Here is a 118,562-nt window from a genome sequence, read left to right as displayed (position 1 = left end):
CCCACCTCCCTAGCCTGCTGTTCTGGGGCCACTTGAGCCAGCTGTGGTGGCCACACGATGGGTGCTGTCTCTGCATGGCCTTGGCTGCCCCTTAGTCACCCAGCCTTCTATCCAAACCTGCTCTGGGGCAGGACCTGCCTTTGTTCTTTGTACAGCCCCTAGCACCGCTGGGCCTTGGTCCCAAGTGGGCACGGCCCTGACAGAAAGGAAAGCCCCAAATATTGTGATGGCAAAGTCCAAAGAGATGGATCCTCCTTGCAGAAAGACTGACACTGGGACAGGAGCACTTGGACACAAAGATCTCTCGGGTCATTGTGGGCTAATGAGTCCTGTGGGCCAGCTGCCTTCTCCCCCCAGCTAAAGGACAGACCCACATCACGGGGTGATGTCAGACCAGGGCGCACAACTAATGACCAAGTCCTTCCCTCCCACACATGCAGCTCTGTTGTCTGGGAGAGGCAGGAGACTGGCCTAGATTGGGGAGCCCGGGCGCTGTACTGGGGCTCGTTCTGTTCTTGACTCTGCCACTGACCTTTTACAAATTGCTGAGTCTCTCTGGACCTCAGTTTCCCTATCTGTCCAATGGGGGTGATATTGCTGACCTCCTTCGTAAAGTGTATTGAGATCTGCGGATGACAAGTGTTGTTGTTATTCTTATAGATGGCCCACTGGTCTGTCCTGCTATGGCACGAGTTCCTTCCTGTATGCAGCACAGAGCCACTTGCTATACAGGGCTCCTTCCTCTGCTGTTTATTCTGCAGCGCACTTGGGGAGGGCGTTCCTGCTGGAGGAGACTCTTGATCCACAAACCCAGCCACCCCCACACCAAGGAAGCAACCCCTAAAATGCTGATGCTGCAGGGAAATGGGAGAATTAACCTGTGTGAGTCCACTCTGGTCACGTCTTCCTCACTTGGCTGCACGTTATTCTTCTGGGGCTATAACTCTCCAGTGCTCAGTGAGGGGAGTAGGGAGAGCCAGCCATGCGCTGTCACAGCGCAGTGATCAGAACCAGGGCCGGATTTAGAGGCAGGTGACCACATGGGGTGCTGGGCTTGGGGGATACCAGGCTCGGGGTGCTGTTTTTGTTGTTAGTGACAAAAGGGAAAATAGAACGTTTGAAGTAAAATGTTCCAGGTAGTCGGTGTGTGTATTCATTTTTAACTAACCTCCTAGAATGTTCTGGACTTTTGTAGAATTTCATGGAACCTTCCAAACTTTCTGAGAACTACATTTTCCTCAAACCTCCTAGAACGTTGTCAGCCAGGCCCTGGCGGGTATTTAAGGGGCGAGGCGTCACCAGTCAACAGATTTGAAGATGCCATCACTAGTGCCAAAGAAATGGTGGAATACTGAGGATTTGAGCCTGTATTCAAGGAAACTCTTATTCATCAGAAGAAGAGACAGTTTGGTTATGAGGGCCGAGATGAGGTGATGAGAAGCTTGGAAGAAAAATTCCAGAGAGAGGTTTTTTTGCTCACTCATTGACATTGCTTGAGTGAAGAAGAAAGGTTCGGACAAATGAAGCCCCGTGAAAAGACTGGGGTGGGGGGAGAAGGGTTGTATGACCTTAGTAAGCTGCCGGTGGACAGGAAAAGACTCTTGAACAATTCACCAGACCTTCACCGGATGCTGACACATGGGGAATGTTCGGACATCAGTGCTAAAGACCTCTTGTCGAATTGGACAACAGCCATCCCATTTTGCCACATGGGGAGCACTTTCCACTCCAAGTTCTCCAATTCATACATGATACAGAGCTGGAGGACATTTTTCCTAATGTGTGGATAGCTTTGAGGATTCTGCTCATGCTGCTGATCATAGTTGTAAGTGGTGAGTACAGCTTTTCAAAGCTCAGGTTCATTAAAACATAACTTCGATCGACAAATGGTTAATGAGAGACTGACATCGCTTGCTATTTTAGCGCTTGAAAGTGCCATTGGCCTGTCTTTGGATCTGACACTGCTTCAGTTCACAAGGGCAAAGGCGAGAAAAGTGATCTTTGGAACTAAAGGACTAGTGTTAACATTCTAAGACTGTCATCTACTGGAATGCTACTTAATACTGGTTTTGCCAGATACTGGGAATGCGCGACAGGGGATGGATCACTTGACGATTCCCTGTTCTGTTCATTCCCTCTGCGGCACCTGGCATTGGCCATTGTCGGAAGGCAGGATACTGGACTAGATGGACCATTGGTCTGACCCAGTAAGGCTGCTCCTCCGTTATTATGTCCCCCCAGTGTAGGTGCACAGTTCAATTTCTTGATGTTAGTACATTTCAGTTACTCTTAAAATTAAAAAGTTTCTATAAACTCAGAGGAAACAAATTATTTGTATTTTCTTATATATGGCATGAATAAATAGATTTACAGATCCTAGTGTGCAAATTTATCATCTTATGTGACAGGTCATCCATCAAACTCATGTAATGGGCTACAAATGCAGCAAAAAATAAGGCATTCAAAAGTTTAACAAATGTGGGGTGGGGAGGGAGCACCGAAGATGCTCCGTGCCTAGGGCGCCATTTGGTCTAGGGCCAGCCCTGATCACCAGATGCTTTACAGGGAGCTTAATTTATGCCACCCCAGCCTCTCCTCTCCTTATAGAGCTGGGAAAGTCAGATTGGGTCCCAGCTAGCCCCCGGCTCTCCCAGGCTTGCTCCCTGCAGTCCATTCTCCAATATGGTGTGAAATGACTCAGGCAGCGGGGTGACGCAGGTGTAATTGAGCTGTAGCAAAGTGCTTGTTCTAGTCATTTACTTATCGCTTTTAACCTGAGGCTTCAGAGCATCATGTTTACTGGAAAGCAGCAGCTGCCTCTCTCTTGCAAGTTGCTGAAACCAACTCCTGCTTCGTGCAGCTGTGATTGAAAGTATCAGGCTCTTGTGTCTGTCTCTGCAGCCTCAGCATGGCAGCCAGCTCTGCTTTAGCTACTGGTGAAAATAGCAAAGTGAGTGTGTAATAAAGACATTAAGTTATGAGCTATTAACAAGTGTATGGCCTGGACCAGCAGCCTTTATCTCGTATACGGACAAGCACCTGTTGCCTTTACGGTTAAACTGGGGGGTGCTCTCCGTTTGTTTAACAGTTCTGTGGAGCTGTTGACACAAAATACAAAGCAATTGTAGCTCAGATTAATTTATTTCCCCTAAAGTCAGATTGTTTCTACTAAACGATAAGAGAAACTATTTCAGCCCAGCAGTGTCCTCCACCCAGATTAAAGCCACTAAACCCAAATTTCCAGGACATTATACACAGATCCTTGGAGCAGCAGCTAAGTTCATAACCCAACACTAGTCAATGTGCAGCACTGCAAATCCCCTTAACTGGGGGGGGGGTGTTGAGAAACATTTAATGAAATGTTGTTTCTGCAGAGGCCCTGGATAGGTCCGGGATCAAACTGCAAATCCCCTGAACGCTGGCGGGTTCCTGATAGCTTCACCTCCCCCCTGCTCAGAGAACAAGCTGATTGGGCATGACTTCTCCCACCAGCACCCCCTTTGCTGAGACCCGCTCTCTCTCCTTGCTTGAAAATTGCTAATGTAGCTTAGGTGTGTGAACTGGGAGAAGTCACCCCACCCCATGCTCCCCAGGGGCACAAGCTGCTGGAAGAACAGGCATAGGCAGTTTGCAGAAACATGGCTGTGTGGAATAACTGCCCCACAGCAATGCCCAGGTCAGGGGAGGAGGGAGCTGCTGTGTTCTGAAGCCAGAGCCAGGGTGCTAGATTGAACCAATGCGCTGATCCGGCGGAGCGGGGGCCTCGTTGTGACAGACCACACGCCTGGGTGCTCAGCTCTGCAGAATGACATGTGCTTACTCTGCACAGGAGGGAACACGAGGTGACATTTTTCTTGCGATCCACCCCAAGGGGGTAGGTTGTCCCTGCACCTCACACAGCTCCCTCGGTGGAGCATTCAGATACGCATTGGCCCCACTTCCCTTCCCAGTGAATCCACTTGCCAAATACCCGTTTGGGCACAAAGCCAGTCTGGTGTTTGCCCACAGTGAAGGCAGCCAGAGGAAGCAGCATGCCTGGTCCAAGCTTTACCTTCCCCTCTAGGGCCCGGCAAAGCTGCGGGAATGAGGCTGCAGCTCCCCTGCTCCTGCAGCATATGTCAGATTTATAAAGTTCCCTGCTTAGTTCCCAGTAATTGCTTTCACTCTTCTCCTGTCCTGGCGGTGGCTTTTAGCAAAGCCAGGGATCCTCAGCCTGAAGTACACAGGTAGGGTGGGGGAGCCCCTGCTGCTTTTTCTGCAGCTGTCCTGTGAGAATAATCTGCAGCTCAGAGACAGGGACACTAGAACATGCAGCTCAGGGCTGGGGGATATTGATCTTGGCACCAACTGGTGCAAACCAATTGCTTCCAAAATAACATGGGGAAAGAACTCTACCCTTTGCGAGAGAAACCTGGCGTGTCAGGACTGCTGCCACCTCCCAATGGTGCAGGCGATCACTTGTGCTGCTCGTCCTGCCGCACAACCAGTTCTGGCACAGATGTCAGACCCCCCTGGCAGAGGAAAAGCAGATTCCCTCTCCTCTCTGCCTTCTCAGCACTGACACCACCACCAAGTATTAGGTGAATGTTTTTATATAAGCTACGGGGCTTGGCCCAGTGCATGGAAATGAGACCAAACCCAAAGCGGGTCTAGAAGGCTGCACAGAGCCTGGGCTTGATGACCAGGTGGAAAACTGGGAGCTCACCTGGCATTTGAGTTCCTGGGATACATTGCCAGCTTCAGAGCTAACAGGATGTCCGTGTTAACACTGGAGGGCAGGGCTGGCACTGGGGCATCAGACCTCTTTGCCTCCAGGTCCCTGGGCCATATTTGGAGCTGGCTGGGAGCCACCCCCAGGCTGCGGGGGCTCAGGAGTCCATGTGCACTGAATCGGCTGGGGACCTCAGCTCAACCTCTGGCAGCCATGTGTCCCCATCACAAAAGCTACTTCTGGGGCCAGGCCTCTTGTCAGCAGCCTCAGCAGAGGGGCCAAGCCCTGATGAACATGGAGAATGAACACCCCTCTCCCACCCAAGGAGGGGGAGTCATGCTGGCACAGGGACAAGGCAAAGGGAGTTTGCCCTGGCGTTGTCCCGTCATGCTGCAAGGAGTTCAGACTCCAGCCCCAAACTCACCACAGCTGAAAGGGGCGTGGCTGCTGCATGGCAGCAGGAACGACACAGCCTAAGGAGACGGGCACCTTCCAGCCACCTCCTCTTGACCGAACCTTGGGGCACCACGTGGGAGTCCGACATGGGCTGAGAATAGAAACTCCCATGGAGAAGCTGGTCCCTAGAGCTCAGGGATTGTACACAACACGCAGGGTCTTATCAGGGTGACATTTCCATGGCCCCTGGTGCCGGTGCCAGCCCTGCTCTTTGAAGGCCCGCTCTAATGAAGCAACCTAACCTATTTTCCTATATGTTCGGCTGCCAGCTGGGTAGTCGCTCTCCTGGGGGATGAGGTCACTAATCAAAAGAAACACTGCTCTGCTGAGCACTCCACTCTCGCTTATTAGCTCCAGCCCATCTCCTCTGAGCTCAGCGTTCATGGCAGGGAGACGGAGGGGCTGCGATGGGGCTGAGCAGGGAGGAGGTCTGAGCGCCTACTGAACTCAGCGCCTCTCAGCATCTGGTCATGGTCCCCAGGCCTTCCCTGCACAAGACTGGGGTGCACATTTCAATCAACTACATGCTCTGGGGAACCATATATCTGGCTGGGCTGGCACTGGCAGGGTAGCGTCCTGGGCTTGCCCCAGCCTCTGCACATATGGGAAAGGCTTTGGGCCCTGCTGTGTGTATCTTGGGGGTGGACAGATCCCATTAGAAACTCAAAATTAACCACACTGCTGAGAAGGGCCTCAAATCCCAGGGCTCATCTGAACCCTTTCGCAAGGCAGATGGAGCAGAATAGCACGAGACTCAGGATGTTAGGAGAACTGTGCATGATCAGAAAAATTCAGGCAGGTCCCAGCTGCACAGCACATCCACAGCAGAGTCACTCGCCTACCCAGGCAACATGCAGTGTCATGCTTGCCTCACGCTGCTGCTTCCTGGCAGGGTGTGCTCCCTCCTCTGCGCTAGGGGCATGGTGATGCCACCCCCTGCTCGAGAGGAGTCCCAGAGCCCTGAGCTCCTGACAAGGATAGTAACTGTTAGTCTCTAAGGTGCCGCAAGTACTCCTTTTCCTTTTAAGGGAACCATGTGTTTTCAGTGACCTGGTGGTGGGAGTTCTCAGCTTCCTGTTCTCAGTTCCTGGTGTGATGCAGGTCACTTTCCTCCTGGAGCTCCAGCCCTAATCTTATGTACAATCAGTCCCCTAGAGCACACGTACCAGACTCAGGGCTCCCCAGACACAACGGGTCAGAATTGATCAAACTGAAACGACACCGATGACATTTTAAAAAAAGCCCCAAGCTTCTTTCCTCCCCATGAGCAGGTCTGAGCTGGGTGTGCATAGCCTGATAGTGCCCTTATCTCAGCCCAGGGCCCCTTACACTCCAGCTTCCCCAGGCCAATTAGCCTGTAATCAGTGTGACCAGCTGCAGCTGTGATCTCAGATCTGCAGGGCACCTGATCAGCCCAGAGAGACCTGCCTAACCCCAAACCTTGGTGCAGCAGCAGAGCCTTCGCTGGAATCTGACAAGCCATTGCCCTGGGAGTGTCCAAAGGGCCAGCCAGGGCTCAGTGAGGGAGCAGTGCACCCTCCTGGCTGGGACAGTGCCCCACAGTGTGAACAGGGAAGCTCGAAACAGGCCCCACACAGCTGAGTCTCAGTGTGGGGCCCCCATCCCAGGCGGCTGCTGCAGAGTGGGAGTCCAGACTCCTGTGTCATTACAGTGGGAATGGGTGAAACCTGATCCCACTGCTTCTTCTACCCAGCAACCATCTCCCACACCCACCCAGCAGGCTCCGCACAGCTGCGCTTTGCGCAGCTCCCTGCCTCGGTGTCAGCCACTGAACCCCTGTGCGCGCAGAGTACCCTCCTGCTGTGGACCAGCAAGGAGGTATCCTTTCCATCTTGTTTCAACTACAACTGAGTGTAGGTTTCCGCAGCAGGGCTGTTGGAACTGGCTGCCTGTTATCAGCCTGCTCCTGGTTCTCTTTTCTAGCCCAAGGAAGCAGAAGCCCCTTTGGGCAACTTTCTGACACTTTTGTGGCAAAGCCCAACGTGAAGGTGCTGTGATTCTTCAAGCTTTGCTCTTTCCTTCTTCCCGCTCCATTTGACAGCACCCCCCCCCCCCCCAACTTGTGCTTTATTCCCAACCCTGGCCTGCAGCACACAAACTGCAGTTCTCCTTCCTCCGAGCTGAGGGGCGGAAGTTGTACTTTCTATGTGTACCAATTCCTTTGCTTTACATACAGAAGATTACTGGAGTTCTTCCTTGGCTGTGAAGAAATATGAAGGGAAGGGAGTGGAGTCTTTTGGTTAGAGCCAATCCAGAGCATCAGGACGCCTGGGTTCTGTTCCCTCCCGCATGACCAAGGGCTAGTCTCTGCTCTCCAGGCCCTATCTGGAAATGACGTTAATGATGTTTTCCATAGATGTGAAGGCTAGAGGGGACCATCTAGTCTCACCTCCTGTGCAACCCAGGCCAGAGAACAACTCACGACAATCCAGCTGGCGGGAGTGGTATCCCCTGAGAACTCCAGGCAAGAATCATGGCCCCATTGTGCTGTGTTTCAGAGTAGCAGCTGTGTTAGTCTGTATTCGCAAAAAGAAAAGGAGTACTTGTGGCACCTTAGAGACTAACAAATTTATTTGAGCATAAGCTTTCGTGAGCTACAGCTCACTTCATCCGATGTTCATCCAGGTTAGAGCTGACTGGATGTGATGGAGGGGAAGCTCCCGCTCCCCCGAGGCTGTGAGGTGGCCTGGTTACTCCATCATCCTGGGAGGGGAAAAAAGGGATGTTCTTCCTCCTCCTCCCACAGAGCAACTAGCTAGCTGGGAGACTGGAACCAGACAGGGAAGGGGTGTCAGAGCACTCCGGACAAAAGGTAATACAGCGTAAAGCCACATCAGCTCTTTCCTGAGGCAGCAGCGTGTTTAATTAAGAACATATACTCAGTCATGGAGAGCAAGGGTACATACAGGGAAGGCAACTCTAGCAGGAATGCAAGGCCTGGAGCAGGTCTGAGCCATGTGAACAGGAAAGACACACAAACACCCTGGGCCTGTTTGTTAAAGTCTCACAGCTCAGGGTCACAGAAAAGAAGGTTTGTAACACTGCTGGTACCATCCCCACTACAGGCATGTGGGGAAGCCGGGGCTGTCCATGCACAGAGCCACCAAGGAAGAGAACCTTTGCTGCAGTGTGTGGAAGGGAGCGGAGAGAGGAGGGCACAGGGGCTGGAGAGGGGAAGGGTACAGGAGCTACAGCATGAGCTGTGAGGACAGAGAGGGCAAACAGCAGAGACTGGCAGGAGCCTGGATGTGAGGGGAGAACAGGGAGGAACCAAAACCGACCCTGAAGTAGAGATCCTCACTGGCACCCATCTGGTCTGCAGACAGCTTGGGCGAGGGCTGGAAGCCAATGAGATAACGTGTTTAACCAAAGAATAGTGAGCTGGGGCACTGTCCTAGAGCAGTGCGCGGCTGGAGGCACTGGCTGAGGGATACAGGCTCCGCAGGGAGTGCACTGGCTCCCTCTGCTGGGAAAAACAAACCAGACTTGTTCAACTGATGCTCTGGAGCACAACCACCCACTGCTGCTTTATCCAGACAGGAGGCAGAGACGCCAACACAGGGCGCCAGCCCCCAGCACAGTGACTCTTGATGCGGCTCACAGGTGATGGTGGGCTCAGGTCTGTTTTCCTTAACCATTCATTACCAGGCTCTGGCTGAAGGGTAACTATTTTTGCTCAGTATTTGCGTCAGCTGCGGGGAGATGGAAACTATGAGCACTTAGGGAAACAGACCAAGAAGTTTCCTAGCCTCAGCTGCTTCTCTGTGAGTTTCAGGGGAGATGTGATGGGGTGGGTGGCAAGTCACATGAGAGCACCATGCCCACACATCAGTGCCTTAAATAAGGAGTCACAACCCACTTTGTCAAAACAGCCAGTCAAAACCCCCCACGAGAGAGGAACAACGAGACAGCACTGGGAAGCAAAGGGTTACGGTTACGGCTTGTCAAACCAATTGTTTAAGGCTTTAATTGTCAAACAAACAAGCCATCCTGGCTGCTGGGGGGCAGGACGTCAGGCCACTGTGTTATCCTGCTGTTTATTCGCAGCCCAGTAAAGTCCTTGCGGAAAGATGATCTGCTCCAGACAGGACTGGAGACCACATTAGCCCTGTGTAAACCACCCGGCTTGGTGCAGAGGAATGAGGCCAGAGCTATTTCCTCTGAGCCTAGGTTACAGGAGCCAGGCCTCCTACCAGCAAAGCAGCACTCAGGGCAGCAGTAAAATACAGCCCCAGAGCTGAGGTGTCACACAGCCCCCAAGCGCAGGTCAACACATATGCACCTGTGAGAAGGATAGCATGTGAGCCGAGGGCCCGTGTACCACTGACTCCAAGTCACAAGTTCCCATTACAAGGCAGAAGGGTTTTCTCTCCACCAGCCCCACAAACTCTGGCTGGACTCTAGCACCTTGTCAGCACTGAAAATTACCTGCTGTTGACAATGGGTGTCAGCGAGGGCTCCAGCTGAACCAGTGCCGAACACCGCTTAGACAAGGGCCTGGAAGGGCAAACTGTCCCGTGCCGCCCCAGAAAACACAGCTAAGACTTCACCAGCAGAATCAAGCTGAGCTCTTGCTGTTTCACCCATCGTCACCAGGGCAGAGGGTCTCAACACCGAACTGTTCCCTCCCACTACCCATCACTGCTACAGAGCAGCCCTGTCACACCTGCTCAATCCTTCTAGCCACAGGCTGCACACCCTAGGACACAGGTTGGAAGACTGTCTGTGGGTCTGGCAGTTAGAAGAGACATCTTTTCACTTACAAAGACGGACCACGAGAGAGACTTGCTGGGAATCCTTCCCCTCTCCCCAGTAGGCTGCCATCTTCACAGTCTTTTCAACGCAGAATTACAATGCAAGGCCACTAATCTGACAGAAAAGCAACCTTCAGTTTCATTAGCAATGAAGCAAAAAAAACCACCCAGTGCTGCTCTATAAATACACCTTCTTTTAATTATGCCAAATTAATTCCCAGGCACCCACCCCCATCACACCCAGTGCCACCTGCTTCACAGTGAGCACCTCTCGTTCTTCTGCTGAGATATTTTATAACTCAAAAGCTGTCACTGGTTCAGTGGTTCTGCTCATCACACTCTGCAGGCTGCAGAGCCTGACTCTGTGACCAGAACAGGGGTGAAAGATCTGCTCTTTGAAAGCCAAACTCAACTAACCAGCTGCCAGCTGAAGAGCCATGCGATTGTCTTGCCAGTGCGTGCTCTTCAGCTACTTTCACGAGAACTAGGGTCAATAACTGGAGTGGTTCCGCATCATTCCTGGAGTGGTTCCCCTTGAATCTACCCAGAGCAGCTTTAACCCCTCAGATAAATAGAATCAACAGGAAGAAGAGAAAGACAGAAGATCTCTGAAGATTTCTAAGAAAAAGTCATGTCTTCAGAAGGCTTCACAGCTTCTCCTTGCCTTAAGAAAGCCAGAATATGCAGCTGCTTCCAGTCACTGCTCGATTCCAGGTCTGAAGACTGAACCTTTCAAGCTAGAAACACTTTAACTGTCAGAGGAGATGGGAAGGGAGGGGGTGCCTGTTAAAAGAACTTGACGCCTTGGCCGTCATCGAGTGTGATAATTTCAGCCCTGTGCTCTTGTTGTAAGGCTTGCAGGGCACGAAGCAACATGGACTCTTCCAAGCCATGGAACTCTAGGGAAGGATTAAACATTCTCAGTCAATAGAAGCCACAAGAATCACACCTCAAAAGCAACACAGTCTGCAACTAATGATGGCAAACTAGGAGGTGCCTTACGGAGCACCTTTCACAGACCCAAGAGCATAACAAAGAACACAATTAATCCAAGCCACCGCTGCCACGTCAGAAAGAGAGAAGCTGGGTGCTGTTAAACAGAGAAGGAACAGATAATGCAGCTTTCAGCAGAGACCTGAAAGCTGCAAGGGAGTCAGGCAGATCTCACAAGGAAGAAAAAACAACCCCCCTGGAGCCAGAGGAACATGAGGACAGAGCTTTGCTATTGAAGGGAGAGAGGCTCGGTGACAGGCAGGGATAACACACGAATGATATGGAGATCTTGGGGTGGGTAGCGAAAAAAGCTTACAGCCCCGCTTCTCAGTGGTGATCAGTGTGAGCCCCAGAATACAGAGATAGCATGCAGCAACTACAAGCATTTGTAAAGAATTTCACCATTAAAACTGTCACCTGGCAGTACAAATTATTTATTCTTACAGTACTGTTGTGCTCTGGAAAGCAGCCCCAGAACACACGTGATGTGAATTACCTTCATTCTGTGTGTCATCTCCATTGGACAGCTCGTAGAGTGTGAATACAGAGTTGGTCAGGCCATTCTTAGACACCTGGAAAAACAAGAGCGATGTAGAGAATTTCACTTATGTGTCTTACAAACAGTTAATATTCCCAGCACTGATTTCTGCCGGATCTTCATTTCAATGGAGTAGAACCCAGTCAGTATTTACTGAGCACACAAACTAATTCCTCAGACAAGGAGATTTGACTGTGGAGAAAGTAGTCTAACCCCTGCTGCTGTCCCACCATCCTTTATTCCTTCTCTCCAACTCTGACAACGAGCTTTACGACGAGAACTCGTGTCATGAAGGGGAATGCAACAGCAGCTTTGTCCTCACTACTGAACTCTCATCCACACTCACAAGGAGATGGGTGGGAACAGTGTATTCACTTGCAAATCACAGCTTTTTACACAATGTAAGGTGTGCACCACTGCAGAGATCCCTACACCCCTCTGCAGCAGAGGGAAATGGGACCCACAAAGTTAAAGGCAGTGGGGAATCAGGGCACCAACATTTGACAGTTGCATTTTTCACAAATCACAAGCCAAGCCATCTGGCAGCGTCCATCCGCTTGTGGGACTGGCAGTTAGACAGGGCTGGTTGCGGGTGAGATGTCAAATCAGCAATTCGGTTCAGATCTTTTTGCGGCAAGTCTAAAATGACAGCTGCCCCCCCACACACACACACACCGAAATGGGGCCATGGTCTGTACAGTATCAAAGCTTCTGTGGCCTCACCCACTGATAGATGAGCTTTCCCCATTCTTCTGGTCTTCGCCACATGATCAGGAAACTGGATTTGTTCTTGTCTAACCATTCTAGGTTCCCTGAAACGCAATGGAAAGGGTGTATTTACCACAGGTCCCCAAATCAAGAATGACACCTCATTACAGGTGGATGCTATGTATGTATGTAGCTCCATCTCTACCCCACCCTGTCACTCACACCAGCTTCCTACCTACACCCACATTCAAATAAAAAAATCTTTCCTGCCTCTGGGCCTGACTCTCCCTCTCCCAGTGCAGCGGATTGCAATGCTGCATAAGGAAAGGGACAAGGAGCTCTGAAAACAGAGACAACACTGAAAAACAACCAGAACTCAGAGAGATTCCAATAGGAGTGGTACAGTCCATGCCCAGAGTGTATTGGGATAGTCGCACAGCCAGACTCTCAGCACTAGGAGGGAAATTAGACAGAAGTCTTGCTGACGCACACAGCACAGGCAACATGAACAGTCACAGACAATTCAGTAGAGATTTTCACCCACCTTTTTTCCTGAGTTCTTCTAACACAACTTGTATGGATTCCATGGGGAGTTTCCCTGGTTCTGGGTTAAGGAAACATTTAGTGCAATTTAGCAGTACAGGCAAAGCTCAGAGGATGATGTCAGATGTGTGACCATCTCTAACACTGTTCACAGCAGAAACTGGTTGGGGGATGGAACCGAAAGCAAAGCATGCCCTGACATAGTTCTAAATAACTGAAATAAGCAAAGCTTTAAAGCAATAAATCCACATAACATTTCCATGGCAGCTTTCATCACTGAAGATTCCACTGTGCCTCACAAACTGCGTACAAGCCAAAAACCACATTCCCATCAAAATGCAGCCATCTCTGGGGTGGACAGCAGCACATGACAAATGCAGGGCAGGCCGGATGAAAGTGGGGGAAGGGGGCAGGGTCAGCCTTAGGGGTGGGCAAAGGCAGACCTCACCCAGAGCGCCATGCTCAGGGGGCCACTGTGCACAACACAGAGGTGCACTGCGTGGTATCTCTCACCTGACGTGCTGAGAGCCAGTTGGGCTTATGGAGGCAGCCAGGCAGGTGAGCGGCAGCATCTAGAGAGGGTGGACTGACAACCTGAGCTGTAAGGGGGCGGCTGGACCAGCCAAGTAACTGCTCCGGAACAGGGGAGCCCCTCCTCCCACCTCCTGCTTCATTGCCATCTGCAGCCTCTGCTGCTCCTGCACTCTCCACCCCACCCCGAATGTAGCCGCCCCTGGCCAAGCTGCTCTGGATCAAGAGCCTGCCTCCTGTCTGCTGCATAGAGCAGTGGTTCTCAAACTAGGGCCACCGCTAGTTCAGGGAAAGCCCCTGGTAGGCCAGGCTGATTATTTACGCCTAATGCTGCAGTGCTAACTACAGGAATGAGCCTGTTGGTCTGGGGCCAATGGGCAGAGCTGTTGACCTGGAAGAATGTGTATCTTGCAAACAGTTCTGCTCTGTAACTACCAGAAGTAACTGAGAGTCCCTCGCTGTATTCATGGAGTCCTGGACAGAGCAGCCATCTACTACTGTAGGGAACTGCGTCACTCAGCATACCCTGGTCCCAACCCAAACTGTTCTCCAGGATTCCCCTCAGCGGTTACAGGTTGCTTTTTAACCTAATATGCTTTACTGAGATAGTAAAATCCACCTCAAACTATTGCTTTGGATTAGGGTTGTCAAGTGATTTAAAAAATTAATCACAATTAATTACACTGTTAAACAGTAATAGAATACCATTTATTTAAATATTTTTGGATGTTCTCTACATTTTCAAATATATTGATTTCAATTACAACACAGAATACAAAGTGTGCAGTGCTCACTTTATTTTATTTTGATTACAAGTATTTGCACTGTAAAAAAACAAAACAAAAGAAATAGTATTTTTCAATTTGCCTAATACAAGTACTGTAGTGCAATATCTTTATCATGAAAGTTGAACTTACAAATGTAGTATTATGTACAAAAAAACTGCATTCAAAAATAAAACAATGTAAAATTTTAGAGCCTGCAAGTCCACTCAGTTCTACTTCTTGTTCAGCCAATCACTCAGACAAACAACTTTGTTTACATTTGCAGGAGATAATGTTGCCCACTTATTGTTTACAATGTCACCTGAAAGTGAGAAGAGGCATTCTCGTGGCACTGTTGTAGCTGGCATTGCAAGATATTTGAGAGCAGTTATGTAACAAAAACAAATGTGTAAGTTGCACTTTCAGGACAAAGATTGCACTACAGTACTTGTATGAGGTGAATTGAAAAATAGTATTTCTTCTGTTTATCATTTTTACAGTGCAAATATTTGTAATAAAATTATATACACTTTGATTTCAATTACAACACAGAATACAATATATATGAAAATGTAGAAAAACATCCAAAATATTTAATAAATTTCAATTGGTATTCTATTGTTTAACAGTGCAATTAAATCTGTGATTAATTGTGATTAATTTTTTTAATTGCAATTAACTGTTTTGAGTTAATTGCATGAGTTAACTGCGAATAATTGACAGACCTAGTTTGGATTAAAGCCACCACAGCAACCTGGGCAAGGAAACAGCATGGGAGTGAAGGATACGCTGCAGTTTCCTGTTGTTGAAAAGTGGGCTTTCTTGGGCCTCCATGACCGTCATTGTGTACTGCTTGTTGAGGCGACAGTACAACAGAACCAAGGAGCACCAGGCTGTCATCTGCTTCTGCCGGGTGTCCACATTGGGCTGCAATCTAGAAACAAACCCAGAGGTGCTCCAGGTCAACATCTGGTTCCAGGCACAGCAGGATCTGGGCTTAAAGAGATTTAAGTGGGTGACAAATGCAGCCAGACTGGCCACTCCTACATGCAAACCTTGCCATAATGTCGGTGGGACCTGAAGCGTCAACAAACAGCAGCTACATCAACAGATGAATCCCGAGGCAAGCCTCCAGCAGTGCTCCTGACACCTACCCCCACTCCAGATACCACCTGGCTGGTACGCTCAGTAATACGAGTTGTACTGGTCGTGCTGCGCTCTCGCTGCTGGAGAGGGCCAGGGACACTTCGCAGGACACGAATCAGGCTGTGGCCAGTTCACAATCTGCTCCACTGGCCGGAACTCAGTCCCCCGTGGCACTGATCAAGCGGTTCCCCTGCAATGATCCAGCTTTTGGGGTGGGCCCGTCCAGTCCCGCGCCCAGGGCCGCCCGCCAAAGAGGGCCCCATGCGCAGGATTTGGATTCCCACCTGACCAGCTGACGGAGACAGCAGGCAGGCAGCCGCACTGGAGAGGGGGCTGGGCTGGGAGCTGCATGGGGCAGTTGGGCAACCAGCCATCCAAGCCAGGTGACTCCTCCGGAGCGGGGGTTCCCCTCCTCCACCTGTGAAGCTGCTGCTGCTCCCGCCCCTGCTCCTTCCTCCCCAGAGCTGCCCCAGCCACTCTGAAGTGGGAGCGTCCTCCTGTCTGCTGGGGGAGTGGAGGCTGATGTTGGGGTGTCCCCCTCATCCGGGCACCCACTTTCCACTGAGCTGGGGTGACGGGACAGAGGGAATGTGTGGTGCTGCCTCTCTGGGTCCCGAGCTGCTTGTGTCTGGGGGCTGGACTAGATGACCTTCTGGGGTCCCTTCCAACCCTGATATTCTATGAACACAGCCTTCGGGCTCCTGAGCGCTTTCTTAAAGAGACAGCGCACTCCTACCCACACACTGTCCCCTCAACACCACACAGGGTCTCACACACACCCTCTCTCCCCCCAACACGCACACCAGGGCTCCCCGCGTTCAGGGCACTTGCCCACCTGGGCTGTGCTGCTGCTCTCCTGCCCTCCCCTTTTGCAGCCCAGGGGGTGCACGGGGCAGAGGAGCGGCCGCCCGGTGGGGGCGGCGCAGCAAGGCCAGCTGCTTTGTGCACCCGGGGGGGCAGTTTCCAGGGGAAGGCGAGGAGGGGGATTGCGGAGAAGGGGGCGCAGGGCAGGGTTGGTGGGGAGCCCGTGGGGGACCATGGCCACCAAAACGCACCTTCGGCCCCGGGTCCATGCACGCGCCACAGGGACGCGGGGCGCGGCGCCCGGTTCTGGCGCGGGGGGGCTCCAAGGGTGGGAGGGGCCTGGCCGGAGAGATTCGGGGGGCTCCTGTGGGGCCCGGGGGCGGTTCCGAGGGACTCACGTGAAGAACGGGGGGAAGCGGTACTGCCAGGGCCACTCAAAACTCATCGCCGCCGCCCCTCGAAGCCGGAACCGCGGCCCCACCGACTTCCGGCCCGCTTCATGGGCTTCCGGCCCGCCCTCAGCCTCGAAGGAAGGTTCCGGGCAGGGTCCGTTCCGCCCCAGGTTGGGGGTGGGGGGAAGTCGAGGCTTCCTGGTCACTCGGGCCGGCCGGGAGCGGGAGCTATGGCTGCAGGAGGTGGGTGGGATGGTCTGTACAGAGCTGTGCAGGGCCCCAGCCTGGCAGCCAGGATGTCAGGGGTCTGTGCCCTGCTCTGTGATCTTGGGCACGTCCCATCCCCTCTTGCTGCCTCAGTTTCCCTGGTGCACAGCGGGGACGGGATCGACTGCTCGGGGGCAGCGCGAGGATACATGCATATTAGTGCAGAGCGTTGAGATCTGCACCTAAAGCTGCCCTGGAAGGCGACTTGGCCTTGGGGGCGCTTGGACATGTGCCTCTGGCTTCAGCGCAGACAGGGTACTCCAGAGCTGCAGGCGAGGAGAGGGGCCCTAGCTGTGGGCCTGAGGGGTGACTGTGCCAAGCATCAGTCTCATAACTTGGGAGAGGCAGCTGGAGCCTGGCACATCAGTGAGCTGACAAGCATCTTGGGGTTAGAAACCAGCTTGTGAATATCCTGGGAAGAGGGTTTCTCATCAGATTTCAGTTTTTTCTCTTGTCCTGGCCAGGCTGGAAATGCAGCTGCAGCAGCTCCCAGCGCCATCCCAGAGGCTTGGCTGCAGGGGCAGGGCTGGGGCCTATGTGCCCAGCCACACAGCAATTCCATTCTTGGGCCACTGGCAGACTGTTCTCCATTGGGTGTTTACTGTCTCTCTGTCTAACTGCCCAATCCCACGTGATGGGACAGCTGCCCTCATGGGGAGGAGGGATGGCAGGGTCACGGGTGGCACTTTTCAAACTGATCCCGCCAGCTCTTCCCACACCCATCCAGGTGCCTTTGGGCCCCTCGCCTGTTCGCCATTCCTTCCCAGCCTTCCTCTCATGAAGCCACAGCAGCTTCATTCCCTCTCACAGAGTCCCCTGGCACCCCTGCGGGAGGAGAACCTGCTGCTCTCAGTGACTGGCATTGGGAGGGATGGCCCCTCCAGGTGCTTGGAATGAGGCGAGTCCCCACGCTCCCTGCACCAGGCCTTTCCATCCCAGCGTGGCCTCATCCCCGACCGGGTGCCCCAAAGGCTGCTGCACAGACCTAGGATTCCCCTGGGTGGTTCCAGAGTCACCCTGCTTCTTCCCCACAGCCTCTGGGGCTTGCAGCTCCATGCCTCTGGTGCCTCTCAGCCCTCTCTCTGCCACCTGGCTCCTTTCCTGCCACCACAAGGCCTCCAGCTCACTCCTGGGGTGGGGAGTACAGCAGGGACAGGAATTCAGGGAGCTGCTCTCTCCCAGCAGGGACAGCTGGTCGCACTGGCGTGTACTGGTCACTAGGGGGCAGCGTTGCCCTCCCAGCCGGAGCCTGGCGCGTTGGCAGACGGGGTGGGGGGTGAGGTGACTGACCTGTGCATGGCACGTCTGAGGGCCGGGGCTGGGCTGGGCTGAGGCACTGCGGCGAGGCTAGCGGTGACTCCCCAAATGTTCCATCTGGGCTGCAGCTGCCACCAGCTGCCTGGGAGCTGGAGCCTGTCCCTTTCCTCAGTGCAATGGCCACGTGGGCATGGACCCCGGGTTCCCTCTGGGTGGGGGAATCCATGTGCCCGATGAGGAGGGCAGAGCACCAGTACCTGGCCCATTCTGCCCTCTCTGGGCCCCTGCACCCTGCCGTCGCTGCAGGCCTGCACACCCCAGAGTGAGCTACATGCACAAGGGTTGACAGCAGCAGCATTTACTCCCCTCATCATCTTGGCCCGAGGCTCTGGGATGAGCCAGATGCCAGCAGGGAACCCTGCTCTCAGAACAGGGTGGGACATGGGGTGCCACAGGCTGGGCCCAGCCTGGAGACCCTCCATCCCCTGTGGCAGACTGTGCCCTGACTGCTGGGTGGCAGAGCTGTTGAGGGCCCTCTGGAAATACCCATTGGGTCCTTCTCCCTTCCCCTGCCCAAGGGCTCATTCTGAGGCCACGTTGGGCCCCAGCTGTCCGCTAAGCAGGGGCTCTCCCAAAGGACACAGCATAGGGCGTTCCTGGGAGCTGCAGAGACCTGGCCAGCCCCCAGTGTCGTGTTTTCCGTTCACTGCGAGGGAGTGGCCAGTGGACGAGAGGAGGAAGGAAGGAGCCAGCGGAGTGGGCCAGGAGGCTTTGTTCCCCGACTCTCTGGGCAGGAAAGGGAACAGCAGAGGCAGACTCATCTCCCTCCTGCACACACACTGCTGCCTTGGTGGGCAGGAGGGAGGCCTGGTGCCCCCCAGAGCCCTTGGGATTGACTCCTGGTCGAGGGTTGCCCGAGCCCAGACACTAGGGGAGAGAGCTGGGAGCCTGGTGAGGCTGGGAGCATTAGGGAACAAAGCCAGGGATTCATGGCCCACCCTACAGATCGACCCTAGCAAGAACGAGCTACCTCCTGAACCACAAAGGGAGCGATATGGGGTCCAACCCAGGAGGGAGCTGACTGTGAGCGCACCCCACCACACTGGTGGATGCAGGCAGAAAGGGGCCCAGCTGGGGCAGGACCCCCGTGGGTGCTTCCCAGGCTCCGTGACACGCCTGCCTGGAGCCACCACCCACACGTTTGAGGGCCCATGGCAAACTGGGGCCAGGCTGCGTGCTGGAATGGGACTGACTCTCAGTCTGGATCTGAGAGCGAAGGGCTGCTGCAGAGGGGCTCCCTCCCCGCCCTCCCCCCCCCAAGCCACACGACCCATGCTCAGCATGGAGGAGGTATTGACATTCAAACCAGGGGCCCTTTCAGGACGTAGGCCACCCAGTGACTAGACCAGGGAGAGTAGCAGGGCTGGCAGGAGAGAAGAGGCCGGGTCTGGGCTACCGGGCATGGATCCCCAGGCTGGAGAGCCAGGTACAGTGCAGCCACCCGGCAGGCTGGGCCTCCCCAGATACACATGCAGGCTTGCAGTCGCCAGGCGTGCACATGCGCACACGCACACAGTGATTGCCACAGACTTGCCAAACACAGACCTGCCCACAAGTAACCTGTGCAGGCCTCAGCCAGCACCGATTTTCTCCTAGCCCCAATGCCCTGCTCCAAGGGAACCTGGTCCCACCCTGACCCCGGAGTCTGCCTCACTCCAGCCCTGATGGAAGGGGACCCTGCTTCCCTAGCGCTTCCCCCGCGCTGCTTGGTTTGAGGGACCCAGGCCAAGACAACCAGGGAGTCCCCCTGCACGACGAGGTCATTGGCAGCTCGCCGGGCAGGTCGCTGGACTCAGTGTCATTATCCAAAAGAGGGAATCATGGGGTCTACATGTCACCCAGCAAAGTGCCATGGGCCAAGAGGCCTGTAAGCCACCCAACTGGCCCTGGAGGATTGTATGACAGGCCCCAAGTCCCTGCCCAGTGCCACAAATTGAAGGGGAGACAGAATCAAGTTCCAGCCAACTCCCAGTGGGACTGTGGCACAGTGCGCCAAGGGGGGCACTGCCTAGCTGGTATGGGGGGGAAGGGCTGGGGTTTATCTCTAATTCCCATGTGTTTGCAGGAGCCAAGGCAAGAAACCCAACGGCCAAAGGAAGCGCCAGGGCTCAGGAAGGGAAGATCTTTAATCTCCAGCTGGCTAACCAGGGAGCCTGTTTGCAAAGGGGATTAGAAAAAGCCAGTAAAAGAGGCACACAGCCTCCGGTGTCACATGGCGAGGAAGCCTGCCCCAGGCATCAGAGCCCCATAAACAGGGTGGGGAAATCTGCTGCTCTGGCATGACATCCTGTCCCGAAACACTAGGCTTTCTCGGCAACGCAAGGCGAGGGGCCCCCTTCATGCACCCATGATGCCAGCCCTAGCACAGCAACCTCTTCTTGCTGGCGGGGCCTAGAAGGCAAAGCAGCCGTGTGAGGAGAGGGGGTTTCTCCAGAGGACATGGGCGCGTCCGGGTACATCTGACCCCTCTTCGCATGGAACTGGAGCCACTCTGTAAATCAGTCCACCCGGGGCTTCCCTCGCCAGCTGCTCAGTGCAGATCAGGGGCCGACAGGAGGCGCCCTCCCCAGGGCACTGGGGCAGCTGGGGCTCAGCAGAGCCCTTGTCCTGGAAGGGGTTTGCACTTGTTGAGCTGTGGGGAGCTGCGAGTGGGACCCCAGCAGGGGGCTATGCAGGCGTGAGATCCAGAGCAGAGTCGCCCACGGGGCTCTCCCCTCCTGCCCTGCCAGCATCAGCGAGGTCTAGCAGGCCTGGGATTGGAAGCCCAGAGCTGTAACCGCATTTGAGCAGGCCCAGCGTGGTGCAAACCCTGGGTGTTCAGCCAGAGATAGAGGATGCTCCAGGCGCTCAGAGGGGGCCGCTCTGGGCTGGTTCTCCGAGTGTCTCCGAACTCTTGGGCCTGGCCTGACAGTCGGGCCTGTAAGACGGAGCCTCTGCCAGCTCCTGCTTGTGGCCAGGTTGGAGGCGGCGGGAGCAGGGTAGTGGTTCCAGTGCCAGCCGGAAGCGAGTGCTGCAGGTGTAGGAGTGGAGCACTCGGGTCTCCCGACTCTCCAGTGCTGGAGCTCAGCCAGCAGGCAAAGGCCTGGCGCTGGCTCCCGGGGGACAAGGTCAGGTTGGGTCAGAAGTTCGAGCCCGGTCTGGTTCTCTAACACACTGGCAATGCCTCTGGCATCCTCGGAGCCCTGTGGCGCTCAGGACTGCATCTTGCCGTCCTTGCTCCTCCACACCACCAGCGTGACCAGGAAAGGGATGAGGCAGATGGGGGCGAGGATGAGGGCCAGCAGCACGTCCTCCGGGGGGTCAAGAAACACGGGATGCTCCTGGGTGCAGTTCAGGAAGTAGGTGCGGTGGCTCTGGACGATGCATTCCTCGGCGATGCTATTGGGGTAGCCATAATTCTGTTTTTCTGCGAAGGTCTCCAGGCAGTGGCGGAGGTCGCTGTATGGCCTGCAGGGGGAGAGGGGATAAGCTGGGGAGTTTCCTTCGGAACCGAGGCATTATCTGGTGCCCCAAACTGGCTGTGGACCAGCAAGAACCGCAGCTGAGGAGCTGGGTCGGCTCACCGTGCCAGGACGGTCCCTTTCCGCCGTGCTGGCTGCTTTGCCCTGCCAGAGTGGGATAAAGGGGCCTCCCCCTGGGAAGAGTCCTGCCCACAGCCTACAACCGCCTCGTTCCCAACTGCCCGCTACCCTTCACCTCACACAGCCATAGGCACCAGACAACAAGGGCAGGATGCTGCTGCCTGCTCCGGCGGCTCTTTGCCGCTGCTCTGCATGGGTAGAAATGGGGACCCCAGGTCCAGGCAGCAGGGAACTGGGCCCATCGGTTTTCATGGGTGAGACTCCCTTACTGGCCTGTTGGGTCGTACTGCCAGGGGCTGGCTGGGCAGGGTGGGTGCATAATAATACTAGAGCCTGTCTTCTCTTGCCCACTGAGCTTCATAAAGGAGGCAGCCTCATTAGCCCCCTTTTACAGATGGGGAAACTGAGGCACAGGAAGGGCTGTGCCTTGCCCAAGATCATGCAGTGGAGCTGGGAATTAACCCAGGACCCCTGAGTCCCGGTGTGGTTCCTTGTCCACTAGAACCACACCCCAGCCCTGCTCACAAGCCACAGGGCATGCACAAAGCCAGGCACATGCCTTCAAGCTGTGCCATGGCAGCGTGCCAGGGGGCTGGAGAGGAGTTGGGGGACAGCAGTGGGCAGGGAACATGCAAGTGCGGCATTTTTCAGCCATGCCCAGCTCTCCACAGGCCACGCTGACGCCAGGCCTGCACAGAGCAAAGCAGCAGGTTGGTTGGGTTCCTCAGCAGGCTGGGCGAGGGCCAGCAGGCCCCTGGGGAGCAGGTTAGAGCTGACTGCTCTGGGCTCCGCTGTGGCCGGCCTTGTTGGGAGGCAGGCACAGCAGAAGCTCTGCCCACCTCGGGAACTCGCTACAAGGACACCCACCCTGTATTTCAGCTTTGCCTGCCAGGTGGAGTCCCCCTCGTTGCCATCCCAACCTCCCCTCCCCACCCCCCTCGCATCCTGACCCTCTCCATCCCCATCCCAACCCTCCTGGTCCCCATCCCACCCACCCCTTCCTCACCCCCACTCTGTGGAGCTCTGGAAATCAGTGTCCATGAACACACCCGAGTGCTCAGCGAACTCACAGGTCCAAGCGGCCAGCGGGTCACAGGTGCCAGGCAGGAGGCAGGGCAGCTGGCCCCAATCTGGGGAAAGAGGCTCCAGCACCTTGGACCCTCGGGCTGCTCGGCTGGGGCTGCTGGGGATTTTTGACTTTTCAAACCAGCCGGGCCTGTTCCCCAAACATCTCATGCCCCTTTGGCACGTCCCGGTGGCCACGCGGCTGGAGACTAACATTTCCGCTTGGTTAGAGTCAGTGCATCGGAAATTAGGAACAAAACAAACCTTTTCCTTTCATTCAATGTTCCCTGCAGAAAACAATCCCTGTGCTCCGCCCAGCCCCAGATGGGTGTCGGGCTCAGTGGGGCCACGGTACAGCCAGTGGGATGCACACCCCTGCCACCCCTCCATCGCATCACCCAGAGGCAGCTGCCCTTTGCTGTGTTCCCAGCCTCCTGGGTCTGAGAGCCCTGTGTGCTTTGCCCCCCGCGCCTCTGCTGGGCTGGTCATCCTTCTCTGTAGCTCACAGGCTGGGGTGCATGGTGGAAAGGGCTCTGCCGGGAGCCAATGAACAAACTCCACAGTGTGGCTTCATGCCTGGGACTGATCAATCCCCCGGCCCCTGTGGTACCTGCTGATGACTCTCCATTCACACAGCTGTGCCCTGGTCATGTTCATCATCCAGTGACTGAAATTGTCCCAGCACATGTAGGCTATCAGATTGTACTTTTCATCTGGAAAGAAGAAAACCAAAGCTCTTGGCAGCTGGCTCAGGCCGGGGAGCCAAGTGCTACCTGCTGGGTACAGGCTCTACCTCTTGGGACAGGCAACAACAAGGACAAAGCTGGCAAGGCTGGTCTCTGACTGATTCAAGCAGCTTCCCCCCAGCCCAAGCCTGGAGTCCCCTTCCCAGCTATCCCTCCCCGTTGCTTGCACACCAACTGTGACGCTGGCAGGCCAGGTGCCAGCTCATGCCAAGGTCCCCATATCTCAACTGACCACTGACAAATACACAGCGGGGCTCAGGCTGGCTCCCCTGGGTGTTCGTGGTGTTAAAGTAGGTAGCAGAGCTATAAGAATGGGTTTTGTGTTTATTGGATGCTTGTGAGCAGCTGCTGGCACTGATCTCACACACATCTGTAAGGGAATAGCTGAGTGGCTGTATGGAGAGCCACTCTGTGTAAATCCCCAGTCAGGAGAGAGACTTTCACTAGTGCAAAGTGCTGATGTGTAGCATGGGTGTTACATTCTGCCCAGCGACACCAGACACATTATTGTGGGATGTTAAAGAGGACAGAAGACTTTGTGGCTCTGCTCTTGCCCCGCCATGGAGATGAATCGTGCAAGTGGATTCTTCCCGTCAGCTGAGTTTGCAGCTCAGAGCACAGGGGAAGAGGGGAATAAAAGCCCCTGACAAGAAGGAACTGGATTTCCATGCTGCTTGGACTCTGGGGGCAAGTTTTCTAGGCAGAACCACAGGCTTCCCCAGCTGTTTAGCCTGGATTAGTCCTAAAGGACCTACAGAGCTTGCTTATTATAGAAGCTTCTATTACCTTTTGAAACATAAGCTTGTGCATGTGTGTTTACCTGCTTTAACCTTGTGAATAACTCTCGTTTCCTTTCTCCTAGTTATAAGAACTACTTTATGCAGTTTATTATTGGATTGGCTATAGGCGTTGTCTTTGGTGTGAGATCTGAGGCGGTAAGTGACCTGAATATTGCTTGTGGCACCTTAGAGACTAACAAATTTATTTGAGCATAAGCTTTTGTGAGCTACAGCCCACTTCATTGGATGCATGCAGTGGAAAATACAGTGGGGAGATTTTATATACACAGAGAACATTTTCCACTGCATGCATCCAATGAAGTGAGCTGTAGCTCACAAAAGCTTATGCTCAAATAAATTTTTTAGTCTCTAAGGTGCCACAAGTACTCCTTTTCTTTTTGCGGATACAGACTAACACGGCTGCTACTCTGAAACCTGAATATTGCTGTGATTCTTGGTGCAAGGGATCATCTCTCACAAAGCCAGGCTCCCCTGGATGGCTAGACAAGGGGTATCCTGGGGACTGTGATTCCCCGCTAAGGCTGCGATGGTGCTGGAGGAATGCACAGCGGATAGCAGGCTGGGGAGATCGAAGCATGGAGCTCAACAAATCCGGGGCTAGTGCCCCGCTTCCGAACAGGCTGCCCCGAGGCTGGTGCTCGCGGTCCTGAATCACTACAGGCAGCTTGAGGCCCTCTATGCAGTCAGGGCTGAGGGTGGGCCCCAGCGCAGACCGGGTGCATTAGGGCCCTTGCCCAGTGGCAAAGCCCCAGCCTGAGGGACTGGCAGGATGGCACCAGGCGGTGGGTTGGGGAGGGGACCTCCGAGGGCTGGAGGGGTTCAGCAGCATCTGTGTGCCCCGGGGACCTGGCATTCTCAGGGCATGTTACTGTGCCCATCCCTGCTGTCTCCAGGTGCCACGTGCAAGGCACCAGTTTCTTCAGGAAGGGCCCTGCCCTTCTAGTGTCTCCTCCCTGGGAGCTCTCAGGCCTGCAGGGTACGGAGTGGGGCAGGACACACAAGCCACAGAGACGACACGGATCAGTGGTACCCAGGTCTCCCCAGCCCCCACCAGCCCTGATGGAGCCGGGAGACGCTCGAGGCAATGGCCCAGCTGCGCTGCCCATTCGTTGACAAAGGGAGACGGGTGCCGGGCGGAGACTTGCTAGCCAGCGGCAGGGGAGGGATCCCTGGAGTCCCGGCTTGGTCCTGGCACAGCGAGCTCTGTTCTCCCTGCCCCGCCCGTGGCCGGGCGCTCCGGGCACTTACCCGCAGTCATGTTGAGGAGCAGGCTCTTGTACGGCTGCTCAGGCTCGGTCGCCATCTGGTTCTGGAGCTCAGCCAGAGACTCGATGTCTTCAAACGTGGCGGTGCCTGCGGGATGGAGCTCACTCCCGAGAGCCACTGGAGGAGGGGGACACGTCAGTGAGACACGGCCCACAGGATTGCTGCTGCCCAAACTGGGGGCTAGTGGGGAGCAGTGACATCTCTTGGCTGGTCCCTGGGTCCCTTTAACCAGGAATCAGGATGGGGCGCGAGGAGGGGATTTTGATTCTAGAGGAGACGCCAGAGAAGGGGCAGCGCTGGGGTGGTTTGTGTGGGCTAGAGGCAGGCCTGAGCCCGACACCCCCTGGCTCCAACCCCTCCCACCCGTGGTGGCTCCATCGCTCAGCCCAGCACACCCAGGGCCTGAGTCTCACTCGTAGCCAGGCCGGGTGGCAAGGCCACAGGCCAGAAGGAACAGCGTGAGGTCTCCCCAGCCCTTGTCAGAGCACTGCCCTGAGCACCCGCCACGTGCCCGCAGCCCAACCAGGCAGCTGCAGCAGGGCTGGGTGTGGGAGCAGAAAGGGGAAGTGAAGGGGGTGCAGGCTGGAGCCACCGGCAGGGCGGAGAAGATCCAGCCCCACACGGTGCCTCCCACCAGCGCCTCTCCTCTTTGCACATGGGTTAGCCCAGCTCCCCAGGCGGGGACCACCCCACCCCACTGCAGAGGGCTCAGTGGCCCTGCCCCTCTGCTCTCTGCCCGGGCTGCCAGCTCCCCACACATTGCCCCATCAGTGCCTCCTCTGGGGCCAGCGGGGAGCAGCCCGTGGCTTCTCCGTGGAGGCTGCCCGTGGCACCAGCTGCCATGGCGTAGGGCAGATAAGCCTCCCCCTTGGTCCAGAGCTGGGGAGTGAGGCGGGGGCTGGTGCAGCCCATCTCACTGCCCCAGAAGTTCCACTCCCACCCCAGCTTGGACGATTTACAGATGGCTCCAGTGACCAATTTGGTAGCGGCTTCCATAGGGCTGGCTGTGACTGGGGGTCTCTGAGTCCCTGTGGAGTTGTGGGAAGGGGCTTCACTGAGGGTGCTAAGGGTGTGGGACCCTGAACAGGAGACTTCATTCTGTAGGCCGACCTGCTCAGCTCCTCCTTGAGCCCCCCTCAACTTCCCAACTGCTTCCCCTCCCCAACCCATTCTCGACTGGGATAGGGACTGTAGGGCTGAGTCCATGTCCTTGGGCAGGGCAATAAATACCCCGACTCAGAGGGGCTCTGTGAGCCTGTGGCACCCGGTGCTGATGACACCCCAGCTCGTCCCAAGGGCAAGATGAGAGTCCGGCTAAGGGTTCACAGACAGCAAAAGGAGGGGCTCTGGTTTGTGGCATGACAGGGCTGGGGACTGGTCCAGGGCTCAGTGGGGCTGGGCGATGGCTCAGTGGGGCTGGAGGTTGGTCTGGGATTTGCTGGGGCTGAGGGAGCTGTTCTGTGGCACAATGGGTCTGGTTCAGGGCTCAGTGGGGCTGGTCTATGGCACAACAGAGCTGGGGGCTGGGCTGTGAGGCTATGGGGCTGGTCTGGGGCTTAACAGGGCTGGGGGCTGGTCCATGGCTCAGTGGGGCTAGGGGCTGCTCTGTGGCTCAGTGGAGCTGGGGGCTAGTCCAGGACTTAGTGGGGCTGGGGGGGCTGGTCTGTGGGGCTGGGAGCTGGCCCCTTGCTGTCTTTCCATCTGTTCCTGCATTTGCAGGATCTCACAGCAATCGGCTCTTCTTGCTCCGTGTAGGAGCAAATCCAACCCAGCGACAGCTCTGGGCTCCCAGGGCGAGGCTGCCGCCCCGAGAGGGGCAGGGGCCCTAATGGACGTGTCTCCAGCCCCTCTCAGGCCAGGCCACGGGCAGCCGTTTCAAGCAGCCCCTTTGGCTCGTCCGTCCTGGGGCCTTTCCAGCTTTGACTGGGAATTCTCTGCCAGTATGAGCTTCGTTAAGGTCCATGTATGTTTGTGCCACTAATTAGCAGGGAAGAACTAAAGGCCTTGAGGGCTGGAGGGGTTCAGCAGCACCTGTGTACCCCGGGGACTTGGCATTCACAGGGCATGTTACTGTGCACATCCCTGCTGTCTCCAGGTGCCACGTGCAAGGCACCAATTTCCTCAGGAAGGGCCCTGCCCTTCTAGTGTCTCCTCCCTGGGAGCTCTCAGGCCTGCAGGGTGTGGGGTGGGGCAGGACACACAAGCCATAGAGATGACACGGGTCAGTGGTGCCCGGGTCTCCCCAGGCCCCTCCAGCCCTGATGGAGCTGGGAGATGCCCGAGGCAATGGCCCGGCTGTGCTGCCCGTTCGTTGACAAAGGGAGACGGGTATTGAGCAGAGACTTGCTAGCCAGCGGCAGGGGAGGGATCCCTGGAGTCCCGGCTTGGTCCTGGCACGGCGAGCTCTGTTCTCCCTGCCCCGCCCGCGGCCGGGCGCTCCGGGCACTTACCCGCAGTCATGTTGAGGAGCAGGCTCTTGTACGGCTGCTCAGGCTCGGTCGCTGTCTGGTTCTCGAGCTCAGCCAGAGACTCGTTGTCCCCCGACGTGGCAGTGCCTGCGGGACGGAGCTCACTCCCGAGAGTCACTGGAGGAGGGGGACACGTCAGTGAGACACGGCCCGTGGGTTTGCTGCTGCCCAAACTGGGGGCTAGTGGGGGGCAGTGACATCCCTTGGCCGGTCCCTGGGTCCATAGGGCTGGCTGTGGCTGGGGGTCTCTGAGTCCCTGTGGAGTTGCGGGAAGGGGCTTCACTGAGGGTGCTAAGGGTCTGGGACCCCGAACAGGAGACTTCATTCTGTAGGCCGACCTGCTCGGCTCCTCCTTGAGCCCCCCTCAATTTCCCAACTGCTCCCCCTCCCCAACCCATTCTCAACTGGGACAGGGACTGTAGGACTGAGTCCATGTCCTTGGGCAGGGCAATAAATACCCCGACTCAGAGGGGCTCTGTGAGCCTGTGGCACCCGGTGCTGATGACACCCCAGCTCATCCCGAAGGCAAGATGAGAGTCTGGCCAGGGGTTCACAGATAGCAAAAGGAGGGGCTCTGGTTTGTGGCATGACAGGGCTGGGGACTGGTCCAGGGCTCAGTGGGGCTGGCGGTAGGTCTGGGATTTGCTGGGGCTGGCAGGGCTGTTCTCTGGCACAATGGGGCTGGCCCATGGCACAGCAGGGCTGGAGACTGGGCTGTGGGGCTGTTCTGGGGCCCAGGGGGGGCCGATCCATGACACAGTGGGGCTGGGGGACTGGCCCATGGTTCAGCGGGGCTAGGGGCTGCTCTGTGGCTCAGTGGGGCTGGGGGCTAGTCCAGGGTTGAGTGGGGCTGAGGGGCAGGTCTGTGGCTCAGTGGGGCTGGGGGGGCTGGTCTGTGGGACTGGGAGCTGGCCCCTTGCTGTCTTTCCATCTGTTCCTGTATTTGCAGGATCTCACAGCAATCGGCTCTTCTTGCTCCATGTAGGAGCAAATCCAACCCAGCGACAGCTCTGGACTCCCAGGGCGAGGCAGCCAACCCACGAGGGGTAGGGGCCCTAACGGATGTGTCTCCAGCACCTCTCAGGGCAGGCCATGGGTAGCCGTTTCACGCAGCCCCTTTGACTCGTCCGTCCTGGGGCCTTTCCAGCTTTGACTGGGAATTCTCTGCCGGTCTGAGCTTCAATAAGATCCGTGTATGTTTGTGCCGCTAATTAGCAGGGAAGAACCAAAGGCCTTGAGCCAAGAGAACCGTCCGGTGGCGACGCGATGCTCGCCAGGTGCCAGTGGCAGCGCTGACAAGACCCATGGACGCAGAATAGCGAGGGGCGTCCCAGCAGGTCCCAGGGAGCTGCGTCTCCTTCCAGACATGCCCCTGCCCCTCCAGGCAGGAGCAGGGTCCTGGGCACAGTCACACGCATTATACTAGTGCTGCACAAAACCCAGCTACCAATCCCCCAGCCCCTCCTGGACCCCAACCTCCATCCCATGCACGGGGATACTGAAGCACAGAAAGGGCAGGGACCTGCCTGAGGATGCAGGGGCTAGGGCCAGAGCTGGGAATGGATCCCAGGAGCTCAGGCTCCCAGAGGGGGGAGGTGGGGGGGGTCCCTAAGGCCTTATCCTCCACTCAGGCATTACCCCTGCCACTCAGATCCCTGAGGTGAGGGCTGTGGACAGCTCCCTTCAAGCCCCCCCTTTCACACAGTCCAGGGCGGAGGGGTAACTTTGAGCCCAATAGCCAGTTCCTGCCCCGGGACCTCTTGTGCATTAGGGAGCTAGACCTTGGGGGCTGGGTTAGTGCTAGCTATAGGCCCCTCTGGAGCCCCCCTCACGCACAGAGTACCCTGGGGCTCCAGAGGGGTCTGGCTTGCGGAAGCTGGAGCCAAGTCTTGCTTTGTCAAGTGGCCCAAAGCTGCAAACTTCCCACCTCCACCCCCAAACTCCTGGAGCTGGAGCAAACCCAGCCTGCCTGCAGCACTTACCCCAGAGCCGCAGCAGCAGCAGGAGCCCAGGGCAGAGCCTGCCAGAGCCAGTCTCTCTGCAAAGTGCCATCCTGCAAAGCCTGCCTGCTAATGGCCAGGACAACTATTTCAACGGAAATAACAGGAAGCAACTCCTTTCCTCTGACAGGGCTGGTAGTGACTACAGAAGACGTGTGAAAAAAGAGATTACTCAGTGCTGCCTTAAACCAGACCTCCCCGTGGGACGCCCGTCAGAACAGTCCGCCTGCCGGGCCCGGCTCTGCTAGGTGTGTGCTCCACCAGCTGGGCATCGCTCCTCGGGGGCACCGAGCCTTTGCCAGCCCCCGGCGGCTCCCCACGTCTCCCCTTGCAGCTGGGGCCGGTGGGAGAGGCTCCGCTCCCTCAACCGACCGCACAGCAGTGTTTACGAGGCCCACTGTTTGTTTACTTGTATATTTCCCTTTAATCCCATCTGGGCTGTGTTGTGAAATCCATTGGCTCCAGGGAGCAGACACAGAACGTGTACTAGCCCACGACGGGCTGTGGGACTCGCGGGGCTGCGGGCACGGCATGGCTAACGTGCCCAGTCCTTCAAACACCACCTGCCCATGCCCCATCAGCCTGGGGAAGAGCCAGTCCCCCCACCACCCCGTGGAAAGGAGCGAGATGGGGCAGCACTGGGACACCTGCCCAGGGGGCCAGAAGGCCTCACAGCACCACCAGGACCTCCCAGGGAAGTTACCAAAGAGGGGGTGGGGTGCTAACTGCTGCTTAGTGAAGACAAATGTACTCTGTCGGTGCCCCTCCATCCTGACCCACAGCCCCCCTGTTATCCCAGCCCGGAGCTACCTCCACACACAGCTCTGCCAGTGCCCCTCCATCCTGGCCCACAGCCCCCCTGCTATCCTAGCCCTGGGTGCCTCCAAACAGAAGTGAACACTTCAGAATGACACCACGCTGTGCAGTAGTTCTGTGATGCACTCCTGCAGGGATCAGGCTGAGACCAACCAAACTCAAGTCACTTGTGGCCTGAGCCAGCATTTGATTCCAACGTTTCCCCTTTAAAAGTCAGTCTCTGGATCTCCCATACTGTGTGTAAATTTCAGGGCAAAAGGTTCGCAGTGAGGAAGATCCTATAGCTCTGTGCGTTGGGCTTTCACTGGAAATGTCCTTGAATCACTGGCCAATTAGCGCTGGGCTGCACCGTAGGAGCTCGTTCCAGGAAGCTCCCAGCCGTTCACTGGAAAGCAGCCGCATATGGAACAGATAACGCCCCAGCGCATGAAGCTGCCTGGTGTGGATTTGGGGTTAGAGCCCCTGGATCCTGTTCTTTGTTGTCTGGAGCCGAGGCTGGAGTTCGGCAGATAGTTTCCTTGCCAGGGAAACACCCACTGATGTCAGCTGTACTGCTGTAGGTTAGACAGGGCTATGCTGTCACTTGCTCATGTGATTCTCCTCCGCCTGGCCCAGCAGCAGCTCCAGAGCTCACCCTCTCTCCCCAGCATTCTGCCAGCCAAAGCCTGTTCTCCTGGCTCCTGCCCCCTGCCCCGGGGGATTCGAGTCAGGGCAGGGCAAGCAGAGGGCTGCAGCAGGGCCTGGAGGCTGCTGAGGGGAAGAGCTTGCGATCGCTGCCCCACTGAACTTGGGATCTGCTCCAGGCGTGTCCGCACTGGCTGAGTGCTCTGGACAAGCCAAGGCTGCAGGGGTCTGGATTCAGCTCCTCTAATCACCGCTGGGCCTGCAGAGCAACCAACATTCCCACTGTCCCTCAGCCCTTCCCTTGCAGAGCCCTGAGTACTCCCCCGCCCTCCCCAGACCAGCCACCCCCAGGACCGGGCAGCATTGCTCGCCCGTGTACAGCAAGGGGAGGGGCTCAAGGAGTCTGAAGCAGAGCTAGGAACAGAATTCCCAGCCCCCCACACTCTAGCCACTAGTTCCCACTCCCCTCCCTGAGCCAGGGATAGAACCCAGGAGTCCTGGCTCCAAGCACCTCCCCCAACCACTAGACCCCACGCCCCTCCCCAAGCAAGGGATAGAACCCAGGAGTCCTGGCTCCCAGCCCCACCCCACTCTAACCACTAGACCCCACTCCCCTCCCCGAGTCAGAGATAGAACCCAGGAGTCCTGGCTCCCAGTCTTTATGGAGTCACTGGGCGATGCTCTGGAACTACTCCATATGAAGCCAGTCAGGAGTCTGGAGAAGCCTCCTCTCCCCAGGGCAAGAAGCTCACACAACTTTGACCTTCCTGGGGCTGACCTTGGAGCATTCAGCATCCCCGTCCACAGTCCACACCGTGCGCTTCCCACAGCAAGTCCGCCCAGGCGGGGTCCTGGGGAAGCCAGAGGGTCCTGCCCCCCAACTCCGCAGACAGACGCGACTCTCAGCCAGCCAGTAAAACAGAAGGTTTATTAGACGACAGGAACATGGTTTAACACAGAGCTTGTAGGTGCAGAGAACAGGACCACTCAGCCGGGTCCATTTTGGGGGCAGTGAGCCAGACAACCCCGTCTGCACTTCACTCCATGTCCCCAGTCAGCCCCAAACTGAAACTCTCTCCAGCCCCCCCTCCTCTGGGCTTTGTCCCTTTCCTGGGCCAGGAGGTCACCGGATTCCTTTGTTCTCCAAACCTTTAGCTCTCAGTTGCCAGGAAACAGGGTGTCCTGTGTCCAGACCCCTGCACACACCTGCCCTCTAGGGCTCTGCAACGATCATACACCCTTATCCCACCACCTAGATACTTAAGAACTGCATAGGGGAAACTGAGGCACCCCCACACTATTCAGAGGAAGCATTAAGAATAGTCCCGCTTTGTCACAAGGGGAAACTGAGGCACCCACACAGTATTCAGAGAAAACATTAAGAACATTCCCACTTCATCACACCAGCACCCACCCCAACCACTAGACCCCACTCCCCTCCCCGAGCCAGGGATAGAACCCAGGAGTCCTGGCTTCCAGCACCACCCCTTCCCCCGCAACCACTAGACACTCTCTCTCCCTTTCCAGTTGGTACCCAGGACTGCGCGAGAAGAAGCCTGTTGTCTGCTGAGCACAGGTGGTGCCGCTGGGAGGGGCCAGTCTGGCTTTGGCTTTGGCTCAGCCTTCCTGGTCTTGCGGAGCATGAGAGCAACCACAAGAGGGGTCAGGCAGGCAGGCATGGCAGCCATGGCTAGGACAGGCCCCAGAGGTGGCTGGCTGGGCCGGGAGCTGGCAGGCACGGTGCAGTTGGTGAAATATTCCATGTGGATCTGCAGGAAGAAGGAGTCAAGAGCGGGGCTGGGCCAGGGGCAGGACAGAGCCTCGGCCATCAGCACCGTGCAGTTGGAGAGGTCGCTGTAAATCCTGGAGAAGGAGAGGAAGAGATATGAGGCTGAGCCTGGCTGGGTCTGTGGGGTTTGGGGCTTCAGGGCTCAGCAGCAGCCAGCGAGGTGGCCAAAACAAGCCCCAAGCCCCAAGTTCACCCGCGGGGTCCACATGCCCCTTAAACTGCATCCACTCAGCACCTGCAACGTAGCCACTGCTGGGAGCCGAGCAGCTACCAGCCCGCAGCCTGTGCTACAGGCAGCCGATGGTATGCTGCACCCCCACCCCACCACACACGAGGGATGCTACAGGCAGCCAATGGTGCGTTGCACACACCACCCTGCACACGGGATGCTGCAGGCAGCCGATGGTGCATCGCGCACACCACCCCGCACACGGGACGGTGCAGGCAGCCGATGGTGCATTGCACACACCACCCCACACCCAGGACGCCGCACACGCCAGGGGCACTGCATGATGTGCCCTGGTCTCAGCGTGCTGACAGCTGTGTGCAGGGAAACAGGACACACTGCAGCCCTGACTTGTTTGAAAATCCCCTTCCCCCACGGGATCATTACCGAGCCGGGGCCCTCGGGATCCCGGAGCCCATCTAAGAGCAAACCCCAGCGAGGCGATGCTCTGTTCTGGCACCTGCCTGTGCCCCAGCGCTGTGTGCACTCGGCTCCCAGCCCCAGAAGCAAGAATCTGTCTGGGGTGGATGGACGTCCAAACCTGCTGATTTGGTCCCACTGACACCGGCTCCACTCTGGCGTGGCCATGACTGTGGCGTGGAAGGTGGTCCAGCAGTATAGGGAGATCCACTCCAGGTAGGTGTCCCTGCAGTGGGCTGACCCGCCCTCCTCGGCAAAGGGGTCTAGGGGAAGAGATCTGCCTGTTAGTCACCCCGGAGGATCTGCGGCAGAGCTCTAGGTGGGGCAGAGGCCCTGGCACTGCCAGGCCGGTGTCTGCTCTACCCCAGCTCCTTACAAGGCACATAGGCTGGGGGCATGAAGGACCCCAACCAGCTCCGTCCTGTTTTTCCCTGCTCCTTCCACTAGCTCTGCCCTCTGCAGCGCAGCTCCCGTCCCCTCCCACAGCCCAGCGGAGTCCAGAGTGTGCCCCTCACCTCGGCCCGGCTGCATCAGAACCAGCTCAACCCAGCCTCGGGCTCCCCGGAGAGGCTGTTCTGAGAGCCCCAGCTAACACACGAGATCCCAGAGGCCTGGCCAGACACTCAGCTCCCACAACTGCGGGCAGGCTGGGCTGGCCTGGGTGGATCCAGAAAAGTGCTTTTGTCCCTTGCCTCCTAGCAGGGCCGGGGCCCAGACAATGAGCCTCAGCGTTAGCAGCCTGCTGGCTCGGTGCTGGGACAGCAGCTCATGGGTCTGGGGCCTGCCCCCAGGCTGAGCCAGTGCCCGTTAGGTCCGGGCACAATCGGCTGCTTTCTAGCGACAGCTGGTGTTGCTGGAAGCGGGGCTGGGAGCCCTGCAGGCTGGCCCAGTGTCCCTCTCTCTGCCCAGCCCTGGCACACCCCCCGCTCCTGCCTGGGTCTGGCCATGCTGGAGCGAAGCGCGTGCTATGGAAACCGAAGTGTGGTGTGCAGTGCCGCCATGCAGAGCCCCCCAGTCCTGTTGGGGGGACCGACACCTAGGCATGATGGGTGCAGGGGGGCATCACTCACCATCCTCCAGATACAGGTAATGACCTGCAAGAGCAAAGGGGAAGGATCAGCGCAGGCAGCGGAGGGAGGAAGCGAACCAGCGGGGCCTGGCCAGGGTGAATCTGTCCAGCTCCCATCTCAGCTGTGTGGGCACCATCAGCAGCGGTGGGCACCATCTCCCTCCACCTCGGCCCAGGCTGCTCTACCCGCTAGCCAAGACCTTGGGGAATCCTCCAGGAAGGGACCCCAGCACTGGGTGGGAGCTATGGGGAAACAGGTCACTGCTGGAGGGAGACCCCCACATGCCTGCAGTTCAGCATCCCTGACAGCGCCCACCTCAGGGGCTGGAGTGGGGGCACTAGGAGGGCAGGGGGGGAGGTGCCATTTGTGGCACAGGGTGGAGGAGGGAGCTCAGGATCAGGCCCCCAGAATTTCCCAGGGTCCCACCTTGGGAGGCCAATACAGGGGACTCTTACTTTCATCCTCGAGGTCTCCATACGTCAGCTCCCCGCACCCTGCAGCAGGAGAAGAGAGCGGTCACGGCAGAGCTGGGCTTGGCCCCCGCAGGCCATTCCACACCCAGCCCTGTCACCTGCTCAAGCTGAGATGAGTTCGCAGAGGAGGCTCCGGCTTTGGAGGGAGACGCAAAGGGGATGGGCTGGGGCTTCCCCCTGGGCCCTGGGGAGACCCCCCGTGGGGAGCAGGGCCCCTGCGCTCAGGCAGTGCACCCTCCGTGGCTGTAGCCAAGCTGTCTGCGGGAGCTGGGCTGCAACGTCGGGGGCGCTGGCGCCAACGGGCTGGTTCCCGAGCAGACAGATCCATTTTCCAGGCCGAGGAAGGGGAGCAGCAAATATCGGCTCCGAGGCACAGGGGCGGGGCAGAGCCGGGGCGCGGGTCTAGCAGGGTGGAGATGGAAGCAGAGGGTGGAAATGCCTAGGGACTGACCACGCCGCAGGAGGAGCTGGCGTGTCCCTCCCTTGCACACGCCCACTCATACCCCTGGGAGCCATTCCCATCCACCCCAAGGGCTTTGGATACAGGCCCCATGGCCCAGCACTGAGCCCAGCGCCAGCCCACCAGGACCCCCTCACACCGCACCCGGCGCAGCCCCAGTGGCTCTCGGTGCCTTGGCTTGGGACAGGCTTACTCAGCACTGCAGGACAGGCCCTGGCTGGGAGCAGGAAATGCTGATCAGCCCCCGGGGCCTCCGACTGGCCATAAATCTGCTCAGGGCTCCCGGGGAGGGGTCCCCATTGGGACAGCCCGGAAGAAAGGAACCCAAACCCACGGGAGATGCAAGAGCCAGGAGCGCCCTGCCGGGGTGGGCGGGGAATGGGCTGTACCCCTTCCCTAATGGTATCTAGCCCTCAGACAGGAGTCAGCCCGTTGCAGCTGACCCCCCCACCGACCAGCCCTTTGGGGCTCTAGGGACTGGACGCAAGGAGAGCGCTCGTGCCCCCCTGCTCCTCCCTCCCTGCTGGGACCTCCCAGCAGGGCACTGAGGGCGTCAGAGGAGCCGGGTGGGGGCTGTGTGTGCGGGAGGCAGCGATGGGCCGAGAGACGCACCCTTACGTGGACACGTCTGACTCCATAGTCTGTGCCAAGGGCCTGCCTACGGGAGACGCGCACATGGCCAGGTGCTGCGCGGAACCCCTGGGCCTGCACCAGGGACCCCCCTGGGCACCCGTCCCCTCCAGAGCAGCAGGGAGGGCTGGTGACCACACAGGGTGCTGGGGATGTGGCACGGCCCCCCGAGGGGCTGGTCTCTTCATGGTGGCGGGGCCAGCCTAGGGGACACTGCTCCCTTCAGTCCATCCCACTAGCAGAGCCACATCCCTTGAACCAGTAGGGCCAAGCAGTAGCAGCTGGTCACAAAGCAGCAGCACCTGCCCTGGGGAGGGAGAAGAGACAAATGCAGCAGCTGTAGGCAGGGCGGTTGGCCAGGGTCGGCCTCTCTGTGCCTTCCAAGGGGCTTCCCAGGCAACATGTCAGGCCTGGAGCCAGGCTCAGAATCCAATCTGCTGGGGATCAGACCACAAGGGGACCAGCGGGAGCTGCCAGGCCTGGGCTCTTTGGGAAATCTGGCCCCACAAGCAGGACCCGGGGAGGGGCAGCTGCCTTACCCCACTGCAGGAGAGGGATTAGCAGCCAGTAGCAGAGGTGTGGCCGGGGCTGGACGGGCATTCTCCCGACGTGCGGGGCCAGGGCGCAGACGTTCTCCAGGAGAGGGGCAGCAGGGCCCTTCCCCAGATATCCCCCAGCCACTTATCACCCCATCTAGCGCCTGGGCTACTGGCAGCAGCCCAGCCAATGGGAGGGAAGAGGGCAGGGAAAACATCCGCTCACCCAGGGCTGGATCTTCCAGCCTCCAAAGTCATCAGATAAGAGGTTGAGTGAGATCTCCAGGCTGCGGGTGACTGTACAGGGAGGGATGGGGCAGGGGTCTGGGGGGTTGGCAAGGGAGTGCTCCAGGGTCTGGGACTGGGGGACAGGCTGATGGCTCAGTGGTACCATGCATTTCTGCTCACCCGCTCCAATGTCTTCCTAGCTTTGCCTCTTCTTTGCTGGATGCATTTCGTTAGGAAAACAGCCCCTGCCCCTGGAGATCTGGGACACTGGCTGAGGGGAGCAGGGCAGCCAGGGCTAGGTCCTGGCTCTGGAGTAACCACACAGAGCAAAGACAATTGGGGGGTGAGAAACCCACACATGGAAAATCTCCCAGGACCAAATCTGTCTCCCACGGGAAGAGGCAGAGCTGGGCTGGCCCTACTGGGATTTCAGCTGTTCGTTATACATTTGCCACCGAGCAGGGAGAGGGCCAGCTCAGATCAGGGTGCCCGAGAAGACGGGGCAGGATTCCACCAGTGTCAGCAGCTGGGAGCGCCTCCCCTTCCCTGCTGGAGAAATTCCGGGCAGCACAAAGAAAAGCAACCAGTTCCAGCAGGTAAAGCTGGGACCATAAGCAGGGCCCCGATTCACTCCAGAAAGGAAGGAAAAGTCCAAACAAAACACACAGAGAAGGGTGACGACAAACCAGTACAGGGATCAGAGGGGGCACGTGGGGAGAGAGCAAGGAAACAAACCGAGGGGGCCAGACCCTTGGATGGAGTGAATTGGCTCAGGGCCACCCATGTCGCCAGAGGAACACAGCCACTCACAGCAGATGAGAATCCAGCCTTTTGATGCAGTCTGGGAGAAGGGAGTGCAGGGGATGTGCTGGAAGCCCATGTGGGAGCACCGGAAAGGGCTGGTCTCTCTCAGCGGCTCAGACCGCGGTGGCAGGGGAGGAAGGAACAGTCTAAGTGAAACATCAGGGAAAGTTTCTACCAGGGCAACTTGGGAGGGAAGTGACCCCCCTACCCCCAGGGAAGGCAGGCAACGTGCTGGCAGGGATATTGGCTGCTGTGTGGGGCGTTTCACGGCTGGGAGCAGATTAAGGGAGGAATGCAGCAAAGTCTAGTGTTTGGGGCTGGAGAGGGGGAGCAGGCTTCAAATTTCATTCCCAGCTCTGCCAGGGAATCATGGTGTCACCTTGGGGAAACTGAGGCCTCTCCACCAGCCCCATAGCGCTGAGGCAGGGTTCACTACTGAATGGTGGCTGAGTGCAAGGAGATCCTAGAAGGAAGGTGGGGTACAGGTGCAAAGCTGTACTCTATCAAAGTGAGGGGCACCAAGGAATCCACTTCCCCAGGCTCCACAGAGCCCCTCTGCCTCGGGTGAAGGGTGCATAAGAACATAAGAACGGCCATGCTGTGTCAGACCGAAGGTCCGTCTAGCCCAGTATCCTGTCTTCCGACCGTGGCCAATGCCAGGTGCCCCAGAGGGAATGAACAGAACAGGTAATCACCAAGTGATCCATCCCCTGTCGACCGTTCCCAGCTTCTGGCAAACAGAGGCTAGGGCCACCATCCCTGCCCAGCCTGGCTAGTAGCCATTGATGGACCGATCCTCCATGAACGTGTCTAGTTCTTGTTTGCATCTGAGCCAGGCTCTTATCCGAGCCAGTTTGCTGTGATTGGAATCTCAGCCCAGCGTGCTTGTGACCTTAAACCCAGCCCAGCAGCAGGGCAGGAGCGGCTCCAAGAGATAAGAGGCTTTCCCAGGCAGGGACCATGTTCCCTGATCGGAGCCACACACACACACCGCGCTTCCTGCACTGGCGCCACTTGTTGGGCCAAAGAGGGACCTTGGGGCCATTCTTGCAAAAGTTGGTTAATCCAAGCCCCAGCCCAGCCTCTGCTCAGCTCATGTGACAAAAGCCGTAGCCGGTCCCAGCTTGTCCCAGCCCCATCGCTTCTCCCTCTGTGCTCCCATTAATTGCAGAGGTGTGGGAGGCAGCCCTGCAATGCAGGAAAGCTGACGCTCTGAGCCTGCACCCCACACTGCACTGGACAGGGATCGCATAGCCCCATTCTTATCTTTGAGGTTCTAACCAACCATGCACCAAGCCCTGGAAAGCCCTGCAAACACAATGATGCTAATGATCTCTCCATTTCCCTCCAGCACCCCCATCGCCCACTCTCTGATCACTTGCACTGAGAACCTGTCTACACTTGGGAATTTACTAATGGAGCTATTCTGGAATAAGGGTGTCCACACGAGGGCTCAGTCCAGAATAGCTATTGTGATACATTTCCAAGCGCAACCAACCCCTGAGATACAGGAGGGTGGGGGACATTGGGCCTCCCTGCCCTTCACAAGATGTTTTGTCTCAGCCCAGGGTAGCACAAAGAGCTCCTCTCACACCACAGAATTCCCCAAAAGGCTCCACATGCAGGTTGGTGCTTCCTCAGCCAGACGATCCTGTCCAGAGGCCCCTGGCACCACTACCAAAGCCAGGGCCACCCTTGCAGGCTGCTGCAGTGCTGAGTTTTTGGTGGTCTTAGCTCAGATGATTTTGGGAGATGGGGGTGGTCTCTCACTGGGAGTCACAATCCCTTTGTTTCCCTTTCAGCAACTGTGTTTAGCTGCTTGTTCAGGCAGTGCCTGCTGTTTAATCTTGAGTCCGTTCCCATTTAGATGCCTGCTGCTGGCAGACTATGGAGCTAGGATCTGATTTATATGCAGAGCCTCTCACAGGAGGACCAGATGTGCAGATGGGTAAGAAGTCACTAGGCACCAGCCAGGCTGGGGGCCTCAGGAACAGCTAGAGCCTGTAGGTTTGGTTTGTGGGAGATGTGTGTGTGTGTGTGTGTGTGGCTCCAACCCCCTGCCCCTGTATGCTGCAGTTCTACACGCCAGCAAGGTTCTGAGATACACAAGAATCTTACTCCTGCCCCCACTGAAGTCAGAGGCAGAAGCTCCCATTGACTTTGGTGCAGACTGGGGAGCTGCGAGGGCATTACAGCATGGAGCAATGGCAGCATTAATAGTGCTGTGCCTAGTTCTTGCTCTCCGGGGCAGCATGAATGTGCTACGGGGCACGAACATTCCCCCTGCTCAGCCATATCAAACTGGTAATAAGAAAAACACGGCTCTGAAGCCAATAAAGATAAAGCAAAATATAAACAACGGGAGATTTTTGTTGGAGATACCGGAGCACAAATAATTCCTGTTTCCCTGGGAGAGCAACAAGAGCTGATGCTAATCAGCATTTGTTCTGCTGCTAACGCAGCCCCTGCCCACGGGCTGGAAACCCAACCCCAAAGCAAACAGGGTGTCCGTGTTTCTGCAATGAAAGGCAGGGGGTTATTACTCTGAGCGGGGGCCAGGCTTCTCCAGGATGAAACCCTCCTGTCTGCTTGCTCAGCACTGGCTGCTCAAGGTTTCCCAGTAGGATTCTCTTAATGGCAGATTACAAAACTTGAGACAGTTCCTGCCTTCCCCTGCGGGATCCAGGTGAGAAGGGCAGTTCTCGCTACCCCGCAACTGAATGGCTGACACCCCTCTCACCATGCCCAGTTCTCTCAGCTCCTAATTCAGGAGGAAATTCACCCCTGGGCACGGCCCAGCCTGAGGCCAACCCCCCCCCCCAGCTCCCTACCCCTGGGCAGGGCCAGCACAAGGCCTTGGTACCCCCCAGCCCCTCATCCCGGCCAAGGCCCAGCCTGAAGCCTAGGCATGACGTAAGTCCTGCTGCACCCCTATGGGTTAGGTTTTGGAAAAGCTTAGCATGTGTCAGGTGCATGTCGAGTGCTAAGCATGGGCCCCAGGGGTCTTGAAATACACAGATCAGTGCAGCACAGGGCAGGAGTGAGACTCAGTACAATATCCAGCTCCTGCCGGGCAGAGGCTGAAGTGAACAAGGATCAGAATGAGGAGTATGGAGGGGAGGGGTCGGCCGTCAGCTGCATTCCCAATAGCTGAGCTGTGATTCTGGCCTGACATGTGAAGGGCGGGGGTGGGGGTGGGGGTGAGCGAATGTGATGTGCGATTCCTTTTCCTGGCATAGTTATTACTGTGTGTGTCGGATGCTCCCAATACCCCATCTCCAGGCACAAGGGCAACATGCAGCATAGAAGCTTAGGAACAAAAACCTGTCAGGAAAAAATCCCTGACACAGCAGCCTGGCCAACCCTTCCGCCCCTCCCACACAAGCCAAAGGAAACAGATGGGCCCTTGACCATGCCCGAAAGATCAACAAACTCGGCTCTATCAGACCCCTGGAGGAAGTGCACTCCAGAGCCAAGCCTGGCAACCGCCAGAACAACCTGCATCCAATCCCCAGATGCTTGATTCTGGGGGCTGTTTGCTTGAATGTCCTGGCTGATCTGGCTCCTAATCCTCTCAGATAGCCAACACACAAGCCACATTGTGCTTTGTTGATGAAAGGCAGCACCGGGAAGCCAGGAACAAGTTGGTGTAATGTACCCTCTAATGCTACCAACCAGAAGGGTAGCACAAATGACAAAACAAGATGAGCTCCATGCTCCACAGGGGCCAGAGTGAACTCTAACAAAGGTGAATGTTGTCACTGGAGTAAATCCAAGTATTTGTTGTTACCCTAACATCATGAGACTGACTGTCTCTCACAGAGCTGGCAGCCAGGAAAGGCTTTAAATTCCCTCTTTGTCTCAACAAGAGCTTGCTCTACAGGAATTAAAAGCAAGAACAGAAAAACTCTGCGAATCTTTCACTTGTGAATCTTCCAGGCAGGTAGTTGTCAGGCCCATAGAAACTGCCCCGCAGATTGGAAATAATATACCAAAGTCACCCAACCCAGGGTTTCTAAAATCTAAACGTTATCTCCTACGGCTCCCATTAGTTCCAAAAACCCTGTCCTGGAAACCTGTCCTCTGCATGGTTTGAGGCTGCACATATCCTATTACAGCCCCAGTAACTAGCTTCAAAGCATGCTAAAGCTGCAAAATTATACGTGATCATGTCATTAAAGGCTGTAACAGAAATAACAAGGCACATAGGGCCTGAGGTAAGATTGCACAAGCTATCTTGAATTCTGGCATTTCCCAGTGTGTGAGTGCTTGGCTTTGCCAACATAACCTTCTGCTAACGTACTGTGTATGGTACTCTTTTACTCTAGCAACATCATCAGCGGACATAACCACATGAGCCACACCATCAAGGGCTCATTCACCTGCACATCTACTAATGTGATCTATGCCATCATGTGCCAGCAATGCCCCTCTGCCATGGATGTTGGCCAAACCGGACAATCTCTATGTAAAAGAATAAACAGATAGGAATGGTAACATACAAAAGCCAGTAGGAGAATACTTCAATCTCCCTGAAAACCTGAAAGGTTTTCCCGCCCCCTGCTGCTGGTGATGGCTTATCTTAAGTGATCACTCTCCTTACAGTGTGTATGATAAACCCATTGTTTCATGTTCTCTGTGTGTCTATATCAATCTCCCCACTGTTTTTTCCACCAAATGCATCTGATGAAGGGAGCTGTAGCTCACGAAAGCTTATGCTCTAATAAATTTGTTAGTCTCTAAGGTGCCACAAGTCCTCCTTTTCTTTTTGCGAATACAGACTAACACGACTGCTACTCTGAAACCTGTCAATCTCCCTGGACATTCAATTACAGATTTAAAAGTAGCCATCCTTCAACAAAAAAAACTTCAAAAACAGATTTCAAAGAGAAACTGCAGAGTTATAATTCATCTGCAAATTTAACACCATTAATTTAGGCTTGAATAGGGCCTGGGAGTGGCTGGCTCACTACAAAAGCAATTTTCCCTCTCTTGGTATTGATACCGCCTCATCAGTTACTGGGAGTGGATCACATCCACCCTGACTGAACTGGCCTTGTCAACAGGACTTTGGAGCAGAGCCTGGAGCTGGAACGCAGAGCAGATCTGGAGCAGTGGAGCTGCAGGTTTTCGCCTGGAGCTGGAGCGGAGCCAGAGCACACCTCCAAAGCCCTGCTTGTCAACACTGTTTCTCCACTTGTAAGGTGCATCTGATGAAGTGAGCTGTAGCTCACGAAAGCTTATGCTCAAATAAATTTGTTAGTCTCTAAGGTGCCACAAGTCCTCCTTTTCTTTTTGCCACTTGTAAGGTAAATCCCTTCTCTTCATGTGCCAGTATATTTATGCCTGCATCTGTAATTTTCACTCCATGCATCTGAAGAAGTGGGTTTTTCACCCATGAAAGCTTATGCCCAAATAAATCTGTTAAGTCTTTAAGGTGCCACCGGGCTCCTGGTTGTTTTTGTGGATACAGGCTAATATGGCTACCCCCTGATACTTGGTACTATTTGTATGTAATTAAAAAAAAAAAAAAGAGAAAAACAGAAATTTCATCATGTGGAACCTAACTGACCCCACATGGGTCATCGGCAAGGTTGGGACTTTGAGATGGGTTAGAGCAGGGAGGCAGGACTCCTGGGTTCTCTCCCCCAGTGGGGAAGGGGGGTGCTGGGAACTAGGACTCCTGGGTTCTCCCCCCAGTGAGGGGGGGGGGTTGGGAGCTGGGAGCTAGGACTCCTGGGTTCTCTCCCCCAGTGAGGGGGGGGTTGGGAGCTGGGAGCTAGGACTCCTGGGTTCTCCCCCCAGTGGGGGAGGGGGAGTGCTGGGAGCTAGGACTCCTGGGTTCTCCCCCCAGTGGGGGGGGGGGTTGGGAGCTGGGAACTAGGACTCCTGGGTTCTCCCCCCAGTGAGGGGGGGTTGGGAGCTAGGACTCCTGGGTTCTCTCCCCCAGTGGGGGAGGGGGGTGCTGGGAGCTAGGACTCCTGGGTTCTCCCCCCAGTGGGGGGGGTTGGGAGCTGGGAACTAGGACTCCTGGGTTCTCCCCCCAGTGAGGGGGGTTGGGAGCTAGGACTCCTGGGTTCTCTCCCCCAGTGGGGGAGGGGGGTGCTGGGAGCTAGGACTCCTGGGTTCTCCCCCCAGTGGGGGAGGGGGAGTGCTGGGAGCTAGGACTCCTGGGTTCTCCCCCCAGTGAGGGGGGGGGGTTGGGAGCTGGGAGCTAGGACTCCTGGGTTCTCTCCCCCAGTGAGGGGGGGGTTGGGAGCTGGGAGCTAGGACTCCTGGGTTCTCCCCCCAGTGGGGGAGGGGGAGTGCTGGGAGCTAGGACTCCTGGGTTCTCCCCCCAGTGGGGGGGGGGTTGGGAGCTGGGAACTAGGACTCCTGGGTTCTCCCCCCAGTGAGGGGGGGTTGGGAGCTAGGACTCCTGGGTTCTCTCCCCCAGTGGGGGAGGGGGTGCTGGGAGCTAGGACTCCTGGGTTCTCCCCCCAGTGGGGGGGGTTGGGAGCTGGGAACTAGGACTCCTGGGTTCTCCCCCCAGTGAGGGGGGTTGGGAGCTAGGACTCCTGGGTTCTCTCCCCCAGTGGGGGAGGGGGGTGCTGGGAGCTAGGACTCCTGGGTTCTCCCCCCAGTGGGGGAGGGGGAGTGCTGGGAGCTAGGACTCCTGGGTTCTCCCCCCAGTGGGGGGGGTTGGGAGCTGGGAACTAGGACTCCTGGGTTCTCCCCCCAGTGAGGGGGGTTGGGAGCTAGGACTCCTGGGTTCTCTCCCCCAGTGGGGGAGGGGGGTGCTGGGAGCTAGGACTCCTGGATTCTCCCCCCAGTGGGGGAGGGGGAGTGCTGGGAGCTAGGATTCCTGGGTTCTCCCCCCAGTGAGGGGGGGTTGGGAGCTGGGAACTAGGACTCCTGGGTTCTCCCCCCAGTGAGGGGGGGGTTGGGAGCTAGGACTCCTGGGTTCTCTCCCCCAGTGGGGGAGGGGGGTGCTGGGAGCTAGGACTCCTGGGTTCTCCCCCCAGTGGGGGAGGGGGGTGCTGGGAGCTAGGACTCCTGGGTTCTCCCCCCAGTGGGGGAGGGGGAGTGCTGGGAGCTAGGACTCCTGGGTTCTCCCCCCAGTGGGGGGGGTTGGGAGCTGGGAACTAGGACTCCTGGGTTCTCCCCCCAGTGAGGGGGGTTGGGAGCTAGGACTCCTGGGTTCTCTCCCCCAGTGGGGGAGGGGGGTGCTGGGAGCTAGGACTCCTGGATTCTCCCCCCAGTGGGGGAGGGGGAGTGCTGGGAGCTAGGATTCCTGGGTTCTCCCCCCAGTGAGGGGGGGTTGGGAGCTGGGAACTAGGACTCCTGGGTTCTCCTCCCAGTGAGGGGGGTGCTGGGAGCTAGGACTCCTGGGTTCTCCCCCCAGTGGGGGAGGGGGGTGCTGGGAGCTAGGACTCCTGGGTTCTCCCCCCAGTGGGGGAGGGGGAGTGCTGGGAGCTAGGACTCCTGGGTTCTCCCACCCGTTTGGGGGATGTCTGGTGGGTTAGACCAGGGGGCTAGGAGATACCGAGGGATTGTTTCTAATATTTTCCATTGGTCCCGCCGGCAGTGGTACAGCCCATGCCCCCCTCCCGATCCCCAGTGGTATGATCCCTTCCCCCCTCCCCTCTCTTGGTACATCCCAAGGCGGGTGAGAAAACGACGTTCGCTGCAGGGGGCGGAGTCTCTTGTCGTGGGCGGGGCCCCGGGTTGCGGCGGCCTTGTGGGCGGAGTCTTAGAAAGTGGGCAGGGCTTTGAGCCGGGAAACGGCTCTGAGGGGAGGAGCCTCCTGGAAGGGGGCAGGGCATGTGAGCGGCGGGGGCGGGGCGAACTGGTTGGCGCAGGCGCAGAGCAGACGGGGTGCTGCGGCCTCCAGGTCACCTGAGCGCGATGGATGAGGAGTGAGTAACGGGGCCGAGGGTCTCCGGGGCTGGCTCCCTCCGGGGGCGGGGCGTGGGCCGGGGGGGGACTCTGGGGCTGGCCCCCTGTGGGGGAGGGGCGTGGGCCGGTACTCTGGGGCTGGCCCTCTGTGGGGGCGGGCCGTGGGGGGGCTCTGGGGCCGGGTCCCTCCGGGGGCGGGGCGGGGCGTGGGCCGGGGGGGGCTCTGGGGCCGGCCCCCGCCGGGGGCGGGGCGTGGGCCGGGGGGGGCTCTGGGGCCGGCCCCCTCCGGGGGCGGGGCGTGGGCCGGAGGGGGGGCTCTGGGGCCGGCCCCCTCCGGGGGCGGGGCGTGGGCCGGAGGGGGGGCTCTGGGGCCGGCCCCCTCCGGGGGCGGGGCGTGGGCCGGGGGAGGGGGGCTCTGGGGCCGGCCCCCTCCGGGGGCGGGGCGTGGGCCGGGGGAGGGGGGCTCTGGGGCCGGCCCCCTCCGGGGGCGGGGCGTGGGCCGGGGGGGCTCTGACAGTGTGGGGAGCAGGTATATGGGCTGACTATCCTGTGGGAGAGGGGGTTGGAGGGCCTCTGGGTGCGGGGAGAATTGGGGCAGACAGGTCTGTCTGGGGGCTGGTTGCGGCTGGGGTATGGGGAGTATGTGGGGTGGATTGGTTTGGGGTTCATCTATGGGGTTTGTTTAAGGATGTCTAGGATGGGAGGCTTAAGGTAGGTGTGGTGGGGATAGTGGGGTGCTGGAATAGGGGGTACCTGTGCAATTGGGGGAGTATTGGGGAGTTGCTGAGCTGGGATGACCGCCTGAGGTCCCTTCCAGCCCTGATATTCTATGATTCGAAAAAGTAGCCAGAAATCTCTGGTGCCTCCATTTCTGGCTGACCAGTTTGAAACATGATGGGCCTTATTCGGGGGGAGGGATACCTCAGTGGTTTGAGCATTGGCCTGCTAAACCCAGGGTTGTGAGTTCAATCCTTGAGGGGGCCATTTAGGGATCAGGGGCAAAAATTGAGGATTGGTCTGAACAGGGGGTTGGACTAGATGACCTCCTGAGGTCCCTTCCAACCCTGATATTCTATGATTCTATGGGGGGGTCAGATTGCTGCGTGCCATCATTTTGCCTCTGGCTAATGGAGTGGCACCATCACCTGTCGTATTTCCTTCATTTGGAATCTGTAACTAAAACATGTGTTTGAGCAATAAGTGTCTGCTGTGCTTTTGACATTGTTCCTTCACTCCCTGCCTTACTGGGGCTAGAACATGGGCTGAAGCTGAATTATGTTCCCCATTGTCACATACGCACATAACGCCCCATTGTGCTTGTGGCTGATGCTGCTGACTCTTAATTACAGTTAAATGCCCCTTTGAACATGTTTCTTTCTTGGTCTAACTCTTTGGTTTCTGCCATGTAGTTTATTTTAACCCCATCACTCACAGAAGGCTTATTCCAGGCAGTAGGGAAAGCTGCACAGGGCACTTCCGAGGGCATCTGTTTTTTTTAGGTTTGAATGGCCGTAACTCTTGTAAAAGAGATGTTTGAATGCTGGGGAACTATATCTTTGAAACTGTACCCCAAGGGGAATCGGACCATTAAATCCCAGTAGATGAAAGGAAAATAAAAGTATAATCCTGAAAACCTACTTTGTATGCCTCAGAATCCTAATTGTCCAAAGACTTCTGTATTGTTACAATGGGATCCGGGCTGCTTGGAAGTGAGGGGATCAGATCCCCTACCTATGTTGCTGGGCTCTTGAGTGAACTGGAACAACAATAATACAAACAGAAGGGTTAAATGAAGAACCGGAATGGACTGTAACTCACTGCAAAGGCTAACCTGACTTCCTGGGACAGACAGGTTTGCACCTACAGGATGCATGAGATCAGAGCCTTGTTTAGTGTTGCTGCAGTGTGTGTGTGTGTGTGTGTGTGTGTGTTAGAGAGAGACACCGCTCCTTCCATTAGATAGGAGAGCAGGTTCGTTCACAGTTCTGCAGCCAGGTTTGTTACATGCATGTTGTGATCATGTCTCCCACCCCTAAGACTAGAGCCAGAGGAAATGTGCATAGTTGGCACTGGGTGAACTTTAAGGAGGTTTAACCCTGCAGTCCCTGGGGACAGCCCTGGAGCCTCTTCTTGGTGTGTGCGATTGGCTCTTAGTTTTGATTTTTGCTGCCTCAGGGAATGTTTGGCATCTTTAATAAATAACCCTTCGCTGTGCACTCCTGAGGAGGAAAATACTAGTGGGGGAAAGGTCCCAGCTGACTCTAGGAGGGTCACCTGGAGGCACAAGCTGTGATTCCAGTCTGTGTATAATGAAGCCAATGTCACCTTTGCCTTCAGTCTGTTACTGCCCGGGGCACATGGAACAGAGGAGCTGCTCAGAATATTTAATGAAGTGAGCTGTAGCTCACAAAAGCTTATGCTCTAATAAATTTGTTAGTCTCTAAGGTGCCACCAAGTCCTCCTTTTCTTTTTACGGATACAGACTAACACGGCTGCTACTCTGAAACCTGTCAGAATATTTAGTGGAAAAAGAGGTCACCCAAGCTCATGCTGTTGGGACCAGGCATCCTAGGGGCACTTATAGGTGAGGCCGCTGCCAATGAATGATCTGTCCTGAGCACGCAATGCCCTCTTGGCTCTAAGAACTTTCTGTGCCTCTCTTAAGTACAGTTTGCATCATAATTATTCCCTAAACAAACAGAACCAATGTGGCCTGCGCAGGCAGTTACTGTACTTTTTTTGCCAGATAAACTTAGTGATGCACTGAGAATCCCAGCACACTGTTTTTGTTAGGAAACCCCTTGTGTTTGTGAAAAAGCACTCTGCCATTCGGGTGCTACCCTTTCTGTTTTGTTTTTCAGGAAAATGGAAATCCCAACTCCTCCAACGTCTAAGTGCAAAATTATTTACTGGAAAAGGAAAGTCAAGTCTGAATATATGCGTCTTCGGCAGCTCAAGAGGTTTCAGGCAAACATGGGAGCGAAGGTAGATATGTTCTCTGGGGCCAGGCCTCGTAGGTACACACGGGAATATCGAGTAGCAGTAGGGAGATTATATGTATTTGGCACTGTTGTGATGGCTGCTGGAACACTGTGTCCAGTTCTGGTGTCCATAATTCATGACGTATGTTGAAAAATTGGAGAGAGTTCAGAGGAGAGCCATGGGAATGGTCCCTTCAGGCTTTATAATCAGTGGAGTTTTTTCTAATTGTTCACATTCTGCTGATAGACTAGACCGTGATCAGTGTCTGTGTGGGGCGTAGATAATCTTTCTTTGGTGTTCCTTGTGACAGAGTGATCTGGTGATCAGGGCATGAGCCTGGGAGTAGAGAGCCTAGGTTCAGGGCCCTGCTCTGCCACAAACTTTCTGTATGACCCTGAGCAAGTCACTTAGTCCCTCTGAAACTCAGTTCCCTGTCTGTAAAATGGGAATAATATCCTTCCTTGCCTTTGCTGAAAGTGGCAGCTGTGTTAACTCTACAGCCTGCTGTGTGTCACACATTCCCAGCAGGGATTTCAGTGACATGAGTCTAAACTTGCTTTGAGGATTGTAAGCACTTCTCTCTCTAATTTCAGGCTCTGTTTGTGGCCAATTTTGCAAAGGTTCAAGAAAAAACTCAAATTCTGAATGAAGACTGGAAGAAGCTTCGAGTTCAGCCAGTCCCGCTAATGAAACCAGGCACTGGGCACCCTTTCCTGAAACAGGTACAGGAGAATGAGGTGGAAATGGCAGGGCAGCCACACAAGCTGATTACAACCCGGGGCTTTGCAGGGAAGGCTGAAGAGGGCTGTACCTTTCTCCGCTCTCTGCGTGTCAGTCTCTTACTGCGCCTCGTGCTCCCCCCAGGCTGCAGAAATGGGGGTAAAAAGAAAACCCTGTGGCTAATGTCCAGGGAGGACTGTGTGTGACTGTAAAGCTCAGCAGATCAGTAGCTGTACCTAAGGGACGGGATCAAAGTGTATGTTCCTGTCCTGCAGTCACTGTGTCTGAGCTGCCCTTTCCTTACTGTCCCTGTGTTTGCTTGTTCTCTAGTGTACCGTTGAGAGCAATTATCCCGGATTCCCAAACCAGACCATCTTCATGAGGTCACTAAACACAGTAGCGTTGGTGCCTATTATGTATTCCTGGTCCCCTCTTCAGCAGAATTTCATGGTATGTGAGAGCGCATTGTGATGTGAGACTTTTGAGACAATTAGTGCATCATCCCTACATGTTTGCGGTTGCAGATACCTTCCTCAGCCTGCTCCTTTTGAGTCTCTTGCTGCTCCCAAGACATTGGAAGGGAACATTTTCGTCTCGTATTGTGCTGTATCCCTTAATAGCAGAGCTGGCTCACCAGTTTCCCTGAAATCCCAAGGGCTGGCCAAGCCTGACTGTTGCCTTTGCAGGATTCAATGCCTGAATTTAGTGGCTGATTTTTGTAAACTGTGGAATTGTTTCTGTTTAAAATAGGGCTGTTGATTAATCGCAGTTAACACACACGATTAACTAAAAAAAAAAACTAATTGTGATAAAAATATTAATTGTGATTAATCAGACGGTTAAACAGTTGAAATGTATTAAATATTTTTCTACACTTTCAAATATATTGATTTCTGTTACAACACAGAATACAAAATGTACCGTGATCACTTTATATTTTTTATTACAAATATTTGCACTGTAAAAATGATAAACAAAAGAAATAGTATTTTTCAGTTCACCTAATACAAGTAGTGTAGTGCAATCTCTTTATCATGAAAGTGTAATTTACAAAGGTAGAATTATGTACAAAAAACCCTGCATTCAAAAATAAAACAATATAAAACTTGAGTCGGCAAGTCCACTCAGTTCTACTTCTTGTTCAGCCAATCGCTCAGACCAACAAGTTTGTTTACATTTGCAGGAGTTAATGTTGCCCGTTTCTTGTTTACAATGTTTACAATGTCACTGAAAGTGAGAACAGGCATTCGCATGGCACTGTTGTAGCTGGCATTGCAACATATTTACGTAAATATGTACCAAAGATTCATATGTCCCTTCATTCTTCAACCAACGTTCCAGAAGACATGTGTCTCCGCTGATGACGGGTTCTGCTTGATAATGATCCAAAGCAGAGTGGACCGATATGTGTTCATTTTCATCATCTGAGTCAGATGCCACCAGCATTTTCTTTTTTGATGGTTCGGGTTCTGTAATTTCTGCATCGAACTGTTGCTCTTTTAAGACTTTTAAAAGCATGCTCCACAGCTCATCCCTCTCAGATTTGGGACGGCACTTTGGATGCTTAAACTTTGGATCGAGGGCTGTAGCTATCTTTTTAGAAATTTCACATTGGTACCTTCTTTGCATTTTGTCAAATCTGCAGTGAAAGTGTTCTTAAAATGAACATGTGCTGGGTCATCGTCCGAGACTGCTATAACATGAAATATATGGCAGAATGCGGGTAAAACAGAACAGGAGGCACGCAGTTCTCCCCCAAGGAAGTCGGTCACAAATTTAATTGACACATTTATTTTTTTAATGAGCATCATCAGCATGGAAGCATGTCCTCTGGAATGGCGGCCGAAGCATGAAGGGGCATATGAATGATTAGCGTATCTGGCACGTAAATACCTTGCAATGCTGGCTACAAAAGTCCCATGCGAATGCCTGTTCTCACTTTCAGGTGACATTGTAAACAAGAAGCGGGCAGCATTATCTCCTGTAAATATAAACAAACTTGTTTGTTTTAGCGATTAGCTAAACAAGAAGTAGGACTGAGTAGACTTTAGGCTCTAAAGTTTTACATTGTTTTGGTTTTGAGTGCAGTTATGTAATAAAAAAAATCTATATTTGTAAGTTACACTTTCACAATAAAGAGACAGCACTACAGTACTTGTATGAGGTGAATTGAAAAATACTGTTTTTGTCTTTTACAGTGCAAATATTTGAAATAAAAATAATATAAAGTAAGCACTGTGCACTTTGTATTCTGTGTTGTAATTGAAATCATTTTCAAATGTATTGTAGAAAACATCCAAAAATATTTAAATAAATGGATTCTATTATTGTTTAACAGCACAATTAATCGCGATTAACTTTTTTAATCACTTGACAGCCCTAGTTTAAAATAATTAAATGTTCAACAAATAAGTCAGGCAGCTCCTACCTTTGTGACTGACCCCCCAACGGTGCTGCTGAGGGTTAGCTGAGAGAACAGGACAGCACAGAATAATTGAAATACACTTTCTGGCACAGCATTAATGCTGTGACTTTCTTCGTTAAAATTATTTATGAGACAAACGTCAATCTGTAGCTATTTCCTACTGGCCATTTGCTTGCTGCAAGAGTGTACTGATCTGCCTGCTGCAATAACTCTCTTAAGGCCAGAGGGGAGCAGCTGTGGCAGAACGGAGTGACGAAAACCGAGTGTAGCACTGGAGTATTCAGAGTGCCTTTGTCCCCACTGTGTGTAATGAGAGCATGCTCCTCTAGTGTGCACTGTATTTCAGACAGGGATGAGTTACCGTGTGCTCTTCGTTGTGTGCCAACCAGTACTGTCCCGCTCATGAGCCCCCTGATACTTATTTGACCACTTGCTCGACTTTATCCTGTGTCTCTGAACGTCTCTGGGCTCTGGAGACACGACCCTTCTGTGGCAGGGGGTATGTTACAAACAGAGCACCTCAGTGTTCCGGGTAGCAGTGAAGTCTGGGAAGGGCAAGTCTTTGCAGCCCCGCGTGTGAATGGGAAGGGGCAGTCACAAGGCTGCCCTCTGACTGGCCGTCGGTGAGTGCTGGCTGCCTGACCTGTTTGCAGGTGGAGGATGAGACTGTGCTGTGCAATATCCCCTACATGGGAGATGAGGTGAAGGAGGAAGATGAAACCTTCATTGAAGAGCTAATTAATAACTACGACGGGAAAGTTCACGGCGAGGAAGGTAACCTGGGCACGGGGTGCTCTCCATTTCCACTGGACGGCATGCAAGCAGGGAGCCTGGCCAGGCTTTCTGAGCCCCTGAGGAGGCAAAGAGCGGTACCAATAACCACCCTCTGCCGAGGGTTCCTTAGAATAGGGAGCATTAAAGCAAGAGCACCCCTGCTAGCCTGGTCCTGTCTCCCTGCCCTCGGCTCTGCCAGAGCACCTCAGGCCCAACCTTCAGCGTCCCAGGCAGGTCCAGCCCTGGGCCTCTCTTGAGCAGCACTGCCATTTGTGTAACGCTGGCAGATACCCATTAAGGGCTAGGGTGAGACAAGCCAACTCATTTCACTTGTGACCTGAGCCAAGACTTGAATCCAGTTCTTCAGTGGTGAAAAGCCAGTGTGTTTTCCCACCAAGCTGCCTAGCCCCTCACAAGGCCCTGCCTGGAGGTAGGAGACACTGAAAAGCTGCCCCCCATCCCACGCCCCAAATGATTTAATTAGTGAGTGTCTGTGTCTATAGCAAAAAGAAAAGGAGGACTTGTGGCACCTGAGAGACTAACAAATTTATTAGAGCATAAGCTTTCGTGAGCTACAGCTCACTTCATCGGATGCATTCAGCTCACAAAAGCTTATGCTCAAATAAATTTTAGTCTCTAAGGTGCCACAAGTCCTCCTTTTTCTTTTTGTGGATACAGACTAACACGGCTGCTACTCTGAAACCTGTGTCTATAGCAGTTACTACTCAGCTGGGAAGAGGGGCTGGCTCTGTTGCTCCATGTGTTAGCTGCCAGGTGTGATTAAGAGTGATGCATAGTCAGCATCTCCCCACCTCCCCAAACACACCCTACCTTGGCAAAATCCTGTCGTGAAAGTGCTGTTCCTAACAAGCAGTCTGTCCCGTGGCTGACTTAGGGTTGCCACCAAACCCCAGGCTGGAAAATTGCAGCACACCCACAAAGCAGCTGATATATTGCTGTGTTTCAGAGATGATTACAGGGTCCGTCCTTATCAGCGATGCTGTGTTCCTGGAGCTCGTTGACGCTCTGAATCAGTACTCAGATGAGGAAGAAGAAGGGCTCAATGACTCCGAGGGTAAACAGGAGGATGGGAAGGAGGAGCTGCCAGTCACAAGAAAAAGAAAGCGAACCACAATGGAAGGTGGGTTTGGCAGCAGAAGCTGGGACAGTCTCTGGTGGCCTCCATCCTCCCCAACAGTCACCGTGCCCTCCTGCACTCATCTTGTTGATTGCTAATAAGGGTAATGAAGTGCCAGGTAGAAAGTTCTGTGGCCTGTCCTTGCTCCCCCTGGGATGCTAGCTGGAGTGTTTCCTTGGGATGGGTTGCAGTGGGAGGAAGCTAGAACAGTGGGATTTTCATGTGTGCTGTGTAATCGCAGGAAGCTTTCGTGGCAGATTTCATCTCGGACTGCTGTATGTGGTGCTCTGAGTGATACCAGTAGCAGGGAATATCTCTCGTCTCAGCTGCAGAGACTCCACAAAGTATTAGGTCCTGGCGATCGCAGCTAACGCATCTTCTTGCTGATATTTTAGTCTGGTTATGAAACATCCAAGAGTAAAACCCGAGTCCAAGCAGAGTCCTGCTTCTCTAAACCCCTTTGGTATTTGGTGAAGGGTTTTGTGCACTCAGTCCCCTTGCAGCACAAATTAGTAATTTTTCCCTTTTATGAATCATCACTGAGTCTCACTGATGGCGTTGCTGGTAGGTAAAAGGGGCACCTCTGGAACTGTGTGTTCCTTATCCTAGCTGTTGGACTAAGGAAGGATTCTTTGTTGGATGACTGTGTGATCGTCTCTCTGCCTTTTAAAATGGGATCCAAAGCATCCCTGGAGTAACCCTACCCCTAAAAGGGAAAGGTGCTTTCAAGTCCTGCTTAACTTAGGAATCTTCTGTCATTTTGGTTTAGGCAACAAAAAGTGTTCAAAGAAGCAGTTCCCAAATGACATGATCTTCAGTGCTATTTCTTCAATGTTTCCTGAGAACGGCTTTCCGGAAGACATGAAAGAGCGGTAGGAGACATTCCTGGTTAAATTGTCTAGCAGAACCAGTTCCAGTTTTTAACAAAGATACTTCAGCAAATAATAGTATGCTAGTCTGACTAGTGCAGTAGACCTGTATCTGCCCATGGACAGTGTCAATGTTCAGGGAAACTGCACCCTCCCATGGTTCCTCTAGGGCACCTACACTAGACTCCCGGTTTCTCAGCTGTCACCTCTTTTTGCTAGAGACCCGTGTTTCTCTCCCTTCTGATGGGTTTTTCAAGGCTGCACAGTTCCCTGCCTGTGCTATGAAATCCTCCCCAGTAAGCAAGAGTGCCTAAAAGGCCAGCATCTGTGCTTTTGCTTTCTCTCCAGAGGCAGTGAGCACTGTCATTGCCACAGTTATAAATTCCCACACTCTTTGTAAGCAAGCACATTTATTCTTAAGATGAAAGCGTTACAGAGAAGATGTGCTAAAAACAATAAAAGAACCTAGACACAGGCTAAAGCTTACTAGAGGTCACGCCAACTAGAACCTTGGGCTCTGGTAGTGTCAGTCCTTCAAAATTCTCACCTGGGTTTTCCCGAGGATTACAAGTCTCATTTTCAGAACCAGAACAACAATGAAGATTTCAGTCTTTACCTTAGGTAGCTTGGCCTCAGTAACGGGTGATCAGCAGACAATGGCCTACACCTCAGGGTTTAGCTTCCAAAGGCTGGGGTTTGGCATAACCAGAGGTGGGGAATTTGCATTTACCTCCCACTAGCTATTTCCCCAGGAAAACCACGTCACGCTGTTGCAGGAGTCCATTCTTGTCTAGCCCATTGTTCAGTATAGTCCATTGAACCCCAGGCCTTTCATCTGTCACATCTGCCCCCTGGAGAGGTTCTGTACAATCCTGGCCCCTAAAGCATTCATTTCATACAATGGATCCCAAAGATGCTTAAACTTAGTTCAATAAGGTCTCCCAGGATATTGCAATAAATTACCATGTCTGTCTCACGCTGTCTCTATGGGAGGAGGGGAAACACTGTCCAAAGACTTCCGGGGAATAGAATGAAAGTAGCCTAATGAGAACTTGCTAGGAGAAAACCCAAGTTCTGACTGTTTCAACCCCCTGAACTCAGCCCTGTTGTACCGTGTTGATCAGTACGCAAAGCTGAGCGGCTAGTTGCAGTGACATAGAGCAGCGTGTCCAGACACTGGGAAAATACACATGCATGTTTTTTTGTTTTTTTTTAAAACAGGTACAGGGAACTTACTGAACAGTCTGATCCGAACGTGCTGCCCCCCCCAATGCACTCCAAACATTGATGGGCCATGTGCAAAGTCAGTCCAGCGGGAGCAGTCCCTGCATTCTTTTCATACACTCTTCTGCAGACGTTGCTTCAAATATGACTGTTTTCTGCATCGTAAGTTGAGACTCAACTGGAAACTCCCCTGAAGGTTCTGGTGCCTGTTCCACCATTTCCACCCCTTTCTTTACCATGCCCCACGCTCCAGACTATACTGGGCAGATGCCTCTGTCTTTTCCTGATGCTCTGCACTGTGTAGTGTTGCAATCCTGGAGAGCCAGACTGACACAGACATTCAGGCACCTAAAGATGCGGATAGGCACCTACTTGCATTGTTAAAGTGGCCGTGAGTCTGTATCTTCCCCAGCGATCTCTACAGATGGACGGGTTAGCTGCAGTAGGTGGGAGTCCTAGTCCTGCTACGTGAGCCCCCCTGTTCTGTACAGTGGACATGGCACAGCACAGACCTGACGCACATTATGCTGGCACCTCACTGTGGTCTGCCCCTGCCCCCCACATTTTACTACTTTGTCATAATGAGTCGCTGGGCCCATTCTTCTAGCTTGTCGTGCTAAAGCCTTGTGAGCATTGCTTTGCCAGTTAGACCTGGAGCTTTTCTGTTCCTGGGGGTCACTGCGGCAGTAAGAGTCTCTTCAGCTAGACTCTGTTATTAAACACTGGCATATGACCATGAGTCAGTATGTGTGTGTCAGTTTAAAAGTAAATCTTCCCATTAAGTCTCTTTTCCAGGAATGGGAGGTGTTCGGGTGTCCCAACATGACAGATCTAGGTTTCCTTCCATTGTGAGCGGGCAGGGTGACCAGGCTAAGTTGCCTGGTAGCATAGGACTCCCGGTCAGTGCCCATGGTGCCTGGTCAGCACTGCATTTCAGCACCTTTCACCATGCGTGCTGGGCCATTGGCTGCCTCCTCCACTGTGGGGACGAATGAACCTCTCAATTGGAAGGTGCCTGGTGCTAACATGATGAAGGTGGCTTGTATTTTTCAGCTTTCCATGCGACTCCTAATGTCTATAAACGGAAGAACAGAGAGATCAAGATTGAGCCAGATCCCTGCGGGACAGATTGTTTCCTTTGGCTGGTAGGTTTTTGGGATACCCTCCTGCCTTACCTGCAGGACCAGTTGGTGCCTTTGTACTGTTCCAGTGGTAAGACAGAGTTGGTGAGCACAAGTCCAAATAAAAACCTCACTTGAGACCCACGTTAACGAGCCTCCAACCACGGAGTGTTAGCTGGTCTCAAATGGGTGAGGCCCTGCAATACTGGGTGGTACCACAAGACTGTGCAGTGTTAGTATGGGAAACAGTATTTAAAATAAGCTGGCTAGGTTCCCTAAATCCAGCCACCCGTCCCCAATCCCCACAGCCAAGGGCACTGGCAAACAGCACGTGGCTCGGCAGCAGATGAGCCAGCTGAGAGATGAGCCAGCTGGGGAAAGGACTTAGTGCTGGACATGCATACAAGGGGACGTGGTCTTTGCCCCGGGAGCTCACCCTCTAGCTGATGCTTCACTGGCTGGAGGTGCCCACTTGTACAGGGGAGCTGTTTGGGGACAGGAGGAGAAGCCAGGGGCTTCTGGAAGCACAAGGCAGTGGAGATGGGCAGGTCACAGTGTGAGAGGATCACCAGGAGGAGTCTCACTGCAATGGAGGCTGCAGGGACTCGTCACCCACGGGATTTGTAGGCACCTCTCACCGTGGCACCTTGCCCAGAGAGCTGAGGGTCCTGCTGCAGCACAGAGCCCTAGGCCCATGGAACAGAGCTTTGTGCGTTCCTTGCGCAGCTCTCATGTGCCACGCGCTGTCTGATTGCAGGAGGGAGCCAAGGAGTTTGCAGTGCTGCACAATCCCCGGTCCAAATGCTCAGGTAGGCGACGCCGTAGGCACCATGTAGTCAGTGCTTCCAGCTCAAACCCCTCGGCTTCCTCCACCACTGAGACAAGGGAGGGAGACAGCGACAGAGACACAGGCAACGACTGGGCCTCGAGTTCCTCAGGTATGATGCCTGGGAGCCTCCGCATTTCCATAGACCCTCCACACTTCCATTTAACTAGGCTGCTGCAGAGCTGGCACTGGAGGGTCACCAAGGCAGGTTTTCCTGGCTGCACCGGCTAGCCTAGCTCCTCTCCCTCCTTGGCTTCGCCCAGTAGTCAGGGGGAGCAGGAGCAAACGGGCTCATCAGAGCGTCCCCTTCTGTCCATGCATCGAACACAGGCCTCTGCTATGGCTCTGTGTGTCTGACCACTGTAAGTCAGGCCTCCTCTGAGAGGGAGCTCTGGGGTAGAGTGCTGCCCTGCCAGCTGTGCCACATGGCTTGGCCTGGGGCTCAGGCTGCTGGAGGCCATGGAATAAAGGGAGCAGCTTGCGTTATTCTCTGCTGCCCTACACAGACAGACAAGCAGGGGTGATGCTGGGCCCTGGCGGGAGCTCTGCTGGGAAGATTACCACGGGTGAGAGGAGTTCGAGGCAGGAATAAGGAGGGGGGCCATGGCAGACCCAGACTCCCCAGCGTGGGTGTCTTGTGTATTTGTTGCTGCCCTGACTGCTGTGTTTCCTGTCATCTGGGTTGTCTTAGAGGCCAACTCCCGAAGCCAGACCCCCACCAAGCAGAAGGGCAGCCCTGCCTCCTCTCAGCTCTTTGTGATGGAAGCACCGCAGGAACTCATCGAGTGGACGGGGGCTGAGGAGTCACTCTTCCGCGTGCTCCACGGCACCTACTTCAACAACTTCTGCTCCATAGCCAGGCTGCTGGGCACGAAAACCTGCAAGCAGGTATGGCCTGGCATCCTCGCCTGGCCACTCCTGAGCAGGCGGGACAGGAGGGGAGGGAGTCTTGGGAGCAGCACTTTCTCTTGCTTTGCCTTCCGGGCCACAGAGAGACCAGAGGAAACGCACCTTGAGGGGCCTAGTGAGGTAACTGCATCGTTTATCGGCCCAGGCTGTGCAAGTGGCTGGTGCCCGAGGAATTGCTTCCTTGGAGTGCCGTAGTCTGTTGTTCCCTCTGCTCCATCTCGGAGGATGCTGGCTGCCTCTTTGGTCTGGTAGCTTCCCGCACACCTAGCTGTTCCTGTTTGATGCGTCAGTCACGGTCTCGAGGGAGGAGCCTGCAGTGGCAAAGCTGTTCGCTTGTCCTAAGAATAGTACCACAAGGCCCTGGATTCTGTCCCTGCCTCCGACCCACTAGCCTGCTCCTGATTCTCTGCAGAGCTGAGGATTTGGTGCCTAGTACCTGTGTCATGACACTGTTCAGTCCACCTCCACCATTCCACTGCCCTGACTGCTTGGCTCTGGTTTCAGCCCAGCTGGCGTGCTCCACTTCCTTTGACCGTGGAGTAAACTCGAAGGGATGTACAAGGCTTGGATCAGGGCTTCCCCTGACTCTTCTCTTTCCTGGGCGGGACCGCGTGTAGAAGAGTTACCTGCCAGCTCCAGCATGCCTGTGTGCAGAAAGCTGTGGGGGGGTTTTAGGAGGCCCTTTGAAAATGCCACTCACGCCCTTTAGCACCTGCAGAATCACTCCATGTGCATTCTCCCAGCCTGGAACCCTTTTGCTGCCCTTTTGGGATTTTTCCATCTCCCTTCTGAAGAATTAGGGACCCCAGACCCAGTGCCGGATTCCACTCGCGCTGTCACGCATCTGTCTTGGCTGGGTTCACACCTACACGTGGAACCAGGTGCAGAGGGAAGGAGCATGGGAATGAGAGAGCCGCAGCATCCCGGGCCCGGCCCCGGCCCAGGCTTTGTGAGGATGAGCTTTCATCGCTCAGCTCTAGGCACATCAAGTCTTGTGAAGTTTAGTGCTGGACGCGCACACGCTCCATATGGTGAAAATCACTGCAGCCTGTCACTGCCCAGAGCTGTCCCTGCCCTGCCCCGACATGCTGGAGCTTCAAGGGTTTGTGCTTCTGATGGTCCCCCGAGGACGAGCTCTGCAGGGAAGTGTTTCGGCAAGAGGGAGGGGTTTGCTTTCCAAACGAGCAGCAGCAATCTCCACTGGCTCAGTGAGGGCAGGGGCAGGTGCCTGGCCTGTGGGAGCTGGGCCGGGCAGCCCAGCCTGTCCTCCAGGGTATGATTTGAATGAGCTGAACTCTTTCGTTACAGGTCTTCCAGTTTGCGGTGAAAGAATCCCTTATAATGAAACTGCCGACCAGCGAGCTCATGAATCCATCCCAAAAGAAAAAGAGGAAGCACAGGCAAGTGCTCAACAAGCTTGTTTTGTTCTTAAAATGCTGCCAGAGCCTCTGCACGCCCTGCTGGTGTCCCTGCTAATCCACATCTCCACAAGTGGCTGTGAGCACGGGGAGCTTGTGCTGGAGGCTGGGGATTGGTCCCTGGCCTTCTCTCTGCCACTGCTGCAGTGCCCATGGGCCCTGGTACCTCAGGCACTGGCAGTGGCTTTGTAGCCACTGGGGAGCAGCTGCCTGTGAGTGTCGGTCCCAGGAGCCTCCCTCAAGGCCCAGCTGGAAGATGGCTGGCTTCTAACCGTCTTCTCATGCACTTGTTCTAATCCATCCTGCCAAGCGGTTTGTCTCCCGTGGGGTTTTGCTTGACTTTAGGGTTTGCCCTATGGAGTGTCTCTCCTAGACGCCTGGTTCTGTTCTTCCCTCGCCTCTGACCAGTAGCTGACGGTTATTAGCATGCAAAGCTGACAGCCTGGCTGAGCTAATTGGGAGCCCCGAGGGTCCAGGCACAGACGCTCTGTTGGACGTTCCTCAGGTGGGCGCCCGTTTCCCACGTCTCTGTTTCTCTTTCAGGCTGTGGGCTGCGCACTGCAGGAAGATCCAGTTGAAGAAAGGTACCGTGCGGTGCCAGTCATGATCCGGGGGCTGCTTGCATGGCCTGGGTTTGAGAAGCATCAGTGCACGGTGTAGTGCTGAGCATGTATCCAGCCTGCCAGCTCGAGCCGTGAGCACCAGGCCAGCAGCAGCCACAGGAGCTGGTGCTATTGCTGGCTCCCCGGCTGCACCTTGTTTGGCTGACATGGAAGCCTGTGAAGTTCCCATCTGCTTGTGGTGCGACTTGGTCCCGGTGGTAGTGTTCTGGGGCGGGGTCAGTGCCGCAAGCACCCTCTCGTTTCCAGGCAGAGGCTGAGGTTTGGAGCAAGGGCCGGAGGGTAATGGGGGCTGTTCAGGAGCGAAGTAAACGGATCATGTGCTTGTGATCCCGGTGCAGGGTCTGTAAGGCCTTCAGTGCAAGGTGCACGCTTACCTGCTGCTGGGCTGCCTGCCCTCTGCTGGCAGAACTGGAAATGGCAGCTTCTGATGCTCCAGAGCCTGGTGCACAGTAACTCCTCGTCCGTGTGTGTTTGTGGGGCATGGGTAGTAACCATGGCATTTCCCCTCTTCTTCTTGTAGATAATTCACCTACCCAGGTGTACAACTATCAGCCTTGCGACCACCCCGACCACCCCTGCGACAGCTCCTGCCCCTGCATCATGACTCAGAATTTCTGTGAAAAGTTCTGCCAGTGCAATCCTGACTGTAAGGACACAGCTGGGACAGCCGGGCACAAAGCCAGTCGCCCTGCTACCTGCACAGACATGCGAACAGGGCATTACAGCAGCTCCCTCACATTCCCGCGTCCAGGCAGCTTACGCAGGATGGCTGGAATCTAAACACACAAGGACTGGCTAGCAGTCTGCCCAAGTCAGGGGGAGTGGTGTGTTCTGTGGTAAATCGTGGGCTGTCAGTGGGTACTGCACACTTCCATAGTGAAACTCATATCTGCACCTTTATGTGCAGTGCCCCACAGGCCCCGTGCTGTGCTGCTAGCAGCTCGACATGCTGAGTGCGTCTCCGACCCTCGACTGTGCTACATTTATATTCCCAGAGCGCTGTTTATATACTTATCCCCCTCCTGGGGCCAGTCTCTGCGTTTGGAATCTCTCTGTAGGGTAGAGGGAAGAGAAATGTCCCTGGCTTCCATGCGATGCCAGGGTTCTGCCGTGCCACGGGGGTCCATCCGCATACTGCAGTGCTCATGTGCCCCTTTGTTTGCCGAACTTTGGGTGCTCTAAACACTCCCAGTGTAGCTTTGCTCTCTTGCACTGCCAGCGAGGTGCGAGGGGTGCTGTCGGTTGGAGAGCGGGGAGCAGGGAACATGCCTGCCTGCTGCTGCTGGTGGTGCTCTCCGGGGGTTTGCATTATTCCCTTTGCAGTGCTGTCTCTACTTCCTTGGAACCTGAAAACCATGTCATGTGTTTACTGGTGCGGAGCCCCAGCTCTGCTTCCCTTTGTTCCCTCATCAGGTGGGCTGGCAGGGCAGCTCTGGGCAAAGGCAGGCTGACCTGTCTCCGCCTATGGGATACTTTCTCAGCGTGTTACCCCCCCTTCCTCAGCAAGTGACTCTCACTGGTTCACTCCCTGGCTAGCCACCTCTCTTGGATGGTCAGACACAACACATCCTGCATCTTGGCAGGGGGTCAGACTATAGATGACCCTTGCAGTCTCTTCTAACCCTGTGGTTCTGTGACACCCCAAGCAATCTCCCCAGGATCACTTGATGATTACCTGTTCTGTTCAGTCCCTCTGGAGCACCTGACATTAGCTGCTGTCGGAAGACAGGATACTGGGCTAGATGGACCTTTGGTCTGACCCAGTGTGGCCGTTGTATTCTTATGCCAGCCCCTACTTTGCCTTGCAGATTAACATTTGATGCGCTCAGTCCCCAAAATCCTCCGAAACTCCCCCTGTAGTATCCAGCCCTGTCAGTAATTACCAGGTTCCCTAGTCCCAAGGGAACAGTCTACGAACCAGCTTGTTTGATTCAGCTGAGGGTTCACATTTGACTTAATACCACAGCACTGAGACAGATTTAAAATAAAATCCAAGGATCAGGTTATTAACAAAGAACAAAGACTCATGTGAATAGTGAGTGAGAATATTGGAAACACATGTGAGTATAACACGCTTCTTGGAGTTTTAACTTGAACAGGCTGAATTCCTTGTCTGAAGTTAAGCTTCCCTTCCCAGCTTTTCCTTCCAGCGGCTCTAGCTCCCATGGTTAGGAACCACCACTCACCTTCCTGCTTCCTCAGTGATGGGGAGATGGTGCTGACTCTGCCCCCCAGTATTTGAAGTGCATCCTTTAGCTGTGCGCCCCCAGATAAAACTCTTTGCCCCGCTGCTTGGTTTCCTGTGTGCTCCTTTCCTGTTGACTTGGGGTGAAAACGTAGCTCCCATGTGTTTGTCTTAGAATGGTTAATGTCCATCTGAACCAAGGCTGGAGAATCAGCATCTGATGCCTGGCAGCAAACTTGTTTGTCCCCGCACTGCCTCCAGAGCATGTGTTCGGGACGGATTTTCAGTGTGTGCGCAGCCCCAACAATCACCCGGGTGTACCTCCTGCAATGAGTATGAGGTTGTCTGATGTAAGCGTTCATTGGACACCTCCCACGCCCTTTGGAATAACCGCTGTGAAAGTAGCGGGTTAGGTGTATTGAGTTTGTCAGGCCTGATAGGCAGTGCTGGAACAGGAGAGCGAACCCAGTGAGGGGTTCTTCGGGCCACACCACAGCTGAGCAGCCTCTCCAGCTGGGGTGTGTCCCTGAGGTGGAGTCCTGACATTTGAGACCAGCAGAGATCCTCTAGCCTGACCTGTGTAATCTGGGTGTCTCTCGCTGCAGGTCAGAACCGCTTCCCGGGCTGCCGCTGTAAGACCCAGTGCAACACCAAGCAGTGTCCATGCTACCTGGCTGTGCGGGAGTGCGACCCTGACCTGTGCTTGACCTGCGGGGCGTCGGAGCACTGGGATTGCAAGGTGGTCTCCTGCAAGAACTGCAGCATCCAGCGCGGCCTCAAAAAGGTATTTGCTGTACCTCTTCCCCCAGTGTGCAGAGCAGCTGGGCTGGAGAAAATCCACCCCTGCTGCTCTGTCCCTCCTGGGCTTCCCCAAGCCACAGCCGCCCCAGAGATCAGGCCTGAGGTGGGGGCTGGGCTGTTCCCCAGACTCCCAAAGTGTTTTCAGATTCAAAGGCAGGGTTTGAATAACGTGAAGCAGGAAGAGGCCCCAGGAACTGGAGCAACCTGGGGCGAAGCATAGGAAGGGACAGAACTCGGGGGAAGCGGTGAGACCCTTAGAAAACAGGCCAAGGTTCAACAGAACTAATGAAGCTGCAAGGAAAGTGGCTGTAAGAAGCCAGGGGCCACTGCTCACAGTGGCGGCTCGTAGCCATCCTTCTGTCCGGGGCGTTTGTCGTTTCGGATGGTAACTCCCTGAGGCTGGGACTGTCTCTCGATGGGGCCCGATCCTGGTCAAAGCTGGACACAGTGGTAATACCAGCAAGTCATAAACAGGCACTAAGGAGCAGAGGAGCCGATTTCCCATGGGGCTCGGGCTTGTCTGCATGATGTCGGGGCGTTTTCCTTCCATTGCGCACCTTGCTGGGCAGTAGCTCTGCAGACTTAGCTGAAGTCTCTTGCACTCTAGCATTTACTGCTGGCTCCATCAGATGTCGCTGGCTGGGGGACGTTCATCAAGGAATCTGTGCAGAAGAATGAATTTATCTCTGAATATTGTGGTGAGGTTAGTAAAGACATCTTGGCCCGTCCCCATGGGGTCCGGGATGACGCAGACGTGCCTAGCTACTGTTCCTGGGGCTGCAGCCCCACAAGTGCCACAGCACCAGTTAACAAGCAGTCCCTGCCCTCATGCTCTGGGACAGCTCATGTGGCATGTAGCCTCTAGCAGGATTTTCTCAGCTTTCCCCACCCTCAAAGGTGCATAACAATGAGTGAGGCTTAAACAAATAAACTCCTTAACCCCAGGGGCCCAGTGAAGGCTAAGGGGAAGGGCTGGGACGGAGCTGGGCTGGGTCCTGGCCCAGACTCACTGTGTATTCTTGGGCAAAGATTGTGAAAATGGCCTTGGATTGGGGAAACCAGTTTTCAGGAATCCAGCCTGAGCCCCCACAGGCAGGGTCTGTGGAGGAGGGCCGAGCAACCACCCATTGAAATAGCTGGGAGCTGTGGGTGCTCAGTATCCTCTGCAGCTGTGGCCCTGGGGATGTAAATGGGAAAGCTGCTCCTGTCTCAGTGAGTAAAAGCACTCAGCACCTCGGAGGACGCATGTTGTCTGAGTGCCCGACATGGCAGAAGTGGAGCGTGTAAGCCAGGCCTTGTTTGACGTAGTCGGCCATCTACAGAGGGAGTCTACGATAAAGGTCCTGGTCCTGGCCAGCGTGCAGAGGGAGGCTCTTCCTGAGCAGGCCAGCCAGTAGCCTGTGCCCTAGTGCAGAGGGGCTGTTTCCTGGCTCTGGAGAGCCCTGTCCCCTGGGACACTCAGTGTAATGCCTGCCCATTTCCCAGCTTATTTCTCAGGACGAGGCCGACCGGCGAGGGAAGGTCTATGACAAGTACATGTCCAGCTTCCTCTTCAACCTCAACAATGGTAACTTCCCGGGCGGACCCAGGTTCCTTAGCGTCACAGGCAGTGCCTGGCTGTGGGGAGGGAGGAGGCAACAGCAGCTACGCCTGGAGGAATCTCCCAGGCTCGACACTGGCTTGGCCCAGGCACTGTGCTTTTGGGATCACCTGGGGTGTCTCCCAACTGCCACAGCTCCTGGACGCCTGCCTCTGCTGGGCCAGGCTGGTCTGACACGCCACCGTCCGAACTCCCTGTAACCGCCGGGCACTTGGCAGCGCCGGGCGCTCGGTTGCTGCTCAGTGGCTTTGAGAACAGAATCAAACTCTAGAAAGGAAAAGCTGTGAGCCCGAGCCAGGGCTGGAGAGCAGCCGGTCCCGAGGGATTCGCTTCCTCAGCTCACGGCTTGGCTCCAGGCTGTAGAAACAGGCAGCAAAAGCGATCGGCCCCCGGTGGTGCTGGGATCAGTGTCGTAGTAGCCGAGGGACGTGACTCCATGACAGGTTTTGGGTGAGCTGGGGGATCTGGCCCCAGTTGTCGTTTTTGTGAGGAATAAATTCCTTACGGGAAAGATTCTCCAGAGCCCAGGAGGATTTTGTATGCCCAGCTCTGAAGAGCATCTGAGTGCAGAGGCCATTGCACTGGTCTGGCTCTGGGGCAGTCTACCCGACTCGCTGAGTCTCATCCAGCTCCGGAGCTAGTTGTGGGGACGCCGAGCCCCGGAGCAGTGGGGGAGAGGGCAGAGATGTCGAGCTGAGCCCCAGAGCTAGTGGGATCTTGGTCTGATGGGAATCTCAGGGTTCTGTGGTTTCCTTTCCCAATAGATTTCGTTGTTGATGCCACCCGCAAAGGAAACAAAATCCGCTTTGCCAACCACTCTGTGAACCCCAACTGCTACGCCAAAGGTGAGCACTCTGTGCCCAGCTGCAACCAGGCCGGTCGGGTGACCAGATGTCCCATTTTTAAAGGGACAGTCCCATTTTTTGGGACTTCTTCTTCTATAGGCGCCTATTACCCCCTACCCCCATCCCGATTTTTCACAGTTGCTGTCTGGTCACCCTAGACAGGGAGTCCCCTACTGTCGCTCCGGGAAATGCCCATGGAGCCCTGGGTTACACAGGGTCTCTTGAGCCTCTTGGAAACATCCTCTGGGTCTCTGAGCTCTGGAGGGGGCTGAACATCAAAGGAAAGGCCAAGAGTTGGGTTTCCAGGCACTCCCCTGCAATTGGGCCCTCTCCAGTCTGCCAGGCCCTCCTGCTGCTCAGTGGGAACTGAGTATCTGGAGCAGAGCCTGTGGGCCAGCCATGCCCCCAGGCGATTCACCAGCGCTCAGACAGGCTGGTGGGCTGTGGTACTGGGGGAGAGCCGGGCTGGGAGCCGAGCCCTGACCCCTTTCTCTGCCACAGTGGTGATGGTGAACGGAGACCACCGGATAGGAATCTTTGCCAAGAGGGCCATCCAGGCAGGGGAGGAGCTCTTCTTTGATTACAGGTGAGCCAGGGCCTGGCCCCTCTGATGCATGGTATGAAGCTCTCCAGAGCAGGGGTCTCCAACTTTCTTACGCCCAAGATCACTTTTTGAATTTAAGTGCAACCCAGGATCTGCCCCATCCCTTCCCCAAAGTCCCGCTGCACTCACTCCATTCCCCCTTTCTCTGTCACTCCCTCTCCCCCCCCCATCACTTGCTTTCACAGGGCAGGGGGTTGGGGTTCGGGAGGGGGTGCGGGCTCAGGGCTGGGGCCAAGGGCTTTGCAGTGTAGGAGGGGTCTCTGGGCTGGGGCAGAGTGTTGGGGTGTGGGCTCTGGGAGGGAGTTTGGGTGCAGGAGGGGGCTCTGAGCTGGGGTGCAGGAGGAGGTATGGGGTGCTGGCTTTGGGAGGGGGGTTAGGGCGGGGGCTTGCAGGCAGGAGCAGCGCATGGAGGGAGACCCCTGCCCCAGAGGCCATGCTGGCCACTTCCAGGAGCAGCTTGGTGCCGGGGCAGGCAAGGAGCCTGTCTTAGCGGCAGCCCCACTGTGCCGCTGGAGATCGTGATCGACCTGTTGATGACCACTGCTCTAGAGACAGGCTGGTGGTAAAGAGGCTGCTGGGGAAGCGACTATGTGCCAGTGTCCCTGTCGTGCAGGTACAGCCAGGCCGATGCCCTGAAGTACGTGGGCATAGAAAGGGAGACGGATATCATCTAGCCCCCTGCGAGCGTGCCCCCTGCTCCTGGCTGCCGCGATGCCGTGTTCATTCCATGCTCCATCATTGCTGCCCCTGTTCCCGTTGCTGTGTGTCCCGAGTGCTCCGTTCCAGCCAGGCGCCTGGGAGCAAAGCCCAGGCCAGGAGCAGGAGCCAGACTCTGCCTGGGGCTAGCAGGAACCTGGCTCGGTTCCAGGGCAGGTGGGCGCTGGCGCTCCTGGGCTGGGGCAACTCCAGAGACTGAGGCTGTTGGACTGGAAGGAAGAAGAGTGGCCAAGAAATGCTCAGTCTGTTTCTAAACCTGCCTGAGCAACCAGCTGCATCTGGAGCTAAGGGACCTTGGAGAGACCCCCCTGCATGCAGGGAGCAGGTAGCGGGTGCTTGATGTTACTCTGCTCACAGCACAGTCATTGGAGTCAGCTTTTATCCCTGGGGTGACTGTTGCTACCTCTCGATTTCCTTCCATGCTGAAGTGCTGGGGACGAGGCTGCTAGCACATGGTCAGACCCCATGGAGGGTCAGTCCTGCCTCTCTGCGGCGCAGTTCCAGGGGCCCCAAGCGCTCCTGGCCGCCTGGCGAAAGGGGGGAGCCACCCAGCACGTGTGGAAGGGTCCGCCAGGGCAAGGAGCCGTGTTGGTCCCGTGATGCGATGGTGCCAGGAGGAGCCGTGTGTGTATCTGTCGTGGGATTGCCCCAGGAGCCCCAGGAGATGGTGGGAGGGGGCAGGAAATGTGAGGTCAGCTGGGGCATGGGAGGCCCCAGCTCCCACCTGCCTGGCTCTGCAGAACCACAGGTGCATGATGTCTATTTCTGTCTCTGGCACTGGATAGGCCCTTGGAGCCTGGTGTGTCACACCCCCCCCTGCTGTGCAGGACTGGGGTGCCATAGGCCGCGGCTGCGGCTCCAGCTCCCTGCGATTGGGGTTAGGGGCAGGAACCCTGGGTCCTTCCTGTGTCAAGCCTTTAGGCCGTAACAGGATGGCGGGCACTGCTGGGATGGCCCCTCTGGGCCACGGGCTCTTCTCAGCCCCTGGTGGCTTCTGTTCTGTTAGCCAAGTGAGTGGTGCAGACACTTTAACCCGCATCTCTGTAGGGCTGAGCAACTGGCACTGCCACCAGGGCTGGGACTCGGGCTGCTCCACTCCCCGTCCTCGAGAGGGGTTTTCCCCTTCTGGAGCTGCCCTCCCGTGGGGTGGCTTCAGCCCCAGAGATGCCACGCCAGAGCCAGCCAACACTGCGAACGCTGGGCACTGAACTACCGGGCACTGCTCTGTGCTGACCAGTGAGTGGGGCTGGGGCCTCTCTGGGGGGCTGCCAGTCAGCGTAGGTCTGCTGGGGCTGGAAGTAAGGGTCTCCCCAGGAGATCAGAGAGCTGCTGGCCTACAGATCGCAGACAGCGCAGAGCTTCCAGCCTGCCCAGTGCTGGGCTGGGTGCTCTAGCATCACACTGTTGAGCCGGCAGGTTCCCCTGGGCCAGGCTGACCCAGCAGTACCTGTAAGGCACTTTACGAGCCCCACGTGGCTCTCCGCTCCAGCCTGGAGCCTCTGCCATTGCACAGAACTCCTCGCGGGATGGCATTTGGATCAGCGAGAGCTTTGCCTGCTGTAAATATGTTGCTGACTGCCAGCAGATCTGTTGCGCCAGGCCCTGGCCTGGCAGCGCAAACCCAAGGGGCAGGCTCCCCAGAGATGGTTCCTGAGCTGGAGAGCAGAGCAGGGTCTGCTCTCAGCACCCCATGCAACGAAATCAAGTGAGCACTTTAAAATAAGCCTCCCACCCAGCCAAGGGGCTGGGACCAGGGCTGTTCCTGGGCAGCTCTGGGTTTGAGGACACACCTGCCAGCCCAAGGTATCATCCTTCAGTGGGGCATGTTCCCCTATCCCTCCCTCTCCAAGCACAGCTGGTGCTGGGTGAGGTCAGTTCAGACACCAGGGTCTTGTCCTGGAACAGGAATGAAAGCAGTGGGGGGGCTTGTGCTTGGGGAGAGGGGACACAATGTTCTGGGGCTGACGCACAGTGAGAGGCATCCAGAGGGCAGGGCCTCCAGCTAAGGGCAGCTACCTTACAGGTGTCCGGCTCCCAGTGCCCTGGCTGGTCTCCTTTCCAGGTCACGTGGTGCAGGGTAGCATCCAGGGGAAATGCCTGTGTGCTTGGGGCAGGGGACTGGCAAGAAGCTGGGGGGTGTAACAGAGCTGGGGCAGGTCCAGGAAGATCAGCCTATCGGCCCAGCAAACAGCTGTGCCCCACGGCCACCTTGGGTCCCAAGAGCTGGGTCCTGAGTGCCAAGCTGCCGTGGGCCAATGAGGCCACGAGAACAGAGCGCAGGGCTGAGCTGAGTCCGCTCGCTGGCCGATGCCCTCGGACTAGACTGAGGGGGGGAACTGCCAGCAGCACGCAGGCCAAGGGGCAGCTGGCTGAGCGCTGTCTCGCTCTGGGCGGAGGGTGCAGTCAGGCTGGAGGAGAGCCAGGGTCTTGGGCCTGCCGCCTACTGCCACAGGCTAATTCCTGTTCTCCAGCATCCAGGCATCTGTTACTGCTGCTAGCAGCTGAGTGGGGCCTAAGGCCTGTCCTGCCTGCACTGCTTTCCCCCCAGGGCTGTTAGGCCCATCTCCCTCCCTGGGGCTGGCAGGGGTGTGCGCCTCGGCCCCCTTTGTGTCTCAATGAGAGACCCACCCCTCCCTGGCACCATACGCCCACCCCAGCTAGTGACTTGCCCCCTGCCCTTGGCTGCCTGCGCAGCGAGAGGCTTTGTGTCTGTGGTCTGCTGCCCGTGAATTATATGCACTTTAAAACTGATGTGGCTTGTAATCTTTGTCCTAATAAAGTGGTAGTGAATGTCCTCCCTGATCTGGCTGCCAGCCTCCATTCTCTTACCCCAGCCTGAGCAGGAGCTCACCCCTGCGCCCCGCTGGCTGCTGCACCGGGGCCTGGGTGCACCAGAGCGCTTCAAAGGAGCGGAGAGTGGCCAGTAGGACGCTGGCCCGATCCTTGGCTTGGCTCTGACGAGAACTGGAGGTGCCTGGCTGCAGTATTGTTCTGCTCTCACCTGCGAGCTTGGAGCAGGCCTGACAGGGCTAACAGCAGCTAACTGCAGTAGGGGTGGGGGAGCACAGTGACTCCTGGTGCTAGGGCTGGGCACAGAACGGAGCTATTAGTCTGAGGGGCTGGCCCCGTTCAGTGACCTCTGGCCCGGGGGAGCACTGCTGTGCCCACGGGGATGGGGCATTGCTGTACCTGGCACTCCAGTGACTAGCACCCCCCCAGTAGCTGCAGGGAGGGGGAGGAGCACTTGCCCTGCACAGCGTCGCTCTCCCTGGGGGGCCCTGGCTGAGCTGGATTCCTGCTGGGCATTTCCACGGATCCAGACCCAGATGTAGGGAGCAGAGGCTGGGACGGGGAGGCTCCTGCATCTCTCCCCCTGGGCTTTGCTCTGAGCTTTCCTTGGTTCAAGAAAGCAGCCCCATAACCTGCCCCACTCCCCATCCCCCCAGGCCTGGCTCTGGATCTGTCTCACCCCTGCTGCCCCTAGGTAGCAGCAGGCACGCTCCGGCTCCACCACCCACAGTAGGACACTGCCCCCTGCTGGCAAAGGGGCCGGTTTCACTGCCAGCGCACACAGGGTCCCTAGGCAGGGAAAACCCCTTCTCCCGCTGCACAAGCAAACCCAAGGCTGTGGGTGTTGCACTCTGTCAGTCTGCCTTTATTTGCACATCGTCATGTGTCAGTCAACAAAACGGCTGTAACAAATAAAACACCCGGCAACGCCAGGCCTTTGGGTCACTCCATGCATGTCTGCCCCAGCGTGTGAACTGGAGCGGTCCGGGGGCCGGCTGCTCTCAGCAGGGTTTGACCTTCTTGGAGAGACATAGCACCCGCTGGCCTGTGCCCCAGGACCAACTCACACGGAGCAGCCGCCCTGGTTTCTTTTTGTTTTTTGTACAAACAGAATAAAAAGACGTAGTGTGTGTCATCAACTGGTCAGCAACAAAAATGGTAGAAAGACTCCAAAGATCTTTACCTGGTTGTACGAGAGCAGCAAAGTGCAGGGGGAGGAGGCGTGCACGAGCGAGTGCCATTGCAGACAGCGGCCGGGGTGCAGAACACGCTCTATGGCCGTGTTCCAGTGCTCTAGAGCGCATGGGTCACTTCATGGCTTTTGCTAAGCGAGCAAACAAGCGGGAAATCTAGCTGCTAGCGTCACCAACCGGCCCCGCGGAAGGCCAGGCTGCCCCACCCAGGTTCTCTTGGCACAACCGCGTCTCCCCCAAGGGGAAGCTGCGGTGGAGTTTATAGGGGAGGTGGGTTGGCAGACCCAATACGTGCCTCACTGCCCAGGCCTGGGCTGAGATGGCGTCTCTAGGTAGGCCCGTATCACCCCCAGGGGCTGACATCCTGTCCATGGGGGGCAGGAGAGATTGCAGCAGCTGGGTCCAGGGTCACTGGGGCAGGGGGTTCTGCGTGGCCTCTACTTTCTGCTTGGTGCGCAGGGCAGGGGAGTTGTTACTGCACCAGCGCTCGGCTCAGCGTGATTCCAGGAGGAAGACGTGGGCCCTGCCCGTGGGGCTCCCAGGCTAGATGGTGCTCAGCCCCAGGCAGTCCTCGGAGCGGCGCGGGCAGGGGAGGTGCAGCGGGAGGGGAAGGAGCAGACGCTCCAGCCGGAAGCTGGGTTCTGACAGTTCTGGGTTGTTTGGCCCCTTTGGTCCGGCAGTGCTTGTTCCCCTCCCAGCACCGGGCAGGAGGTGCCAGCGCTTGAGGCATTAACCCCTTCCTTCCCCCGCAGCCGGTGGCTATTCGCCTTTTGCCTCCTCCAGGATCTGGGGCAGGTTCTGGTCCTTGTGTGGGACCAGGGGCTTGCTGGGGCCGTGGTAGTCCTGGACAGCCTTGGGCTCGTTCGTGTGGTACGAGCCCTTGTAGCGGTGGTGGTGGAGGTACAGCAACAGCAGCAGCCCGGCCAGGAGCAGCAGCAAGAAGGTCACAACTACTGGGAAGGAGGAAAACAGCCATGAGTGCGCACTGAGCTCTCTCTCCTGCTGCCGCCTGACGGGGCACCCGAGACAGGCTGGGCCCTGGAGCCCACCTCCCCACTCGCGCGCAGCTGGGCCCGCGACCTCCCCCCAGCTCAGCTATGGGCCCAGCCCAGTGCAGCCAGAACCAAGTCCTCCTCTCAGCTGCCCAGCTCCCCCAAGCCACCCCTGCAGGCAGCCCCTTGGCATGAGAGCGGGTGCACTCGGCGGCCCAGCCACTGCCCCTGCTGCAGCTGATCTAACGCGCGGCCAAGTCACTTACAGCCGGTGATGATCCCGATCCAGCCATCATCGTGCACGTGGGGGAACTCTGCAAGAGACACATGGCCAGGGGGTCAGCTGGGGGGCCGGGGCCAGGGCCGGGGGGTCAGCCAGGGGGGCAGGGGCAGGGCCAGGGCCACAGGATCAGCCTCAGGGGAGCGGGCAGATGGGGCAGGGACAGGCTCTTCAAGTGTCGCTGCCATTGCTAGGCTGATATGTGGTGCACGGCCCAGGCCCTCCCACATGTGCCCAGCGGGAGGTGGTGGGGCCAGGATGCTGCAGCCTGGACCTGCCCCCGGCCCTCCCCCTGCCGTGCTGCTGGATGGGGCTGGTGACGGGCTGCCCGGCAAGAACAGCTCCCTCCAGTGCTGCAGGGCAGAACCCAGGAGTCCTGGCTCCCCACCCCCTGCTCGAACCAACTAAGACCCCGCTCCTCTCTCAGAGCTGGGACTAGAACCCAGGAGTCCTGGCTCCCTCTAACCCACTCAAACCCCCTCCTCTCCCAGAGCAGGGGCTAGAACCCAGTGCAGATGGGCAGGGTTGGCACGAGCCCTCCCTACCTGTGCCCATGTACCAGGGGTCCATTTCGGGGGGGATGTCCAGGATGCTGAGGGGCATGGAGCCGCAGTTGGACTCCACCAGCTCCCCCTTGATGTTGTAGGTCACCAGCCTGCCGCTGGGGCGGAAGATGGCTTTGAGGGGCAGGATGCTGTTGAACTTCACCCCCGACAGGCAGCCCGAGAAGCCGGGCGTGTTGTACTTCTGGATCTCGGGGTCAATCACGCCTGTCTCTGCAGAAGCACGGACAGGAGGGGGTTAACTGGGGCAGAGCTGGGCGGGGCCAGGTCTCCCCCAGTGGGGACGGGGAGCAGGCTACCCTGGCCCCGTGAGGCTGGTTAGGGGTTTCAGTTTCCACGAGCCGGGGCGGGTGAATGGTTCCCAGTCTGTCCATGGTAGCCACAGCCAGGGGCCCTGAGCTGCCAAGGAGCAGGGCAGTTCCCAACAGGGGAGCAGAGGGGGCAGGGGAGCGGGCAGTTCCCCAGGGCCCAGCTTACCCATCACGCGCCCCAGGTACAGGTTCTTGGGCGAGTCCAGCTTCCTGTCCACGAACAAGGAGAACTGCTGTTCCGTGACAGGGAAATAGTCCACCTGGGGTGAGAGTGAGAGGCCTGGTCAGCCCCCCCCGAGCCTGCTGCCCCCAACACCCGTTCAGCCACTGACCTGGCAGCTTCACTGCGTCAGCTCAACACATCCTCGCGGGAGCCAATCTGGGGTCCGGCCACTCAGCGCCAGCCAGAAAGTCTCATGTCCCCCCTGTCCCCGACCACGGCAACCCTGCCTGGCACCCACCTCCCCACTGCCTCCGCGGCCCTGGAGCGGATCCCTGCAAGGCAGGCCTGGCCCCAGGCCACGGCCCCGCCCGGCGGTACCTGGGTGTAGAGTGTGCGGTTGACGCGGGTGATGTTGATACGATGGGGTCTCCCGTCCGTCACGGGCGTGGTGGTCAGTGGAAAGACGTAGGGGCTGGTGCCCAGCTGGTAGCGCAGCTGCAGGCTCCCTGCCAAGGCAAGGCCCAGAGCGATGAGCAAGAGCCAGCTGGGAACGACCCAGAACCCAGTGTGAGGAGGGGCCGGCTGCATGGTTAGACCCCCCCAGTAAGGCATCGGGGCCTGAGGATCCCTGACAGGGAGGGGGCATCAGCTCTGGGGCAAGACTCCGGGAAGGTGGGGCGGGGCGACACCAGTCTGAGGTTGTGGGGGGAAGTGGCCCTGGCTCCGGCCCCAGGCAGGCAGGATGGGGGGGGGCCTGGCTCCAGCCCCAGGCGGGCAGGGTGTGTGGGGGGGCCAGGCTCCGGCCTGAAGTCCCCGGGCTCTCACCGTCCTCCCGGATGAGCACGGCCAGGTAGTCCCTGCGGAAGGAGCTGACATAGAGCAGGACAGCGGGCGCGGTGCCAGTGCGGAAGCTGAAGCTGAGCTCCTCGCTGGTCAGGTTGTAGCCCGGCAGTGGCTGGCTCACGATGCTGGCGAACTCGCGGGCGGCCGAGAGCTCGGCTGGCAGGATGTTGTAGCGAACCCAGGTGCCCGGTTCGAAGTAGGCGCCGATGTCTGCATGGGGGCCACGGAGGGAGTGAGGGGGCCTGGTCTGAGGTGGGGAGCAGCTACGTGCCCAACTCCCCCCTTGTGCCCCAGCATCCTTGGATACAGGATCCCTCTGGGGCCCCCCCACACCCCCAGGAATCACCCCAGGGAGCACAGCCTGCCCCACTGCTGGCCCTCTGGGCCTGTGATACAGGAACCTCGATACAGCTCCACTCACCCTGGCCTCTGGGCAGGTAGCTCTGACCCCACACGCGCCACCCCTTACCCCGGCCTCTGGGCAGGCGGCCGTGACCCCGGGCGGCCCGGCGCAGCTGCACTCACCGCGGTTGCAGAAGGGCCCGTCGAAGGCGGAGAGGCTGCAGTTGCAAGTGTAGTGGCTGTAGCGCTCCACGCAGAGCCCGCTGTTCTGGCAGGGCACCCGCGGGTCCTGGCAGTAGCCGGTGCAGTTCACCCGCACGCCCGCCGTCTCGTTGGCCTGGCCCTCCAGGTTCAGCGTCCGCCCGTTCATGCGCAGTGCCCGCAGGCAGCCCAGGAAGGGGTGCAGCCGGTGCTCAGCCGAGCCTGGCCCACAGGACAGAGCGCGTCAGGCCTGGGATGAGCCAGCGGCACGGCTGCCCCCACCGTGGGCCCTGCGCTGCTAGGCTGCGTTGGACAGTCGACCCCGAGGTCACAGGTTCAGTGACCCCGAGGGAGGATCGGCAGAGCCCCAAAGCACCGACTCCCCCAGGGAAATTGACCTTCACCCTTTGCTAGCATCCCTGCTCAGGGCTCAGAACCAGGGAACACCCCAGCTCCCAGGGGAGGCCCCGATTCTCACGTGATGGGGAAACTGAGGCACAGAGAGACGAAGGGATGTGCCCAACATCACAGAGGGAGTCAGTAACAGAGTTAGGCAGAGACCCCAGGAATCGTGGCTCCCAACCCCCCGCTCTCACCACTAGCCAGTGCTGCACTGAGACTGAAGAAGTGGTTTGAGCATTGGCCTGCTAAACCCAGGGTTGTGAGTTCAATCCTTGAGGGGGCCATTTAGGGATCTGGGGCAAAAATTGGGGATTGGTCCTGCTTTGAGCAGGGGGTTGGACTAGATGCCTCCTGAGGGCCCTTCCAACCCTGAGATTCTAAGTGCTGAAGGGAATGTGGGCTCTGGGGCTGGCTTGTGTTTCTGTCTGTCCCGTTGTAACGTTTGAACGCCACATCTGAGCAGGTCCCAACGCCCAGGGAACATTTTCCATTGGAATGGTCAGAACTGGGGGATTCTGGGAAAAGGGGGCCTCAGGGGGATGCATGGAGCCCCTGCCAGCTGCCTAGCACAGCCACAGGGTCACACACCTTGCAGCTCTCTGGGGATCAAATCAAACAAAACCACAAACAGCTGGGTGCCACGCGGTTAACCCCTAATAATCCCCTGGCCCCAGGGCGGTGCTCGGCCAGGAGGGGAGGCCCGGCCCGGCCCGCCCCAGCCCATTGCTCACTGCCTACTGAGAGTCGCTCCATGCGGGGGCACCAGCCTGTGCTTGTTGCTTCCAAGCCAGAGGGGAGCAAGGTACTTTGGGGAGAGAAAAAGGAGATACCCAGAGGCCCTGACATGGGGGGGAAAGGGGGACCTTGCTGCAGAGGGGTGTGGAAAGGGGGTACAGAACCTAGGGGGGGAATGAAGGGAGGTCCATGGGGACTCATGGGGGGATGTTAGGAGCCCAGGGTGTGCAGAAAGCTGGGTGGGTAATTCTTGTCTGAAAAGCCCAGTGACTCTGGTTCCCCTCTGGCGATGCACCACTCCCCCAGGTCACCATCTCCCCGCGCCAGGGGCCAAGCGGGGGACTGGGCTGGGCTGCTGCTCTCAGACAGACCCGGCAATGACTGAGGGAAGTTGCTAGAGCTCCAGGGAGATGAGGCTGAGGGATCGGATGGGGTGAGGGGCTCTGCTGGGCGGTGGGGGAACCCAAGAGCTCCTCTCGCAGCTGCAGGCTCCCCCTTGCAAAAAGGGGGTCAAGGGCCTGGCACACTAATGGGGCCCTAGCCTGGGGCTGGTTACAGATCTGAGCAGAGCACTCTTTAACACCAGGACACCCCCACCCGTTGGCTAAGGAGCAATGCAGACAGGGCAGCCCAGGGAGGCCCTTAGCCTGGCGCTAAACCCGCCATGCCAGCTGCAGGACTCCTGGATTCAGGGCAGCCCTGGTCTCTAAGGGGAGGAGTTGGAGCATCCCATATTTGCAGTTGGGCTGGGGAAGGGGCCCCAAACTCTGCCCTTCGCTCACCCACGTAGAGGGGCCTGTCGAACTCCAGCCGGACGTAGCTCTGGGGTGGGGCCAGCCGCACCACCCAGGGCAGCTTGTCCACTCGCAGCCGTGCCAGCTTCACGTTGATCTCGGCCTTCACCTGGTGCCACTCGTCATCGCTGAAGGGGACGGGGGATCTCACCGTCAGGTTCTCGTCCCCATTCCCAATGTCGTACGCGAACACCACGTCTCTGGTGGCTGGGGAAGCAGGGGAGGTCAGCTCTCGGGGGGCTCCCGGCCCCCGGAGTCCTGCCCAAAGCCCCTGCAATCACAGCCCTGGCCCCCACTTGTCACCCTGCGACGGCTCTGCTGGTTCCCCGCAATCCCGACCCGCAGCCCCTGCAATCCCAGCCTCGCCACCACCCCATCACCCTGCGAGGGCTCTGCCAGTGCCCCTCAATCCCGCAGCCCCTGCAATCCCAGCCCCGGACCCCACCCGGTCACCCTCTGACAGTCCTGCCGGTGCCCCTCAATCCCGACCCGCAGCCCCCCTGCAATCCCAGCCCTGGACCCCACCCGGTCACCCTCTGACAGTCCTGCTGGTGCCCCTCAATCCCGACCCGCAGCCCCCTCACTACTCCAGCCAAGTTCTGGAAGATCCCATCTGCGACTCCCCAGCCCCGCGCCCAGCCCCACGCCCAGCCCCTACTGTTGAGCTCGATGCGGATGTAGTTCCTGCAGCCCCAGTTCTCCAGGAAGACCCCGGACAGGGCGGTGGTTCGGAAGTAGAAGGAAATGTCCAGGCTGTGGTTGGCCAGGAAGGGGGGGAAGAGGAGGGAGGCGCCTTTGTTGAAGGAGACGCTGTTCCAGGTGTTCCCTGAAAGAGACCAGGGCAGGGTGAGACCCGGGCCCCGCACAGCCAGCAAGGGGGTGACCCGGGCCCAGCCCCTCTTCCGCAGGACAGAGGCCCCAGCCGTGCCCCCGCCCCCCCCGCCCCGCCGGGCACTCACAGTCCCCATGGCAGCGCAGTGGCCCCAGCAGGAACTGGGCCTCGGACTGGGAGCGGTTGGTGTCTCCCACCACGACCTGGGTGACGGGCAGGTGGTCCACGAAGTTCAGCAGCCCCTTGTCCGTCCTCCTGCAGCCGGAGCCGGAGCCGGGGGCGAAGGAGCAGGGATCAGAGAGGGACAGGAGCCCCTCCCCGCTCCACACCCCTGCCCCCCTTTGCCACCTCCAGCTCGCTGCCCCCCCATCCTGCCCCCCACTGCCCCCCGGCTCCACACCCCTGCCCCCCTTTGCCACCCCCAGCCGGCTGCATCCCACTGCCCCGCCCCCACAGCCCCCTCCTCTCTGCCCCCCACTGCTTCCCTGCTCCATGCCCCCTGCCCCCTTGCCCACCCCCAGCTCGCTGCCCCCCGTCCTGCCCCCCGCTGCCCCCCGGCTCCACGCCCCTGCCCCCCTTTGCCACCTCCAGCTCGCTGCCCCCCATCCCGCCCTCCACTGCCCCCCGGCTCCACGGCCCTGCCCCCCTTTGCCACCCCCAGCCGGCTGCATCCCACTGCCCCGCCCCCACAGCCCCCTCCTCTCTGCCCCCCACTGCTTCCCTGCTCCATGCCCCCTGCCCCCTTGCCCACCCCCAGCTCGCTGCCCCCCGTCCTGCCCCCCGCTGCCCCCCCGGCTCCACGCCCCTGCCCCCCTTTGCCACCTCCAGCTCGCTGCCCCCCATCCCACCCTCCACTGCCCCCCGGCTCCACGGCCCTGCCCCCCTTTGCCACCCCCAGCCAGCTGCATCCCACTGCCCCGCCTCCACAGCCCCCTCCTCTCTGCCCCCCACTGCTTCCCTGCTCCATGCCCCCTGCCCCCCTTGCCCACCCCCAGCTCGCTGCCCCCCGTCCTGCTCCCCACTGCCCCCCGGCTCCACGCCCCTGCCCCCCTTTGCCACCCCCAGCCAGCTCCATCCCGCTGCCCTGCCCCCCACTGCCCCTTCCTCTCTGCCCCCCACTGCTTCCCCTGCCCCCCTTGCCCACCCCCAGCTCGATGCCCCCCGTCCTGCTCCCCACTGCCCCCCGGCTCCACGCCCCTGCCCCCCCTTTGCCACCTCCAGCTCGCTGCCCCCCGTCCCGCCCTCCACTGCCCCCTGGCTCCACGGCCCTGCCCCCCTTTGCCACCCCCAGCCAGCTGCATCCCACTGCCCCGCCTCCACAGCCCCCTCCTCTCTGCCCCCCCCTGCTTCCCCTGCTCCATGCCCCCCTTGCCCACCCCCAGCTCGCTGCCCCCCCGTCCTGCTCCCCACTGCCCCCCGGCTCCACGCCCCTGCCCCCCTTTGCCACCACCAGCTGGCTCCATCCCACTGCCTCACCCCCCACTGCCCCCTCCTCTCTGCCCCCCACTGCTTCCCCTGCTCCATGCCCCCTGCCCCTCTTGCCCACCCCCAGCTCGCTGGCCTCCCATCCCACTCCCCACTGCCCCCCCATTCCACGCTCCTGACCCCCTTTGCCACCGCCAGCCGGCTGCATCCCACTGCCGCTGCCTCTCTGCCCCCCTCTGCTTCCCCTGCTCCATGCCCCCTGCCCCCCTTGCCAACCCCCCTGCTCACTGACCCCCCTGCTCCATAACCCTTGCCCCCCTTCGCCACCCCCAGCTGGCTGCCTCCCATTGCCCCGCCTCTCCGCCCCCCCATTGCCCACCCCCAACTGCTCCCCCGGCTCCATGCCCCCCTTGCCCCACCCCCAGCTGGCTGCCTCCCACTACCCCAGCCTGCTCCGCCCCCACTCAGTTGCCCCCCACTACTGCTGCCTACTCACCCCCCACCCCGCTGGCCACCCTGCACTGCCCCACTCCACCAACTCCCCCACACCCTGCGGTGCCCCATCACCTCAGACACCCCCTCCCCAGGCACCCCACTACCGCCCTGTACTGCTCCCACATGTGCCTCAGAGACAGCCCATGCTCCAGCCCCCCCGGGACTCACCACTGGGCATGGTCGGCATCACAGTTGCAGAAGTACTTGGGGTCGGCGCAGTTCTTTTCCAGGCCGCAGGCGCAGTGCTGGACGCCCGGCGGGGAGCCCCCCCCAGTAGTAATGGCGCTGGTCGTGGCGGCCCATCCAGAAGCTGAAGGGCAGCCCGGCTGGAGGAGGGGACAGAGCCGTGGGTGAGGCAGGGGGAGCAGCCTGCCGGTGGGGGGATGGCTGAGCTGCGCTAAGGGGCTGGGGGAGCGAGCCCCGCCCTGGGGGAGCATCAACCTGTGCAACCGGACAGAGAGCGGCCCAGGGGGCCAGGCTGCACTGGCCCAGGCAGGAGGTGTGGAGTGGGTGGGCAGGGACCATGAGATTCACCCCATGATCCTCCCCTCCCCACTGCTGGGGCAGGCCAGTGCCCCCCCAGCACCCCGCACTCCCAGGGGCAGGGCAGCACCCCCCCATTACCTCTCATTGCCAGGGATGGGGCAACATCCCCCCACTCCCCTCTGCCAGGAGCAGGGCAACACGCCCCCATTACTCCCCACACCCAGAGGTGGGGCAGAGCCCCCCCAGCCCCCACTGCCAGGGGTGGGGCAGCGCCCCCCATTTCCCTCCCCGCCAGGGGCAGGGCCGTGCCCCGAGGCACTCACAGGGCGTGTTGAGCAGGCGGGAGCTGTAGCAGGAGAATTCCAGGTGCTGCTCGCAGTACTCGGAGCCATTGGCCAGGGCCTCCACCTCTGCCCACGAGGCGTTCCAGTACTCCACCACGCCCAGGAAGGGCCGGTCCAGACTGGAGCCCCTCACCCGCGTGGCGTAGTGCCGGTTGTGCCGGACGATGGTCCAGGCCCGATCCTCTGGGGACAACGCGCAGGGAGAAAGGATGGAGTCAGCGAGGAAACAGCCTGGGAGCCCCTGGCCCCTCCACCCCAGCCCCTCCCTCTGGCTCTCTCCTGCATCACTCGGGGGCAGGGGGAAATGGGGGCACCATGACAAGGTCCAACCCCCTTTCTTACCAATCGGCCTCAGCCCTGGCCGCCCTGAGGACCCCTCTGCAGGCAGGGGGCAGTCACTCTCGGGCCCGGTTCTGGAATGGACACCGTCACCGGCCCTCCAGGAACTGGGCTGAGACCCCACCACACAGGTGCTGCATGTGGTCTCCACTGCCTGGGGCTGGGTCAGAGCTGGCACCCCCTAGAGGGGAAAGGCCCCATGCCCCAGTCCCTGCCCCCTGAGCCAGCCAGGTCCTGGCCCTGGAGCTGGATGGGAGCCAGCACCCCCTAAAGGGGACAGGCCACGTATCCCATTCCCTGTCCCCCTGAGCCAGCCAGGCCCCCACCCTGGGGCTGGGTCAGAGCCAGCACCCCCTAGAGGGGAAAGGCCCCATTTCCCAGGCCTTGCCAGATTCTTTGGCATCTCTCCTTCCCCACCCGGCTACCTCGGATGTCGCAGTAGACGGTGAAGGGTTTGAGGGGCCCACTGCCGTCAGGGTCGATGGTGAAGTTCCCAGACGTTTTTCCACTGAGCCGATAGGCGTCACACGACTCTTTGTAAAGGGCTGGAACAAGCAAAGCAGGAGGCTGGGATGAGCTGGGGCCGGGAACCCTCCCTCAGCCCTCCCGTCCCCCTGGCTGGGCCGGAGCTCACATTTGTGGCAGGTCTCTCCCTTGTATCCCGTCAGGTCGCAGACGCACGTGAAGTCATCCCAGGACTGCAGGCAGCGGCCGCCGTGCTCACACAGGTTGGGGGTGCACCTGGTGGGGACAGATGCAGCTGAGGATGGCCGGGTGCATGGACACTGGGGAGAACAGGGTGTGCAGCTATCCGGCCATGGCTCCAGCCATCAGCAGAGCTGCCCAGGCAAACCCGCCCTCTGTCCCAGCAGAGCCAGACTCTGCCTCAAACCTGATGGCTCTGCCCCAAGGGCAAATTGTGCTTAGAGCTGTTATTCATGGCCGCCCTGCATGGATGGTGGCTGAGATCGAGGCTCCCCATCGGGCTGGGCACTGCGTAGACGGAGTCCTGCCCCAACCAGCTCACTCTGAACAAAGCAGAAAGGGGGTGGCTGAAAGCTGGCGGCAGGGCAGAGGCTCGAACTCTGCTCCCGTCAGACCCAGCCCTAGGCATTGAGGACAAGCCCATGCCCCTCCCCCATGGTTTGCTCTGGGGCAGCCGTGGCTGGAAGTGGGGCAAACCCCCAGCGCAGACGCAGCCCAGCTGTTGGCGTAGGTCAGGCAGCCGTGTGTCCAGCTGGCCGGCAAGCGCGTACCTGTCGGTGATGCTGCACATGTTGAAGAACACGTTGGAGTATTTCCCCAGCCGCTCCTGCCTCAGCAGGTCCAGCTCCACGGGCTGGGCATCAACGCTGATGGTCTGCAGGCAGCCGTGGAAGGCCGTTTGGTTCGACAGGCAGCCGGTGATGGCGGCAGGTTTGGGGCAGCCTGGAACACACACGGGGGCGGGGTGGGGTGAGTGCTGCCTGCCACCTGCCCCCCCAGCTGCCCCTCCCCGGCCTGGGCTGCCCACCTCCAAAGAAGTACTGGGTCCCGGTGCGCAGCTGGAAGGGGTGGGCCACCCGGAACTCAGCCCCGTCGTTGTCATCGATGGTGATCACGGCCGAGCCGTCCCGCGCCACCAGCTCCACCATGTGCCAGAAGCCGTCATTCAGCCGGTACCCTGGACGGGGGGAGAGGGGGTGCGCGTGGGCCCATGGGCTGCTGGTTCCCATCACCTCCTGCACCCCCTTGGCGGGACGATTCAACGCCGGGGCCTGAGACCCCCAGCAAGTGGCCATGGGGAGACAGGCCCTGCCATCCCTCCAGCTCCTCCTCCCCCAGCCCCCACTTTGGTCGAGAGAAGGGGAAGGGGGGACGGGATCCCAGCCTGTAAGTGCCGAGATGGGAACTGATATCTGGGAACAGGCTCTTCAGTCTAGCAGAGCACGGTCCGACATGGGGCAATGGCTGGAAGTGGAGGCTAGACAAACTTAAGGGTGTACAATGTTAACGTGGGAGTAATTAACCATTGGAACAAGGCACCGGGGTCATGGCAGATTCTCTAGCACTGGCCATTTCTAATCCAAGCCTGGCAGTTTTCCTTCACGCTCTGCTCTGGGAGCTAATGGAGGGGGGGTCCCAGGGGCTGCACTGGACAGCAGGTCAGACCAGCCCGGGAAGCTAAGAACCTGCAGCGAACTCCAGCTTCTTGCGGCCGGGCTGGGCAATGGAGACGTTGACCTGGCCGTTGCTCAGCACCATCTCCAGGGAGCCCAGGTGCTCGGCGAAGCTGGTGTAGAGCAGCAGCCCCACCGTGTCCCAGGAGCGGAACTTGAAGCTGACAGACAGGCGGTTCCGGCGCGGGATGCCTGGCACCTGCAGGTAGTTGTTGATGCCAGCGAAGGTGATGGGCATGTAGGGCTGGTCCTGGCAGTAGTGGCTGACGTGGCCCTGAGAATAACCACACGAGAGCTGGTGAGCGCCCAGCCCCCTGGCACTGCTGCTTCCCCTCTTGCTGCCCGGGGCGGGAGTGGGACAGTTACAGCCCAGACCCATTCACGTGGGCCCTGCCCTGGGGCTCTCAGAGATCATGGCTGGGCCTGGAGCCTCATTAGCCTGAGCCAGTCAGGGCTGGCCGCTAATGCCCCCGGCTGGGTCTCTCCATCCCAGAGCCATAGCCAGGGAGCTGCACTTGTGGGGTGGGGGGCGGAGGCGGTGTTGTGGCAGAGGCTCCCCTGGCTGATGGATGGGAGGTGATGCTCCCAGGGCAGCCCTGGCCTGAGCAGGCTGCTGCCAGCTCCAGGCCGGGTGCAGAGAGGAACCCTTCGAACCTCCCGCTGAGGGGCTGGTGCTGCCCCATGATACTGGGTCGTGCATGGGGTTGCCAGGGTGACAGCATCAACTCCCACACAACTGGAAAGCCCGTGGCCCAGGGCAGGCTCCGAGGGGTCCAAGGCCAGGGCACTGGGGGGTCCGGCAGGAGACCTCCCTAGGGGGCACTGCTGCCCCTTGGCCCGTCTTGGATATGGGGCATCAGGAGGATTGTGGAGAATCCTGTAAACACCCAGCTGAGCAGGCAGCAAATGACCTGCAGCTACATTGGGCTGGTTCCCAAGAGCCACTCGGCCACTGGGGTAGGGCTGGAGCCTCTGGCTGCCCTCTGGTCTCCATCATACAGGAGGAACAGGGGTGACAGAGCAGGAATTGGGGCACATCCCTATGGCTGGGCTGCCTGGCAGGACCCTCCCGCCAGGGCCGCTGGGGAGCATTTCAGTCTGGGGCCCATCTCCTGAGTGTAGCCAATGATTTTAGTTAATTATTCATTTATTGTGTGGTTATGATTAATACCATGTCATGTTGCATATAATCGTGTTAAAGAGAGTGAAGTTGTAGGATGATAAAAGTATAAGACTGATCAGTATTTAGAAGGACTAATCATGTATTATATAGCTAAGTAAGAAGGGCTGAAATGCAAGATCTTTAGGTTGAGGCCTGCAAGATTTTAGCTTAGTTATTTTAGGCCTTGGAGCTAAGAAATGCTGACATAAGTAAGTGAGCAAAGAACAACCGGATGCCCTAAGATTATGGGCAAAGAGATACCAAGGGGTACTGTTGCAAAAAATTAGCTGGAAGATTAATTTTAAATCACAAAAATGCAGTGTGACAAAGTGGGACTGTTCTTAATGTTTCCTCTGAATACTGTAGGGGTGCCTCAGTTTCCCCTAGGCATTTCTTAAGTCTCTAGGTGGTGGGATAAGGGGATGTAATTGTTGCAGAGCAAAGGGCCAGGGTACATAAATGGCTGACACTCTGTCTCCTGGCAACTGATGGCCTGGGTCCTTCCCCCCTGCAAGGTGAGAGCTAACCGGTTGGAGAACAAAGGAATCTGGTGACCTCCTGGCCTGGAAAGGGACAAAGCCCAGAGGAGGAGGGGCTGGAGGGGGAGGCAGTTTGGGACTGGCTGGGGACATGGAGTGAAGTGCATATGTGGTTATCTGGCTCCCAGCCCCCCAAAATGGACCCAGCTGAGGGGTCCTGTTCTCTGCACCTACAAGCTCTGTGTTAGACCATGTTCCTGTCGTCTAATAAACCTTCTGTTTTACTGGCTGGCTGAGAGTCACGTCTGACTGTGGAGTTGGGGGGCAGGACCCTCTGGCTTCCCCAGGACCCCGCCTGGACGGACTTGCTGTGGGAAGCGCACGGAGGGGCAGAGGATGCTGGATGCTCCGAGGTCAGACCCAGGAAGGGGGAAGCCGGGTGAGCTGTGTGTCCTGCAGACAGGCTGCTCCCAGAGAGGAGACTTCCCCAGAGTCCTGCCTGGCTTCGTAGGGAGCAGCTCCAGGGCATCGCCCGGGGACTCCGTGACATGCAGTGGGGGTACATCTGTCTCTAACATGTGTCTTAATATGTTCTGTTTGCCAGAAGCTGGGAATGGGCGACAGGGGATGGATCACTTGATGAATCCCTGTTCTGTTCACTCCCTCTGGGCACCTAGCAGACAGGAGACTGGGCTAGATGGACCTTTGGTCTGACCCAGTCTGGGCGTTCTTAGTTCTTAACCACAGAATACAGGTTGTGTGTCAGTGCTAATGAGACTAAAGAGAGCCTACACGACCTATGGAAATCGGGGGCCTTAACTGTCTAGGGGACACCAGACTGATAAGGAAAAAGAGGGGTGACACTTACATTCTGCGCATGTCCATGAAGGTATAGGCAGAATCACATTACAAAAGGGGAGTGCCCAGAGTGGGAAAATTGAGCTTCCTCTGGGAGGATCCAGCAGGGACCATCCCTCTACTGATGACCCGTCAGCACCGAACACTGTCTGGGAGGATGTGACTGTGTCTGTAGCTATCACTGGTGCCAGGATAGACCGAGCTGAGCTGCATGACACTCATAACTGTGTTAGTGACTTTAATTACACTGATAAGAGATAGTGGACCTTGTTCCTGTGATTGGCTGTTACTTGCCTCTGGTTTCATGTGTTCCTCTGAGCTCTAGATCCAAACCAGGCAGCGAGAGCTCTGCTGAACTCGAGCCTGTAGCCACCAGAGCCGAACCCATGAACAGCTGCTCTGAGCTTGCACCCGTCGCCTGGTGACAGCAGCCAGTGGCCCCAGGCCCAGGACGACCTCGCGCTATCGATCTGGGCTGGATGAGTGAGGGCTGGAGCAGCCGGTTCCTGGCCCATGGCCAGCTGCAATCCTAGCCCCACAGCTGGGCTCAGGTCACTGAGCTTCATCCTGGCAGCCAGAGATGCCTGCCTCACAGAGTGCCTGGGACAGCATCTGCCAAGGCCAAAGGGACCCCATGTGCACTCCCCAGGGCCCTCCACCCTTTCCCTGGGCTTCCCCACCCCTCCCGGGCTGCCCACGCCCCACACCTCGAAGCGGATGTTGGGCGCTCTCCTGCGGGCCAGGTCGGCGATGTTGACCCAGTTGAAAAAGATGTTCTCCATGCATCCCCGGAAGTTCTGTCGATAGACCAGGCTCTGATTCTTCTGACTTATCACGCCGCCGAAGAACAGCTGTGGGGAGTCAGCGGGATTGGGCTAAGCCCCAGCAGTCTGGGGCACCGCTGCCCCAGTGCGGATGGGACACGCCCCTTACCCGGCAGGGAGAGGAACGATGTGGAGCTTGGCACCAGTGGGGCTGGGCTACATCCTTCTGGCTCCCAGGGACGGGGGTATCCCTCACTAGCCCCCTCCAGCACAGAGCAAAGCCCCACAGGGGGCAGGGAGGGGCCTGGCTGTGATCTGCTGCTGGCTTAGCCCCTGGTCCCAGCTCAGAAGGCATCACACGGGCGCAGCCTGAGGCCACTGGGCCCCGCTGCTGGCGGTTCTCAGCACAGCAATGTGATGAGCCGCTTCCGTCCCCGCAGAGGGCTGGGAGCCCGAGCAGAGCTGCGCTGGGCATTCCCCTCCAACACAGTGTCCAGCCGGGCCGCCCCAAGGAGCAGGCTCCTCGTCCAGCTGGGCAGTGGTGCCCCCGACCGGCCCCGCTGGGACAGGACAGGCTCTACCTCGGTGTCCAGGTCCAGCTGCTGGAAGTCCCCGTTGCAGCGGAAGTGTTTGACCTCCCCGTCCAGGCTCAGGTTGACGTGGTGACCTTGGCGGTCGATGCGCAGCGAGTGCCAATGCTGGTCGTCAAGGAGGCTGCCCACCGTCACCGTCGTGTGCCCCTGACTGGAGTGCAGTGGGCTGCTGCCTGGGGAGGGCAGCCAGTCACCCGACTGACGGGGAGGGGCCCCAGGCCTGCCCTGTGCCGCTCAGGAGTCATCCCAACCCCCTACGAGGTACGGACCGGCCCCAGCCAACCCCCATCCTACAGCCCAACCCCCATGGCCCCAATCCTGCCCCCAGTACGGGCCAGCCCCTGCCGATCCCGATCCCACTGCCCGACCCCCTGGCCCCAATCCTACCCCAGTATGGACCAGCCCCTGCCAACCCCCATCCCACTGCCCACCCCCCATGGTCCCAATCTTACTCTCAGTATGGACCGGCCCCGGCTGACCGCCATCCCACTGCCCAAGGCCCCAGTTCTGCCCCAGTATGTGTCAGCCCCAATCCTACCCCAGTAGGGACTGGCCCCACCCAACCCCCATCCAATGCTCACCCCCCCATAGCCACAATCCTACCCCTAGTACGGGCCAGCCCCAGCCGACACCTCTCCTGCTGCTCAACCCCCAAAGCCCCAGTTCTCCCCAGTATGGACCAGCCCCAGCCAACCCCCATCCCAAGGCCCAAGGCCCCAGTTCTCCCCCAGTACGGACCAGCCCCATCCCACTGCCCACGCCCATGGCCCCAATCCCCCCCCAGTACAGACCAGACCCTGCTGACCCCCATCTTGCCATCCAACCCCCCAACAATGCCCCCCCAGAGTACAGAGCACCTGTCAATCTCTGGCCCCCCATACTGTGGAGCTCTTCCTAACCCCCATCCCCTGTCAAAGCCCCACCATCCCCAGTGCCCCCCCACAGCACTGAGCAGCCCCGCAGCGCCCCAGCCAGGCCCAGGCTCACCTAAGCTGATATGCAGCACGAGCTGGGCCTGTTTCAGCTCCACGGTGACGTAGTCCCCCTGGGAGCCCTCGCCATGCATCAGCAACCCGTCCTGCTCCATCGTCCTGAAGCTGAAGGCGAAGACGTCCTGGACAGTGCGGACAGTTTTGCCGCGGAAGCGGTAGGAGATGGCATCGTCCCCGTCAAAGTACAGCACGTCAGACCCTGGGGGACAAGACCCAACGTAACCTGGGGCACTGACCAAACCTGCCCACACCCCTCTGCCTGGCCCCTACCCTCCCTGCGGAGAGCCAGAGCCAGGGCCCGACCCTGCAGAGAACAGGCTCCTTGGCCACAAGCCATAGGGGCGAGGCTGGTCGTGGGGGGCACTGTGCCAGCCACAGTTCACAGCCCTGGCCCTGCATTCCCACCTAGCACAATCCAGCCCCGGCCTGTCAGGGGAGCAGCTGAGAGGCCTAAGAATCTAAATAAGCTCCAGAGTGGAACAGAGTCCAGACAAACGTGGCCCACGGGGAATCCAGGCAGCTGGCAAGCGTAACGCCAGCCCAAGGACTCAGGAACTAGCCCATTTAACATTCCCTCGAATCGCATGGGCTGACTCAACCCCATTCCCGGGTGTAACAGGAGCCATGCTAATTGCTGAGCAAACCCACTAGCCGCAACCTGCAGCCTGGACTCGGACTGTCTCTCGTTGACTGGAACGGACGACCGAGTTAAGACAAGACTTCCCAGTTGTCTCGGGGGTGCCTGATGTTTGCAAACATCTACCAGGCTTATGGTTTTCTAATTGTTTCAGGTCTGTACTGCAGTTTCATGAGTCGCTGGCCGGGTTATCCAGGTGGTGTCAGACGCTCCATGCAGGCACAAGGTCCTGAGTTTCATGCCATAGTCATTATTTTAACCACTATTTGATTTCCTCCTGTCTGTAGGATTTTTCTTTATGTCGGAGCTGGAGTAACGCCTGGGGATTCTAACCTGCAGCTCCCATGGGTAAAACATTTAACAGTGCTAAGGCGCGTTCCCATGGCTAGACCAATCCACAGGACCAAATCGAAGCAGAGGATATGGTGCGGACATTCGTCTCAGTGATCAGCTGTTGATTAAACAGTTCGTGATCCGTACCGATTGAAGGGCTAGCTCCTGGGCTGTAAGCCGGGAGTCCTGGCCCAAAGATCCAGAACTGCCAGCAAGCAAGGAGTTTTCTGGGTTCCATAACAAGCAGTGGCCCTTTAAGGTCACTGGATGGGCCAGTTACCCTCTTCCAGGCGTCTGGAATAACGGAAAGCAGACACCAGGGGAGAGGAAGATGGGCCAGGGAAGAGTTGGTATCTGAGAGGGAGGTATAGGGAAAACCCAGGCCATTGTTTCTTTCAGGGCCCAGGAGCCTTGGAAAAAGGGTGGGGCAAGGCTTCCCCAGCTGGTTTTGGGGTGATTAGACTGCCCTGGGCAGGGTCAAGGTGGTCAGGTGACTCCAGCCCGGTCAAGGAGAGAGCTGTGGAGGAGAAAGCTCGGCCTGGACCAGCCCCAGGAAGGAAGACTGTGCACCCGCAAACTGAGGGAGAGTCTCCAAGCCAGGGGGCCAGGACTGGGGGCACTGAGCTCCCCAGAAGGGCCGGGAAGCCTAGAAGCGAAAGGGGAACTGATAGATCTGAGTAGATTAGACCCCAAGAGTGGGGAAGATTGTTTAGAAGACACTGGTGACGGTGAATTATTTTGGAGAAACTGAGGTCAGAAGCCTGCAGGCCCACCCTGGGGCATGACGGGGGCCCTGGGATGGCCCCTGTCTACAGCTCCCCAGGGCTGTTTTTGTGTTTTGGTCACCAGATTTGTTTCCAAGTAAAAAAATGAATTGAAACTGTCCAGAGTGGGGCAGGAGAGGAGGGATCGGGGCAGAGCAGGGAGGGGATGGGGAGAGCTGGGACAGGAGCTTTGGGGCAGCCAGGGGGAGGAAGGGGAACAGGTCTCCAGGCTCAGTAGGGAGGGCTTGGGGCAAGACTTGGTGGGGGTCAGAGCTGAATTCCTGGGGAGCCGTATGAGCTCCAAATCACCCGAGACCCAGTGGGCTGAGCGGGGCCTGGGGCCCCAGGGCTCTGTGCCACACAGCGCCCAGCCAAGCCAGGCCCATTGCTCAGCGCCTTAACTCTCTAGGAAACCCCCAAGCCCCCCTCACCGCAGCATCAGGCGGGCCTCCCCCTGCCCTGCCTGCACCAGTGGCTCCCCCGGGCGGCCTGGTGCCAGGAGCCCCGCTCACTCACGGTAGGGGCAGCCGTAGAGGCCCAGACGCAAGCCGATCTTGCCTCGCGGGTTCCAGGCCGTGGGGATGATGCGGATGTAGCGAGCCAGGATGGGGTAGTGCAGGTCGTGGCGCACCACCCCGCTCTCGTTCACGTTCCCAAAGAACGTCTGGCAGAGAAACAGCCCCTGTCAACACAGCCCGTGCAGCGCCCCCAGGCCCCCCTCCCCTGGGGTGACTGTGCCCCCCACCAGCCCCTTCCCACCCGGGGTGACCACGCTCCCCCGGGCCAGCCGAGGCTGGAGCCAGCCTGAGGCCTTTCTCGGCCAGTGGCCTCTCTCTGACCGGGCCCAGCACCAGCCCCTCAGAGGAAGGTGTCAGAACCCCGCAGTGGCGGGGCTGGGATGATCTGCCCCACGCTAGCTCTTGGCCTGGTCTCAGACCAGCTGAGTCAGCGATCAGCCTGGGGCAGGAGGGGTGACGCTCCCTCCCACGTTTGTTACCACAGACTGCGGTAACTCTGGAGGCCCTTGCTAGCCACAGAACTGGCCAGCCTCCCTTCAAGCCTTATTGAGTTCTCGGCCTCACCACCGTCCTGTGGTGTGGAGTTCCACAGGCCAACGGGGGGGAGAGTTTCCCCTTGGATCAGTTTTGAATGTCCCCCTGTCAGCGACTGTCCTCTCGTTCTTGTGTCATGGGACAGAAAAGTCGGCAGGTCCCACTCCCTCCTTTGGACTGGCACGATTTCATAGACTTTTGTCCCAGGCCCGTAGAGCCGTGTACAGACAGGGGTGCTCAGGAGCCAGGCAAGGCATTGATGGGAGCCCCCACAGATGTAGCGGCAGTGGCTCCTTACCCAGTTACTCCCTAGCTGGAAGAAGGGCTTCCAGCTGCTGGGGTGGTCCCCGTACAGCACGATGTAACGTGTCACCCAGTCGTAGGTGTTGTACGTCCCCTGCGTGGCCACTGCGTTGATCTTGTGCTTCTGCATCAGGTCGATCTGGAGCCAGGGCTGCTTGTCACTGGGGTCTGGAGACCAGCCACTGCTGCCTGTGCCAGGGGGCATGGTTAGACCCGGTGCCACCTGCAGCTCTGGCCTTTCTGCTCCCTGCTCAGCTCAGACATGGGGCCAGAGCTGCCCGAGGGCAGCTGGGTAAACGCTCTCCAAGCTGCCTCAGGGCCTCGCACCACCCTACGGGGACCCCAGGGCATCACTGACAAGGGGGATCCCTAGGAACCCTACTAACCTCCCCGCTCTGCCCAGGCCCTGCTCTGGGGTATGTGGGGACCCTCCCTCCTTCGCCAGCACCATGTGCACCCAGGCCACTGCTTTGTCGGGTCTCCAGCGATTGCCCAGTGGCTGGGGCAGGCTCGCTGGGCCCAGCTCTCCCCGGGCCCGGGCAAGCAGGACTCACTGTGCAGCCGGGCGAAGCTGGACGAGTAGAAGATGCTGTAGCGGGAGGAGGCACCGATGGATGAGGAGTAAAGGGGAGCAACCAGCTCATCGTAACACTGCACTGTAGGGAAGAAGCTGCGTTAAAGCCACTTTGCCCAGCCTGGCCCAACTCCAGCCCTGGCCCTTCTACCTCTCCCCAGCTGACAAACGCACTGCCGGAGCCCTGCAGCTGCTGGGACTGTTCCCCTCTGTCTGTCCCCCTGGCTGGGCAGCAATAAGGCATGGTCCTTCCTTGGGACCCCCTCCCCTTCCTCAGCCCTTGGCCTCGGAGTCTGCCACCATGGGGGCAGGGCTGGACCCTTGGACATGAGGGACTCAGTGGGGCCCATTAACTCCTTTGATGCTGGCCACAGGACAGCTTGAGACTGGAACGGCTCACAGTCTCTGCGTCCCCAGCAGCTGTCCGTTGCAGATGAGTAGCTGAGATGCCACCCTGGCGGGGAGAGGTAACCTGATGGCTCCCCCCAGTGCCCCCTGTGGCCACTCAGTTAGTGCGTGTGCAGGGTCAGAGCGGAGCTTGTGGGCCAGGTTCCCACCCCCACCCTGTGGGACCTGGGGGCTGAGCCTGTGCGATGCTCCCAACCCATCTAGCCCCCCCAGTTCACCAGCATCCCCAGCCCCTTCAGGTCCTTGTGTCATGCCATGCAAACCCCTTCACCCACCCGTGCAGCACGCACAGGCACACGAGTCCAGCCACAGGCCCCTACAGCTCAGAATGGCCCATTGCAAAGCCCTGGAGATGGAGGCACTCGAGGCCCAAGGGGGCAGGGCATTGGTGGGAATCCGGCCTCACAGGATGTAGTGGGGCAGTTATCCCACTCCGGAGAGAAAAGGGAGGCTGATTGGGGAAGTGCCACAGCTGGGGCCACACCTAATCAGGCCACAGCTGGCCCTGATAAGAAGGGCTAAGGGAGGAGCTGGGTCAGAGTCTCTCTCCAGCCCTGGAGGGAGAAGGACCTGGCTGCCTGGGAACAGAGGGTACCTGATGCAGAGCAGGGCTGCGGAAGGGCAAGAGGAGCTGGGAGGCTCCAGCCTGGCAACTCCCCAGGCTGAGGCCTTGTTTAAGGCCTAAAGAGGTACCGGGGCTAGGCAGAGGCAGCAGGTTCTACCCCCTTACCAGTGATGAGTGGCCATTACACTGCAGTCTGCCCCAGAGAATGGGGGCTAGATGATGACTGGCAGTAGCCATTGAGGCAAGGTGGGTGTAGAGGGTTGGGGGTTCCCCTGGAAGGGGAGACCCAGAGTGAGGGGTACTGCTGGGGCAGAGCCCTGAGGTAAAGGGCATCCGGGTCTGGGAGGGACACGGGGGGCCTGTGGCAGGTGAGACACTGGCCAGCAGGAGGTGCTCTGGAGCCTGGAATTGAGCTAATTCCTGGATGACCAGCAGGAGGCGCCACACCAGTGAGTGATTGATCTGCTATGCCGGGAATCGGGGGTACACCTATGGATTACTCTGCGTTTGTGCATCCCTCCTCCTAGCCCCTGCTGCTACCCCAGAGCCACCAGGGCTGCGATGCCCCAGGGAACGCTGCCCCTTCCATGTTCTCACTATGATTTCCCAGTGAGCTGTAAAGGCTGGCTGTTCCCAGGCACCTGGATCCGGCAGGGGGAGGCTGTGCCAAATGCAGGAGGGGGAAAGCCCAGCTGTGGGGAGCTGTGACACTGGCCATAGTCCCGCAGCTGCCGGAAGGGCAGGATGGTGCCTAACCTGGGGACATTTGGTGCTAGACAGCATAGCCCTTGGGCCCTGACCCAGAGACCTTGACCATTGAGGCCTGCACAACAAATGATCAGGAAGGATCTGCCCCAGGGAGGGCCTTGGGCTCAGCAGGGAAGTCTGCCCCAAACAGGGCTCCGGGTGGCTCAGCTGGGCTGGGCTCCCTGGAGCAGCAGGCTTCCCTCTGTTCTCACTTGCTCTCTCTTTTTCCCTCCCACTGCAGAGAGCTGACGCCCTGCAGCTCAGCGGCTGCCCGCACCAGCCATAGGACCGCCTGCATGGTCTCTCTGGGGAGACACCCTGGGGGGGGTGGAAGCCCCATGTTTCTGCTGTGTCAGTCGGGCACCCAACACACTCCCAGGGCACTAGTGATGCCTGGGATGTTGGGGGTCTGGGTGGGCACAGACAGGGGAGAGTCCAGGGCTGGGCTGGGAGGATGTTCTGCAAATCTCCATTTGGAGGCTCCAGATGGGGCCAGGCAGCCCCTGCCCAGTATCAGATGGGGCAGCCCCAGCAGGCTCCACACACAGGCTGATGCGCTGGCCTCAGACCGGATCCCATGGGGCACCCACCGGGCAAGCCTCTTTCTTCCCCTCTCCTGCATCCCAGCTGATAGCTGCTCAACAGCAGAGCAAGGGGCTATGGGGGGACAGCAGGAGCTGTGCTCACCTCCCCCATTTTTCAGCACTTTGGGGACCCTACTGCATGCTCTTCTCTTGGTGTGGGGAGGGGCCAGGCTGGGCTGGGGCACAGATAGATGGGAGAGCAACTGGGGCAGTTACCCAGGGCCCTGCACAGGTTCAGGGTGATGCCCAGCAGAGATGGAGGCTCCACATTCAGCTCCTGCCCCCCCCCCAACCAAAGGCTGTTTGGGTGAGGGGGAGTCCAGAACCATGGCCCTCACCCCATGGCATGGGGGGTTTCAGTGCTGAAGTCAGAATCTGAATGCAGGATTCCCCACCTCCCCATCCTGTGCTCAGACCCCTCAGCCTCACAGCCAGGGTAACGGAGGGGCAAAGGCCCTTTCACCAAGGCACCTTGCCCTCAGGTACCCAGCCCTTCTCTGTGCCACCACCTTGCCCCAGCTGAGCCCAGGGAGTCAGACAGGCCTAGGGCCCAGCTGAATCTAATCCTCCTGCCCTGGGGGGAGCTAGTGAAGCTGGGATTGGTCACTTCAGCCCAGTGAGGGGCCCAGGGTGCGCATCCCCAGCCAGCCCTGCTGTGTTCTCCAGAGACTCCTTGTGGCACCCATGGCACCCCAACCCCGGGCACCTCTCCCTGGGGACACCTGGCAAGTGACACCCCAGTGCCTCTCGGGCTATGGCAGAGCAGGCCTCCCTATGGGAGGGGGGCTGTGCCCCCACACCCCCAGCTGCAATCCTGGGACCCCCAATCACCTGCAGGATCCCAGGCATCAGCAGAGCCTCTGGGCAGGACTCCGCACAACCCCTGAGGGTGGCGGGGGGCAGGTGGCACTGGCAGCATGGCACAGCCACACAGCTGGGAGGAACCCAAAGGGCTCTGTGTTCCTCCTGCAGCCCCAAGCCAGGACTGGACTGCTGAGGTGCCAGAGCCACACCCGGGGCCAGCCCTGGCCACGTGCTCCGCCGCAGCACCCCGCGGCCTCCTGCAGCCGCCTGGCCAAGGAGCTGAGCAGCTCAGAAAATCCAGCCCATGTGCCAGAGCACAGCGCCAGGCTGCAGGTCGGGAAGACACCAGCCCAGCCCTGGAATACGGCCGCCCTGTCTCCTGGGGGACTGGCCCAGGATCCTGCCCTGGGGGGTATTCCTGAGCGCCCCCCGGCCTCACCCACAGCAAAGGCGTGTTGCTGGAGCCTCTTTCACAGCAGAGGCCCTGGCAGCTGTGCTGTGTCCCCTGCAGCCCCACTCCAGCCAGCATGGCAATGACCTAGCAAGCAGGCTCCACACTCCACCCAGAGGGTCACGGCACCTGGACGCAGCCAGGGCCAAAATCGCTTTCCATGGGCACCCGGGAGGATGACACCAGTGGGGCACCCCCCTGCCCCTCCGCTCCCAGGGATGCTTTTTACAGCAGCAGCAGCTGCTGCTCCAGGGTCCTGTGGAGAAGTAACTTGGGGAGGGGGACAGGGCGCAGGGGTTGTGCGCACACAGCTGCCGGGGGGCAGGTGGGCTGCTGGGGGTTCTGGGCTGGGCAGGGCAGCTCCGCAGGGATGGAGCTGGGGACGAGCCTGTCTCCGGCGGCTGGTCTCAGGACCGCAGTGAGCGCAGGCAGGTGCTGCAATGGGGGCGGGGGGTGCAGCCGCTCTGCGCCCGCCAGGCTGGGCTGGATCCATGGTACAAGAAGCGTGGGACGGAGCCCTGGAGCTTGGGGTCGGGGTTGCTGGGGTCTATTCCTGACCGGGCCGCCACCTGGCCAGGTGACCTTGGGAAAGTCCCTTCCCCTGGCGGTGCCTCAGTTTCCCTGTCTATACCGCGGCGGCGGGGGGGAGCTCACCGGGCGCCGGGGAAGGGCAGGGAAGCCGGGGCTTGCTCGGCGCTGGCAGCGGGGGCCGCTGCGGCGCCTCGTCCCGCATTGCGGAGCCGGGCAGGTCCCGCGGCCGCGCAACTTACGTGGCGGGCAGCGGCGGAGGTCCGGCGGCTGGGCGGCCGCGCAGGCGGCGAGGAGGAGGTAGAGCAAGCGGCTGCCCATGCTGGAGGCGGCGGGGAGCTCGCGGTGCCCGCAGCAGCCCGGGCTCGCCTCCCCCGCGGCAGCCCCCGCCCGACGCGCCGGTCCCGGCTCCCGGCTCCCGGGGCCAGCAGCGGGCTTCGAGCCGCGCCAGGCTCCGCAGGACCCCGGCGCCCCGCCTCTGCTGCAGCCCGGAGCCTGGGCTCGTCCTCCCCGCCCAGCCGCTCCGCCTCTCCGCGGCCGGCTCTGGGCTCTGCGCCTCCCCGCCCCCCGCAGGCCGCTTGCCAGGGACAGAGCGGAGCCCTCGGCTCCTGCCCCTGCCCGACGGGCTGCCCCGGGGCCAAAGCCAGGGATGTCACCCGGCCCGGGGTGGGGCGCCTGCCCGCTGCTCGGGGGGCCGCCTGCTCTACGTGGGGCAGGGCGGGGGTCCTGTTTGCCCCTCCGCAGGCCTGCTGCACTTGCAGTTTACCCCCGGCACCTCCCTCGCTCCAGGGACCAACCCTAGGTCCCGCCCCGCTGTGCTTTTGCCCCCGTCCCTGTCTTGCTCCAGTCAGCAGGGACCAGCCTCCCCCCCATGCCCCACTGTGCTCATCTGGCCCCTGCCTCACTCCAGCTGGGGACCAATCCTCCCCCACACCCCCCATGTCCCACTGTCAGAGGTTCCGGGCAGCCCTCAGTTTGGGGGCTTCTGCTGGAGGCTGAAACCTGCCATTCACCCAGCAAACCTCAGCACTGGCCAGCATGGGGGAAACGGAGGAGAACAATCTCCGATGACATGAGCTGTAGCTCAGGAAAGCTTCTGCTCAAATAAATTTGTTAGTCTCTAAGGTGCCACAAGTCCTCCTTTTCTTTTTCGCAGTCTCTGTTGTCCCACCTAGTGGGTCGGGGACAGGCCAGATCCCTTTCCAAATTAGAGCTTCCCCTCTGGTGTGTCTCACACACAGGTCAACTCCTCCTGTATCAGATAGGGAGTGGGGGGGACCCAGTCCCATCCTCTACACTGAGTTCTAACCCAGGACCCTGTGGATAGCAGCTGTCTGCAACCTCTCCTGTATCAGCAGCCTGACAGCTACAGCTACAACTCCCTGGGCTACTTCCCCATGGCCTCCTCCCAAGCCCTTCTTTATCCCCACCGCAGGACCTTCCTCCTGAAGCCTCAGGGAACAGAAAACTATCCATCCAGTGGCCAGTATATTTGCCTTCAACCAGACTCCTGCACCCCACTGGTTTGGGTCTGTCACAGTGGATAAAAATCAATGATTTTTTAAAACAGATTTTTTTTGATAAAATGCTTTTGGAGGAAAAAATCTATCTAAAGATAGTTTTAATTAAGATAGGTTGTAGAGCAAAGATATCTCATCATGGAATAGGGATTATAAATTATAATTCTATAGTACAAGACAATATAGTCATGTAATGTTTAAGAAAAGTTTTGTAAATGAGTTCCAATAGTTCATGAATTAGGGACTCAATTTTATGGGGTTCCAGGGACTTCTGTATAGATTATTTAGGTTAATCTTTCTATCTACCCAATGGGACTTGGTGCTCAGTCCAGAAGATACCAGCTGAGATGCTTAATTTTGCAGTTCTCAGACTGTGGATTTGTGTCTCCAGAGGTAACGTGCTTGTTAACAGCAAAAGTGTTTTTAAATAATATATAGAGATGAGAAATAACAGACCTCAACTCTATTGTCCCTCTGCAAATTTGTGTACACAGACTCAATCCCTTACCTCTCTCTAAAAGTGAAAAGTTTCAAAAAGTTCAATGAATAGAAGATTGTTGGGGGCAGAATAGATCTGGACAAGGAAAAGAAGTCTGGAGATAAATGTGAGAAGCGAAGGATATATGCTTGTTTTGTTAAAATACTCTGTTTGCTGTTGAAAAAAATATCCAGAATCCTTATTGTTGTCTTTTTAGTTAAATAAAACAATTTAAATGTCTGTCTGGTGATGTTCTCCTAATACACCCTGGCAAGAAAATCCTCCAAATATTAATGATTAACCTGTTGAATTGTTTCAGAGTAGCAGCTGTGTTAGTCTGTATTCACAAAAAGAAAAGGAGTACTTGTGGCACCTTGGAGACTAACAAATTTATTTGAGCATAAGCTTTCATGAGCTACAGCTCACTTCATCGGATGCTGTTGAATTGGAGATAGTTCACCTCCCAATGACTTCATAAATATCTGCTTTAATTACCTTTAAATGAAATAACCAAACAATCATTCATTTTCTGATATAGCTGTAAAACTAATCTGAAAAGCTTTCAAAATAAATCACTGTTTAAAAAAGTATAGTGTGTACCTTCTAAAAATGAAACCTACATCTAACTCTGAGTTGTGAAGAATATGTACTAAGGTTATAACAACCACCAAGAATGCACTTTTATGTAGAAAACCCATGATTAAATCAAATCTTCCTGACTAGTGATTTAAATCAAATCAAATCCACCCTGCCCACTGTGCTCTTCCTCCAAGCCCTTCATTCCCTAGGGGGGACCACAACTATGGTTGGCGCTAGGCCAACAAGAAGTTAATCCGGCCCTGGGGAGAGGCACCAGAGGTGGAGGGACGGAGTGCACAGAGCAGTGGGGTGGGGGGCACAGAGCAGGGATGGGGGGCACAGAGCAAAGGATGGGGGTGGAGTCACAGAGCAGAGGATGGGGGTGTAGAAGGGGTGGGGGGCACAGAGCAGGGGATGGGTGTGCAGAAGGGGGTGGAGGCACAGAGCAGAGGATGGGGGGCACAGAGCAAGGGATGGGGGTGGAGGCACAGAGCAGAGGATGGGGGTGTAGAAAGGGGTGGGGGGCACAGAGCAGTAGGGTGGGGGTGCAGAAGGGGGTGGAGGCAGAAAGCAGTGAGGTGGGGGCACAGAGCAGGGGCATGGGGGATGCACAAAGGGGTGGGTCACAGAGCAGGGGATGGGGGTGAAGAAGGGGGTGGGGCACAGAGCAGTGTGGTGGGGGTGCATAAGGGGATGGTGGCACAGAGCAGTGGGGTGGGGGTGCAGAGCAGGGGATGGGGGTGCACAAGGGGATGGGGAGCTCTTACTTCTGTGCAGCTGAGCATGTTTTCAGAAGTGGTCAGTTATTTGGGATGCCCAGGGCTGGAGTTTGGGGAGGTGAGTGCCCAGCCCCTTCGCAGGTCTCAAGCTTGGTCCCAAATGGCTCCTCCTGCCTGAACATTTTGGCTCCAAAGAGCCAGTGGGCTTCCTCCTAGCAGCTCCTCTGCCACTGCACTGCACCTTCCCCATGGGGTGCTGCCCCCCCCACTCCGTGCTGGGAATGAGGCCAAACACAGGGCACCTTGTTTGTGGCTCTGGGGGAGTCTGGGGGCTGCTGCTCAAGGTCCCCAGCCCGAGCTCTGGGGCCTTCTGGACACAAAGGGCTGGGGGGGCAGGGAGCAGGCAGGGGGAATGTGCCTGATTCATAGTCTTGTCTGGACAGGGCCAGGGGGGCACAGTGATATGCCCTGAGAACTGCAGCTCAGAGCAAAGGGGTTGAGCCCCCCCAAGGCAGGTATCTGTTCCCTGAGGGCCCCTGCCCCCACTTCTGGCCGATGCTAGTCAGGGAGGGGAGGCCTCACAACACTTTCCTGCTGGGCCTCCCCCTTGCAAATGTATCAAACTAGGGTGATGGAAGGGGGGAGTGAACAGGAAATGGGGGGTCCATGTGGCTGGAGGGGAGCTGGGCATGTCAAATGGAATGGGGGGTCCTTGTGGCTGATGGGGTGGGGACCCATGCTGTGTGTCCTGCTATGACGTTATTGACCTAATCTGGGACCATATAGATCATTGTTGCAACCAAGGTCCTGTAGTGGCACCAAACCTTGTATAAAGGGAGTCAAATAAGGTGTCTAAGACAAGGTTATGGTTTGCTGGTTAGGATTATGCTGTCTGTACGTGGGTATCATTTTTGTAGTTAAAGTTATGAACATTGGCTCTGTACTGTCTGTCGTTCAAACTTGTGCTATGCTTCTGGGTGACAGACAAGTTGGTGTCAGCTCTGCCTAGCCTGCTTGATGGCCCATTAAGGACCATCAGCTATACAACTGACCCATTGAGAGAAGGCAGACACACCTTGGGACTCAGCAAGGTATGCAGGGACCTGCCTATGGACAGAGCTCTGAGGTTTTTCCAGGCCGTGTGCTGGGCAGCTTGTCTTTGGGACAAAGAAAGCAGAGACCACAGGCAAGAGACTATAAAAAGCTGCTGCAGCTCCTCCATCTGGTCTTCAATCCTGCTTCTTACCTCTGGAGGGACTTTGCTGCACTGATGCTCTGAACCAAGGACTGAAAGACCCATCCCAGCTGTGGATGTTCTCCAGAGACTTGATTTGAACCTGCAGTTTATTCTATCACTGCCGCAAGCCTGAACCAAGAACTTTGCCATTACTGTATATAATTTATTCCATTTAACCAATTCTAGCTCTCATCTAAATCTTTTTTCCTTTTATGAATAAACGTTTAGATTTTAGATTCTAAAGGATTGGCAACAGCGTGATTTGTGGGTAAGATCTGATTTGTATATTGACCTTGCTCTGGGGCTTGGGCCTTTGGGAGCGAGAGAACCTTTTTTTCTTTTACTGGGGTATTGGTTTTCATAACCATTTGTCCCCATAACAAGTGGCACTGGTGGTGATACTGGGAAACTGGAGGGAATTGCTTGTATGACTTGTGGTTAGCCAGTGGGGTAAAACCGAAGTCCTGTCTGGCTGGCTGATTTGGTTTGCCTTAGAGGTGGAAAAACCCCAGCCTTGGGCTGTAACTGCCCTGTTTTAAGCAATTTGTCCTGAATTGGCACTCTCTGTTGGGTCCCGCCAGAACCAGCATTACAGGAGCTGAGGTGGGTCCCTACAAAACAAGACAAATGCACAGGAAAGGGGAGAGAAACAAACAGCTAAGAGGGAAAATGAAGCTTCTGTCTCTGTTGTTGACTCTCACTTAACCTCACTGCTGGAAAAACAGGCCCAGCCGATGGTCTGACCAGCCACACTGAGACCTGGCAAACTCATACCAGTGTTGGGCTGCTTACGATATTGCTTTTAGCTGCCTCCGGGTGCAGGCTCACTGCCCTGTTGCAAAAGGTGCAGTTATCTGGGCCGCCTCATACAGACACTCATTAGCCTGAGACAGAGAGAGGGTCAGGAGAGAGGAGAACAAAGGAAAATGGCCCAGAGGGGCTGACAGCAGGACCCCAAGTCTGACATCTCAGGTGCCATTCAGACCAGGAGCCGGTGGAGGTGGCATCGGTTCCTTCTGCCTGGCCCGCTCTGGCCAGGGTTTCGCCAGGACCAGGACAATGAAGCCCCGCACTGTCTGGTGGGTCTCAGGACATGACTGGCGGGTATGTGAAGCTGAGTGATTCCACCCCCCACCCCCAGTGCAGGGCCGTGATTCCCTCCCATCTCTAGAACCTCACAGCCCCTGGGATGTTCCCTGCAGAACCCCCAGGCTCAGGGCCCCCCAGTACCAGTCTCTAGGGCTCCAGCTTTGCCTGACTTTATGAGCAATTTTGTGTCACAGGCTGAGTTGGGCTTTTGTTCTGGCACAGAGCAATCGCCCCCTTCCTCCCCCAGGGCCTGTAGGGAGCGGGGTAGGAGGGGCAGCCGGAGCACGAAAGTCCTCTTCAGAGAGAGCAGGGGATGTGTGGGGGGGAGACTTTTCCAGGAGTCTCTGTCAGGCCCCTGCAGGCCTTATGCTGGGGAGAGGCCACACAAATTAACGCTTGCAACGCTAACTTGCCCTGGGGGGCATGCAGGCTTGGCTGGGCAGCAGCCGAGCAGACTCCCCACGCACCCACCCTCTCAGCCCAGCTGGTGGGCCACAGCCCTGCGCCGCAGGGACTCTACAGGGGTGGTCAGTCTGCAGCTTCGGATGAGGGTGGGCACTCCATGCCAGCAGCTGCCAACTCCAACAATCTGGGTATTTCCAGTGACACCACAAGCAAGAGTCTGGCGCTGAGTAGTTGTGAGCCCCGGTCCCCGCAGGGTACGCCGGGGAGAGCAGGCTGGGGAGTGAGGGCAGGATAATAGTGACCACAACGTTTGCAAAGCAAGCGCTGTGACAGATGTGGCACCGGGTGTAATCAACAAGCAGATTAAGCCTTAGGGGTTAGGGGTCGCCTGTCTCTCTCCACTGGTGCAAAAAAGACACGGGATTTAGCCTGTCTGCTCCCAAACAGCCATTGTCATCTGTCCTCCCTGGGCGCGCTCAGTGGGGGGGCTGGAGCAAGCAGGCTTCGTGGCCTACATAAGAACCCCACCATGGCTCAGCAGCCCGCCCCAGCCTCCTCATGCCCTGCTGCTTAGCACTCCCACCGTGGCTTTCCCTTGGCCCCTGGCAGCCCCCCACAGTCCCTGACTATTGATGGTGAGAGGGATGTCTGTGGGGCCAGGGCTCAGAACCTGCAGGAGCCAGGGTCAGAGATGGCAGCCCCGATTGGCTGCCCCCCTGTGCAGGGGCCTCGGGGCTCCCACACATCCACGGGGGCCGGCGTCTTGCTGGATTTAGGGGGAGACCCAGGGAGCCAAGCCCGGCTGAAGGGAGTTCATCCCTGCACCCCGGGGCAGGCGGGGGCCAGGAGCCAGATGGGGCCGGGCCTGGGAGGATGTCTGGGTCCTGCTCGGTGGTGGGTGGCTGTTTCCTGTTAGCAGGGCCTGGTCGGAGGGCGAAAGAGAGAACAGAGAATCCCAGGTGCAGCGGGCCCGAGGACAGGGACACCGTTAGTTACTCAGAAGCGAAGCAGCTCTTGGCTTGTGGGCTGGGTTGTGCAGGGGCTGGAGCCACCTGGCCAGGACCCTGCCTGAGCGGCAGGAGGGTGCCCCCAAATCAGCAGCCCTACCCTGGCGCTGAGGCACCTTTCGCCTCCCCCAGGGGCACAAGAGGTGGCTGCGTTTCCCTCTGGCCCATCTCTGCAACAGAAAGCCAGCCCCCTTACCCCTGTCCACCCCCCCACCCCCCACCGAGGCTGGGAGCAGAGCTGTGTCTCCAGGAGTGGGGACCTGGACAGGGGTAAGGGGACCGAGGCCACAGCTGGGGGCGAGCATGGAGCCCTGGGAAGGGGCCGGCAGCCAAGGCCCTAGGAGCAGCGCCCAGGGCGTGGGGCTGGGAGTGGGGTGGGCCCTGGGAGCGGGGGTGGGGCTGGCAACCAGGACCCAAACCCCAGGTGAGATGAGGGATTGGGCAGCAGAGTGCGGGTGGAGGGCCAGGAGCAGGGCACAGGCGCGGGAAACACCCCCAAGTTTTATGCATGAAGCCAGCAGCTGGGGAGCGGGGTGCAGGGCCAGCGGTCCTGCATAAAACCTGGGGGGTTCTGCAGCACCCCCCGCACCCTTACTTTCCGTGCCTATGGCCATGGGGGGCCGTGAATGACAGTCACTGTGTGCTGGTCCAAGCAGAAGCTGGGCTGACCCCTCCATGCCACCCTGCCCCACACAACTCCTACGGGCCACTTTGCATTCTCCCCTGGTGAGGAGGGGTTGCTGCCCCTGCCAGGCGCCCCCCCCCCCCCGCTCACTGCCCCTTGCTGCCAGCTTGCCAGGGTGTGGCAGCTGCCCCTTTCTTGGCACTAGTGCAGAGGGGGAGTCAAAGCCCAGAGCAGTAGCACATTGAAATGCTGCGTCTGTTCCGGGCTTGCGTGCCGCGCTGCTCCCTGGGGTAAGAGCCACAGCCCAGGTCAAAAGCCAAGCAGGTGGTTTGGGCTGTTGTGTCCTTTGCTCCTTGCACAACAAAGCTCAGAGGAAGGAACCCCACAGGCATGGTGGGACCCAAAGACCATGTGTACTGGCTAGATACAACATGCCAGGCCTTGCTACATGCACACACGGCTGCGCTGATGGGGTTCAAGCAGCTTCTGAAACCCAGAATACAGTGAGCACCAGTAGAAGGCTCACAAATTTTAAAGGGATACCCCCCCCCGTTCCTCTGCAGCCCAGGCTGACTGGTGGACAGGTGTTGGCAGTTGGGGTGTGGGGGTCTGAAAGGCAAAGCAGGGATAAGCCATTGCAAAGATGACTTGAGCCTCGGAGAAAGGGGGGATTGTGAGATTATAATTGCAAAAGACAGAAAGCCTATTAACGATGGGAATCGATTCGCTGCCAACATGGAGAGAAAAGTGGTTCCCCTCCCCTTCCCCCTTCCCCCTTCCCCTCCCCCATCATGCCCTAATCTGCATGGTAATAAAAAGATTAAGAATTTTTGTGGGGGTCAAGTCATAAATCCCCCCAGTGTATTGGAGCAGGACTGTCTGGGATGACACCTCTGCTGGGCCAGAAGGGCTCGGCCTCCAGGGAGCCCCCAGGGGGATCCCGGGGGGTTGTGATGACAGCAGCTGCCCCTTGGTCCAAGAACAAACTGTTTCCTGTGTGAAGCTGAGTCCTGAGAGAGAGACTGTCCTGGCTCCTTAGGGAGGGTGAGTCCCTGTCACATGGCCAGGAGCAGCAGGCCAGCGCCCCACTGGTGTCAGTGGGGCCAGAGCCCCGCTGGTGGGACTTGGCCTCGTTCCATTCATTCAGCTACACTGATTCACAGCAGCCAAGGGTCTGGCACGATTAGTGTTATCTGCGACACAGAAGCCCTGTCATGGCCCCGGACCTCACTGTGGCTGGGCGCTGTACATTAATAGGTGCATTACGGTAGCGCCTAGGAGCCCTGGGACCCATTGTGCTGGGTGCTGTAGGTTATTAGGTGCATTACGGTAGCACCCAGGAGCCCTGTCCTGGAGCAGCGGCCTATTGTGCTGGGTGCTGCACAAGCCCAAAACATCTCGCTGGTCCCGGCCCCCGAGGCTGTGCAGCCCCGGCTCCATCACGCCATTGTGGGGGCTTCTCAGGGGGCTCCAGACAAGTTCATCCCAGTAAATGGCCCCCGATTCGTGAATGGCTTGTTTCCAGGCCTGTCTCCCAAGGGTCAGACCCAGCACCCCGTGCCCTGACCATGGGCTAGCAGGGCAGCTGGCACCAACAGCAGCTGAAGAAGCAAAGGCCCAGCAGGCACTGCATGCCCAGGGCTCTGGGGCTGAGCAGGGTGCGCCAACCCAGGCTCGCTCCCTTGGCCCCAGCCCACCCATGCTCATGGGGTTTCCATTCAATTTGCTGGCAGCTCTAGCGCTCTGCGGCCTACATCCCCATGGCTGGGACACCCACCGTACCACATACCACAGGGCCCATTTCTACGAAGCGTGGCGCGTGGAACTGTGCTCTGTTCAATCTGGCACCAGCGCTCAGAGTGTTGGCTGGATGCCTCTTGTTACCAATGCAGGGCCTCGCCCCGCCCTGGGGTCACCTCCGGCATTCAGGTCCCGCGGGGGCAGGCCTTGGATTCTGAGATCAACTCTCGGTATCAGGTAGGCACGTGGTCAAACCACAGGCTGCATTGCACTCGGGGGTGGCCACGACAGAGCTTCGAAGAAGCAGGACGCTTGCTGCAGCTTCACAATGACAGAGATGCCTCCCCCAAACCAGGTGAGGGGCTGCGGGGGCTTTCCGGGGCAGGGGAGGGGACATCACTTGCTTGTTTTAATGTAAAACCATTTTTTCCGATTGGTTTTTCCGATCGTGGGTTTGAGTCATGAGCACCTGGTCCCATGTGGGCCCACCGGGCTGGGATGGGTTCCAAGCCCAGAGCCTGGGGGCTGGGAGTAGAAAGGGATGTCGGGGCCCCGATCCTACAGTGAGCTCCATGCTGAGCCCTGCACCCACACAGAGCTCCAAAGCTGGGTCTGCAGGATAGCTGCTGTCTGCCCAGCCCATCAGGCACAGACACTGTGGGTCACATGTGCCTGGCAAAGGCAGGGCAAAGCTCCACACTGGGGTCTCAGGGGCCGGGCGGTTGGGAAAGGCCAGCGTGGGGCCGCTGGGAAATCACACTGTCCCTGGGCAGTTCTTGGGCTCTGTCCAGCCCCAAGACACCATGAGCAGCCGCCCGCAGTGCAGGGCCCCAGGGCTGCTGTGAGGCAGGAGAAAGGAAGCCAGGCACCGCTGCTGGGGTTTGCAGCCCCTTAGGGTTCAGCATGCAGCCCAGTCAGAAGGAAACTGCAGGCCAGGGCCAAATTGCTGGTGTAACCACAGCAGTTTCTCTGAGTCAGCGGCACTCAGTTTGCCGATTTACCCCAGCTGGGCTCTGGCTCTGCGGGTCTGAGCCGCAAGGGACAGAATCTACTCTCTGATGTGATGGGAGCCAGAGCGGGGTCACCAGGCAGGGCTGGCCCCAGGTGTCCAGGGGCATCCCAGAGGACATCTGATCACCCCAGGGGCCAGAGAGGGTCAACGGGGTTTACATGTTTCTTCCCCCAAACGTCTGTATTAGCAATTCAGGCAGCCACAAAGGGGAAAAGACCTGCTGGCCCCTGGGAAATCCCCCCGCGAAGGACAGCACATTCCCCATGTCTGAGTGCCGGTGTGTGTCCGTCGGTGCATCCAGGCTCAGCGCAGCATCACTGTGTGGGGTCCCAGTGCCTGTCAGTGGGGCCTGACATGACTCATGAGACAGACGCACCCTCACCTCACCCCATGGGCACCTGATCTACAGGGACTCAGGCCCAGCATGGGTCAGTGACCTCAACTCCAGGCCTGAATGTCGAGCTCTGGGCAGCTCCGGTTCGGGGTGCCGAGTTCCAGGCAGCTCCGGTTCTGGGTGCCGAGCTCCGATATGGGGTGTCGAGCTCTGGGCAGCTCCGGTTCTGGATGCCAAGCTCTGGTTCAGGGTGCTGAGTTCCAGGCAGCTCCAGTTCAGGGTACCGAGCTCCGGTTCAGGGTGCCGATCTCCGGTTCTGGGTGCCGAGCTCCAGGCAGCTCTGGTTCTGGGTGCCGAGCTCCGATATGGGGTGTCGAGCTCTGGGCAGCTCCGGTTCTGGATGCCAAGCTCTGGTTCAGGATGCAGAGTTCCAGGCAGCTCCGGTTTGGGGTGCCGAGCTCCAGTTCAGGGTGCCGAGCTCCGGTTCGGGGTGCCGAGCTCCAGGCAGCTCCAGTTCTAGGTGCCGAGCTCGGTTCAGGGTGCCGAGCAACGGTTTTGGGTGCCAAGCTCCAGGCAGCTCCAGTTCTGGGTGCCAAGCTCTGGTTCTGGGTGCCGAGTTTCACGCAGCTCCGGTTCTGGGTGCCAAGCTCTGGTTCGGGGTGCCGAACTCCAGGCAGCTCCAGTTCTGGGTGCCGAGCTCTGGTTCGGGGTGCCGAGTTCCAGGCAGCTCCAGTTCTGGGTGCCGAGGTCTGGTTTGGGGTGCCAAGTTCCAAGCAGCTCTGGTTCTGGGTGCCGAGGTCTGGTTCACGGTGCCAAACTCCAGGCAGCTCCAGTTATGGGTGCCGAGCTCTGGTTCTGGGTGCTGAGTTCCAGGCAGCTCCGGTTCTGGGTGCCGAGGTCTGGTTCAGGGTGCCGAACTCCAGGCAGCTTCAGTTCTGGGTGCTGAGCTCTGGTTTGGGGTGCCGAGTTCCAGGCAGCTCCGGTTCTGGGTGCTGAGCTCCGGTTCGGGGTGCCGAGTACCAGGCAGCTCTGGTTCTGGGTGCTGAGCTCCAGTTCGGGGTGCCGAGCTCTGGTTCTGGGTGCCGAGCTCCAGGCAACTCCGGTTCTGGGTGCCAAGCTCCGGTTCTGGGTGCTGAGCTCCAGGCAGCTCCGGTACTGGGTGCCGAGCTCCAGGAAACTCCGGCTCTTGGTGCTGAGCTCCAGTTCTGGGTGCAAAGCTCCAGGCAGCTCCGGTTCTGTGTGCCGAGCTCCGATATGGGGTGTCGAGCTCTGGGCAGCTCCCGTTCTGGGTGCCGAACTCTGGTTCTGGGTGCCGAGCTCCAGGCAGCTCCGGTTCCGGGTGCCGAGCTAGGTTCAGGGTGCCGAGCTCCGTTTCTGGGTGACGAGCTCCAGGCAGCTCCGGTTCTGGGTGCCGATCTCTGGTTCTGGGTTCCGAGCTCCAGGCAGCTCCGGTTCAGGGTGCCAAGCTCCGTTTCTGGGTGCCGAGCTCCAGGCAGCTCCGGTTCTGGATGCCGATCTCCGGTTCTGGGTGCCGAGTTCCAGGCAGCTCTGGTTCTGGGTCCCGAGCTCCAGTTCTGGGTGTCGAGCTCCAGGCAGCTCCAGTTCAGGGTGCCGAGCTCCAGGCAGCTCCGGTTCAGGGTGCCGAGCTCCAGTTCTGGGTGCCGAGCTCCAGGCAGCTCCGGTTCTGGGTGCCGAGATTGGTTTGGGGTGCCGAGCTCCAGTTCAGGGTGCCGAGTTCCAGTTCTGGGTGCCGAGCTCCAGGCAGCTCCGGTTCTGGGTGCCGAGCTCCAGGCAACTCCGGCTCTGGGTGCTGAGCTCCAGTTCTGGGTGCCAAGCTCCAGGCAGCTCCGGTTCTGTGTGCCAAGCTCCGATATGGGGTGTCGAGCTCTGGGCAGCTCCGGTTCCGGGTGCCGAGCTTGGTTCAGGGTGCCGAGCTCCAGGCAGCTCCGGTTCAGGCTGCCGAGCTCCGTTTCTGGGTGCCGAGCTCCAGGCAGCTCCGGTTCTGGGTGCCGATCTCTGGTTCTGGGTGCCGAGCTCCGGTTCTGGGTTCCAAGCTCCAGGCAGCTCCAGTTCAGGGTGCCAAGCTCCGTTTCTGGGTGCTGAGCTCCAGGCAGCTCCGGTTCTGGATGTCGATCTCCAGTTCTGGGTGCCGAGTTCCAGGCAGCTCTGGTTCTGGGTCCCGAGCTCCAGTTCTGGGTGCCGAGCTCTAGGCAGCTCTGGTTCAGGGTGCCGAGCTCTAGTTCTGGGTGCCGAGCTCCAGGCAGCTCCGGTTCTGGGTGCCGAGATTGGTTTGGGGTGCCGAGCTCCAGTTCAGGGTGCCGAGTTCCAGTTCTGGGTGCTGAGCTCCAGGCAGCTCCGGTTCTGGGTGCCGAACTCCAATTTGGGGTGCTGAGCTTTGGTTCTGGGTGCTGAACACCGGTTCTGGATGCTGAATCTCAGGCTGCTCCAGTTCAGGGTGCTGAGCACCTGTCCCCTCCGTGACGCTCCCGTTTCACACTCTGGTCACTGACACTTTCATTGTTCATCAGTGAAATGCCGAGCTGTTCAGGGCCTCGAGCTGCAGCCCAGTGCTGGGGGTGCTGTCCAGGTGCCCATGCTGCCAGGCTTCCAGCAATCAGAGGAAACCACATACAGGGCTGCTGCTCCCCCTTCCTGCAGGGCATCATGCCTGCCTGGCCCTCTCCCTACCTGGCAGCCCCCGGCACACGAGTCCCCAGCCAGGGAGTGACACAGCAACTCTCACAACTGGCAGCCCGGAAATCGCCCCCGCTGATCAGGGCTGGGTGTGAGACAGAAACTCAGTCACTGAATCCAGTGGCTCTTGGTGTGGCAGGGCCCATCCCGAGGCACCAGCCATCTCCCAGCCAGTCGGGACCCCTGGGCTTAGCCTAGCTCCTAGCAGAAAAGGTGCCCACATCACACAAACCCACCACCCCAGCAGGCAGCAGCCAGCCCCCTCGCTGGCAGCCCCAGCAGAGGACCCGGGCTGAGCGGGCCAGAGATACTCAGCTTCTCTCTGACCCCAGAGGAGTCTGTGCAAGGCGGGGCAATGGGGCAGCACCAGACTGGCACAGGACCCTTCCAGCTGCCCAGCCTGGCAGCATGTCACTGGGGGTGAGGGTCCCGGGCTGGCCTGCAGGGCTGGTTGAGTGGGGTTGTGCAGTGGACATTGATCCCTTTGCTCTGCAGCGCTGTGGGTTGCTGTGCGGTGCTGCTACCTGTTGTATGGAGTTGTGCTGGACTGTGTGGTGCTGTGCGGTGTTGTTTTGCTGTGGGGTGTTGTGGTGCAGTGCAGTGTTGCAGTGGAATGCTGTATTGTGTTGCTGGGTAGCTGTGTTGTGTGGTGCTGTGTTGTGTTGCTCTATGGTGTGATGCTGTGTTGTGTTGATCTGTAGCTGTGTGGTGTTCCTGTGTTGCTGCGCAGTGCTGTTGCAATGCTGTGTTGTGTAGCTGCTGTGTTGTGTTGCTGGGTAGCTATGTTGTGTTGCTGTGTGGTGTAACCACAGTGCGATGTTGTGTTCTGCGGTGCTGTGGCTGTGCAGCACCATGTTGTGTTGCTGTGTAGTGCTGTGTGCTGTAGCTGTGCAGTGCCGTGGTGTGTTGTTGTGTAGGGCTGTGTAGCTGTATTGTGGTTGTGTTGCTGTGTGCTGTTGCTGTGTTGTGTTGCTGTGTGCTGTAGCTGTGCCGCCGTGTTGTGTGTTTGTGCTGAGCAGCTATGCTGTGGTTGTGTTGCTGTGTGCTATAGCTGTGTGGTGCTGTGTTGTGTTGCTGTGTGCTGTAGCTGTGCAGTGCCATGCTGTGTGGTTGTGTAGGGCTGTGTAGCTGTGCTGTGGTTGTGTTGCTGTGTGCTGTAGCTGTGTGGTGCTGTGCTGGGTGTTTGTGCTGTGTAGCTGTGCTGTGTTGTGTTGCTGTGTGCTGTAGCTGTGCAGTGCCGTGCTGGGTGGTTGTGTAGTGCTGTGTAGCTGTGCTGTGTTGTGTTGCTGTGCGCTGTAGCTGTGCGGTGCCATGTTGTGTCATTGTGCGGTGCTGTGTTGTTCAGCGAAGCTTCTTGCTAATGATCCTGACGAAGTTTCGCCCTCACAGACCTTCAGCCCCTGGGCGGCCGAGCCCCCGGTCACCACCGACTTCTACTATGAGGACGAGGATGGGCTGTTCCCGGACGGGGGCAGCTTCCTGCCCGAGATGTGTGAGAAGGGGCCCGTGCAGGACTTTGCCCGCACCTACCAGCCGGCTGCCTACCTGCTGCTGTCGCTGCTGGGCGTGGCGGGGAACGGGCTGGTGCTGCTCACCCATGCCCGCTACCGCCAGGCCCGCTCTGTGACCGACGTCTGCTTGCTGCACCTGGCCGTGGCCGACCTACTGCTGATGCTGACGTCACTGCCCTTTGCCGTGGCGGGTGTGCTGCAGGGCTGGCCGCTGGGCACCAACGCCTGCCAGACCCTGCAGGGCTTCTACGCCCTCAACTTCTACAGCGGCTTCCTCTTCCTGACCTGCATCAGCGTGGACCGCTACATGACCATCGTCAGGGCGCAAGTTGCCTGCCGCCTGCGCCCCCGGGCCCGCTGCTATGGCTGGCTCGCCACCGGGCTGGCCTGGCTGCTCTCCACCCTGCTGGCACTGCCCCAGTTCGTGTACAGCCAGGCCAAGCAGTACCAGGGCCGCGAGCTCTGCAGGGTGCTCTTCCCTGCCAGCATTTCCAAGGCAGCCCGGGGAGCCACCAACCTGGCCCAGGTCATCCTGGGCTTCATGCTGCCCTTCCTGGTCATGGCCTCTTGCTACATGGCCGTGGCCCGCACCCTGCTGGCTGCCCGCAGCTTCCAGCGGCACAAGGCCCTACGCGTTGTCCTGGCCCTCGTGCTTGTCTTTGTGGTCCTCCAGCTGCCCTACAGCCTGGTGGTGCTGCTGGACACGGCCGACATGCTGGGCAGCCGGGAGATGAGCTGTGCCCAGAGCCGCCACAAGGACCTGGCTCTGGTGGTGACCAACGGCCTGGCCTTCGCCCGCTGCTGCCTCAACCCTGTGCTCTACGCCTTCGTGGGCGTGCGCTTCCGGAAGGAGCTGTGGCTCCTGGCCAGCGATGCCGGCTGCGTGGGCCGGGCACGGAATGGGCAGCGCCCCAGCCTCAGGAGCTGGGCATCACTCTCCACCTGCCTGGAGATGGCGTAGGGGGCGGTGCTGAGCGGGCTGGCCCAGGGCTCAGCCCTCTGCCCTGCCAGCCGGGAGGCCAGGGCTCTCCTCCCCGGCTGGCAGGGGGCTACTGGGGCAGGGTCATGTTGTTACAGCACCCTCCTCTGGCCACTCCAGGGGCACTGTTCATTGGCTGGTGGGGGGGGTCTGTATAATGCCCAGCGCATGGGGGGAGGGGGCTAACACTCAGCACACTGGGGGGGGTGATGCCCAGCACACTGGGGGGAGGGGGCGTGTCTGTCTAACGCCCAGCACACTGGGGGGAGGGGGCGTGTCTGTCTAACGCCCAGCACACTGGGGGTGTCTGTGTAATGCTCAGCACATTGGGTGTGGGGGTGTGTGTGTGTAACACTCAGCACTCTGTGGGGTATCCGTGTAATTCCCAGCACACTGGAAGGTCTGTATAATGCCCAGTACATGGGCGGGGTGGGGGGGTGTACTGCCCAGCACATGGGGGGATGTCTGTGTAATGCCCAGCACATGGGGGTGGATTATATAACGCCCAGCATGGGGGGGATTGTATAACGCCCAGCATGGGGGGGGGAGGAATTGTGTAATGCCAGCACGCTGGGGTGGGGTCTGTGTAATGTCCAGCACACTGAGGGGGCTGTATAATGCCCAGCACATGGGGGTAGGTTGTATAATGCCCACCACGGTGGGGGGGGAGGAATTGTGTAATGCCCAGCACATTGGAGGGTGTGTAATGCTTAGCACTATCTGGGGAAGTGGAAAAATAATCAGGCTTCCTCGTCTTCTTCCCCTGTAAATCAATAAAATGCCCTAGGCACCTGTGTGCGCTTGTCATTCGTGTGCATTTGATTCTTCATTAACTCCCCAGCTCCAGCCGCCCAGCTGCAGTGATGACTGGCTCTTTAAAGGGAGCCGGCTCTCAGCCTCCCTGTGACCTAGTTGGCTCCCATGTGCCCTGCCCTGGCCTCTGGGACAGAGAAGGGAAGGCCCTGGGCCTGAGAGACACTAGGGACTTCAGCAGAGGCCTGGAGCATGCAGGAGACTTGACTCCAGCCAGGTGGGCCTGGGAGCAGCTGCTGGGGAAGGAGCAGGGAGCGACACACTTGGGCCAGGCCAGGCAGCCTGGGAAGCCCAGCTGGGCGGAAGGGTGTGGGGTGTCAAGTGTCCGAGTGACTGGCAGAGCAGCTCCTCAGACTGGAGGTGCTGGGTGCAGCCTGCAGCTGGCCAGAAGACTCTGTCTTTCCAGCAGGCCAGACAGCCAAGTCTCTGAGGGGAAACTGAGGCAGGGATGCTGCAGGGCCATGCCATGACCGGGTGCTTGAAGGCAGTGACCCTGTTACATGCAGTCTCATGATCAGAGCCAAGAACCAAGAGTCCAGGAGCTATAGACAGCAAGGCTTCGGGGCCTCTAGGGTCAGGACTGGCACCTGGCGAGATGCTCTGAACCTTCCCCGCCCCAGTGTGTTAATGGCGTATGGCTGTGTCAGCAACAATGAAGGATGGGGCCAGATGTTCCCAGAGCTTCCCAGCCCCCTGCTACCAACTGCCCCTTTGCCAGGCAACCTGTGGGCCGGGGCTGGTGGTAACTGCAGCCGGCCTCGCTGGAAAGCGTGCCACTGGAGCTGCAGCTGCAAAAGGAGGGGGCGGCTGGCTGGGCAGCAGGGGGGTGGCTGGGTGGTGTTGGTGGGGGGGGGGCAACCAGGGGTTTGTGGTGGTCCCATCGTTCCCTTCCAGGCCCTGGCTCACCTACCAGGAGCCTCCCTCGTCTCTGTCCCAGGTCCTGGGGGGCAGGATGCAGAGTCGGGGCATCTGTGCTGTGTCAGTTTGCCCCCATTGATCATACTGACCCCTCATGGCCCCAGGTGGTGGCAGACACTTAACGAGCTTGTCAGGTGCTCCCCTGCCCCGGGTCCGGTGGGGTCAATGCTCGGTCGAAAGCGAGGGTCGTTCTGGCACGAGAGCAGTGGGCCGGGAGTCAGGAGGAGCCTGGGGGTGCAATGAGCTGGAAATGGGACATGGCCAGGCCCACGTGGGGTGAATGTCTCTGAACCTCTGGCCAGGGATGCCCTTCCGGGGGCAGCAGAACCAAACTCTTCAGCCCGGTCCCTTGCCGTGCCCTGTGGTTAGTGGCCCAGACAGGTGAGTCAGCAACGTGCCAGAGCATCTTGCAGGGTTGTGGGGCTCTGGGGCATCCAGCCTGCTCCCATTCGTCTCCTCTGGCCCCATCCCCCAGGGCTGAGCAGTAGGCATTAGGGGGGCAGGGGGAGGGTGTTCTCTTCTGCCCTTAATCCCTGGCTCTCGGCTGGCAGACATGGCTACCCACACCGGGGGTGGGGAGAGGAGCAGCCCTGGCTGGTGGCCCGCACAGGGCACCCGTGTATGGGAGTCACAGCTCAGCTGTAGTCCCCTCCCTGCACGTCGGGCTGGCAGAGCTTCTAATCTCGGTACAAGGCCCACCCGCACCCCAGGTCCCTGGGGAGAAGGGCCCAGCCTCCCTGTAGTCCTGTGCTTGGAGTCAGCCAGATTGGGAGTCCAGGGTCTTTCCCTGGATGGCAGCATGGGGTGGGGACTCCCCCACCTGAGGTGACAAGTTTCACAACCTCCTGCCCCTTTGGGACCCCACTAGCCTGGCTGTTCAGTTACTCTGCAAATGCCTTGCAATAATGGTGAAATGGAGCTAACAGAGCCCCCACACCTCCTTTCAGTGGCATGCTGAGCAGATGGTCAGATGTCTCACCATGCTCCTGTGAGATGCACCACAGGCACCCATCCCTGCTGCACCCTCTCCCTGGCACTGGGGCTGGACACTGGACCTGCCAATGGGAGTGGCACCACACCGACAGTGCCATTCCTGGAGCAGCAGAAGTGAGCTCATGGCCCAGTCCTGTGCTGGGGATTGGCTCCTGGGGCCAAATCTGTGAGGATTCCCGGTTTCACCAGGGTAGGGGCAGCATCTCTCCTGCCCAGCAGGGCAGCTGCCACAGGCACAGGGGGACCTGAGTCCCACACAGACACTTGACACAGCACTGCGCTCTTCTGTTGGCTTGTGGGCAGCCCCACGGTGTGGGCAGCACCTGGGATGTTGGCAAACACCCACTCAGGGCTTGGAGGGGTGGGGTGGGACTGCCAAAGCCTGACTTCCACAGCCTCATGGGAGGGATAAACCAGCCATGGTCTCCGCTCCCAGAGTGTTTGGGGCAGATGGACCCAGCAGGGTCTTCCCCCACCCCCACCCCACAAAGTCACCATGGCCTCAACTAACCCCTCCTTGGTGATGCTGGTGGCAGGTTCCCAGCCCTGCAACCCGGGCTCTCTGGTGAGGGGAAATTTCCAGCAGGACCTTGGCCATGGGGATCTCCCCAGGGAAACACCCACTGCAATCACTGTCGCCATGGAAACCCCCCTCCCAGATGGAGGCTGAGAGGGACTTTTTGCTAGTTTCACTTCCTGCATCCCGAAGTCGCGGGCACCACTTCCCAGTTGCTCCTGGATGCCAGCCTGGGCAGCCCGAGGGAGACCCGTTTGCTCAGCCGCCCCAGTTGGCGCACACGGGCAGCATGATGCTGTGCCCTGCTTGCCTGTGGGGCACTTGGAAGGGCCACAGCTTCCCAAGGGGGCATTTCCTCTCTGCACGGCATGATGCCGACTGAGTGGGGCTGGAGCAGCAACTGTGCCACCTGGAAATGACACAATTCCGGAGCCAGGCAGCAGTGCAGGGACCAGCTAGGGGCTGCGGGACCGACAAGCCGATCCCTGGGGCGCGATTGCTTTTCCTTCTAACTTTGAGCTGGTGCATGGGGCAACTGCCAGCCCCCCCCGGCCAGGCCCTGTCCAGGGGGGATGGTGCTGGACTAAAGAGAGAAAACAACTGCCAGCCCCATCACTTTTGTCTCCCTGCCCGGCACAATCCGCCCTTCTGGAAGCCAAGCGGCTGGGCCTTGCGCAGAGGGGGCAGCACCAGAGGCTGTGGGGCCCTGGCAGCTGCCATCTGGAGGGCAAGGGGTAAACCCGAGGGGTCCACCCAGCTCCCAGAGGGACAGAGGCACTGAGCACCGGCAGGAACTGGGCTATGGCCCCTCGCACAAGGCTCCTGCTGCTGCTCGACCACTGCTGAACACCTGCGAGCAGCTCCAGCAGCACCTGCCCTTTTACCAAGTCAGGGGGCGGGGAGCTGGAGCCCAGTCCCTGAAAGCATCTTCCCCCCACAGACACACATGTACACACACACACTTCCCCCCATTCACACACGTTTTCCCCCTCACATGGCTGCCAGGATTACAGTAGCTCCCCTGAGCCCAGACCCTTCACCTGGTTCTTGGCAGGAAACCAATTACAGCTGAGTCAGCAGATCCGGCTGATTATTCACAGAGCAGCCAGGGCCTTGGTTCTCCTAGCCTGGGCCCTTCCCTGGGCTGACGTCTCTGTTCTGTTTCCTAGCCATGGGTGGGCACCTGGCTAGCAGCAAGAGGAGTGGGGAGCTGGCACTGGGAACAGGCAGCACGGGGGCATTGCCCAAGGGGGTTAGGCAGCCAGGGCAGGGGGCTTCAAGCGGAACAGCCTCTGTCGGTGTTGTAGGGCCCGGCCAGCATGTGCTGCGCTGCATAGACCAGCAAGGAGGCTCCATCGCCCCAGGATGGGCTCCAAATGCTGGGGGGGGAGGGGCAGGAGACAGATCCTCTTGTGGGCACCAGGTCCCTTTCCCCATGGCTCAGCATGGGCTGATGTGGAAATAAACCTGTCTCCTTCACTCCGGTTAAAGGAGCAGCGAGGACACGGACTGTAGCTCAGGGTAACAGCTTTCACTCACGCTGCCGACCCAAGTTAAAGCCAGGTTCCACCGTGTCTTCGCTGCTTTAACCCCTTTTGTGTGCAGTGTGGACGTGGCAGCCGGAAGGAGGCCATGGCACTAGCAAGGTAGCAGGTGGGTTAAAGTGTCTTTCGCTGATTATCATGCAAGCTGGCGGCTGGAGACAAGTAGAAGAACCAGCAGCCTGGGCAGAGCCCATTCCCCAAACCCCCAGAGCCCCACTCCCCACCCCACAGCCTCCTCCCCACAGCCCCTAGCAAGAGCCGAAACCCCGGCCAGTGGCCAGCTGCTCTGCACAGCCCCAGCCGGTCCTGTCCCTGCAGCCCATGGGAGTCTGTTACACTGCTGCTCAGCTCCCTGCCCCAGCGAGCAAGGCGGGATAAAGGACCAGTGGCCCAGGCTGGCTCAGACCTGCTGGGAGCCCCATCTCCTGAGCCACTTGGGAGAGTGGGAGGAAAGCTGGCGAGCCCCTGCTATTTCCTGTGTGCGCGGCCCGGCCCCCACTGGCTGCTCCCAGAGACATTTCTGACCCAGCAGCTGTAGGAAACCCAGTGCCAGAGGCCAAGGGATTTAACCCCTTCTGAGCCAGGGCAGGATTCGGGAGGAATAATACAGCCCAGAGACCAGCCGAGCATGCAAGAGCCCAGGGCGTCTGTCAAAGGAGGCCAGCCCAGGTCATGAGGCACCACAGCCTTGGCTGCCGGTTTTGCTGCAAGTAGATCCTATTATTTGAGTGCCATTTTGGTACCAAGGGCCCAATCTAGCTGAAATTCATGTAACTAGGGGACTATCTATTTGGGAGGTCACCCAGGGGTTGCTGCCTCGTTGCAACCACCAGTGTAAACACCCAGCACAGAGGCAAAAAGGGACTCGTGCTGCTGCAACTTACCCCAGTGTCAAACTGCTTTACCCCTGTGCAGGGCATCTACCCTGGGGTTTGCAGCTGTATTACCATAGCAACTCCAGGGCATAAATCCATGCGCGGTGGTCTCAGGATCCCCTATCTGCCCCGCTGTATTGCAGACTCCATCACTGCCCTGGAAAGGAACTGTGTGAACAACACTCAGAAATGTAGGCAGAGGTAACTCTGCCCTCCCCACCTTCTGGGGGTTCTGGGGAGAGGTCCAGCTTCTTCCAGTGTGGGGGAGAATGTAACATCTTCCCAGGAAACAATTGTGTCTCGCTGGGGGTTTGTTCTCTCAAGTGTTTCTCACTCTTGTTGCTGCTTGGAGCTTGTGGAGTTGATTCTAAACTGCCCCAGTGCACGTGGGAACTGGTCACGGCATCTTTGAAATGTGTCTCGTGCTGGCTAACATGGTGACCAATGTCTTGGAAAAGATGGATAGCTAGAAAAGGGCCTGGGGATGGACAGAAGAGGTGTGTGGGGGCAGATAAGGGACTGGTTGTGTTTTGCAATATTTTAGATTTGCTGAATATTCTCTATTTACAGTCCTGCCACTGGCTGGAATCTGCCAGTTTATCACGTCGGGCAGATCTTTGTGATGATGTCCCAGTCAGAACTAGTGACCAGATAGCAAGTGTGAAAAATGGGGACTGGTTAGGCACCTATATAAGACAAAGCCCCAAATATCAGGACTGTCCCTATAAAATAGGGACATCTGGTCACTCTAGTCAGAACTGGGTTGAGTTTCCTTTACTCTGGGTTTTCAGAAAGTCCTTTCCTTCAACCGGCCCTTTGGAAAATCGCTGCAAGTGTTTGCTTGTTACCCATAAACAAGCACTCATACACACATGTGTGCACACACATGCACCTGCATTTAAATGATGCTAAGGGGCTGCTGAGAGACATGTAGAGAGAAAGTAGCTGCTCCCCTCTAGCTCATCATATAGTAACCCCAGTGGGTGGTCTGACAGACCCTGCTACCCCTAGACATTGCAGGGAGAGAGCAGCAGTATTGCAGTGTCAGTTTGAATTGGATTTGACATTACTTCTGGTTAG

At 58.1% G+C, this 118,562-nt stretch overlaps 6 protein-coding genes across 11 annotated transcripts; 2 read left to right on the top strand and 4 right to left on the bottom strand.

The window, feature by feature from the left end:
* Positions 1–8,817: 8,817 nt before the first annotated feature.
* Positions 8,818–16,529, bottom strand: VPS25 (vacuolar protein sorting 25 homolog). Of its 3 annotated transcripts, none has more exons than XM_038385536.2 (6): positions 16,368–16,529; positions 14,808–14,953; positions 12,726–12,779; positions 12,197–12,285; positions 11,432–11,507; positions 8,818–10,841 (listed from the first exon to the last, which is right to left on the bottom strand). In XM_038385536.2, exons 1-6 carry the CDS (start codon positions 16,412–16,414, stop codon positions 10,729–10,731), a joined length of 525 nt encoding a protein of 174 aa, XP_038241464.2. In that variant the 5' UTR covers positions 16,415–16,529; the 3' UTR covers positions 8,818–10,728. The 3 variants fall into 3 exon arrangements, with proteins under 3 accessions (XP_038241464.2, XP_043359362.1, XP_043359363.1); XM_043503427.1 differs by having other exon boundaries at positions 14,808–15,015; positions 16,221–16,428; XM_043503428.1 differs by lacking the exon at positions 16,368–16,529 and adding an exon at positions 15,075–15,921.
* A 3,524-nt stretch (positions 16,530–20,053) lies between these two features.
* On the bottom strand, positions 20,054–30,249 carry RAMP2 (receptor activity modifying protein 2). Of its 3 annotated transcripts, XM_038385533.2 has the most exons (5): positions 29,854–30,249; positions 27,854–27,988; positions 25,386–25,520; positions 23,202–23,304; positions 20,054–21,392 (listed from the first exon to the last, which is right to left on the bottom strand). In XM_038385533.2, the coding sequence occupies exons 1-5, from the start codon at positions 29,921–29,923 to the stop codon at positions 21,137–21,139; spliced, it is 699 nt and encodes a 232-aa protein (XP_038241461.1). In that variant the 5' UTR covers positions 29,924–30,249; the 3' UTR covers positions 20,054–21,136. The 3 variants fall into 3 exon arrangements, with proteins under 3 accessions (XP_038241461.1, XP_043359347.1, XP_038241462.1); XM_043503412.1 differs by lacking the exon at positions 27,854–27,988 and having other exon boundaries at positions 29,854–30,218; XM_038385534.2 differs by lacking the exon at positions 25,386–25,520 and having other exon boundaries at positions 29,854–30,216.
* Positions 30,250–32,224: 1,975 nt separating this feature from the next.
* Positions 32,225–37,040, bottom strand: LOC119848856 (receptor activity-modifying protein 1-like). The gene is made up of 5 exons (XM_043503411.1): positions 36,919–37,040; positions 35,272–35,310; positions 34,817–34,840; positions 33,868–34,009; positions 32,225–33,174 (listed from the first exon to the last, which is right to left on the bottom strand). The coding sequence occupies exons 1-5, from the start codon at positions 36,977–36,979 to the stop codon at positions 32,814–32,816; spliced, it is 627 nt and encodes a 208-aa protein (XP_043359346.1). The 5' UTR covers positions 36,980–37,040; the 3' UTR covers positions 32,225–32,813.
* Positions 37,041–45,713: 8,673 nt separating this feature from the next.
* Positions 45,714–70,400, top strand: EZH1 (enhancer of zeste 1 polycomb repressive complex 2 subunit). Its single transcript, XM_038385318.2, is given in 21 exon segments — positions 45,714–45,845; positions 48,687–48,810; positions 49,401–49,529; positions 49,858–49,977; positions 52,606–52,726; positions 53,694–53,867; positions 54,634–54,736; positions 55,955–55,994; positions 55,996–56,119; positions 57,011–57,102; positions 57,836–58,016; positions 58,596–58,792; positions 60,122–60,213; positions 60,775–60,815; positions 61,375–61,500; positions 63,645–63,823; positions 64,448–64,543; positions 65,326–65,407; positions 66,205–66,285; positions 66,787–66,871; positions 67,503–70,400. Coding segments are annotated over 21 exon segments (2,259 nt in total). The 5' UTR covers positions 45,714–45,834; the 3' UTR covers positions 67,564–70,400.
* An 840-nt stretch (positions 70,401–71,240) lies between these two features.
* Positions 71,241–96,371, bottom strand: CNTNAP1 (contactin associated protein 1). Its single transcript, XM_043503410.1, is given in 25 exon segments — positions 71,241–72,539; positions 72,848–72,895; positions 73,407–73,637; positions 73,902–73,995; positions 74,277–74,404; positions 74,724–74,951; positions 75,267–75,506; positions 77,204–77,422; positions 77,874–78,041; positions 78,175–78,302; positions 80,136–80,236; positions 80,238–80,293; positions 80,777–80,980; positions 81,562–81,681; positions 81,771–81,877; positions 82,393–82,564; positions 82,650–82,799; positions 83,308–83,569; positions 86,502–86,645; positions 87,140–87,324; positions 88,139–88,342; positions 90,394–90,541; positions 91,228–91,421; positions 91,787–91,888; positions 96,136–96,371. Coding segments are annotated over 25 exon segments (3,903 nt in total). The 5' UTR covers positions 96,215–96,371; the 3' UTR covers positions 71,241–72,348.
* Positions 96,372–104,893: 8,522 nt separating this feature from the next.
* Positions 104,894–112,627, top strand: CCR10 (C-C motif chemokine receptor 10). 2 transcript variants are annotated; one of them, XM_043503409.1, is made up of 3 exons: positions 104,960–105,040; positions 105,530–105,647; positions 110,722–111,955. In XM_043503409.1, exons 2-3 carry the CDS (start codon positions 105,621–105,623, stop codon positions 111,802–111,804), a joined length of 1,110 nt encoding a protein of 369 aa, XP_043359344.1. In that variant the 5' UTR covers positions 104,960–105,040; positions 105,530–105,620; the 3' UTR covers positions 111,805–111,955. The 2 variants fall into 2 exon arrangements, with proteins under 2 accessions (XP_038241657.1, XP_043359344.1); XM_038385729.2 differs by having other exon boundaries at positions 104,894–105,647; positions 110,722–112,627.
* Positions 112,628–118,562: the final 5,935 nt, after the last annotated feature.

The sequence above is a fragment of the Dermochelys coriacea genome, chromosome 27 (genome assembly GCF_009764565.3).
Source record: "Dermochelys coriacea isolate rDerCor1 chromosome 27, rDerCor1.pri.v4, whole genome shotgun sequence".
In the NCBI taxonomy this organism is placed as follows: domain Eukaryota; kingdom Metazoa; phylum Chordata; order Testudines; family Dermochelyidae; genus Dermochelys; species Dermochelys coriacea.
This window is presented reverse-complemented; position numbering and strand designations above follow the sequence as displayed.

Excerpts from the sequence above, each read along its gene's own strand:
- LOC119848856 (XM_043503411.1), bottom strand. The coding sequence starts at position 36,979 with ATGCCCGTCCAGCCCCGGCCACACCTCTGCTACTGGCTGCTAATCCCT. Across the intron at positions 35,311-36,918 it reads AATCCCTCTCCTGCAGTGGG|GGTGCGGGGAGCTGACGTAT; the intron begins GTAAGGCAGCTG and ends CTCCTGCTGCAG. Across the intron at positions 33,175-33,867 it reads CAGTGGGACCAAATCAGCAG|GATTTACAGCGACCTCTCCA; the intron begins GTTTGGACGTCC and ends CTCCTTCTCCAG.
- CCR10 (XM_038385729.2), top strand. The coding sequence starts at position 105,621 with ATGACAGAGATGCCTCCCCCAAACCAG. Across the intron at positions 105,648-110,721 it reads AGATGCCTCCCCCAAACCAG|ACCTTCAGCCCCTGGGCGGC; the intron begins GTGAGGGGCTGC and ends TCGCCCTCACAG.
- VPS25 (XM_043503427.1), bottom strand. Across the intron at positions 11,508-12,196 it reads GAAAGCTCATCTATCAGTGG|GTGTCTAAGAATGGCCTGAC; the intron begins GTGAGGCCACAG and ends TTGTTTTTCCAG. Across the intron at positions 10,842-11,431 it reads AGATGACACACAGAATGAAG|AGTTCCATGGCTTGGAAGAG; the intron begins GTAATTCACATC and ends ATCCTTCCCTAG.
- RAMP2 (XM_038385533.2), bottom strand. The coding sequence starts at position 29,923 with ATGGCACTTTGCAGAGAGACTGGCTCTGGCAGGCTCTGCCCTGGGCTC. Across the intron at positions 23,305-25,385 it reads GCTCCTCAACATGACTGCGG|ATGAAAAGTACAATCTGATA; the intron begins GTAAGTGCCCGG and ends TCTTCTTTCCAG. Across the intron at positions 21,393-23,201 it reads GAATGGAGAGTCATCAGCAG|GCCATACAGCGACCTCCGCC; the intron begins GTACCACAGGGG and ends CTCCCCCTGCAG.